This window comes from Amblyomma mixtum, chromosome 2 (genome assembly GCF_055824585.1).
Source record: "Amblyomma mixtum isolate Tamu chromosome 2, ASM5582458v1, whole genome shotgun sequence".
In the NCBI taxonomy this organism is placed as follows: Eukaryota; Metazoa; Arthropoda; class Arachnida; order Ixodida; family Ixodidae; genus Amblyomma; species Amblyomma mixtum.
The window spans coordinates 312,996,341-313,119,715 of record NC_143013.1 but is presented as its reverse complement, the minus strand read 5'-3'; the positions used below and the strand labels follow the sequence as shown (position 1 = coordinate 313,119,715).

General features: G+C 47.8%; 2 protein-coding genes across 2 annotated transcripts; both read right to left on the bottom strand.

Annotated features, from left to right (window-relative positions):
- Window positions 1–34,415: 34,415 nt before the first annotated feature.
- LOC149365004 (uncharacterized) lies at window positions 34,416–38,054 on the bottom strand. The gene is made up of 2 exons (XM_089570232.1): window positions 37,436–38,054; window positions 34,416–35,104 (listed from the first exon to the last, which is right to left on the bottom strand). Exons 1-2 carry the CDS (start codon window positions 38,052–38,054, stop codon window positions 34,485–34,487), a joined length of 1,239 nt encoding a protein of 412 aa, XP_089426358.1. The 3' UTR covers window positions 34,416–34,484.
- Window positions 38,055–51,440: 13,386 nt separating this feature from the next.
- On the bottom strand, window positions 51,441–115,499 carry LOC149365003 (uncharacterized). Its single transcript, XM_089570231.1, has 5 exons — window positions 115,024–115,499; window positions 66,338–66,527; window positions 62,975–63,117; window positions 58,794–58,944; window positions 51,441–51,796 (listed from the first exon to the last, which is right to left on the bottom strand). Exons 1-5 carry the CDS (start codon window positions 115,136–115,138, stop codon window positions 51,541–51,543), a joined length of 855 nt encoding a protein of 284 aa, XP_089426357.1. The 5' UTR covers window positions 115,139–115,499; the 3' UTR covers window positions 51,441–51,540.
- Window positions 115,500–123,375: the final 7,876 nt, after the last annotated feature.

Here is a 123,375-nt window from a genome sequence, read left to right as displayed (position 1 = left end):
TCGTCCGCTGAAGCGATTCACAGTCATCGCGAAACCAGTCAGCGGATCAGCTGGACTAAACGGGATGTTCTGTCCCGTCCGAGAATGAGTCCCAGGACACCAGATTTGCTTCGTGGCCCTGTCACCGGCAATCCGGATTTCGGCTATTGAGCATCTGAGGTGCTTGAAGTTCCGAGAGTGCTGACAGAGCTCCGCTGTAGGGCCCGGCAGCATAATTGGTGGCCTGGAAGCTTTCTAAATGCCGTTGATACGGTCGTTGTCCGGACACCCAGCGACAGGGTTTTTTCGGGAAAGCGAGCGCCAAAATGTCGAAACGCGCATGTCCTGAGGTTTACCTATGTCTCTGTTATGTTAATCTAAAAGTTCCAGTTAATTATTGCTAGTCTGTTATGGTTGTTGCGGCGAAAACCGGCTGCGAAAATTAGACATTTCACTTCCTTGCATAGAATATGCTTATTTGAATGTGGCGAGGTACACAACGGCCAAATCAAAGTGAGGTTCGATGCTTTCTCTCGCAGCTCACTTGGTTTAATTCCTGTTTGCTTACAGCCGCGCACAATCCTCCCCTTTTCACTGCTTTTTTTTTTTTTTTTATCGTGCTGACAGCGGAGGAGGACCTTTGTGTGACGAGACACGTGCGTGGGGCAACGAGCGGTCGAGCGCTCGTTCTCCGTTCCCTCCTCCACCCCCACCCTTCGGTGATCGAGTGCTTCACTCACGGCGACGATAATGCGTGCAGGACCGGAGGGCTCTCCTTGACCCGTCACTTGCTGTTTCTGTCGTGAGTATTGTCGCTCCGTCTCGGCTTGTCAGGCCCTGCTGGGGTGCTGGGGCCATTAGGCGTGGCCGTTGTTTTCCGGATAACGACCATATTCTCGCTGCCTCGTTCCGGGCAGCGTCGCGTTTTGCGATGGTTTCGTTGTTTGTCACTCAGTGAATTCGAATGCAAGTCACAAAAAAGGGTGCCGATTGGCCCGTTACTCACCTCCCGATTACCACTGCCCGCTCTTGATAAAGAGCACCTAGAACAACACTCGTGATAGCGCGCGATAGGTTCGATCACTGAAAAGTTTTCTCGACGGAGTAAAACTTCACTTTTTTTTTTTATTAACGCTCGCGCATAATCCTTCTTCGGGATCTGCGTAGCTTCGTTGGAAGCCCATAGAAAGTTCTCAGATGCGCGCGTCTACATCCAATGCATTCTTTCTCTCATATATACGCGATAGGTTAGGTGCAATCGGTCGACTCTCTCGTGGTTTCCAAATGGCTACTTCTCACAACTGCCGCGTGGCCTGTGCAGAACTTCCTTTTTTTTCTTACTTTTGTTTATCTTTGCGTGCACAATTAGCGATAACCTCGGTTTCAGGTATATTTGCTACCGAGGTTGCGGCTCAGGTCATGAGCTTGTATTTTACAAGTGCTTTCGCAGCATCCTGTTTGGCTAATCACTCATAAGAACAATAGCTGCACACGTCACCGTTATCGCTGGGTCAGGTGATACTACTGATCTGTATTTTCTAGCGATGTGATTGCAGAAGTGTTGCAGAGACGCAGATATCTGATACGCATCTGGCAGTCCGCGCGGAAAACATCGCAAAAACTGCTTCTCTTGACCAGTGTTTCCATGTCATCTAGTTTATCTTTGGAACCGATACAGAGATACTTATGTACTAAATTTACGTTCGTATAATTCCTTGCTTTATGTATTGCGATACCACAACGATTATCGCGCTGCCGAAATCTTCTTACTGCGCCTGAGTGGACGCTTTGGTTGTGACACCGTTCTGCGTTTTCAGCATTGCACGTTACTTACCCTGAAACATCTGGGCGTAATGCATACGCTCATCGAGCTTCTCAGCAAGTCGCTATGAATTGAACTCTGACAGGCGAGGCTCGTTGGCTGTTACCATTTTCTTTTGGTCTACCTCAGTGAATTGTTTGTGTGTAGCTCAGGCGCCTTTGGCGGTCATTATATCATCGAAATTGCAGCACGTTCAGCTATTTGCCGACTTAGAAGTGTGCCTGCATCTGTTCTTCACATTACATCTCACCATACGTGCAGCTACGAAGCGGGGGACAAGTTACAACCGTTTTCACCAGCCGCTTCGATGGAGCTGTGTTCGAAGCATACTTGATGAGGCCGCTACGTCGATCTCCTGGCAGCATTTCAAAATGAACGTGCGGTCAGCTTTGAACTCGGATAACGTCACCGTTCCACACTTTGTGCTACACTCTGTAGCCATTGTTCTCGGCACTTTTTCCGCGTTTTTTTTTTTAACCCACAATGCTCGAGACGCGATGACACGCATTCTTGCAGTGTTCGTCACAAAATGAGGCATGCGAACAAGCTCTTCACTGAGAAGGTTTTTATAAATTTGTTTATGTCTGTGTGCATGTGAATTTTATCGTTGCTTTCAGAAATTATTTGTCAGAGGTCCCATGACAGGACTGGAAGAGCATCCATCGAATGCGGGAGTTGTGGCTGCAACGTGACAAAAGTAACTGCTGAAACATGGAACGCGCGTACCTGAAACTACGTTTCTCCCTGTCATTTGTTTTTAGCTGTTCTTTCTGACCTTTTCTTTTATCAGTAAAAACTTACGACAGAAAATGTTCTGTTGTTGCTAAAGAAATGCTTGTAGTAACCACAACGCTTTTGTAGTATTCAGCAGCCGCTTGCTGCCACAACAAACCCAGTTCTATCGCGACGACAGAAGAGCAAGCAACACAGCGAAGAGCACTTGTGTGACATCAGGACGACAGAAAATTTCTGTCACTCGTATTGTGAAAATTTGTGTCGCAGGCGCCGGGGTGTCCGCCTATACAGGGTGTTTCACCTAAGACTTTCAGCAGTTCTTAAACATATGTTGTTGTTTTTTTTTTTTGGATATAGAAGAGCGCTTTTTACGGCATATCAACAAATTTGGGCTATTTCGATGAGCTACGTGCTCTGGAGAGGTTGCTTTGCCTGCAAGCTTCTCAAAAGCGCATGCATTTTGGTGCGATGTAGCCAGAATTTTTTCAGCCAAAGCGTCAAGGGTAACTGCGTTTTAAAAATTCTGAAAGCTGATTGGATGTTACCTATGGTGGCTACACGCCTCTCAGTAATTTAAGAGCCTAAGGATAATAGTTAAAAAGTTGCCTATGCAATATCTGTTAACCAGCCTGCTAAAATTAGCAGGTCTTAGCTGCATTCTGATGCGTTACACCACTGACATTGCTATGCCGAAAAAAGCGCTCTTCGAAGGGCCTACTTTTAAAAATTGCAGAAAGTCTCAGGTGGAACACCCTGTATATCGCAAGAGGCTCCACTCTACAGCCGTCTTGGAAGAATTGACAGAAATGCGAGGAGAATTTCCGCTTGAGGTTGCGTGTGTGTCGGCTGCACCCGAACGCGATCATCCTCTGCACTTTCGGCAGTTCCTGTAAATGTTGTCAACTGTACACCGAGCGAGCGTTTTAATGCGCTGCTGTATTCTTCAGCGGCTCGCTCTGCAGCTTGAGCATCAACACAGAGAGCGAAGCGTATACAAGGAGAAAGTAAGGGCTGAGTTGTTGGAAGGCGAACAATGAACACACTATAGTTACCGAAACCAAAACGTCTCGGCATTATTCCGCTCAACTCGTCAGCATCTCGTTACACGAGCCGCTTACTATCTATACGCAAGTGCCATATAGCTGATAGCGTTCCCTCGTTAATCCTGCTTTTTTTTGCCTTTATTTGGGGAACCACGTGTTTTTGTTCTTTTGTCACTTTCATTCGCTTTCGTTAAATGTGCCTGCGTTCTAGAAAGTTTACTTTTGACCCCCATAAAAATTCTTTACACAAGCCTATCAAGCGTGAGTGGACACTCTAATGCAATTTATGCAATGTATGGCCACCGGCGGTATTTGATAGACGCTCCCTCGGCCGCGTTTGTTCACAGCGTTACTTAATTAAAGTGGGGCCCCGAAGGGCTTGAAATAGCGACAACTCGAACGACAGATTGGCCAGCCGGCTGTTTATTTTCTGCGTGACATGACACATCTCATCATCCCACAGAAATGGACCAGCGCTGATTTAGCTGCTGATTGTATTTCGCTCGACTACATAGTAGTATAGTATATATGCGCTGCTTTTAGGGTCACCGTTCTAATCAGATGGGAGCGTTTTTGACTAACTGTCTAGTGCTCTCGGGGTGTGACATCGACGCGCAGATAGGCTGGCGGGGCTCCCTGCATTGACGCGTAGCGGATCCATGGACCGTATCACCACCCGGTTATCCTACTTCCTTTCACGATACGGGCAAGCGGCTGAACAGCGAAGCCTCGTTGAATAAGAGACCAAAGCAGCATTAATAGAACTATTCTTTTCAATCTATTTTATTTCGCCGTTATCATTCGCCGTGAAGACTGGTTTAACCTCGCGATAACAAGGGCGTGGAATAACGGAATAAGATCGGAACGTAATCGTGATATTATACCGTCCGGAGTGAAAGTGAATGCTTTCTCAGTTTGCCGAGCTTTGTATACTTGTGAGAGGGAGAGAACGGGGAAACAGCTTATCAGAGACTAGCGAAAAATGCGGGGTGTCCGACTAGCCTGAAGGCAATGACTGAAATTAGTCATTTTGAAAGAGTACTGTGGCTAGGTGCCGAGTGCAAGCAATAACAAAAAATGTTCTCTACAGAAGCATTCGCCCCCTAATGGTTCGCTCCATTTGTTGCTTACGGCACACTGGCACCAGATGAGGCACTAAGCTCTCTCGTCAACTCTATAGGCGGCTGCCAGGAATGTTTCATTTGCATGATGCTCGAAACATGCACTAGTTTATTATTATTCTTTTTTAGTCCTTTTCGTGGGATAACCAGTACAACGCGTAATCTCACGTCGCGATTGGCTGCGGCGATGAGTGGTCGGGACAGTCAGGCACTTTGTCTGTTGAGTGTCGGCAGTTACGCTGATAAAATGAACAAAACATCGCCACCTACGAATTCGCGCCACATCTTCGATGGATCACGTTTATTGCAAGGTTCTCATCTCATGCTGTTTCCATCATATTTCATTCCTTTTCCCCTTATACCAGTATTCCTTACCGAACAAATGTTCTCCGAAAGTGTATAGTTGCACTTACTGCAACGCAGCCCGTTTATGTATCATTGATAATTTTTGGTTTTCATGTGTTTAACGTGCCTGTTTATTCGTTTCTTCCTTGTATTTGTTTTGGTTTAAGAGTCTAAGGTTCTTCGCCTCCATACTGATTGCCATGTCTATGGCATGTTCTACAGCAGAGGTAAACATTTAAATGGTTTGTGCGGGTTAGCAGCTTACTTTTTGTTGATCAAGTGTCGTTGGTTTTTGTCATCTGTGGGTTACCCACCGCTTCATACCTGGGCCCTCAATAACCATGAACTTAAAATACTTGCGTGGTAGCGCCACCGTGGGTAGATGTCAGTTACCCATCTTCCCCATCGTTAGCCTCCGTCGATACTTTGACGGTGGAAATAATGAGACATCGTGAAAACTGCACACACACGGATCTCCAGTTACCCCGAAGGGGCCAGGACGTTTCAGGTTCTCGGGAAACTCGTGATTTTAGGCTTTGTAATAACCACTTCGCTGGTTGTGCGTACGGCATGTGTGCCATAACAGACGAATCAAACCTACAGTATACTCGTTACGTGGCAGTCTGCGATGAGGCGCCAGTGTTTCGGTTAACAGTTCTTACGTGTTCAGTGTTTGTGAACAAAGCGTTTGTTCTTTCTGTCACGGCCCCATGTAGAGACACGCTAGGCAGAACGTTGCTTTCTGACTTTTCCTATCTAATTTTTTTTTGGTTTGCATGGTTCCGGTGTTATAAAATGCATTTTGTTTTTCCTCATTGTATACGCGCGAACAGATCTCTAGACCTGAATCGAGCATTTTGTCAACGTTGTGTGCAAGGCATGCGAGACGGTGCGATGCCGCCGTTCTCATTACTGGAACGAGTGAACGAACGTGCAAACGAAGAAACTGTGCGTCATGTGTGCCAGAAAAATACGTAATGTCGAGCATATTCTGTTTCTGACGTTTGAGTACGTGAATAGAAATGCAGATTTTTTTTTTCAGAAATCCGGAATTAGGCATCGGCAACTGTGAAATTCATCGCATTTTTTCAAGCAAATGAGGTGGGTTAAGCGAATATCGACTAATTTTAAGGGTGGCATATTTTTTTCTCGCCGGGTCTCCGAGATAGCTGAAATGTGAGCACGTGTCGCTGTAGCATCGCTTGCCCTGGGTGTTGTGAGCTTTGTGTGTGGCCTCAGTGCGCGTTGATATTTTCGCTCGCACACTCGTGTGCGTCTTTGTTGTCATGACATAATAGGCATGGGGATTAATACGAAATTACTCTAGATTAATACCCTTCCTCGATGTGGTTTTCTTTTCGTGGTGTTAAAATGGACCACTTTAAGATGTAGGTGCCTATCCCAGTGCACTAAAAATGAAGTGTATATTACGTATTACTCTTCTTCATGTCCTTGGCAGCGGCGTCGTGCATACAACTTTTTGGTTACCCTTACTGAAGACATGAGCGTTTTACAAAAATCTCAGATAATTTTTGTACCACAACTTAAAATGACTATAAAAATTCCAGGACCAAATTTTAGAATTTCTTTTTCTTATTCTCTTTTACTGCTACCGTTATCTGCACCCTTCTCCCTATTTTCCCTTAACCCTAGCTGCCTGCTCAGAGTACCGTGTCGGCTAAAAAATGAGTTGGATAAAATTTCTACTTTTTAAATGAAGAGCTCTTTCTCTCTTCGTATACAAAAACAGCTCTGCCACAAGGCACGAAGAAGGAACGACAAGCAATGCTAACAACTGCAAGTTTATTGGAAAAGACATGGCTCATACACACTTTCAGCCTACAACCAGGAGCGCATGCGCTTCCCCAGCAAGATACAGAATGCATCACTGATGCGGATCCAGATACATAATTTCACATGGGACGATAAAAACAGAAGTGCTCACGCACGTGTCGCAGCTCTTGGGAGTATGGTACGCCTCACATAATTCTCTTGTGAACTGATCTTCATGCCTATACAGAACCATAGCTTTATTAAAAAAAAAGAGGTGTGCATGATTTTTATTCGAAAAACTTTAATTATTAAGACCACAACCTCTTTAACGCAAAGCCAGGTTGGAGGAACGAGCACCTTTTAGAGACTTGTTGGGATGACATTGTCACGTGTTTAAGCATTTCCGGATTTGCCCTATATAGTTCTTGCCGCAGATAAAAGAGACGTCATAGACCGCACCCTCAGCACGTGGCTCAAACTGCCACTCATGTTTTACTTGACACATTACAAGAGTGTATACTATACGTGTATTTTCCAATAACCGTTCAGTTGTTAGTTGCGCTTGTCCTTCCTTCTTCGTCCCATTGTCGCAAAGCTGCTTCTGCATTCAAAGATGTGCCAACCAGCTCAACTTTTCATTTTGCTGCTCTCTCACTTCTGCACATTGTTAGGTGAGAAAACTATGCGAACGACACCTAAGAGGAGTTCAATTCAAGGTGTAAAAGAATTAAGTTGTGATAACCTGTTTTCTCGGTGAGTCCGAAATGAGTGACGTCAGTGAGGGGTTAATGCATTTCGAGGTCACTTGATGTCCAACGTGCGAACAGCGTGATGCTTTCACTGTTGCGTAAATGTCGTCGCACTCACGTCCGTGTGCTGACGCTAGTGCAGCCAGATATAGCAATCGTAAGAATTGCAATGCCATCAGTGAGTTTTTTCAGTGCCGGTTGATGCATAACGATGTTAATTAGAAGCACTCGCAAATGACGTGTAAGCCTGCTCGTTTTCTGCTGTCGCGTCCTCGTTCGATTACTAATATTTTCTGCTGCTTAATTTTAACTGGCGCTTGAAAAAGTTTGTTACAGCAGAAAGTTGGTCTTCGTCGCTTGAGTAGCAGAGCGTTGTTTTGCCAGCGATACAGGCGGGGTACACACCGAGGTCGCAGAGGAGATACTGGGCTTAAGGCAGCCGCTGATCTTCTACTAACACGATGAGCTCGAATGACAACAATATGTGCAAGTGAGCGACTGGAAGTGCGCGCCATCTGGGAAATGTATCTCTAATTCTCCGCTGTAATTTTTAAAAACACAAGCTTGTGCCCAGTGTCGGTGTTGTCGTCTGCCTTCGTGGAATCCCGCTTGTAGCGCTGGTAACTAGTCTTAGCGCATAAAAAAGTGTGTGCGCAGTATAGGTCAAGAGCTGTGTTTGGTGTTATGATGCCAGATGGTGCACAAGCCTTGTTCATGAAGAAGCGGCTGTCGCGCTGCTGCTTTTTTTTTTCTTTTTAATTCTTGTGCAACGTGCTGTAGGCTGGTGTCACCGAAGCTGCGAAGCCCTGATGCGTCCAGAGCCGTTTGTGTGCGGGGCGTTTGTAATTTCTGCTCGAGCGGTGTCTCTGAGCGCTTCCGTTATAGGACACGTTTGTACATACGCTGCTTGTTTTCGAAGGCTTCGTCGCCAGTGGGCTCCGTCGATGGTGGTGTTAATAAAACGCTTTTGCCACTTTCACTGGTATTTCGCCTTTTGCTTGCCTGATATCAAGCGCGATAGGTGGCAAGGACACTCCCCTTCTGATCTTCATTAAGCAGATCCTGCTTGATCCATGCACGAAAATGTGAGTATACCCTTGCGAAAATTCCAAGGCAAGTATATGTGATCTTTATTTGGGCGCACAGATCAATATATGGGCGAAAAGGGAGGAGGCAGCATGAACAACAGCGCAGTCGCGATGTGATCAGAGTAGTCAGCGTCACCGGATAAAAAAGAAGCAACGAGGAGAAAACACGTGTAAGACCGGGAGGCGCCAACCCTGATGGAAGATTAAAAGTGATAAAACGTTTAAACCAATCAATGAAAACATGGCCAAGGACATGCTAAGATATAACACGATATAACAAGGAAATCAGATGAGTCGTATGATAGTAAGGACACCATTTTGGATAGGCTTTCTGAGCAGCTTGTCCCGACCTTTTCTTCATTGCGGAGCTCCCACAGGAACGCAGTATTCGCTTTCTCGATCTTGTATTGAGGTTTAGTGCGTCTGCTGGAGATATGAAGTCCGTGCTATGGAAGTAGTTCTTACCGTGTGACTCTAGTTAGTCGAAAATTGCTAAGCGAAGGGCAGCAGACGCGACCCTGTCCTTGGCTCTGGAGCGTTCGTGCGAGCACCGAATGGGACAAAAGTTCGCCAGAGACCACCAGACTTCAAGAAGCCGGCTACCCTGCAACGCTCATCTCTGCTATCTGTGAAGCGCTTCTCCGGAGGTATAAAACCAGTCCCAATGTCCTAAGTAGCAGCCCTTCCACTGACGTGAGCTTACGCAAGCGTATTGTGGTGGTCCCCTACTCACACGAGCTCTCCCACAACCTCAAGAAAATAGCCGCCAGAAGTGGGGTGACGGCTTTGTTAACAGCGCCTAAAAAAAGGCTATTTAAATGTGCGCGAAGGGGAATGACACAAGTAAGGGGCCTGTTGTGATACGCGACACCAGAAACAGTACACGTCTTGTGAGGTGGGCGCTGTGCACAAGCTCCCTGTGTCATGTGGAAGGGTACATATTGGACAAACGGGTAGGTGCTTCAATGAACGCGCGATGGAGCACGCAAGGTTCGCCAACAACGCCTCTGGCGGACATTGCCTTTCCACTGCAAGCCCACCGGATGTGGATCGCTGCTGCACGAGCCTACCTTAGCCAAAAGGAGTGAGCAGTGAACACGTGAATTGGTGGAAGCTGTGGCGATCAACGACAGCAAAGAATCCTGCATTCGTACCGAAACCGTGGCCCATACCGAAAAATAAAAAAAGATACCTTGGCCTGTTTTACAAGTTTTAGCACTCCATGCACCGCTTTATGACTGCGGATGGTTTTAAGTTGAATCCTTGTAACCGCTTTTACGTTGGTCTTGTTATATCTTCACCTGTTTTTGGCCACGTTTTAATACATTGGTTTTAGCCTTTTATCACTTTTAATCTTCCATCAAGGTTAGCGCTTTACACATCCCAGTTTTAAACGTGTTTTCTCGATGTTATTTCATTTTTTTTTTTCGGTGACGATGACTACTTCGGCTTCATCGCGACTGCGCAGTTGTTTGTGCTGCCTCCTCCATTTTTCGCCTATCTGTTCTTCTGTGCGCCAAAATAAAGGTCAGTAAGCCGACTTTGTGTCGTGTCTCCTCCCTGTGTGGTGTCCCTCATTGGCTTTTGCTGTATTGCGCTCTTATAGCACGTATTATTTGTGTTGTAAAAGATTTCACGACTGTTATTCACGCAAAAAAGCTTCATAACTAAAAAAATTAAGGAAAAACATTCGTTTGCTTACTGATCAGCATCAGTTGCCAACGAGTAACAGTCGTCATACTATCTACAGTACCTCGGGTGCCCCCATGTATGCCATATGGCAAGTGTCTGAATAAAAAAAAAAGTTGTCCCCAAAGCTACTTTTGTTAAAAAGGGGAAAAAAAAGCGTTCAGACGCTAACGGCTTCGAAACGATTAAAATATTTACGCGTTTGCAGTAATTAAAATTACTGCAAATTAATTGAAAACGAATAAATAAATCAACAAAAAGGTTATAAAAAAGGAATAACTTGCTTACCTGCTTACCGAATTATCAAGTTGCCAAGAAACTCTTCTAGGCTCAAACGACACGACAAAAAGTGACACAGTATAGCTTTATTCTCTCGATATCTGCGATGTTGTTTTAGGACGAGCAAAAGCAGATTAGACATGCTGTGAACAACTGGGAGCAGTCGGCTGTCTCTGCGATTGCAAAGAAACTTGCACAGCACGCTTAACGAGGCAGCGTACTCTGGCTGCCCGCACGTATGCTACCAGTGGAGCACAAAGGTAAGTCATCCTGCTCAATGTTTTGTACGTCTACCAAGACGTTCCCAGTCGAAAGGAGCTCAGGAGCTGTTCGCCTGGACTTAACGCGGTGCCAGGAATCAGGGACAGCGCCCAACCGGTGTCGCTAAGCCTAGCAGCCTATCGCATTATGTTCTGCAGCCACTCGGTCATTCTCTTTCTTTCTTACGCCACGTATGATGTCAGCGCACTATTTTTTTAATGCTCAAATCCGTGCATAACGTGGTGGCAGACAAGGGAACTGGAAGCGCTTGTCCCGAATTCCTGGTAATAGGGGCAGTGAAAAAAATTGCGCTACGTTTACACTACGCTCTGTAAATCGCTATATTGAGCGAAAGCTAGCGCGCAGCTTCCCCTGGTGTGCACGATGCCTCACACCGCTTCCTATATCCGTATTGTGACGTCATCATTCTGCCATATCCGCACTGCTTAGCTCATGTCGCGTACACCAGCGCTTGTACACGCGCTTTCCACTTGCATGTATGACGTCGGTATGAGGTGTAGACCTGAGTGCGCACGCATTGGTAGGCACAGCGCTGGCGCATACCTTGATACTGCCACCTCTTCCCTTCCACCGCAGTTTGCGATATAATCGGGACACCAAACAAGCGCATTACCTCCTCTCCTGTGTACACCTCCTCCTCCTCACTATCTTGCCTGACTCCATCCGCCACGCATTGTTTATGCTGTCACTATGGCCGCCCATGCGCACTTCCTCAGTCTCGCGCTCAGTTCCATTCAATTCAAAAGCCTTTCTTACATGGATGGATCAAAGCCTCAGAGGACTAGGGGTGGGGGATTAGCAGTGGCCGGCTATGGCCGCCTAGCATACAAAAACACCCAGTGTCTCCCTACGCTGTCTGCGCTGCCGAATGTTATCTTCATAGGTCCGTATCCATGTCGGACGATGCTGCCGACGGCTATTTCCTGGTCCGGGCAGTCCCAGACGAGGTGGCGTATCGTGGTCCGCCCATCCGTTCTTCTCCGCCTCCGACACGAGTGCACACACCTACGTCTCTTTGTGGCGCCGCTAAACGCGTGACGTGTTTCAGACATGGCTCCTTCGCGGAAAGGACTTCCGACCTCAAAATAATTAACAGTAACATTCATCTCGGTGCGAACCTTTAGACAGATAACTCTTCCTTGTCGGAAAAGACAGCGCATCACATAAAACCTGTTTTCTGATTTCAGTCAAGCAAAAATTGATACGCTTGGGGCATGATCTTTACTGGTTCGATGACCTTTGAAGGTTCCCCGTGACCGACTACATCCTGCAGCGGGCCTCTTTTAAACTGTTCTTCAAAAACTTTCTGAAGGGGTACAAATATATTTGGGCCTAATGCGTCAACAGCAAAAATACTTTAGAAAGTGGCGCAATCTTGACGAAAACTCTGACCGAAGTGACCATGAACTCAACCGCACTGACGGGTCATTACATTTCCATTAGTTCGTAGTGGCGCATACGTCGGACTCTTTTCTTCCAAAGTAGCGACATAAATCACTTAAAGAAGCAAACAAAATAAAGATAACGCCAGGTGGTTATTGAAAAGTTTGAAGCGATGTCTGTGGTTACTTATATTTCATCATAACGGGATCCGCCATCCTCTGTCGTCGTTTTTTTTTTCTTTTTTTCCCTCGTCGCCTGTTTTCGTGTATAGCGCCCAGAAAAAAAGATTCACTTCCGCATCGGAAATGAGGTGGCCAGAATACATTATGGCATGCAGGAGAGTGAATATACTTGGCACTTGCATGTGTGTGTTTACGAAGAAAACAACGAAAGATGGAGGTGAAAGCAGTTACTGAGGAGAGTAACGCTCTGAATGGAACCAAGAACGCGCTGATTATTCCGCTCTTAGGAGCATTTCCTCAGGGATGTAAATGCGTGCGGCCAGCTATTACTCTAGTGTGAAGGTGTCTCCGCCCCCCGCTAGTGCATATCTTTGCGCCCTGTTTATCCTTGGTAAAGGCTGCCTGGCTAAACTATCATGAGTGAGGGTAACTGCTACCACTGGGTCACATCATGGATGCTCAGGCAAACGTCGCCTTGAAAACGTAGCAGGAAAGGAGAGGCCGGAATGAAGTGCATCGGTGTTATTTAGAAAAATTCTTCCCGGGGTCCCCTTCAATTTCAGAACGGTTGCGCACCAGATGACAACAGTACGCTGCTGCGTCGCACATGGCTATTCAACAAAACTCTGCCCCGTAGAACCGTTCGAGATGCCCCCTGGAACAAACAACGTCTGAATGAGAGCCGAGGCAGGAAATAAGAACACAAAAAACAAACAGAGGGAAATAGCCGCCTTACTTTCGAAGGCTGTACACAAACAGGACGCGAATTTCATGCAAATGGTTGGGCGCGCGAGCATTAGCATGCCGCACTTCGCGATGCAAACTGGCGGACTTCGGCGGCGGTGCACACGGGACCCAAGACAAAGGAGACAAAAAAAAAAGGAAGGAAGAAAGAAAGCAGCGGACTTAGCTCGCTGCGCGTTCGTCGAGTGTGCGCACCTCTGCACGCGGGGCCTTGCGCGGCCGCCGCCGCCGCAGCCCATGCCGGCACAGCTCCGCTGAGTTCGGGCCGAGCGCCGAGTTTCGGATGGAAGCGGGGAACAAAGCGCGCGGCCTGAGTGCGAGCGAGATGTGCGAGCCGAAGGAGGGCTTGAAGGCGTGTTTGGAATGCGTCCTGGACGCCTTCTCAGACCCCCTGCGCAAACAATCTAAAAAATAAAAAAAAATAAAAATATAACAAGATAAGAACGTATGGCGCCGAGGCGAAGAGCGTGGTACAAATATTCATGTTGGCAGCAGTGGCCGACGGGATCAGGTGAATTGTTTGACGCTGGCGCCGGTGGTGCTAAATTTGACTCATACTGGACGAGTGCTTCTCTGTGCACATATTCTGTTATTCTTTGCTGTCTCATGCATCTTCCGTGAAGGACGTTCTGTCGGCCTTTAAACAGCTCTGCTTCTCCTACCGCAGCTTAAGTGTCCACATCCTTAAATGGCGTGGTCAACTGCGGATCGCTTGCATTTGGTCTCTACCACATGCGTGTTCACCTTCAAGTAACAGCGCAAAAACACAGACGGGACACACAGAACGAGAACACACAACAAACGCTCGTTGTGTGCTCTCGGTATATGTGTCCCGTCTGTGTTTTTGCGCTGTTACTTGAAGATGAATAACCAACCAGCCCAAGCTGCTGTTCTGGCTAACCACATGCTTGTGTCACGTGCAGTGCGCACCTACGTACTTTGCAAAAAAAAAAAAAAAGATTTAGGCCACCGAATATCCTTCTGAGTACAGCACGACTCACTTTGTTCTGACAAGAGTCCCAATCCGCTCCAGGATGAGAGAAGTATTGTTCCTACTCCTTCCGACCGTAGGATATGCTGTATATTTTTTTTGACAAATGCTGTAGGTACATCTTTCATTGAAGAGTTGATCTAGAATTCCATGAAGGTTGTGCGTTCGCTTCATCTTTTTGTATTATTTTAACGAATGAAAAGATAGCAGGAGTGATAAGTCCATGTGATGTGACATCCGGTACCGTTGTGCTCAATGGGACGGCGCAGTGCAGTGATAAAACAAACGTCCTCTCTGAGCTGCCTTGTTTTTTTCCCTCTTCTCCCCTGATGACCATCTCCGTGTAAATAACTCAGTGGCCGGTCGTTCTTGTTTTGACCAGTCTTCGTTCGTTTGCCGGTCACATTCCAGAGCCTCCCCCCCCCCCCCCCCCCCCCCAACCCCCGCTTTCGGGTAGTGCGGCACAGCCCACTTGCCGCACTCGCCGCACGTACGGCAGAGCGCGGATTGAAGGCGATCGCGACGCATTTCCCAGAGAAGCTCCGCGCAGCTATTGTAAAATGCGAGCCGAGTAGGCTTTTATTCTGGCGCCGCTTTCAGACCTGTCTGTTTTGTCTGCCCCGACCTGGACTCGAGCAGCGTCCGGAGCACTGGAGAGCGCATTTGTTCGTGTACGTGCCTGGAATTGAGCGTGCCGCGTGGCCGCCAAAAAGGTGACGCGGAAGCTTTCACGACGAGCTCCTGCCGCTGCTCACATCGTTCCTCCTCGTGGGTACAGGGATGAAAACTAGACAAAGAAAGTAAGGAATACCTACATATGCTAACGGAAAGTTTGCGCTTTCTGGAATGCGTCTGGCAATTTAAACACGTATGAGAACAGTACTTTTTCTTGCTGCGAAGTATTTATAAGAAATGCTGCGAAGAATGCGCAAATTTCTTGCATTACGGATGACGCCCTTAAACGTGGAATTAACGATGTAACGAAGAGATAGGGTGGAGGTGATGAAAGGAAAGTCGTAGTAACTGTCTCGTTCCCGGCGGTCACCATGACTCCGCCGTGAAGGAAGGGATTAAGGAGAGGGTGAAGGGTGGAGGAGAAAAACAAGTCGTCCAGGTTTCGCTAAATCTGAAAGCACTCCAGTACTGGCATCGTCCTCAGCATTTGCCTAACTCCGTTCACTGCAGGACCAATGCCTTTCATATATCGTTCCTATTAGCCCTGTCCTGTGCCAGCTGCGGCCATCTTACCCTGCGAACTTCCTAGTCACATCCGTTCACCTGATCCTCTGCCACCCCTGATACGCTTGCCACTCCGACACTCTTAAGAGCAGTTATATCGCCTTTGCATTGCATGATTGCATGATTTGCATTGCATTGCAGTTATCTCGCTCTTTACTTCTTGATTTCGACTATGATGCTGCCACAAAGTTTTGTGATGTTTGTTTGTTCACTCATGTTCAAAAATTCTGTCAAGAAGAATTGTTTTTGACGAGGGATGCGACGAGATCGATCTGGAACATTTGCAGCCACGCGAAATCGGTTTTGTGTTGTTCGAAATTATTGTAGTGGCTTTACTCGCCCTATATCGAATTGTTCGCCAGCGCGGCCGAGAGCTGCGGTGATCCTGTTCTTCGACGGCCGCCGAGGGCGCTTCCTGTCGCTGCCGTCGAGCTGTTCGTTCTTTTTGGGGGCAAGTCAGCCCAATAGAGTTTATTTCAGTGCTGCATCATCTGCTCCTCTGTTCACGGCTTTGTCACCACCACGTGATAGCTGGCAGAGGTGCTGCAGCGAAGACCTGCTACAGCTCTGAAGATGAAGCCTGGAGCAGTCAACGGGCTTTGTGCTTCGCCAGCCTCCAACGTTTTCCACCTGAATTCCTCCAAGAGTGGTCGGACCTGTTCGAGCGAGCGGCCTTACTAAATTCCGGGGACAAGACTACAAAGTTAAAAAAAAAAAACTCTTCTCGCTAGAAGTACCATCATGTAGAGGAGTGATGGATTATGGTTTATAGGGGGTTAACGTTCCAATGCGACTCAAGCTATGAGGGACGCCGTAGTGAAGGGCTCCACAAATTTCAACCATCTGGAGTTCTTTAACGTGTACTAACATCGCACAGTACACGGGCCTCTAGAATTTCGCCTCCATCGAAATTCGACCGCTGCGGCCGGGATCGAACCTGCGTCTTTTGGGTCAGCAGCCGAGCGCCGTAACCACTGAGCCACCGCGGTGGGTGATGGGGTGGGAGGGTGATGGAAAGAAACGCAAACAGAGCGGAGTCTAGGCGCTCCGCTGTTCGCATTTCTTTTTATCACGCTTTTACTGCGGCGGTAGTAAAAAGACGCTAGATCCGTCCGTGATGCGTTCAAGGATGACCCTAACGTCTTTTTAAAGCTAAAGCTTTAAAAGCTTTTTATTGACCTAGCAGGAGCCAAGGTCACCGGTAGGCTACATTTGACCTTCAAGCGTAGGAGCGGTGGGTGTGTGTCGGTCCCGTGACTAACCACGTGGTTCGCCGCAGCTGCAGCCACGCGCACGCCGGCGCCGCTGCGCCGACCGTCGTCGTGCCCGCTGTGGTCACGTGACTCCGTCACGTGGCCACACGACTCCGTTCGCTTGAAAAGGCGAAGGCACCGCTCTCGCGTACGCACCTGCTAGTTTTTCCCTGTGAACGAAGCGATTCGCAGACGGCGGACCGAGTCTGATCATCCGGCTGACATTGCCAGCCATGCGAGCGATTTAGCGAATAAAAGGGAGCGGAAACGTGTCAAGCTGGAGGCAGAGACCGAGGGTTTTCGTTCGTATATCCAGGCATAGCTGAGCTAAGCCACACAGTCATTTTTTTTTACCGCCCAGGTAAAAACGCGATCAAAAGAAATTCGAACAGCTCAGCGCGGAGGCGCCACGTTGTTCGCGTTTCTTTCTGTTGCGATAGTACATGGTAAGAATCATGAGATATCTCTGACGACATGGGATACTTTCAAGAATGAACTTTTGAAAACGTTCGTGAGTATTTTTCGCAGGGAACGAGCAGAGCTTTTTCTCCAGACCCTTATCCAGCATCGCGAAGAGGGAGGGAGCTCCTACATCGACGAGATGACACGCCTTTTTCGTCGTGCGAATCCAGAGATTACTGAGGAGAAGAAAATCAACTTCCTAATGCGATGTATCAAAGAACAGTTCTTTGCTGGATTAACACGAAATCCGCCAAGAACAGTGGCGAATTCTGCCATCGACGCATTGTTAATCGAGAATGCATTGGAGGCACGTGCTTGGCGATGTAACCGTTAGTTGCAAACATGCTACGCAGGCCTCCCCACATGCTATGACGACCAAGAGAAATGGCTTGCGTGAAATCATCCGCGAAAGGGACAGAACCCTGAACCTTAAGGACCCAATTTTTTTTTTCGGCCCAATGCAATTTTTCAAAATTGCTGCTAGCTGTACTTAAAAGGCGACTGGTTATAGTCTGTCTTATCTGTTTGCACCGACTGGTCATGGCCGGGAAGAAGCTTTGTGTTTTTTTTTTATGTAGGTTTTTGATAAATTTGATTTCCTAAAGCACTGTTCACTTTTCGTCACAGTATTTGTTCAGCCTGTTAAGAAGTCAGACGACAAATGTATTAATAGACTCTGTATTCTCTGTGCAACGTATCGGCAGCCTTACCTTGGGTTTATAGACTCTGGTGATTCAAGTGAGTTCAGCGGATGTATATTCAGCCTGTTGCGAAAACCCTCTTCTAAACTCCACACTTCGACTGTGCCCGTCAAGGCCTGGCTTCGCGGCAAAGAGACTTTTGTGCCATGGTCGGTGAACTGCCGCCTGTGTGACCAACCAGCGGCGATCGGTCATTGCTTTATATGGTGCCGCTATGCATTTTTTTCTGGGACGAACATCAGCGGACAATTCAAAAGGACCTTGAAAATTTCGGTTTACACTGTACAGCTCCTGCCTGTACTGAAAGACTCCGGGATTCCGACGATCTGTTGTTGATGATGTGACTGTTTGCCTTTTGGTAAGCCGCATGATGGATCACCGTGCAGAACCACCTTGTTCAACTAAGTCTCTGTTCATAGAACAGTAGGGGGGGGGGTCATGCTGCGCAGGATCATCTTCCTAAACGGGAATGGTTTCCGCTTCTTGACGCAAGTGTATGCCGCCTGCAATTTTGATGTGCGGGTATGTGAAGGCATGTGCGGGTATGTGAAGGTATTTCCGTCGGCATCGACGAAAATACTGCTCCTGTACGCAAGGCATTTGATAGGATAGCGAGGTTGATATCCGTGCAGTAGAGCTGAAAGACTGCAGGTGTCTTTCACGCCTTTTCCTAAAAGCTTTTTATATACATAGCTTTTTATATACACAGCTTTGTATATGTATAGCTTTGTAGAACATTATTTCGATGCAAAAACAACATCTTTAGAAAACTAAAAGATAGCCGAATGGTTTAAAGCAGCGGTAAGCGAAATTGATCTGTTCGAGACACCACGGGTTCGAATCCTTCTCGAGGCCCTAACTATGGTAACAAGGCAAGAGCGGGGGCGAGTTGGTGTTTCATACTGAGGAAATCGCGATAAGTGGTACGTCCGTATCTGTTCACCTCTTTCTGTACCACTTCGCGTGATTTCTTCAATAGGTACGGTAAGGTTTTTTCTGCTTCACACTGTGTTAGACATATATCGGGCGTAGTGTTTTCGTTCACATGATTGACTTTTGGATTTGCTTTACTGCTCGTCGACACGTCTGGCGACGATATTAGTCCGATAGTAGTAAAGGGTGGTTTATTGGGACGTGGGAAGCTCCGGCGATGACGTCTCTTGTGGAAACGTGTTTATCTCTCCCCAATTAGAACCCCATAAACTACACACCGCAAATCGAGCAGGGCACCTAACCGTCGACATCTCGATTAAGACAACGGTACTGTATGTGTCTTGACAAGTTTCTTGCCTTGAGCATAGTATTTGTTACATTAAAATGATGCTATGAACAGGAAGTACCGACAAAGGAAGCAGAGAGTGACAGCTGATTATGAGCAGCTTTTACCGTTGCAAGCTTCATGACAAAAACATGCATAGAGCAAAAATCTGCTCGTAATGCCTTCACCTCGCTTTAGGTACCTTTTTTTTGTGTGTGTGTGTGTGTGTGTGGACGCTTAGCTTCGTCTGACAACACAAAAAACGTATGTTGAAGTCTAAACCATAAAATAGAGGTTAGAATGAGAAAGTCAGCCAGAAGGAGTTCTAGTTTGTTTTACTAGTAGTTTGACTATGCGTTTTCCTAGACTAAGCGGAGATTAGGTTGAAGTAATATTGTGAGCAGACAACTGACCTATAAATGAAGTTCAACATACAGACCGCATCTATTGAAATTTTAATTTTTACAATTTCCGTTTTTGCTTCTATAGCTTCGAAAAAAATATCCAATAGATATATTCAGTTTTTGAAATGGACGCCCGCTTTGGAATGCACATCGCGGAATTGGCCGTTCTGCCCAACTAATTGCGCGACCGAGCTCCGTTCGATCACCGCGGTCGATGTGGAGCAAAAGGGCTGCGAGCGAACGATCAGCGCGTTCTGCCGTATGACAACGCCATTGGGGCTGATAGCGCGGTATCCGCTAATCGTAAAGAACAAAACTACGGACATTTATCATGCCGGGACCTGAATGTTTTCAGCGCGAGGAGAAGCTTTGCTAGATACTTAGAGTTTTGGGGAAGCAATTATGGGTGGGCCTTTTAGGGCGTTTGCAAAAATTTCATCGTGGAGCTCAGTTACATATAAAATCAGTAAAAGTGCAATTTTGCTTCCTTCATTTATTTCTTTCATCTTCGGATAATTAACGCGTGTCGTAGAGCTCATATATCACTTTTAAATACCATGCCTTGGCTGTAAAGTTACATTTTGTTAATACTGCTCTTTCTTCACATTAGTTAGCACGATCTTCATTATCAGTCAAGATAAGACTACTGCGGTGCAGTACCAATGGATGTCGAGCCCATTCACCCTTCTGACCTCATCACGCCACCCTGGTCTTTGGCATCTCGACTGCATCCCATCCAATACCATCACTTAGCCGCTGTAACAAACCTCCGTCTATCTTAAGCGCGCACAGCCGCCATGATGGCTCAGGGGTTATGGTGCTCGGCTTTTGACTGAAAATATGCGGGTTCGATCCCGGCCTCAGCGGTCGAATTTCGATGGAGGCGAAATTCTAGAGACCCGTGTACTGTGCGATGTCAGTGCATGTTAAAGAACCGAAGGTGGTCAAAATTTCCGGAGCCCTTCACTGCGGCGTCCCTCATAGTATGAGTCGCGTTGGGACGTTAAACCCCCCATAGACATTTTGTGCGCATCCCGTGTCTTTCTTCGTTTTGACTTCAACTTGTACCTCTTCAACATGTGGCTGCGCTATCTTATTCGAATTTCTCTTTATCTCTCATGTAACATTGCACATATAATCTTCACTTCCAACTCTCGCCATACTGCCCTCAGCGTCATGTCAAGATTTTTCATTCGGCGCCACCAGATTGCATTACTTATATGCTTTCTTTTAGGGGGTACCAGCAACTTGCATGAATGGTCAAACACTGTTCCCACTTCGAGTTATAGATCAATTCGCTCTCGCCCTACCATAAGCTTGCCGTCCCGGTTAGCTCAATTGGTAGAGCGACTGCTCCGGTGTAGCGGTGGTCCCGGGTTCGAACCCCGGACCAGGACGAATTTTTCTTTAACTACGAAGTTTCTGTGAAAGCTGTAGAGTTTTCCTTTGTGGCCGTATGGCTGCGCTCGGGTGGACGTCAATGAGTAATTTCTCCCTTATTATATGTCTTCACTTAGTACTACACTCATTCGCCTGCCGGTTTCTTTCGTGCTACCATGACCTGCCGTAATTACTCCGCCCAGAAAGGCTTGCTCGCTCATAAGTTTGTATGCTTCGCTGCCCATAGAGATACCGTTGAACTTTACCTTAGTTTTCGTTGCGATAATTTTCAGGCCTACTGTCACATTTTGCCTGCGCAAGTGCTGAATATTTATCTGTTATTCACCTCCTGAACTGGGTAGCGGGAGGATGTCATCAGTAAATCGGTGGCTGTGTAGACATTTCCAATAATTTCTTAGGACCAATTCCCCTCGGTCTAAAGCTCTGAATATTCTTGTGGGCCTGTGGTGAACAATGTTTGGCACCCTCGCTTTATGATATGTTCTAGTATTTTACCCCTCCTCATAGAGCGAGTGTTATCTTTGTACTTTCCCAGTCCTCCTCAGCTTTATAGTATATTTACGCATATTTTCTCGCTGCCTTCGTTACGCAGTGTCAGCTTGACTACGGGTACTTGCACTGTGTCAAAACCTTTTCCACAAGCAAATGTGCAGAACATAGTTAAATTCTTCAGGATTTTGCATCCTTTTTCATCAACTCCTAATCGTGCCCTCACTCGCGCACTGGATTAAAAACCTGAATTTGAACTTCTTCAGCTTTGCGAAGCATGTTTCTTGGTGTCCCCTCATGTCTCGTCCTTAAATTCACAGCCTGCCCGCAGCGTCTTGCATTGAGCGACAGCTAAGCGTAAAGGGCTTACGAAACATTGTTCACAAAATTATATCTGTAATATAAAGTTATTTTTCCTTGTCATGTTGTGCACCCATGTAGTTTAACAGAATGAAGCAGGCCGATCTTCTACCCAGTCGAAGAGAGAGGGCGCTACCCGCGCCATGTTCTATTCGTTGCTTCGTGCTTTCATCGAGTATGGACCAAGTACTCAAAAACGAATATTACTCGAAAATCTTTCGAGCACATTTGCTTCAAGAAACACAAGAGACCATCAATCTTAAACCAACGAAAACGCAAAATTTGCGAACCCTTTTCAAAATTAAGGCACGAGAGGCAAAAGATTTTATGCCTTAATTAATTGCCAGAAGGAGTGAGGAATACCAAAGCACTCATCGCCTTTGACTTAGTGGAAGGTTCTGCTTTAGGGATGTGTGAATAGTACATTGAGTAGTGTAGCTAAGAACGGAATCAAATTAGAATCGAATAAAGATAGAACTGAATCGAATAGGAATCGAATATTTTTACGAATATTCGTGCAAAATGATTAATAGTGTGTCATTACTAAACGCTAGCGCCGGCGCATGTAAAGCTGATCTCCTCTAGGGGGCACGCAGTACGAAGTCGGTATATTAGAGAGATTTGGTATAGCGGAGATCCAGCGGTGGCGTACTAGCGGATACGTATACCGGTTTATCGTACTCCCCACCACTGCCACTGCGCGTATTCAGGAGGCGTCCTGTAATTCGATATACTTGTGCGCTAATACGTCTCTGCTATGCTAAACGTCTATGACCGTCATGTCATACGTCTGGGAAAATTACCTTTTGTCTAGGTGACGACAGCGAATAAACTAGCGCCACGCCTCTGTAGATTAAACAGGTGACAGCTGCGTATGAGTCACGGATTCCGGGATGGGGCGTCAAAGTAGGATTTACTGAACTTGCCTGAGCACTGCCGCGTCTCCCAGTCTAGCAGCATTATGAATATCGCAACGCAATTGAACCGCATCGTCATGGCTCTGAATCGTCGTTCTCGTTCAAACCAGTCACGGCAGCAAGCTGTATGGCGTTGAAGTGGGCCCTGTTTTTTGAAAGAGTGGGGGACGAAAACTACGTCAAGACTTATTCGAAAACCATGCCAATTATTCGACAACTTTTCGAAAACTTGCAAAGCGTGTTCGATTCGTTTCGAATAATTTGGAAAATGAACTATTTGATTAGTTCAGACAATACAATGGCAGTATACTCGATTGACTGTTTGAAAGTTCTGAATATTCACACACCGCTAGTTTCCCTTACCGGTGGAAAAACTCACGCGTGCATTATCTCAGTGGCCCATCTTGAAAACAGCAACAGATGAGAAGAATTATCTTATAGCGTTTAGACTGAATGGTTCGTCAAGCGTCTGTTTTCGTATAGCCATACAGCAGCACAGTGAACAACTCGCAGTTAGCCTTCGAGCCCAGGGATCCCCGTCCTAAACTTAAAGCGTGTCTCCGCAAAAAAAAACGAGGTGAGAGAACAAAACCGATATCACCAGCAGATTGTGGTTAAAACTTATCTTTGCTTTTCACGCCACAATGAAGACAATTTGTTATCCGGCTCAGTTCGACCCCCTGGGCGAGAAAAACACATTCAAATTTCAGAAATGGGCATTAATGACGAAACGGAGGGAAGAGAGAAAGAAAAAAAAGTACATGAACAAGTAGCATATTTATACGCTTCCTAAAGCGGACTAAAAGCAGCGGGGGCGGGTTGGCTCGGCACCACGAATCCAGTTCTCCCCCGCGTATCGCTGAACGCATAGAAAGACGACGGAATCGAATCAAACGAATGAACACATAGGGCTCTCGCGGTACCCCGCTCTGACATCGTTTTCCAGCGAGCCGTTTGTGCTGGCGCTCGTTACTTTTAAAATCCTATTGTTCCGTCATTAGCCGCGAGATCTTTGCACTCCGCGTTCCTATATTTTTTTTTCTCAAAAACTCGCTTTCCGTTCCCCGTTGATTTATCCCTCCTTCCTTTTGAACTCAAAACACGTACTCACATAATCGCACGCACACACGCAAAACAAAACAAAAATTGCGGGGTCTGGCACAACGTCCGCGCCACATTATCGCCATCGATATCTCATTATTCTTAGCCGAGGTCTCGTTAGCACGTCACTTGCAGCGCTAATCAAGAAGACCGTCGTCTGGCGAGTTATTAATTAACTCACCCTCACCCTCCTTTATCATTTTCCCTGCTCCTCGGCCGCCGCCGCGCGTGAGCGCACGCAGGAAGCCCGGCGAAAAAAGTTGAAACGTTCAAAAATGACCCGCAAACTCGCCTTTACGTCCCCTCCTTCCCCCTCGCTTTTTGAACTGCCTTCTGTTCCCCTGCGCTGTTTTGGATCGAGAACGAACCGTACATCGAGAAACACCCCGGCAGTTTTCGCCGCCCGGCCTTTCCTCCTCACCCGTTCTACCCTCTCTTCCTTGTGCTTGCCCCCCACCGCTAGACGTCGTCGGCATCGAAATTAGCAAATCCGCATCGCTGCGCACGTCTTTGCTTGGCCGTCGTTTGCGCACTTTACCCGTGTATTTTTAAAGCGATAAACAATTGAAGAAATAAAAAATAGAGGGGGACGTAATGATTCGGGAATGTCTGTTGACTTTTACATTAGAGCCGGCCTCTTTCGAGGACTAAAGATTGAGCAAAAATCGGTGCGCCAGCTTTACGTCGTCACCTGTACTCCGCGAACTTTTAGCGCGGAGGTAAAATACGCACTTCGTCGCTTTCCTTACAACGCATCTGCTAGGACGCGGGGAAGTTTATAAATTATAAAGGTAAGCGGCTACGTTCACTCTACGCTGTACATGCGCGCGAGAGGAATCCTTTTTTTTTAATTTCCTTCTTTACCTTGTTACATTGCTTTGTTAAAGGCCGGAAAATAAGGAGAAAAAGCATAAGAAGGGGAGATTCTTTTCCAGGCTTAAGTTTTGGCGCTTCTCAGGAGCCGCGACTCTGCTGAAATCAACAAGGATTCAAGAAAAAAGGAGATGGAATTTTTTTTTAGGCAACGCGAGGCATTTTTCATAACACTTTTGGCGAACGAAACAAAGCCGTTACTTTCACCTCATAATGCGCCGCACGCGTCTTGTCGGCTTAGAGCAGCAGCTTCTTGTTAGCTTTTCAGGCATTTTTCTGCACAAGAAAGCTGAAGCGAACTGCACGAAGCTTCAGTACCGTTTATCATAGACTTGAAAAGCGGGTAGATAGTCACGCTTTTCATTTTTAGCCCTAATAATTAAGAACGCGTCTTTCTTTTTGTGTCTTAGATTAACTAATGGGTGGCACTGGCGTGTAATTACCATTAAAGTCAGTTCTTACCCTCACGCAGCAGCAGCCGCTTTGTGGTAATGGCAAACAAAGCACGCATCACTGGGGTTTACGCTGGTATACGCCCGACCCCGACGTCGTCTCGCTCCAAACTTCCCGACACCCCGCATTACGCATTTACACGGCCTGCAGGCGCGGCTTCCGAAGACGCGGCGAGGCTTTGGAAAGATTAAGAGCGCGGAAACTTTTCCGCCTTGCTTCTCGGGGATAAGGCGGAGGCTGTTACGTACAAAGACGCAGCCTTGTGGGACACACAGCCCCCACGGATGTCGCGCAGTTAAGCGCACGCCTTGTTAGCGCTGCTATGGGCGGTGGCTACTGCGACGCTGAAGGACTGGAAAGATTAAATCACTTTTCCCGGCTGGGTCTAGGTTAAGGCGTAGCCCGTCAAGTTCGAAAAAGCGAAAGTCAACGAGTACTGCTTGTGGAGGCTCACCGATGGGGGAGGGAAGAGGAAGGAGTGACGACGAATGGGAAGGCGCAGTAATCCTTTTCCTCTGGGTGGACACTTAACCTCGCTGTGAAGGGGGAGAGTCGGGAAGGAAAATAGGGAGAGAGTGAGGAGTGAAGAAATAAATAAAGTTGACACACTGGTTTTGGAGTGTAGGGCTCGTGGTGAAAGCCACGCATATGCGCAGAGTGTTAGGTATCTGCTCTAGCGGCCTTGCCACCGATGTTCGGTACCCCGTAAAAGGCAAAGGCTCGAAACGTTCACTTCTTTACGCGCACCACCGGCTTGGAGTCCTCCCCTATGCAACGCGACGAATATTTGAAGGGCCGATGCGAGAGGGAGCAATTTTTAATGACTCGCTGTTCTTCGAAGCTCCGAACAGGTTGCTCGAAATTATACGTCGCAGTGAGTCCCAGAGGCCAGAAGCAGAAAAAAGACTCACACTTTTGATCCTCGACGAGTATGCCTTGGAAAATTATATCGGCAGTGCTTTATCCGTGTGCATGTATAACGCTGACCCGAGAAATCTTCGATACCACTATTGCCTTCACATTTCGCTTCTACAATGTTCGCTTTCCCAATGCGTCTTTGAATTTGGTTTTGCCGTCGCTTTTATTCCCTCTGCTGCGTGGGTGGATGGAGCTATCTGGAAGATGGAGGGTGGGTGAATTGTTTCAGTTGACGCCAACAGTGAAGACTGGTATCCTGCGCTTGGAAGCCGTGGCACCTGGTCGGCAAAGCACTATCCAACTTTGTGTAGGCAGAATTTGTTGAGAGCGCTGGTAAAGCACGTCTGCCCAGTTCCTCTTTTGACCAGCTTGAAGTGCGCAGAGAGCTAAGAGAGGAAGGATTTGTCACGACTGGGGTCGAAGGCAGACGTGTCCTGTTGAAAAATGTAACCCCAGATTAGAAAACCTGAACCAGGTACCAGAAAGAGATTGCATCAGGCTTTGCTACTCTGGGGCTACATTTTTCAACAGGACACGTCTGCTGGACCTTCGAGACCAGAGGCAACAAGCCTTTGCTCCCTTTCCGCTCTCCGCATTTCAAGCCGGTCGAAAGAGAAACTCGGGAGTCGTGCTCCACCAGAACAACTATCAACAAATTCTGCCCACACAAGCTAGGATCCTGCTTTGTCAATCAAGTGCTGCGCCTTTCAAGCGCAGGAAACCAGCGTTCACTGAGAGCGTTCACTGCGTCAGTCGCTGAGAGTGTGCTCAAAGAGATGAACAGGCTAGCGACTAAGTCGAGTTAACTGGACAACGGAAAAAGGTAGAAAGTGGCGGTTATCCTGTGATTTCACGCGATCTCGCAAAACTTGAACAAAGCCGGCAACAGAGCTGGCGTGAAAGTGCTTTTTCCGCACCTGAAAAACTGTCCGTATACTCCAGAAGCGCTTCGTGGATTGCACCTAAGAGGTGATTTATTCCATACCGCTCGCCTGCGTTAAACGGTACATAGGCCACACAGAAAGGTGCAGGCAGCACGCGAAAAAGACATGTAAGAGATGGCAGGTCGAACACACTCGAGAACGCAGAAACTGCAGTCCTGCACTTTAAAAAAGCTCCGGTTTGTGCCCATGTAAATCCCACCTTGGAAAGGAAATAACTGAAGCACTCGAAATTGTAAAATCCGGCAGCACGGGTGTCTGCACGCGCTCATTATCGCTGAAGAGAAAAGAAATTAATTATCTCAAGTCACGCAGCTTCGCACACAGGGAGACGAGGTAGCATAGAAGACATACGATATGCCTTTGTTTTGCTTTTTCTTTTGTTGTTAAAAAATGCTGTATATATGCAGTGGATCTTTCAGTAAAATGTCAGTTAGCAGCGCTGTGTACTGTCTCTTTCGTTTCTATCTGCCTTTCTGCGCTAAGAGTACGAGAGCTCTACTTTCGCTGTGGAGTCGAACAGGTGAAAATTCGACGTACACGCTCACGACTTAGGCTATCTGCGCGGGTTTACTACTCATAAAGTCTTCATCACCCCCCCCCCCTCTTTTTGCTTTATTCTCCCTTTCACGCCAATTTTAAAGTGCCCATTCAGAGTGAGACACTTGCCCTGCGCATCCTGTCTACAAAACTTTTTTCCTGCTCTTGCTTATTTCTTTTAGCGAAAACATCTGCGGCCAAAGAAAGCGCGTAGTCCATCTTCATCTAAAGGGTGTTCATTCCACACACATGACTATTTTCTCCGACTGCGGGGCCGCCACATTTGACCAAAAATAAGAAATATAAGCAGTCTTACAGGCACAGAGGTGCAGTGGAATCTGCAGCAAAGACTCCAAAAGCCCGGACCTCTGACGTTTTGATCAGTCGCGCCTATTCCAGCTTTCAGCGGCAGCAGCGCAAAGACAGCGATTCACTAACGTGTTCCCTGAGAGGGCTCGACCCCGTTCAGAGCGAGATCTAGCACTGCGCAGTCGTCGCCGATAGGAGGCGCTGGGGCTAAAATTGAGCCCGGGAAGGACGCTCAGACAATCGAGCCGTACATATATATCGCCCCCTTCTATGGCCCTTTGCCGTACACAGAAGGCAAATCACAATCGCTTCGAGGTTCCTTAGCATGCGCGTGTGCGCGGCTCTGCGTGCTTGAGTTTGATTGCCTCGAGTCCCGGTTTGGAAAAAAAAAAAGATAAAGAGCAGAGGCGAGAACAAACGAAGAGATATCGCAGACGAAATACGACGCGAGGGCAGAGGCGCCACAGAGAATATCAGAGGTGTACTTTTATACTGCGCGGGCGCCTCACAAAAGGGGAAATTCTCTCTGACGCATCTTTGTTATGGGTCCCCCGGGAACCGTTGTGAGGCAGCGGTGGCGCGGGGGTGCATTGTGGCAGTGTATAGGTCGTGCGACGAAAAAGAAGCACGGAACGGGCGAGTTGAAAACTCCTCGCAAGGGCGACGAGAAGAAGCGCCGTCGTCGTTTCCGTTTCTTCGTTTACGAGAGCAGCCATTTGCGGCATCGCACAAAGCCGCAGGTCCTCGTCGCGTTTCGTTACCCTCGCAATGCTAGCAGTTCTGTTCCTGGTGCATATCTTCCCGTGCGCAGAGCGTTGAGCGTTCACCCCTAGATTCATCCTCTCATCTTTCGCATCGCATCCAGCAACTGTCCGCTGGTGGTGAAACGCCAGACATGCCCGCGCGTGTCAAAACAGTCTTCCATTCTAACAACATGTCTGGTTAAGTTAGGAGGAGATGGTTATGTTTGGCCGAATTGGTTCGTCATGACGAAACTTCTAGCGCTTGAAAGACAAAGAAGACACGCACGTGTTGTCTACTTCGAAACTTTTCGCGTCTTTCAAGCGCTACAAGTTTCGTATGTGGAGTGCAAGCGTATGGTAAGTCGTGACGCCATGGTCCCAATCACAACTGGGTTCAATGGTCTTATTTTGCGCTATTTAAGAAACAGGAAGAGGACTTTGGGGTAAAATAACATAAGACACTGATGCACCTAACTCTTGTCCATGTTTCTAGAATAGAGCAAAGATGCAAGACTAGAAAGATGACAAACTAGCGAGCTTAGTTTGGAGAACTAATAACACTGTGATGCCAAGAAATTGAAAACGTCAGGTAGAAGTTATCGTCCAGGATTTCACCAGGAACGGTCAATTTAAAGGCAACATGTAAAAAAGGAAATCTCAGAGGTTTATCCAGAGAAATATTATTAGAAAATAAATTATACTTACTTAATATGGATTATTTATGAATCTCAAAAGACGATAAAACTGTGCGAGAACGCTCACGTGCATATACTGTAAACCAAGACCAAAATTTGAAACTGCTCTATCGGCTTCCGATAGTCATGGAGCAGTCTGAATGCAGACATTTTGGTTTTTGCAGTTAGCTCTTACCTTTCGTCATGACCTCCAGCATGCACCACTGGAAGCTGACACTTTGGCCTTTATATCTATATATATGTTGGAAAAGGCTGTTTCTGCAATTATGTTAGCGATTTATCTAATTCTGCGTGCAGAAAAGAGAATTATTCACATTTTTGCACCCTGCGTCGAATATGGTACGCCAGGCATTAAAAAGGGTTAAGTGCTAAGCGCACGTGGTATTCCCCTGCACTTATTTCTCTCGATATCTTCCAGCTCTCTTCATCTCTTCGAATGTCGGTACTGGTGAGCGGCATAGGTAGACAGCTCATGGGAGAGCTCACAACAGATGACCTAATCTGGCCCTCCAAAAAACGCAACTGCTGGTCGCCAATAGAGGGAAGTGCCTCGCTTGCTCCTCCCTTTGCGTCACGGTATTGCACATTCGAGACTGCGCGTTGCTGCGGTGAAGCCCGTGACTCTACGTTCGGCAAGGTAGAAAACGGTTTCACGCGTGGGTTGCTGCAAGTACGGGCAATGCCTCTGCAGGCTTGTAGTGCGAAAGCACTATTTCGATAGGTAAACGTCGAGAAAAATCTTGCGACGTTTACGGTTTTGTGCCAAGTGAAATAAGGGAAAATAAGAGAAAAATATGGCAGTGACTTAGCTCGGCAATGCCAGGATATACGTAGGGAAAGCGGAGGCGAGCGCAACGACGAGGCAAGTGGTGTGACGTCATACCAAACGGCGGCGGCGGCTCCGCGGCGAGGCGCGCGGTGTGACGTCATGCCAGATGGCGCGGCGAGCGCGCGGCGTCTGCCAGCTGCGGCGGTTGCTAGGCAACCGTTCAAGGTCGGTCTCTGTGCCTCCTCGGAGCACCGACACAGCGAAATCGCAAGTTCGTGGCCAATGTAGCTTTAGCTAAAATAAATGTCCGCCACTGCGATTCGAGCTACAGCAGCGCAGTCACTAGCTGCATGCTTTCTTTGTAAATAACCTGTATATAGCCTCTTTCTGAACGTGCATTACCTCGTGAAGTAAATACCATGTTGGAAAAAAAAGAGAGCACTGGGCTATCACCGCAGCCGAACACGCCCCGTGTTAAACTGCTAGACACTCTCGCGCTGTGCATTGGACATTATCTTCTGTATCAACTAATACTACTACCAAACTAATAATCATGCTTTGAGCTGTGTGGCGCTACTGACAGAGAGATTTGCGCTGCATGCATTGGCGTGGGCAATGCGGTGGCAGAAACAAGGCACTACATCAAAATGCATTTAATTTGAAAAACATTGCTGCAGAAACGAGGCAGTGGAGCATAGGTCGTCGGCGTACGTTGGGTAAACTGGCATTGACGACCGTAAAGTTGAAGACGCGCATAACTGGCTCCCTGGGTCAGTGGACACCTCAATCGCACTTCCAGGTACGTGGAGATTCTGTCCGTCTGCAAAAAACTGTGCTTTCGCACAATATTTCGTGCTCAACAATTCTAAACCGCCAGCCATTTTTTTCCCATTTCCCGCTTTACTTGCCCAGCGTGTGGTACGGAGTATGTCGAACGATGGTTGCGGCTGCCGACTTTTGAGACATACTTTAAGGCGTCTTCGGTAGCCTTTTTTATCTAAAGCCGCAGTCTTCATCTGAGAAGACATAACCGAATAATTAAGGAAGAGTGGGGTAAAACGTGACATTTGGCTACTTAGTGTCCCCGAGAGCAATCACATTAACTTGATGTTTAGGTAGCATGACCCACCACATATCCACTACAGTAGATCTTAAGGTTTACCAGATTAGCTGCCTCTACGCAGAATAAAAAAAATCAGAAGAGAGCCTTGGTGAACAAGAAAGCGGCCGAAAAGAAGCAAAATTTTCCGCGGCACAATATTAAAAACTGTGCATTTAATCATCCTGGCGTACAGATTAGCGCAAGTGTTTATTACTGCATTTGATTGTTGCTCTTATCTTTTCTGATGTTTAGAATTTTTCTGCCTCGAGTAAGTGAGAGAGACTGATTTTAGTTTTTCAGGCTACCTGCGGGCAAAACGTGACGTGATGTTCCGGAGGGACTACACTAATGTAATTGTTTTATTGCTCGCTCTGAGGCTATACATGTGTTTTCCCGCTCTTCAGGATGGTCTGAACGTACCAAGTGAAAATATTGATTGTCGACTAGGGCTCAGAAAACATGTAGAAAGGTCTTGAGAAATGCAAGCACCACCTGTGCCATCACGCATTTTTGAGTTAGCAAAGGCGCCCACTGTAGAACAGTAAATAAAAAGAGACTCTATGAAAGGTAGACACTGTATAAAAAGTCTTACGAACCTCAGCGTCGTCGTACTCTGTCCGGTAGGAGGGAACAGCTATTAAACAGCGCATTCTGACAACGCAGCAAGCTCTGGTCTGTCCAGACTACCGTCACATTGAAGACCTTGTTTTCAAGAGCTACAAATAGAGCCAAAACGCATGCCTGTTCAACGCGGCTGAGCGAAGGAGGCGCAACTCTGACACTGAAACAAAAAAGTGGTGAATGCAATAAGTATAAAAACATCACGTAGTCAGGCTGTACGCAGAGCCCGGTGGCAGAACTGCAAATACTGCAGTGGGCCATGGAACAAAGCAGTGCCGGTTGCGGCCTGAGTACATTGCTTGTCATTCGAAGAGCCTCGCAAATATTTCTAGATGTCCGTGGAGCCAACTTGATGTGCATTTATTGTATGGACGCCGCCATGACGGCTCAGTGGTTAAGGTGCTCGGCTGTTAACCCGAAAGACACGGGTTTGATCCCGACCGCGGTGGTCGCATTTTAATGGAGGCGAAGCTAGAGGTTCGTGTACTGTGCTACCCCAGGTGGTCGACATTATCCGGAGCCCTCCACTACGGCGTCCCTCATAGCCTGAGTAGCTCTGGGGCGTCAAACCCCATAAAACCAAATGTTCATTACATGGACGGGTAATATGTTATTTTGGAAGGCCGTCTCATTTTTCTCCGTGCTCTGTCATATTTTGCCCCAAGAGGTAGGTCGAAATAGGACATTTTGAAATTTATCGATTTCATTAAATTTTTATTGCGTTCTTATCCATCTGGCCTTTTCACATTCGCTGAGCGAGATGCCAGGATAACAGAGAATAATTCTGCAGTTTTTTTATATAGTTAAGAATAAAAACAATGGCGACGATTTGCAAATCTGCGTCATGTTCTGCGGAATTCTTTCCCTACTATAATTACAGTGCACAGGCGGCATCTGCTAGCCTGCTAAGCGTCCCGCATCAAAAGCAGAAACTATTGTGCGCATCGCTGCAGGATGGGAAGCGCCGCATTTGACGTTCTGGAGACTGTTTCGATTGTTCTGCGACAATGCGGGGCCTGTCCAGATGTGCTTGCAAATCAATACTGTGGTAACTTCATTCGGCATAAGGGCATAACAATGACGTCGTGAAGAGGTCAGACAGCTCAGAGCAAGCCTTCTCCCGAGGCAAATCAATTACGGCACGTTCCGCACGAAAAACTTTATTTTCTCAAGCGTGCGCGATACCGAAAGAAAAAAAGAAGCAGAAGTTGGTAGCGGAGTGCATTAGTGACCTGTCCAGGCAACGTGGCGTGACCGTAATGGTGGTCTGGAAATGTTTTTTTTCTTACTTCTCTGCGAAGGCATGGAAGAGATGCACAGAAGAGTTTCTTTTATCTGGAACGTCTACGTGTCGCGCAGAAAAGACGGTCCCCGCTTTGATGTCCGCTCATTGGTGTGTTGTTCCGGCACATTTTTTTGGTCACCGCACTCATTTGACACCAAAATAACGGTAAAGACGGAAATCGCGTACACTGTGTCACACACAAAAAAAGAATGAAACACTGCCTATTGCAGCAAAAGGCAAGGCGAAAAAGATACTACCAGCGAAATGCAGACTTGTAATGAGGGCGTCAAAAGTGCTGAGTTTTTTTGCATTTACAGACACTATGCTTCCAAAAGAACGACATTTTAAACGCTTAGTGAGACCGGCGAAGTTACTTCAGACAAGTAAAGGCTAGTTCATCAAGATTGTGTACAGATGTAAAGAGCAAAAACTTCGGTGTAGACAATGCGTACAGTTTTCTTCCGGAGGATGGTTGCGAGGGCGCGAAGCGAATGTTTGAGCGCTAGCTGTCTAGTTACACGAAAGAATTTTTCACAGACGTGTTCCGTTTTTTTTCTGGCAAAGTCACCACTCACCCAGCCGGAGGTGAGTGGTACTCCACAATGCGTTTCAGTGGTGGATTCTGGTGGGTTTCGAACCAACCACCTCCCGCTGCAAAGGCGGACACCCAAGCCACCTGGCCACCTGTCACCTCCTCCCTCTTCTGTTCTCGCATTCCCTCATCTCCCCTGTAAGTAGAGAGGGGAATTTTTTTTTCTCCACTTTGTCAACCGTCACCTGCCATACTCTCTCCTTCTCCCGCTTTTCCTCTCTGTCCTCTCCCAGAAAAGCAGTGAGGGGATTTTCTTTTCTTTCTTTTTTTTTTTTAAATAAACCACTACCACCACCACCATTTTCTTTTCTACATTCTACCAGCCAAGCCAGGAAGGTGGCAGATATGCTAACTGACATGTGGCGCTGCGGACGTCGTCGACGGCGCGAAATTGAGGAACGAGCTGATAACACCTATAGCACTCTTAATATGCATTCGGGCCACGTTCGCAGGAACCTTTTGTATTTTGACCAACCATCAGTGAAATAACACGCCCTGAGCCATCGAAAACACTGCAGTAATTAACTGGGAAGACTCCCGTAAGACACAGTCGCCTCTCAAACCGTCTGCCTTTCATCCCAGGCCACATAAGTCTGACCGATTCCTCGCAGCGTTTAACGTTGGTGCGCACATCTCAGTACGGGGTGTCTGTACTCGGAAAAGCCAGTAAGTAAAGCCAGAGTTTCAGGGCTGTGGTAAAACCAATAACTCATTACCTTACACTCAGCAAAGCAAGCTCTGCGCAGCGTTTAGAAGTTGGCTTTGTCGGATGCCTAGCGATGATGAGTAACTAAAACGTTAGCCTCTTAACTCTCTTCACGACTCCGCAGGCTCTAGAAGACAACGCGCCTATCTAGTCCCTGTCGCGCGCCATCCTTGCGGAGGTTACCGCCGCAGCGACAAACAAGACGACGAGTATGGCGAGTAGTAACCGGCGGATGGCGAACAGGCGGCCGATGGTGAGCCTCGGAGGATTGAGGCCCACCGAGGCGATACACATGTTGGCCAGGAAGAAGGTGGCCTGCTGCAGTTGGTAGCGCTTTCCCAGTATGGCCGTGAACGCCTCGATCTGCGTGAGGACTTCCATCGTGGCGTCGTGGAAGTCGGAGGCCGCCATCGTGAGCGCCACGAAGACGCAGTAGACGGGGAAGACCTCGAGCAAAATGGCGAACACGGCGCGGCCTCCGAAAGGCTGAGGCGGGAAGGCTCCCAGGTAGGCGCCCCGGATGTTGGCCAGCGTGAAGGCGACGCACATGGCGTACCAGAGGAGGACGAGACCGCTGAACGCCGAGTCCAGCTCCTGCGCCGTGCTGGCCTGGTGGAAGTACAGGTCCCGGATCTGACGCACCGTCTCGGCAGGGTCGTCGTGGTCCGAGTGTTTGAGCGTGAGGATGTAGTTCTTCAGGTGGTCCATGTTTCCGGCCGCCAGTTCCGTCATGAAGGTGTACAAGAAGATTCCGAAGCATGTCGGCCCTGCGAAGAGGATCACTGTACGGTGGACATCCGCCGGGCGGTGTGAATCTAATCGCGACTAAGGAACTTCAGCGGCCGCGTTTAGACTTAAGTAGCAATGACATGAAAGCACCCTTTTCGATACTTTCTTGAATTGAGCTGAAAAAGTATTATATGTGCGTTCTTGCATTTCAGCTACTTACCGCACAGGCACAGCGAGTTCCTGCTGTGTTGCTATTGCGTTTTTACTTTCCTTATAAAGCGTGGAGCGACCTTCTCATTCTTACCCTGCAGTTCTAGGCATCTGTAACTACGGCCATATTCGGGACCACTTTATGGCGGCATCTGCGGAACTCTATTTCGGGCTGGTACGTGGCGAATGTATTCACAGAAATACTTCGTTTAATTTCAACGAAGAAATGCGTGGTTAATCTGGTAGCCTCCAAGCATGTTCTATGCAGCATCGACCTTCGTACTTTTTACAGCTTTATAAATTAATTCTCTGTGTGGTGGTGATTGCGGTGATAAAATTTATATACGCGACCTCAGGCGCTTCCACTGATGGGCCGCACAAGTCCTCTTTAAAAAATTTACTGGTCTTGCTCTGCAAGAGCAAGGTTGAAATGCGCTTGCAAGCAGTTGATCACACTAGAGACTGCTTGCCTATTTTTCAAACCACTCCAAACACATTTTGTTCGGCACTGCAAACACCTCATTTTATTCACTCTTAACTTTTGATGAACCACTTAATTCCACCACTGCCACCACCTTCTTATTCATACCGCATTATCATTCTTGTTCGTTTGTTGCATTTATTCGCGACAGTGGCGCGTTTAAGGCACTGTTTAAGACAAGCCAAGGCATTGCCCATTTTGCCTGGTCCATGTTTGGCGTGTTGCCGATGCGACTGGGCGACACCCAGAGTTTTTTTTAGGCGAGTGTGTGGTAGCTTTCCATGACGTCTAAGGAGGCGGAGTTTATATACGTCATCCACCTTCTGTTCGTTCACGCCACCTAGGATGTCTTCATGGAAAGTTCCGCAGCCGCTTTTGCTGCCTTGCCGCATAGACTATGTTCACCTATACCCATCAAGTAACTCGGCGCTCGTCTTGGCAGTGGTATCTATGGTTTACACTTTACTTGATATTAAGCAGTCAACCGACTATGGACTTAAAAAAAAAATGACCTCCCAGTCACGCCAAATAGTATAAGGTTTCTACCTGTCGATAATGAAGGCGGTGTCCCATACGACTTATTCATGTTGCTCTGCCTCCTCAGTCTATGGAAAACGAGAATGACTAAAAGGCACGTTGATGTTTATGCTCGCTCAGCGAGGGAGTATTTCATATAAAGTGTGACATTTCAAAAAGAACTGTTCAATGCTCAGAGAAAGCAACCTGTATGAATGCCAGTGTCTAGTGATCTGACAAGCTTGAAAAGTTTTTGAATCACAGCAGCACAGCCGCAACTGCGGCTGCCACTTTGAATATTATTCAGTTCTTATTGTTATTTTGCTCTGATACTGATGTAACCCTTTTTTCTTTGACCGTGAACAGAAAGTGATGAAAAAAAAAAATCTCGTCGTGGCTGTGAAGTTCCGTACTCGCTTCCAACGAGAAAATCCTGGGTTCATATCCAACCCGCAGAACTTTCCTTTTTGGGATTTTTTTTTCTGCTTCCATTACGCAGGATGACCACGCACAGGTCACTGAAATTTCTGAGCGTGGCCATTAGTGCTAACACAGTAAAAAATAGTCCTCATAGGAAAATAACTTAACCATAGGATAATGCACTTGGGCTGCCGAGATGAAAAGAGAAACTAGTCAACGAGTTTGAAGTGATTGACTATGAGGGTATACTGATATTGTCTTGCTGGGGCGTCCAGACGGAACGGTATGAACGCTGTCTTGTGCATTTAAGTGTTATAGAGCAATTTCCTGCTCTTAGGAACCTCGCATGAACTACAGTCGTTGAACTCGTTCTTGTTCTGAGCATGGATATTGCCTTTGTTCATTCCACTTAGTTCTATTCTTTTGCCGCTGTACTAAGGAGTCGCATGTCGGCTAAGCCGTAACATAGATATTAACCTTGCAAGCTGACTGATACGTTTATCGCGAATGCGTACTGCTGCCACAATACTGCGAGGCCATTATTGCGTTCTCATGTGTGCTGGTCTGCTATGTGGGAGAATCTGCAGCGTTCGCCAAGTAGGCAGTTTGGTATAAGGTTCAAATTCTTTTTTTTTTTTTTGCGCGCTATAAAAGGCAAGCTAAAAGGAATCACAAAGTAACGCTCATTTCAGTTAATAATAGCTAGGCTAGTATTAACTCCAAGGTGACCGCGTATATTTACCAAGCATGAAGAACCAGCGAATGAAGGCGTCCAGGCGCAGGAACCCAGCCCTGATGGGGTCCTGATGAGGGGTGAACGTCCCGTTGGCGAAAGACGAACCGGAGAAGAAAGCGTATATCTTCTCGTCCTCCTCGATGCCGTTGACAGCAAAGTCCAAGGCGTTGGCGAAGATAAATGCCCAGATCACCATAATGACCAGGGTGGACTTGACCCGTGCCACCGTCTTGGCGCGCGACCTCCACGGTATGAAGTTGGTGCGATAGAAGGCCGCAATCTGCCTGACGCTCGATCCCCTGGCGATGACGGTGACCGCCGTGAGCGCTGCGGTGACTGCGGCCACCAGCCATTTGGTGTAGACCCATCCCGAGAGGCCGTACAGGTAGCTGACCAGGTGTTCCAGGAGGAACAGGTTGGTCATGAGGACGGTCAACACCGAGAGGGAAATGTGCAGCACTCGTGTAGGGAGCGAGACAGTGAAAGTGCTTGTGTCTTCGATGTGTACTCCGAACACGGTGAGGCAGAATGTCGCAACGCGGAATGGGTCGGAGCTGGTGTTGCGCAGCCTCGCCGGTGGGTTCATGCCGTTGGCGGCAGTGCGCTTGAAGAGGTCGGTAGTCATGATACGCGGTGGTCAACCAGAAGCGTCGACTAGCAGCGCTGTGAATGGCTAGAAGGTTCTGTCGAATTCTTTTGGCGATCTTGCTTGTGGGCTACTCCACTCCTTCCGCTTCTTCAGCCGATCCCACTTTGCGAGCCCCACACGCAGGAACACCTGACGCCTCGTTGATGACAATATTCGACTGATATTCCTGCGCAGATTTAAAGCGCCGAGATTTGGTTCTGTTTCGTTTCTTTTTTACTGCCCACATTTTCTCTCAGGCGAAATTAACTAAAAGGAGAAGGCACAAGCTCCTTTCACCACCGTATGCCAGGAAGGCGCGCTTTATTTTATCTATGCACAATCACCATGAAAAATGTTATCATCACTTCGTTAATACGCAGAATTTTTTTATGTTTACGTTACAGTTCATAAGCTCTATTTCCTTCATTTTTCTGCGACATAAATCTTCCACTAACGCTGCAAGTTTAGGCCCTGTTCAGGGAAAAGCACACTAGCCTGTTGGGCTTCAGAAATTTGTCTCGTTTCTGTACGAACTGTTCGACAGCGACAGCACTAGGTCTTTCCCTAACTACTAATACATAACATGCAAAGCATCGGGCGCGGACATATCGCGCATATCCGGATGTTTCTGCAGCTTACTTCGACAGACAGGCTTATCAGTGCAGCTTGTCTTCCAACACACGGATCTGTATCACAGCGCGTCGTTCAAGCTCAGTCTGAAGGCGCAATAAGACCACCCTTGGTTCAGTGCTTTCTTAAATATGCTAATGTATGCCATTGCGTTTCAGGCAACTAGAGTGAAAGCATCCAGATAGGAGCGATATGGAAGGAAATGTTCGCAATCCAGAACCGAATTGATTTTTACCTCTACATCCAAACTGAAAACGTTTTAAAGAGATTACGCATCTAGGAGAGAATTGCTTAAAAAAAGCAGACAAAAAAGAGCACCGTACTCACTCAACCTCGAGGACTATAATTTCTCACCCTGTGCTAAAAAAAGGTGTTATCACTCATTCTGCTTAGGCACATGCTCTAGGAATAGTATATAAATCTTTGTGACTGTTTTTGTGACGCCTACTAGCTTCACAGGCGGAGTGGCCGTTATGGCAAGGTCATCTCGCACCAAATCAACACTTACGGTGGTTGCAAGGTGCGCAGGCGCAGAATACTCATAGGTTGTTGTGCGCATGCGCATTTCTCCATCGCACTGTTGCTTATCGCCATCAATAGCTATTGATTCAGAAGGTTACCTGTGTTGTAGAGGGCCACAAGTAATATGCTAATTTTTCGCTTAAGAATTACGATACAAAACTGGGAAACACCCAAGTTTTCGTGCATGCTTAGTGCTTGTGCCCGCCCTACATCTAGAAACCTCTGCTATTACCTTTTTTGCAGTCTTGACTCCGGATCACGAGCTATTCCAAAACGAGCTCGTAACGTGTCATCGCACGAAGAGAAATGAGTCGCTTGTGGAATTGTCCTCCGTCCACTCGTCTCACTTACTCCAATGACGGAACCTTCCCCTGATTGGTTACACTCAGCGGTCACGTGGCTGCGATCCAAGTTGTCCGACGCGGCCACTGCGGCTTGTCCTTACACGACATCGACGTGTTCTGGGTGAACGATATCTAAACGAAGACGGCCAGAATTGGGCATTAGCGCCGCCTCTCACGGAGGCAAAGAATACCTCAAGCAAAGAAAAGGGGGAGTGGCCAGATCTGTTCTTCCGAGGCGACAGTAAATATTTTATGTCAAATCGGGGGCAGGTCTTCATTGACCTCGACTCGGCAGAAGGACAGATTGCAACAGAAGCAAGGAAACTAGTAAACCACTGCACAATTCTTCTTAATTCCCGCTACCAATATTTCTTTGAGATGCCTGGCATTTTTCTTGTATCTTTGAAAACGCACTTTCATCCATCCTGTGTTTAACCGGATGATGACGGAAAAAAGAATAGCGGAAAAGAATAAACAAGGATGAGTGTCAATTCATGATTTTGCACAGAACTTCCGCACTTCCACCTAGGCCCCTTTCCCTTCCAACTTCCTCCCACTCTCTCTCTCTCTCTCTCTCTCTCTCTCTCTCTCTCTCTCTCTCTCTCTCTCTCTCTCTCTCTCTCTCTCTCTCTCTCTCTCCACCTCCCGAACACACATAGAAGTTGCTCTTCTGCGGTTCAGACGTAGTCCTTGAACTGACCATACGAAGGAGAAATCAGGCAGTGTTGACTTTATGTAGATGCATGGATTGCCCCGAGGGAAAGACACGTGTTCTGCGCGGACATGGCCTATTGGCCACCTAATGACGGCCACGGCGACCCTGTTTGCTCAGTTCCGTGCACGCGTGCTCTTTGCTTCATACGAGAGTTTCTGGTAATGATCGATAACCTGAGCGAGTGGTGCTGTCTCGAGGTCGGATGGGGGACATAGTAATAAGTCCGTCTAGACAAATTGGCAGCGGCGAGTGCTGTGCCTTACGCAGTGGACTCGTCTAAACTTTCCTTAAATGACGTGCTGCATATGTCCTTTATATATACATGCACGAGTTTACGAGTTCGGCAGCAAAAAATGAAAAACATAATAGAGACGAGACTTAACGGTAGGTATTGTTCATTCGACGTTTCGACCGCGGACCAGTCTTTGTCAAGAATGGTGGTACAGCACTAACACACATCTTCTTAATGCATTCATGTCGCTCCTGCCTTTGAGATGAACGCAGGCGTTCTCAGTCGATGAGGGTCAAAGTGGTTGTGCACACGCTTAATTTTAGAGTCAACAATTCTATATTTATACTCTTCCTATTAACTAGAGAGAAAGCTAGCAGCATTTCATCCACCAAGTACACCCGAGGCATGCCGGGAAGACGAGGCTTCGGATTGACACCTGGAGGCTTGTTGACTGTTCTATGAAGAAAACACATCACAGAGCATGCTTAATTCGTCTCGTCCCCGTTTGCCACGACGAAGCAATTTTTCAGCATGGATCACCACCTGGCCTACATCACGACCTTGCTATGCAGTAAGGCTGCGTGCGTCAGCATGAACACGGCCGCCACTTACTTGTCAGAGCGTCAGATTCTTGCCATGCCTATCGGTATTTTCTTTTCAAGCCAGAAGCAAACATTTTTTTATAAAATTCCAACCACCCAATACAGAAGCGAGGATGAAAATTGCCTCATGTCTTACCTTGCCCTAGCACTATGGAAACTACTTCAGCAGGTTGAATGATGACAACGGGCGCAGTAGATTGCTAGATAGATTGTTTATTTCCCTATTTTCGGCGATGAAGACAGGCTAGAGAATAGCAGCTTTATTGAAAGTCTTCAGAAGCAGCCAGAAAACAAGAGCATTTCTTTTTTTTTTTTTTGAATTACAACCCGAAAGCATCTCTATAAGGAGCGTTATAAGGGAAGGAATAATAGCTCTCAGTCCGGCCCGCTAGCAGAAAGTTTTGGACGTCGGGACAGGCAAGCTTAAACCAATTACAGCATGTTGCTGCCAAGCTATTAAAAAAATGGAGCCGATAAGCATGAGCAGTACATAGACACCGGCCTGCACCTTGTGCACCTTCTGACAATTTTCCCTCTTATCGTGGGATAACTTTCTGCGGTAAATTAAACAAGTTCACATGAACGAAACAAAATGAAGACCCTGTGGGTTATGTTGCTGTTGTTTTCTGAGCGACATAGTTGTTGGGCAGCCGGTTCTCTTCATTCGCTACAAGGGTCCCAATTCGGCAACTTTTGAATTAGTTACACATGACATGCTTGCTTCAGAGAATGCACTTATTAAAGTGAATAACTGTTTCGTAGCTTTAGGACACATTAGGATTTCGCTTTGCCCTCCTTTCCACACCCTTCGCCAATTGAGGCATCAGCAATAGCCGCCCATGCGCGTTGCGAAGTTGCGCGTGATATCGTGCACCTCTCGCAACTAGCGACAGTTGCGTCTTCTCTGCAGGGCATGCGGCGCTGTCAACGTGTACAGTTGATTTGTCTAGGCGGGTTCGTCGTTAAAAGGTAGGACACGGGCCCGATGCATTGACTGTAAAGTTATCGATACAGTGAACGTTCCACAAGGCTTGTCCGAGGGAAGGCGCTTTAGGCGTTTGCGGAGGATTTGGCGCAAGGAGTGCGTAACTAGTTCCTTCACACGCTGCCTCGCTCGGGTGAGGAGGTGCCGATGGCAGGTTCTTCGCGAGAAAGGGTATGATGTTGTGGAAGCTACGAGAGGAAGGAAGTTCGCAGCGTCAGTTCGCCTAGTGGCATGGCCGAAGGTGGGCCTCATTGAGCGGTAGTCCAGCGAGCTCGGGTCCGGGAGGCCATGCGAAAGGCTCGTACTGATCCAGCGCTGCGGAGCGAAGGTACTCTGGATGGCAACAGGAAGACCCATTGTGCCCTCTTTACCAAAAGTAACCATGTAAGGGGGTTTGTTTTTTATCCCTGCAGCTTAGCATTTAAGCCACCCCCAAGCTATAAATCTGTGCAAAGTAAGAAGAAACCCTGTCCTCACCAGTGCGATGCGTTTTGTTTTTAGGTTTAAGGGCTCCACTATACGGCTGAAAAGGAAACCTTTTTGCCTGGTTACTTTTAGCAAAGACGGTACGTATGTGGCGGGCTGTAAAACAACGAAAACGTCGCAAATAAAAGCGTGCGGAACAGGTTGCTTCTGCTGCGCAGCTGCTGCTCTATTTCGAGATTTAAGCTATGCAGCGTAAACATTGCGTAATTTTTAAGTTTTACATCTTTCTCCTCATCATCCACCCTTCCTTGCCCTCTGCGCTGAATAGCCGATTACGAAGATCAAGTGATTAACCTCGCCCCCTCTACTTTCCTCGTTCTCTCTTTCTCTGGCTTCACTTTCCTCTAACTTTCATTTCTCCTTCGCTCTAATATCCTCCCATCTCTTCCCTCCTGTGCAGTGTAGCAAACCAGTTTTCACCTCCCGGTTAACCTCCTCCTCTCTTTCTCTCCAGGGGACGTATAGCTTGGTCTGTCGCGTGTGGGTCTATAATTTGTAAAAGTGCCGTATTTTAGGTATATATTTGAGAATTTGTGCTAGTTTTCAACTTTTATGAGAGCTTCATTTCCACTCTAATACCTCATATACGATTAATGGATTGTAGTACATGCCGAAGCTGCAATGTGGCTAGGAGGTGCGCTGTAGCGGATGGCTCGTGGTTAATTTCGATCACCCGCGGTTCCTTGGTGCGCTCTAAAGTCTCAGCCCGCAAGTGTCTTTTTATTCCACTCTCCACTGAAACGCGATCTCGGCTGCCGGGATTGGAACCTGCAGCTTCGTACTCGATAACCGCTGAGTCAAGGCTGCGGGTGCTTAATATTCATGGCGCGTTTGACAAATAAAGAGGTAGAGAGGCCGACTGCAGTCGTTCCCAACACTTGCAATACATTATGAGTAATCAGAGAGATAATTCTGATTAATCTTAACCAACAGATCCATTCAAGGCGTCACTCAGCGTGAAGGACCTACGCAAAAAGGGAACGCCTGTGGGGAGACGCGAGGTTCTTCGGTACGCAGCGTGGCGACGATGCCGACGACAGGAAAAGAGAGACGGCCGAGTCGGAACACGACAAAAGGAAGAACCGGGTGCTGAAGTGGGGCTGGAGCTAGGGCCGCGTTAGCGTTTATCGATCGCCAATTAAACGCCTCTCTCCGGTGTCGCCGATAGTTTGCTTCCAGCGACCCGCGCGGGCTTTACGCACATACAGGTCAACGTCTTTTGTTACAGTACCGTGAGCACTCCATTGAAACGACCGGCGGAGTCGAACTACTCCGTGTCTCGTAATGAAATTACCGCTACGGTAGCTCGCCTCGTTGTCGTCACTCCAAAAGACCTTCTCCTCAACCCTTTCTTTATTCTTCGTTTCTTTTTTTTTTTTTTTTACCAAGTCCCGAGCGGCCAAGTGAAGCGAATCAGGACAAAATCGAGTGGTAACCGTGCACTTATTTTGGGTCGTTGAACGTCGCGAGTGGAGGGGTATTTGCGTTATGGGCTCCTCGTTGCAGCACCAGATGAAAGAAAGTGTTATCTTTTATGCACACCGTCTTTCCTGGCGTTGGCTTCATCGACGTGAGCAACTTGTGGGGTAATATATAAGAACACACGTGAACTCGACAAGTTCCTGAATAAGGCTACATGGCCGCCTTTTCGGTGACCAGCAAACCACTTCGTCATCTTGTGCTGAAAAATCGAGTTAGTTGATTTATTGATAGGTTAGAATGCGCCGAAGCGATGTTCCGGGCTATCAGGCTGGACCTAGACGAAGTCCCTGAATTAATATCGACCGCCTAGGGGTTCTTTATTATGTGCCGAACGCACATTCGCTTGCAACGAATGGGGTTGCAGCGGGGAGGATTCAAGTCAGCGACCTAATTTTCCGTCCAAAGCCACTGAGATGCATCGGCAGGTCTGTAATATATGTGCTATGTCTTACTACACAGAGACAACAGCCGAAACTCATTTCCATCCATGACGGCGCGGCTTTCACAGATAAAGTAGTCAAGTAGAGCAAAATGTTTTAGAGGCAAGCAGCATAGGCCATTTATGAACTGATAGGAATAAGGATCGACCACTACCGAATCCAAGCCACAAAGACGGCCCTATTAGACATTCAGAAATATATGGTGAGAGTTTAAAAAGAACAGGAATAAATGTTGTCTCAGCGCGCGTCATTATGTATACTTTTCTCACAAGATGTTCAGTCGGCTGAGCTTCTATTCTTCAGGGGTACACAGCATGTTTACACGTGCGCCTGGAAGATAGAGAAGCGCCGTGCCTACATTAAGCTTATTTGTTTTGCTATGCATTTCACGTACAAAAAATATAAGCTTTTACAGCAACAGCTGTTAAGCACCTGTTCCTGGGCTTCACATCGAAGAGCCGAAAGTTGGGCGCGTTGAGATAGCGTTTGTCTGCGTCGTCCTGTCCGTCTTGCGTGTTTCCTTTGCGCTTTATTTTACATCCTCTCGCGTCGTAGTATTATGCCTTTTATTGTGTGTCACAGTCGTCGGCGTAACCTGTGGGTGCGTTGCCATAGAAACCACTTGAAGGGCGATTACCGTGCAAGGAGGAAGGAATCAGGTGAGCTGAGAAATACGTAACCGGTGGGTGACTCCCACAGGAGCCATCAGAAGTGTAGTTACCCTGGAAGGAGGAGGGTAAGGCGAGAATGTAAGGAGATGGTTGTCATGGATAGCGCCCGGAGTGTAATTATCCTGGAAGGACGAGGTGGGCTACCGTGGAAGGAGGCTTTATGGCGAGAGCGCAGGAAGGGGTAGCCAGAGGATTGTTACAACGGTAACCATCCGGAAGGTGATTACCGTGGGAAGAGGTTGTGGTGAGAGCGGAGAAATCCTCAACCGGAGGACGATTACCGTACGTGGAGGAGGGTATGCTGCGAACGTGAGAAGGCGCGACTGGTACGTGGTTGCCATGGGAACCAACCGGAGTGCAATAACCCTACTAGGAGAAGGAGGGTTGCCGTGGAAGGAGGGTACGGCGAGAGGAGGAGGTCATGGCGAGAGTGGAGGAAGGCATACCACGGCAACTATCCGGAATGTGGTTACCGTGTAATGAGAAGAAGGCGCGAGAAAAGGGTATGGCGAGAGCGAGGGAATCTAGCACATTCCATCTCCGACAGCTGCTGCAAAACGCGCCGCTTGAAGAGAGGATCATGGGCGGCGCTGCGCTTCTAGTGCGGATGGTTAGAGAGTAGATCTACACGAAAAACGACTCTGTGTGCAAAACTGAAAGAAAATCCTAGTACTATACAGGTGTGAGGTCGCTCTCATATCCTCGACAACAACCTATCGTAAAGTACAAATACTTTAACAGCTGTCGCTGAATCGCGTGTTAACCAGTGGCAACAATCCTGTCAATTTTTTTGCTTACCTTTCAGGGCGCCTTTACTCTTGCCGAGTATTTTCTTCTTGGAACCCATAATAGTCAAGTGTTTTACATTCGATCAAGCTAATTGAAAAAGAGAGATAAAAGTGTTTGAAAATAGTCCCAGAAAGCCACCACTCCCAACCACTAGTAGGCGCTCTAGAGTCGGGCTATGAAAAACGACTGAAGGCAAAAACGCAGAGATATACGTCTATATTTAATTTATTCATTGTCCCTTCCTTTATAGACAGCATTGCTGCTTTCGTCGCGTTTTTAACGTAAATCTGAACTACAAATACGTGGCTCTTCCGCGTGTCTTCTTAAACACAGAATCAATTGTCTGTTTTGTCATGTGTCATTCAGTGTCCTGATACTGGTCAATACAAGTATGCCTGTCCTAATTACGCGCACCCGGCTCAGCCAGCGCCATAGCGTTGATGTAATATACAGTGTGTCTGACGCAAAAGCTATGCGTGTTCCCTGGTGGCAGTACACAGACAAATCAGTGACTCACAAAACGCTGTTGCAATCCAAGGCGTGACAGGCGTCGGTCACGTAGTGACGACATAATCACGCTTCCACTTCTCCGCTTCCCAGCATTGCTGGCAGCATACGTGAACCTCACGTAGAGCGCCCACACCGCGGGGACAGAGCGAAGCAATAGTGGAAGCAAAAAGAACACACGGCATATGATTGAAGCCTTGTTTCTACACTACTGGTGGACGTGATTCAGACAGGAGCGCCGCTGTCCATCTGTGCGCTGCGTTTCGTTCACTTTTGTTTATTATTATTAGCAATTTCCGCTGAGCATGTGACCTCTTTTACATCGCGAAAAGAAGTTCGTACGTGGCGTAACCTCCTCACATGCGCAACAGTAATTAACCGCGACAAAGTTTTCCAGCATTTGTTAGAGAGGTACTCCGCCCATGGGTGGAGGAGGAGCCACGATTCGTGTCCAACGGAACACAAGGGCCAGAAAAACGAAACGGAAAGCTGGCCCCCGTAGAAGTACTCGCCCAGCATATACACTCGGGTTATTGCACACGTCGCACAGTTCCCCCGTTCCTCCGAGCTCGGATTTGAGAAACGACCTGACTTGCTTTCTTTTTCTCTGCCCCCGCTCGGAAGCCCAATGAGAGGACTAGGGGAGGCAAAGTTTTGGAATCGCGATAACGGCGGAAATCGTCGCGTATAATTGACTTATTAGCAACATTCTCGGTCGATCGGTCTCAATTATAGAGGGCGCGAGATTACAGCCCGGCTGGCACGTGCGCGCGGCGATTAGTCTGAAAGTAAAATAATCCATGTCCGACAACGCTCGGCAGCTGCGTGGACGGAAGACGCGGGGCTGTAATGAGAATTAAACGGAGCAAGAAGCGCGACCCGCCGAAAGGGAGCGCGCACGGCGAACGGATAATTGCAGTCGGCCTTCGGGGGCAGATTTGCGCGCTCTGGAGTCTTTTCTAAATCCCGGTGGTTAGTTCCTCAATAGGTATATGCGTAATTAGGCACGAGTTCGTGATGAAGGAATTACTTTTTATTCACGGCATACTAGCCTTTGAGCTGTTAGGAGTGGAAATCTATTAGATTCCGTCGCCTGAATTTCGGAACAAACTGAGCGCACAGTTGTCATAAAAAAAGCGAGAATTATAAAGAAAACATTCGTATTCTATACGGTTTACGTGGCTCGCACTTCGCTGAAAGTGAAATATATTGTGGTGAGTTGCGACAGCGTATTCCGTTTTGAATTCAGCCGTATGTGTCGGCCTTTATTGAAATATGCCATTAATAATGATGACGATCAAACCTGTTGTTCTAGAATGAGATACGCTACATAGAAGATTCACGTAAGGCTCTTCCAAACCCGGCCTCGTTTTTTTACTCTTGAAGGTGAAACAATAAGCAAGTGAAAACACTAAAAACACCAGCTGTCAAAGCTCGTAGCTGTCTGCACTTGCGCCGTTTGCAGTACTGCGCAAACCACGTGAAATAACCTATGTTTCTTTGGCGAAGAGGACAATGTACTTTTATGGCACTTCAGACTCCGATCCGCGCGCAGTATACATTATCGTCTACGTTGTTTACTTCGATCTGAGAAATAAAGCAGACGCATTTCATAATTGTAACTTTTTATTTCTTCACTATTCCCGCACTGCTTCGCGAGTTGCACGAACAGACGTTAACCGATTTAATAGCTCCAGCCTCGAGCATTCGCTTCAGCATTGCGTACAAGTTTTTTCTCGGTTATAATCGTAAATTCAGCAACATCAAAGGATCGGCACCACTTTCGGCCATCGACGTCTTCGTTGCTGAAACACTTAGCCCAAGAGGATAGAAGAAAGCATTAAAAGGTGCGCCACATGGTTTTGAAGTAAATGAAGGGAGGGGCAAGATTGACATGGTGGAAAGCCGATCTACCGGGTGAGTTCAGTGCTCGTGGACAGGGAACGCCCTCTCTCACTTAAGCTGTGCTCTGCCTTTGGCACACGACAATAAGGTATACGTAAATCCACGCATCGCTCATTAACGGCGGACCGTGCTCTCTGCGCTTGTAGGGCTTCCCTAATGGTCGCCACTTTACCCAGCGTCCGTATCCGTGGCGGTTGTTTAATGCAACTCTCTTGTCTCATCTCGGTGAGCAGCGCGCCGCGCTTGCGATCGAGTCGGCCGAGAAATGGATCGCGCTGCCACTGATTGAATTGTGCACTCCGGTGAATTTGGATGCGCGCAGAAGATGCGGGTGCCCCTCTAACTGTAAACCGGCTACTGAAGTGCGCCTGCTTTTCGTTCGCATTAAGTTTGCCTAGCGCTATGCACGCTTTTTTCCGACCCGTGCAATTATAGATGTCAGCGAGGTGTCTTAATCAGTTTGTTCGCTTTCATTTAGTGTTTGCTTCTTCAAACAGTTCTTGTCAGGAACAATGTTGAAACATGTATCTACGTGGAGATAGGGATCTCATAATTTTCTTGTCTCATCTAAAACAAATCCCCCATTGTAATTCAGTCTATCTGCTCTCGTCGGAGCATGCTTGCATATCACCCGGAATGGGTCTCAGTAATAGACAAAATAGACATGCGAGGTTATAACGCGTGAAGGGGCCTTTACGGAACTACGAGCGAGGCCGCGATATTGATCTTGAACTGAATATTTCTCAAAGTTCTGCGTCTTTACCGCATAGGCAGAGCTAAGAACAAGCATGCGGGTATCACCATTTTACTCTAGTGAACCGGGTCACTTTCAAATTCGGTATCGCTGCAGAGACATGCTTCAAGTTGCGACCTGTATAGAGTTGCACATAAATAAGCTCGTTGTGTGGTCCTGAGGATAAAATGTTGGAAGTTTTGCTGGTGTAAAATGTTGCGTGTTCAGCAGGTACGATGTCATTGGTTCACAACAGACTCTATGTTTTGAATTATGGAATCCATGAACAGAACGACTTGAAGCCAAGTTGACTTTATTAACGAATATGTACACAGACACTGGCCCGAGAAACAGCGCCAGTCACTGATATCGGGGAGACACATGACGTGCTCAGCAATCTATGAGCTCATAAATGGCACTTAAATACTCGCTCCTTGCGAACATTTCTCGCGCTCTTGCTGGGAGAAACTTCGCGGGCCTTATCACACCAGTCAACGGTAGAATTCGCATTGGTCAAGTGAAACATTACAGCTTTCTATCTTTCTCAGCTTCTCTCTTGATTAAGATTAATGCGCCGGACTGATGACAAAGTGTGGCTTTGAGCAAAATGACAGTCTCGATTTGGTTTACGGGCTTTTCCTAACGTTACGGTTTCCGATTGGTTGCAAATTAGGATTGTCAGGAAGAAAAAAAAAGCCTCGTAGGAGCACTGATGACAGTTTCGCTCCCGCAGTGAACAATTAATATATCTGAAAGCCAACACCGAAGCTTCTCGGTGGACACCTTGGGCAAAAAATCTACATTTTGTACGTCTAGCTATGCTTTTAAAAAACCAATGGAATACAGGGTATTCATCCATGCGGCAACGGAGAAAGTATTCCCCTTTACTTAAACTGGATCTTTCTTAACAATAACAAACGAAGCCGCTGCTAAACTTTAAAGAAATTAAATGCGTGTATCAACGCAGGCGAGGAGCGCGGCCATTGTGGCTTCGAGATTAGTGGTGACGCAACGCCACGCTCCGTGGCGGCACACTGGAATCTAGTATCTTGCAGCGCCGCTGAATCTCGCAAACGCTTCTTCGTCTAACCCTTTCTCCGGGCTGGAATTGAGAGCCTGGAAAAGTATAATATATTCCACAATAAATCTGGTTTAAACAAACAATTGCAGTTTAGGTCTGAGATTTGGTCCTCGAGACACCTCACAATCGTGGGAAGCTACAGGGAGTGGAAAATTGCGAGCGAGAAAAAATTACAGGAGTGGCACGGCCGACAGTGGGGAGAATTAAAACAGGATGAACAACATCACTTGAAAGATACCAGTTCTGACTTCGAAACTCGTACTTTACTGCTGACGTGGATACAAATGTTTCACGACTATGCCAGAGCGGGACATCTATAAAAGACGGCGAACATAATTTATATGTGTCGGAATAGAATGTCACTTTCTTGTCTGAGTTAGAAGTTCACTTTCGTCTTCTCAAGAAAGAAAGGCAGAAAGGAGAAAATGTGTTAGAAAGTAGCAAACTCAGTTCCAGGTGCCAAGCTGTGCGCTACACGACACGCGAGCACTTGAACAAGACTAAGATTGCTTGATGGTGCTTCTCTCTCTCTTATTGTTTCTACAGGTGGCACAGCGCTAACACGACAAGGACTGACAGGATTGAAGATGAAGCAATGCTGGTCCTGCAATCTTCGCTGTCCGTCCTGTAAACCCTAGCGCGGGCAGTGGATCGAACAAATGTATCGAAGCTCGTTGCCGACGAACCATTTGGCTGAACTCAGTCAAAATTACCTCATTTCAAGTATTTTTTCTGATGCAGTAGTTTGCATGCGTCTACACAGCTGACTTGTAAACGGCCCACACTGTTCTTTATAACTGAATATCACACGGCAAACATCGCTAGGCTCTCGCGCTGACAGCAACAACACAAAAACAACTTCGGGATGCAGAGTAAATTTAAACTCTGAAGCGGTCTGTTTACTCTGCGGTCCTCATAAATGGGGGTCTTCATGAATTACCTGCTATATCAATAAGGATAAAAACTGACCCTGCATGATCTATCTTGTTGCAGTCATGCCCAGTTTCATGCTCTTTGCCTTGCCTGAGCAGCCATAAAATTCCGAAGATAAATGAAGACTGCCTCTTGGGCGTTTGAACTCCAAGTAGTTTTTTTAACTTATCTGCCCCGTAAGCACGTTCAGTAACGCCAAGTGTGCGTCTTAGGTGCGGGTGCCTCCTCTTCATGGCCATTTCTTTACTTTTTTATAGTTTGCGCAGTAGCTTTGAGATCTCTTCTTCATGATTTGAGTCTAGATTCCTGCGTGCCCTCAGATAGATACGAAAGACCTTTATTTAAAAAAAAAATCACGCACCGCAGCTATGCTCCCCCCCCCCCGTTACCTAAGCCACCAATCGCTCTGAATGTGGCGGTCTCCCGTCAGAGCAGTGCGGCAGCGACGAGGCAGGCAGCGACAGTGGCGCCGAACATGCCCCTTGCGGTCGACAGCTTGGCCCCCGGCGTGGCGGTGGAGGCGCCCTGGCTGCACGTTGAGTCGTACGTGTAGGAGGCGCAGTGCTCGTGTATCAGCGGCCCCGACATCTTCTCCGTGTAGGTGCGGAAGAAGTCGCGCCCCTCCTCTCCACACAGCTCCGGCATGTGAACGTAGTAGCAGTGCACGTACTCGTTGAACGTGCTGCGCATGCGTGAAGTGAAAGGGAAGAGGTGGGAAAGAAGAAACAACCTTTGCTGTTGGTGCTGCAAAGGTTCAAATGTTCACTCTCTGTTCAAAGTGAAACACGATTTTCGAGGAAGTGAACAGGACGAAGAAAACTGGGCACAAAGTCAGAGTTCAAAAAACGAAGTCATTTCTGACGCGAAAAGTAAGGTTAAGAGATAAATGGAAGGATAGCATGCTCACCACTGTTAAGTCACCACTTTTGCACACAGACAAAGCACATTGGCTCTATAAAATCAGTCTTCAGAAGGCTCTCGCTTGTCCTTTTCGGTTGTCTACTCTACGGCACCTTCACTCATATTGATATTGACATTATCACCGCTATTTCTATAAATCGTGCCATGGTTTGCTCGAGTGCAAAGCATGCCCACAGAGGGACCAAATGCGCCGCCGCGGTGGCTCAGTGGTTATGGTGCTCGGCTGCTGACTCGAAAGACGCGGGTTCGATCCCGGCCGCGGTGGTTGAATTTCTTTGGAGGAGAAATTCTAGAGGCCTGTGTACTGTGCGATGTCAGTGCACGTTAAAGAACCCCACGTGGTCGAAATTTCCGGAGCCCTCCACTACGGCGTCTCTCATAGTATTAGTCGCTTTTGGACGTTAAACCCCATAAACCAACCTACCAGAGGGACCAAATTCACAGAAAACTATCGGTAAAGTTTCCGCGAGATTTTTCATACCTTTGTTTTTTTTTTTTAACACGGTCCTCGAAATGCTCAGAAACAAGTGAGAACTCGGTCCAAGATAATTTTGCTTGAAGAACAATTAACTAATAATAGATAGCGTAAAAATAATTTTCACCAAATACTTGTAGAAGTATTCGCACAATGAGAACATTCCTGCAGCATTATTATTTCCAAATTGCTGGCTGTTCACGAGCCAAAGTCGCTCTGCGGTTTGTGACTAATGAGGTGCGAATTAGTGAAAAGCTTTAGTGGCTCTTTTAATTTCGGAGTGAAAAAAGCTGTAGTTCCTTTATTTGCGCTTAAATCTCATGACTAGGTTTTTCTGGCATTTCACCGCCATCGAAATCAAACCACCGCAGATGGCTTTCAAGCGTCCGCCTCGTGTTCTGTACCTGAACAGAATCCTGAACAGAATAGCCTTTTAGCCATCGTGGTGGGTATCATCTATTCATTTTGCAAACTTATCTCTCTTATTAAGAAGTTGGTCGTATTAAAGAGGGGATGATTCATAGCATCTAATTTCCTTTTTTCTTAACGTTTACTAGCTCATAAACTGGGTTCCTTTACAAAGGTGAAGAGCAACTGCTACATTAGCCATTGATTGAATGGACGGTGGGAAAGGGTAACCTTGAGGTAAGATTGGTGAATAAACTAGGCGAAGTGCAATTGATACGTTAGCCATTCATTGAATGGACGGTGGGAAAGGGTAACCTTGAGGTAAGGTTGGTGAATAAACTAGGCGAAGTGCAACTGCTACGCTAGCCATTCATTGAATGGACGATTAGTGAAAGGGTAACCTTGAGGTAAGGTTGGTGAATAAACTAGGCGAAGTGCAACTGCTACGCTAGCCATTCATTGAATGGACGATTAGTGAAAGGGTAACCTTGAGGTAAGGTTCGTGAATAAGCTAGGCATGCTTTCCATAGCAAATTTGTACACAGATTTATGAGCACTTGAGCGGGATCGAAAGCTTTCTATATTTTGTATAAAGTGGTGGTGATATTCGCGCTTTTTTCAAAGCCATGCCTAAAGAATTGAATTTAGCCATTGCAGCAGAAACAAACGCCGTGCTATTCGATGCAGTAAATTCACTTCACCACGTGCACTAAATTTCTTACGCATCTCCAGGAGCTTTGAAACAATCGAGATATTCTGAGTAATGTAAGACATTTAAAGTAACGCTAAATCACTTCAGTAGACGCACTAACGGGATAGGAAAAAATAGGATAATTTGAGCAAAATAAAGCGCAGCACCTTCATCATTATCATCATCATCATCATCAGCACCTTCATACGTTGTCATTGTTATGCGGAATTGATGGTAAACCAGTTACTTATCATGCGCTAGGCGTCATTGTGCACTAAAGCAAGAATAATTTCATTTGTCCATAGGAATGAACGTAAAGAAACCGAAAAGCGGACGCTTAGTTTCGCGTAATTTCTTGAAGTTTGAATTTATGTCTATAAAATTTAGCATTAGACACCCTTGCATATTATAATTAGGTTCTTTTTATTCTTGTATTATATCAATGAGAAGTTTAGATAAACTGCCTTCGTCGGGAGCAAATTATATGCACGCCAGGATGATTTCTACGGCACGAGCTTTTTATGCGAAGCATATTGCTAGAGCTACCACTCACGCCGTCGCCGTGGGACCCCCACGTGACACCGTGACGTCAGACCTCGTGACATCGGATGAGAGAGCCGGCCTCCACCTCGCACCGTCGCCGTGGGACCCCTAGCCGTCACGCCACGTGACACCGTGACGTCACACCACGTGACATCGGATGAGAGAGCCGGCCTCCACCTCGCGCCGTCGCCGTGGGACCCCTAGCCGTCACACCCGCGCATTCCCGCGCATTTCGAACGCGCGTTCACACTCGGTGTAGGTGAAACGCTCGCTACACCGGGCAGGCAGACGCGGCTTCCGTGGTATTCCAGGCGCTCACCCAACGCGCGTCTCGGGGTTAGTCGGCGTTCCGCTGTAGCCATGCCGTTGTCTTCCCCCACGACGAAGGCTTCTAGTGGTTGTATTAAAATGACCAAGTATTCAACCAAGGAAAGCCATGTATTACCAAGCCTAGCCACTAATATGCCTCGGATTCCCCAGGCTTAGCCAAGCTGAGCCTCAGCAATTTTTTTTTTTGTTGTACTCTGCTTGTAAAGCGTGCTCTGCTGCAGTTACTAAATTATTGAGGGCAAGGCTGCTTTACAAAAGACTTGGTTGCTTAGTTGAGCACGTATGCTCTACTGAGGTCTCATTTTTTTCAGTGTCAGCCAGATAAGTCGGTTTCGGCCAGCCTGGCTCTCTCCTACTAACCTTTCTTACACCCTCTCATTTGCTTACCTTCGTGTCTGCTCCGCTCGTGCAGTCGCTCAATCGTGCAGACGCTCAATCAGATGCTGTTATCAGAGGTTCGTGTTAAAAAAAAAGTACTAGACGTGTTGTTAATACATGAATGCTTGCATGGTAAGGAGATAAAAGTGCTACTCAGCATTGTTGTTTGAGTTATCCGGTGTCAGCAACGTAGGCAGAACTTACTGAAATTTCACACGCTTTAGTGGAACATTTGAAGGATTTTCATCTAGAGTAGAACTTAAGTCCAGTTGGTCACACATGTTGAAGAAAGGGAAGCATGGCTTTAGATGGGACTCAAGAAAAGCAGCATTCTCTGGTCTGCGTCCTGTCTGAGGATTTTCATCGAGTTGACGCGGTATGCTACAGATTACCTCAACATGGGTAGCGTTGCCTCAATGCTAATTCATGTCTAATAATCAGCGTTATCATCAGTGCTCCACTGAACGGTGCCTTTGCTCTCCTCACTGCCAGCATAGCTTACATATAAGTAGGCACAGTACTGTGACCACACAGCAAAATTGGGCATCATCACCAACAACAAAAAATGAGGTGACGAGCCGCAGCAACTCATGTCCTGTTCCGATAGTAATAACCTTTCTTACTGACTTCTGCAGATTGGCCTACTTGTGGTAAGCGTGTAACGTCCTCCCCTTGTTCGTCTACAGATATGTGCGCTACTCTTAGAATACAATGAAATATAGTACACTTAAAATAGTGGCAGGTCACTTGTCAGCTGAACGGCTAAACAGGTATCTTGCCAACTTGTTTTAGTGCGCACTCATACGCTCACCAACGCCGATCAAAGATCATGCATCATGTACGATCTTGTACCGTTGCCTAGCAACCCGAGTTATTCGTGCAAGGTCGGGTAAGTTCGGAGGAGCGTCGCGCTAACTGCGCGAGAGGTTGCTCGGTAACAGGCACATGGGTCAACCTACCGGTGAAGTGGCACATCACTTGACTGCTGCACCACTGCGCTGGAAGTGGTATCAGGACTCACCACAATTTATATTTTTAAGTAGAGAATGACCCATTCTCCATAAAAGGGCATTACCACTAAACGTATCACGCTATACCCTTAAGGTGAAGCTTAACTGCTCCCAACAATTGAAAAATGAACACCTTCTTTCGCACGTCTACTCGGTTTAACTACGTTAAACCCCTACCATTTTTTTACAGTGAGGCACGCTACGTCCGCTCGGTAACTATCGAGATCTCACACTCAGTTTGAGGGAACGTGTTCAATTTCGGAGTTGCAGGCCGCAACGCTACGTATGCGAAGTGCAAACACTGCCGTCTGGTGATATTTTTCTTCGCATTATAAAGTCATTGGTGCTTGAGATTAATCTGAAACTTTCCGCCACTGCGTCCTCGTAGGCTGAGTGTACCTTAGATGAGTAAACATTAATTTTGTACCGAGACGCACCATGACCACGCAGTTCTTGTCAGACACTAAGTTTATTTGATTAAAAAAAGGATAATCTGTCTGGAATGGAAGGGCCTATGCAAACATAAGGCGTTTTTGTTAGCAAACATTGCTGAGCACGGACGACTGAAGGAAACTTTCAGGAACGAGAATTCTTGTGCATGGCTGTCCTAATAACGAAACACCTTATTACAACGTGCGTATACCGTCCAGAATGGTTTATTCTATAGCGAGAATGATCAAACTGTTTCGTTGTAATGTCATTTCTTTCTAATTGCTCTCTACTTTCATCCCTGTACAACGCTCTTGCTGTCATTGAGATAGGTCACACAAACAGTTGGATGGTAAGAATCGAAGAGAACTGGGCAGAAAGAATTGTGTACGGTCTTAAGTTCAGTAAACGCCATACTTCCACTGCCCACAAACAAATTAGGCGCACAAAGAACTGTTGCGTCAAGAAAACATTGCGCAGAAAAAGGCTACCCCATTCTTCTCGTTTTCAGCCAGTGAACACAATTATAAACATATACCCATACTTCATGTCGATAGTGATTAATAAAACTTACAGGCATGCAGCAGCACGAAAGGTCAAAGATCTATGAGTGAAGGCTCAGGTGTGAAGACTGGCGAGCCTTTCTAGCTCGCTTCTTCTCTCCACGAGCAAGGTGACAACCGCAGAGTCCAACTTATCGGCAAGGCTGATTGCAGTTTTGTCATTCAGCCACTCCACATCACTGCTCTTCGTCGACGTCTTTGATTTTAAATTCTCTGTAATATATGCGTCGACAGCCTGTCGATTCGCTTCCGCGCCGTTCGTTTTCAAACAACACAGAGCGACTTTTTCTCGTCTCTCGTTTATTGTTTGGCACTCTACAAAAAAAAAAAAAATGCTTTTGGCTCATAGGTAGATTCCACTGTGCACAAACAAGCACGAATAAACCACGGAATTTATAAGCAAGCGCTTTTCTCGCTAGGCCATCCAAAGAAGCTACGGAGGAAGGAGAAACGCCACTTCCGCCCTGCGCACGGAAGAAGCGGTTACGCCATCTTCACGAGGCTACCCCTTCTTCTCCAGTGCCTCTCCGCTTCCCGCGGGGGAAGCACCCATGCGCCACGCCCTCGACGCAGTCCCATTTTTCACCCTCATCTGCGATGTCTTCCCTAAACTTAAGCCCGCTCGCATCCCGCCGAAAAACTGAGTCCTTAAAACTTCTTCACTCCATAGTCCATTCTGCTAATTGCCTTTCAGAGGGTAAGCATATCTCGTTTTCAAAACCATCTGCAACTAGGAGCCATCACGATCTTAATATCCAACCTTTGTTTGCCCGCACTAACGTTTTCAAATACAGTTTTTTCCCGCGCACTGTGGAGAGTTGGAATTCTTTGGATGGTAACATTCGTGCATTATCAATCTCTGATTTTGCATCGGCACTTGAGTCGTAGCACATTGTATATTGTTGTTCTCAGCGTTTATATTTGTAATGCTTGTAATGTACCCTTGTATGAGTGGAATTGTTCCACATTTTTGTACCCACTCCTGCTATAGCCCCTAGAATGGGGCTGCAGTATTTTCAAATAAATAAACAATAAAAAAATAAACAAAACCGTTGCTATTTGTACCATAAAGTAGACTAAGGAATGACACGTGACTTCCCCCATGCTTTTCGCAACATGGATAGATTGGGCCTCTCGTGCGTTCTCCTTCCTCCATGGCAGAGGCAGTTCTTTAGTTGTTTTTAAAGACGCTATTAAGGCTCGATTGACGCGCCCTCTCTAAGTTGGGAAAACTTCTCAGAGAGGATCATCCGATAGACACGACAGCAGCTCGCGTTATGACCTAAGCCTCTGATGATTATTACTATGTTGATGATGGCGATGATGATAGTATGGGCTCTACCTTTAGGAGCGAGTGGTCGCCGCGGCGCTACGTTACAACGAACAAGCGAACAGAGGCTTCCAAATGGGCGCGATTAAGAAAAAAGCGAGCTGGTTACCACTGAAATGTACCAATTCGCCGCCGTGAAAGCATTAGCTGTAAGAAAAGGAGTGTCTGAACAGGAAAGAATAAGAATAGAATAAGTAAAAGAAAAACAGATTGTATAATTTGATTCGTGAAAGCCGGAACGGATTTCTTTTGGACTTAATTTTTTAGCCATTCAATTTTTCTTAACAAAACTGAAATAAAAACTGACTAATAATAAGCGAGTGTAATTTCGGTCTGACAGGCAAATAGATAACAACGCTCTGCTTGATTCCATGTGAATCTTAACTAGCCATTTGACACTGCTTTGTCGCTTCATGTTTGGGAAGAAATGCTACATTTTTTCCTCTAAAGTTTCCCTTACAAAAGCCTCTCAACCAGAAACAGCATTTTTAGCGCATTCTGCTTCAGCGACTTAAACTTAACCAGCGCACCCATTCTGTTTCAAATCGCACTAACCCAGCAGCGACCTGTGCGCGCTGCACGTGATCGGAAACCGGCATACCAGCAGGTCTTGCGTAGCCCTTCCTCGACGTTGGCAGCCTCGGTCATGTCGGTGGACGCCTTGGACCACTGGATCATGCTCTTGTATTTCTGCGAACACTTTCCGCCTTCCACGAAGAGGCTCTTGAAGCATGGCGCCAGGCGGAGGTAGTCTGCGCAGAAGCGAGGCAGTCAATATCACCACACTGCACTTCGTATTCACAACGTCCGCCAAGCTTAGCAATTAGAGCTAGCCTTATGGACAGGTGTACAAGAGAGGCGTCAGGTATTCTGTTCCTTAAACAACTGCGTGTTGAGATCACCAATCTCACCCGTTTAGAAACGCTGAGAACAACCGACTCCATGTAAGCCTCAGGGGATGACTTATAGGAAATAGAATGAGCATTATGACTATGTGGGGCTCGTTGTATTACCAGTACAGACGAAATAAGCCAACAGCCATGGAAGCCAAGGGGAGCGTAGGGAAACGCAGTTACTTGTTTTAAGCTTGGTGCTAACGAGGGTTGGAAATGAGTGTGCAGTCGTTGAGATAGATGATAATTTTGTAAAAAAAGAGAAAGAAGAACAACCGCGCTGCCAGTGGGATTCTAACCCGCGGCCTCCGAATGTCGTGTGCTGTGCTCTAAAAATTTTTAACTTTTCTTAGAAGTCATAACTTGTCTTAGGCAAGCTTTACTGAGTGAAATTTTATCCTTCAAAATCGCGTGCCAAGGCTGAGATGGTGTCGTTGTCAAATATGACAACCTAGATATTTTTCTTTTGTCATTGTTTACTTTCTCCCTGGTGCCTGCATCCTTCTTGCTGGCGCCAGAATTTTATCTCGGCTTCTGGAGATGTAAACAAGATTCTGCGCGTTTCTTTTCGGAAGCTCCGAAAGCGTAAGCACTGATTCCCGAATAAGAGGGTGATGCCGTATTTAAAATGCAGAGAACACGAGCTTCGTTGTTTTAATACTAAAGTGTGTTACATTGTTTAGTTTCCTCTCTCCTGATGAGTGCCGCGCTGCCTACAAAGAACGTACAAAGAGCTGCGCTTCGGGGAGGAGGCAGAATGACCGATGCACAACTTCACGCATGCCATCCGCAAGGGGAGAGGGTGAGGAACAGGGGCGGATGCCGCTGAGCGATATCGCGCAGCCAATTTCGCGCGTCATCGTTCATCACGCCACGAGGGCGAACGCGGACGCGTGTCTGGGGCCGAAACGGTGCAGACTCCACCGCGGCGAGCAAGCGCGGGAGCTCTGCGGCCGTGAACAAAAAGGAGCGGAAACTTTCACGCACGAAGCAGTTTGAGAACGCCGGAATGAAAGTTTACCGACAACCTCATCCATTCTTCTCTATCTCTTTTTCGCTGTTTTGTTTTTCGGTGAGGAGGCGAAGGCTGAGAAACCTTTCTTGCTTTTTGTGTTTAAATGTTTCCGCGTTAAGCTTTTATCTTGTATAGAAGCGTTTTGTTTTCTCTCGAAACAAGTTTTGGTATGAGTCTTTTCTTTTCTAATTTGATCAACATCCAGCTTTCTTTATATATATATCTCTCTCTAGCAGAGTCCTATACGCCCCCTACTTCAAGAACAGGAGGGAGGAAGGCCGCCCCCGGTATTATGCTCTTTCTTTCTGTCCCGCATTTATTCTGGCCATTGTTACTCTCTTGTTTCATTTTTCTATGTTCGTCTGCCAATTCGATCGCCTCGAAAGACTTCCGCTAATGATGAAAAAGGCTTAACAAGAAAAGAAAAAGAAATAGGTGAGGCCCGTCGCATCCTAAATGAAGAAAAAGAAACGTTACATTACATCACTGTGTCGCTGCGCTGAACTATTTCTCATGTTGGCGTCCGCTACATTCGGGCACTGAGTTTATTTTATTTTGGGGGCGGGGGAGAGAGGGGGGGAAGGTGCTTTTATTTTGATCCTTGGTTATTTATACCTTCATACCTTTCTATTTACTTCAGCGTGGGGTTAATGCTATCTCCATTTTCCTTCCTTTTATATCTCGCTTCCTGTTCGTGCGAGCCCGCCACGGCCTGCCCCACGGCGTCGAAGAGATGAACTCGCTCTCGCATGCCGCTGCAGGCTATGGCGCACAAAGATGTCGCCTGCGCCGAGCGGCACTGATGGCTTCGTCGATGACTGCAGGTCGAGCTGCGTCGAAGCCACCGGTGCAGTGAGATAGGCGCCAACGCGCACCACACAGAAAACATGCTTGATGCGATTCTTTGATTTCAGTCGACTTCGCGCTGCGTCGATTTGTACAGAAGCGAGCGCCGCTGAGGAATGAACTCGGGCGATGTGGCACAATGGGAGAAAAGATACTGTCGAGTAAAGGGTGTGGATCGTCAAAATCAGAAAGGCACATGAGTCAACAAATCGAGTGAGCTTTAATTTTATGATACTTATGAACATTTTCCTTTGAAGTAAAAAAAAAACAGTTTTTTTTTAGGTATTTTACCATGCGCGTAGTCGCTTTAGCTGTTGTTGAAAGAAAAGTCAGTGGCTGTGCTTGACTGAGCTGGAAAATGAAGGAAAGCTATTCGGAGGATTAGTCTGGAAGTTTTTTTGTTTTTTTTTTGGTGGCACCCAAAATAACACAAACTTTGACAGTAGTTTCATGGGTAAAAGTGCTGTTGGTGCTGTGCTGTGGAGAAGAAATAAAGAGAGAGGGAGAAGATAGAAGCCAGAATGAAAGTTAAATTCTTTGTTGAAACAGCGCAAAAAGTACACACGACAAACGAGGTAACACACACATAACGCAAGCGCTGGCTCGCACCTCACTTTTTTTTAATGAAAATCTTAAAATTAAAGTTAAATGATGAACGTGTGTTCGCAAAGCAATAATTCCTGGCTGATGCACCTCGTCACTTAAGCGGCGAATGACTACCAATTACAAAAAAAGAAGAGGGAAAAAAAAAGAGGGAAAGAAACAGATTCAACGGCCATAATAAGCGCGATAAAAAGAAAGTTGAAATGAATTTATTTATTAGCAATAAACAGTAATGTCCGGGTTCCCTATACAGTCTACGCAATGTCTGGCCCCGGCCGAACCAAACGCAGGGGATAGCCGGCAGGTATGAGATTGCTAGTCGAGTGCTACAGTCGAATTATTTTTAATGATGAGCCTCAGTAAGTTGACAAATAACACATAGACGGTACTAAGATGCTAACATCCTTGTTTTAAATCACCGACATATGACTGGTGTGCGAAACTTTTTATAGCAAAAACGTTTGTGATTTCTGAATTCGTCCTCGCAAAAAAAAATATATATAGATATCCTCCATCATCCACTTTGCTTGAAGCTCAAGTCGAGATCAGTCGACGAAGGCAAACGGAACTCCAGCATCTGACAGAACTCTAGCACCTGAAATAGGCTTTATCGACGTACTTTAGGTCACTCAAATTTCATGCGTATTTCATGACGTATCCAGGCCGTCACTTTGTCTCGTCCATAAGTAGCAGCGTCCATAAGTAAAGTTGAAGAGCCTCATAAAATGCCTTTCGCAGTTTTAGAAACAGAAAAGTGAATGTCGCACCCGTGGATCTGAGACATGGCTGATTCCACGCAACGTACAAATTACATGCTACAGTCACTCACACACAACTTGCCATGCTTGCTTAACAAATTCCTGTCTAAAAATTATGACTTAAGCACATGTAATAGAAAACAGACGAGTGAATTTTTGTTTGTCACCCCAGTCTTTGTGCAGCTAATGGTATTTTGCTGTATTTTCATTGCCCTTCAGTTTTTCATGCTGTATACTTTCTTGCTGAAGTGTATTGACAATGTCTTTCGATCATTCAATTTGTGTGAAAGTGTAACTGTGGACACGTGTTCAGAATTTTCTGTTGCCTATATGCTGTTGCCTTGTACGGGCATCAGGCACCATCAAGCTACCAATGGCAGCTTTGCGTCCCACTCTTCCCAGCTGTAAGGTTGGAATGGGACATGAATTTGTTCGTTGGAGATTATTTTAGACCAGTACTTTTTGCATCTTGTGGACGTTGGATATCCTCACATTTATACAGCTTTAACTTGTCGGTACTTAGCCAGTGAAGAAAAAAAACTCTGCAATGAAAACTGTTCCACATCATCCGGCTTTCCAAGACGCCAAAGTCATAGTATCTTCAAATGCACCTTCGAAAAAAGACTTCGCCGTAACCTCGATCGTGTTATAAGATTAGGAGGCTCACCATTCTGCATGCGTCCGGGGCTGCAGAGCTCGTTCATGACCTGCCTCGTTCCGTGCACGACGTCGTTGTAGAGGATCTGCTTGAGCCGGTCCGAGCAGCGGGACATGTGCTCGTCCACGCACCGGTGTCCCATCTTCCACTTGCTGCGCCCAGCATGCGTGCACGCGTGTGCGAGAAATTCAAAAGTAAGCACCGATCTTGCGTTCAAGAACAATTTTTTAAACCTCTGCGTAAAATCGGAAAAGGCATTGCAGAGATAGAGCGTGCATATAAGGACACTAATAAAAATAAAGTTGAATGGACGTTTACGCTTGTGCAACAGTTGTGAAATGTACACGCCAGTTTATCAACTCTGGGTAAGGGGGCTTATTGCTGGATGTGTTGGATATATGGGTAGAGGTGAAGGGTGTGCATGGATGATACCCTGCTGTGTTTCATGCTTACGACCGTGTTTATGCATGGCCACACAAGGTCGCTTATACATCCATTCATATTCATCCATGAAGGTGGGCGCCCGGCGGGACAGTCTCAGCGACGCCGAGAAGGATTAAAGAAGGAAGAGGACCCGAGACGTCACATGCGTTTTCATTGCGTTCGGACTAATTAGCATGGTTCGTTGTCATGACGCAACATGTTATAGCGCCAACGACAATGACGACGCACTAAAGAGACATTGGGAACAGGTCGAAGTTAGTCTATTCAAATACAATGCCGACATGCAAGCTTACAGCAGTCGACGACTAGAGTGTCGAAAGGAAAACGGCGACTTTAGTAATTTCCTCTGGACATATAACTGTCCAACTGATGCTCACGCACGTCCCAATTTGTAGTGATGTTCCTTGCGCTTTTTATGTGAAATATAAATATCTGTCGAAAGTCAGCGCTTATTACGTATAGCTTGTTCTTTCTGACTTGCTTTTTATTGGAATGAGACAACTTCCGCGACGAGCGAGTCGGTTACTAACGCATGAATAAAGTCTGTGTAAAAAAAACAAACAGAAACAAACAGGAAGGCTCACTGCTATGCCATTTAATTTGAATAAATGATCCAAGACAAATTCAACGCGAGCCGTACAGCTCAAGTAAAAACAAAAATAAAAGCATTTGTAACTTTCATGCAGTACCGATGGAAGATAGCAACGCACAGAACACCTGCTCTGGCAAGATTTCACCTACCGCCATTATTCGGCGGCAACTCAGCACATTACAGACACGAGACGTGCATTCCACGCCTAGAAGTCTGGTATTCCTGGCCTTCTAGGAATTTGCTTACGAAAACCTTAGCTAGAGCCTAACCAGCTACAGTCTGATAAAGCATATTTTCTTAAGGTTTGCCTTTAGGCTGGTAAGAAGGCAACAAGTGTTCGCTGTAGAGAACGGGTCACGTATAGGCTCAAACCAGAACATTGCAAAGAAAAGAACCATACTGTGCATTTGTTTTCTTTTTGTTCCTTTGCTTGCTTCTCGATTTTGTGGACACCGAAGTGCGGTCTAGCCATTGGTATCACGGCCACACATGGTTTGAGAAAAAAAAAAAAGAAAAGTTGTCGAAGCAAGAGCTGAAAACTTTCCAGCCACAGCGTACAACACTGACATCAAAGCTGTCAGCAGGAGATGAACACGTTTTTTTTTTACTTTTACGCCAAGAAAGAGTGACACTCCTGCACAAGTTGTCATTTCCGTGCAGCAGGCAACCGGCTTGAATATCTTGAAGGTGTAACCGCATATAGCAATACCCATTGCAGGCCTTTTGTGCAGGCCACGTGAGTTGCATGACAAATAAATATTATTCCGAGTTACTATGACATACCGTTCACAACAACAGAATTTCTAATCTAGCCGATTCCAGTGACCAATGTTCGAACATTAGCTAACGTGTTCCCTGCCGGAAAACACTGGCATCCAGTTCCGCGAACGCCGTGTTTTTGATATCCTGCACTCAATGGTTGTTTCGACAGCCACAAATAATGCAACTTTTCGCTCACAACAAACATCGAGTAGGTTTGCGAGTTATGGTTTTCCTGAAGAGGTTCTAAATTCACCAAGGCTAGCGGTCTAGCTTTGGGCTAGCGGTCTGTATTTTGTCTCTCCCGTGTTGTATCTCTTCGCTATAGGTTGGCATGATTCAATGAGGCATTGCTCAACGAACATGTCATTCAGAGGCTAGCTTCACTGAAGGTGTTCAGTTCTGTGTGTTCGTGAGGCTTGACGGATGCGCCTGAATGCACAAGGATACACAAACCGGTGCAGCCGGTTGTGCACCAGTTTTGCACCGCGGCTGTGGAAGTCAATCCGCAATTGTACTATGTGTATCGAAAAGCAATGAGTTCCTGCACACAGGACATTACAGCCGATGATTTGAACCTGAAACTGTACGTTTGCTTCAATTAAAAAGTTCCAGGCCAAGCGACAGTGCAAAAAAACTCCTATTGGCCGATACGTGATCGATACTTACTCGAAAACGCTGTTATGAGACCCAATGGCAGCGCCCAAAAACACCGACCCCCGTTTCTTCCCAACACTGAGGCGCCTACTATTACTTGGCTGGGATTGTATTTTTTTTTAAGTTTTATTTTCTTTTAGCTTAACTTCGCCGGGACGCCAAAGGTTACGAGGGAAGCCGTAGATATGTGGAAGCAGACTACAAGAAAAACTCAATGACGCTCGCTTGGGCGACACGGTGGAAATGCGTGAGCAGTCACCGTTATGAACTACGCTCATCGTCCACACGCCGATTTCTTTTTTTTTCTTTTTTTAATCTTAGTTCTTGGCGTCTTCGTTCTCGTCAACTTTTTGTAGTACTACGAGATCAGTCATTATCTGCTTCACATTCATAGATCCCTGGCTGTCCTCGTACCACTCCTGGCGCAGCGGTTAAGCGATGGGCCACTGCCCTGCGACGGCGGATGCTGCCATCGGCAAGGCTTGAGACAAAATTGAGGGTGCACTTCCGGGGCAACCTCTCATGACAAATCATTTATTTAACTGCCACCTGCTACGGTGGGCAGTCTGCTCACAATCCGGCGGGAAGGGCTTCACTAGAGCCATTAAAGCTCGCAGGCGTGTCGAACGCGCCGGCATGCTCTGTCAGTCGTCGACTACAGTGCCGGTCCGTCGCAGCGGATAAACGCGAGGCGCGTTTACGCAAGTAATCGACATGACGCTTCAGCCACGATCAGCCTGACGTCCTCATGCGCGGTCACCGTCACCGGAAGTAGCGACCAATGACCAAATGAAGCGAAAACTAAATGCTACAAGATAAGGCCTCTGGTTCCTTTACCAGCAGTATTTAACCGGCGTTAGACTGCTGGATTGCGTTATCGCTACACTTGTAGATGCATGCGATCGGGGTGGGCGCCATACCTGCAGAGTATGTCTAGCTCGTGCCTGGTCGATGCCAGCGCGAGCTCGTCCGACTCGGTGATGCTGCTCAGCTTGCGCATGCACGCGTCGAACTCGGCCATGCTGCAGCTGGCGTTGGACGAGGATCGGCCGCTCCGGCGGGAGAGAGCAGCCGCTGGGGGCGCTGGCGTCGACGCCACGGCAACTGAGGCTGCAACGACAGGAGACTGTTAGGTAATGATTTACTGCTACAGGATATTCGGAACGTCTTCCTGAAGAAAAGAGGACAATATCCGTCGCGGTCCATTCAGAAACCGGAATTTGAATCCAAATCGCCCATTGAAACACGCTCTTCAGTTTTGCCAAGCAAGAAAACTTGCTCGCGATAGCCGACTCATCATCATCATCATCATCATCATCAGCCTGACTACGCCCACTGCAGGGCAAAGGCCTCTCCCATGTCTCTCCAATTAACCCTGTCCTTCGACAGCCGCGGCCACCATATTCCCGCAAATTTGTTAATCTCATCCGCCCACCTAATTTTCTGCCACCAATTGGAATGTGCCATAAGTTAGGGTCGCGGTCTGGGCAGGTTGGTTTATTTTTATTCGAAGGAAAAGCGGCGCAACACACAATTAAGAGACATCATTCCAGCGCACAAAAACACACGGACGAAGAGAGTACACACCACGGACGCCGGACTTCAACTGCGGTTTATTCCACAAAACACGCCTTTTTATGTGCAAAGGGGGTACTAGTGACCCCTGGGGCTGAAAAGCATTTCCGTCACCAGATAACAATTATTCAACACATCGGCGCGTCTACACATCGCCTACCTGGTTTCCTGGTGAGTCGCCAGGTATGCGATGTGTAGGCGCGCCGATGTTCAAAACATCGAGTTCAAAACACAACTGTGTGTTCACTGCTCGGGGTCAACTTCGAAAGCAAAAAAGTGCGTCAACTAAACAATGAATGTGTGAAGAGTTTTTAGAAACACTGTGAGCATATGTTGCGAGAAAAAGAGACGCCCAGATATTTAGGTGCAACTGCAAGTCCTATTGCTTTGTTGAACAAGATAGTGCGAAGGGTGTACAGTATGTGCGTGCCCTTACTAGCTTTCGTGGGCATCTTAAAATCGCAGCGTTTTTGAGTTATGAGAGTCCGGTTTGCAGGAACACGCAGCATGAAGTGTTAGTTACTCGCAATATATCACACGAACATTGATTTCAGAGCGTCAGCTGTTCTTAGCTTTCTCCACTCTTTTGCGCGCTGTTGGCATTGGCATCCGTAAGCCGACCTCCCATCTATACGTCTAGCACCGGCCGCATAAGGGGAGGGTACTCTGATCACAAGGCTACTGCTGCGGTGTCCAACACAGACAACATTCAGGCAACCAACGCAAATTGCATGAAATACCTTCAACCCCACTAATGTTACAACTCACAGCCAACCCCTAATAGCCACCGCATCCAGGACCACGTCTTCCAAAACAGAGATCTGAATAATGATATGAAAAACACATGCAAAATATAACAACGAATTTCAGGGATCACGAAGATGTTACCGCTACCTTTAAATGAAGGACAATAACAATTCTAATATGCCTAAATTTCCTCATGACCACAGGGCAGCTAACGCTGGATCATTTGCGTTAAGAACTTGGAACCTTCTGTGTGTTTTTTTTTTTTAGATAATCTGGAATGATGTACGCCATTAACCAGAACCCCAAAGGACCCTCGGTTGCCCGTGTTATTTACGAGGTCTGTTAGAAAAGTATCCGACTTTATTTTTTTTTTTACGAACACCTGATGTATTTGAAACAAACACGCTTGCACCAGCCTACCTTGAACCTTCGTGCGCATGCACAAATTTTTTCTCGCCTACCGATAGCGTCAGTCACTAGCACGCAGCGTTTGAGTGAGGCAGTGCGCAGTGCTCTCGTCGGTTTTTTATTGCAAGGAAAATGGCGGAGCGACAGGAGCAGCGCTACTGCATCAAAATTTGCCAGAAACTGGGCGACAGCCAAGTGGAAACCATTTGGAATATTCAGACGGCTTTCGGTGACAATGCTATGAGTAGGACACAGATTAAGCAGTGGCACAATTGGTTTAAAGATGGCCGCACATCGGTGGAGAACGAGCCACGCTCCGGTCGGCCATCAACATGCCGAAATGACCAGGTCATTGCCGAAGTGAACGCTGTGGTGACGCGGGACCATCGTGTGACTATCCGAGAAATTGTGGAAGAGGTGGAAATCACCAATTTTTCTGCACATTCCATTATCACCGAAAATTTGGCCGTGGAGAGAGTTGTGGCGAAATTCGCGCCGAAGCTGCTCACGGTGGAGCAAAAGCAGCTTCGTGTTGAAGTCTCACAGGATATGCTGGATTCCACAAACAGTGACCCCGACTTCATCAACACCATAATCGCTAGTGACGAGTCTTGGGTGTACGGGTACGACCCGGAAACCAAATCCCAGTCGTCACAATGGCAGCATTCCACGTCACCAAGACCTGAGAAGGCTCGCCAAGTGGGCAGCAATGTCAGAGTGATGCTGACTGCTTTCTTTGACTCCCTCTGTGTGGCACACCACGCGTACGCACCCCACAAAGTAAACATTGACCAAAAGAATACTACAGGGATGTCCTTCGTCGCCTGCGTGCTGTTGTGCGGCGCAAGAGGCCGAAGTTGAGGTCAACAGGAAATTGGCGCATCTATCAGGACAATGCTCCTGCGCATTCCTCGCACTAAATTCACACTTCTTTCGCGAAAAACCAGACTGCTGTAGTTCAACAGACTCCTTACTCTCCTGATATGGCCTCCTGTGACTTCTGGCTGTTTCCCAAAATCAAGAGGCCATTGAAAGGAACGCGATTTCAGACAAGACATTATGGCTGCAACGACAGCTGAGCTAAACTCCATTCCGAAAGGCGCTTTTTCGGAATACTTCCAACAATGGCAGCACCACTGGGAGAAGTATGTGGAGTCCCAAGGAGACTACTTTGAAGGTGATTAGGTTTCCAACGCTCCAGTTATGCCAGTTTTTTTTCTTCGGCAAAAGGTCGGATACTTTTCTAACAGACCTCGTATGCGCAATTCTGTCCACCGTAAAGTGACAGGCAATGGCCGGCGACTGCTACCAGAAAAAGATATGCTTGCAAAGGAAAGTTGAATTCGCCGCCTACGTCAGCACTGGACCAAAAGAAGAAGAAAAAAAGACTTTTTCATTCACAGCTAATATGACTTTTCATTTAGAATTAGCTAAATGTTAGGTAAAGACGCGGACAATGATAGAAGCTCTGTACACCTCCTCTGCGACCGCTTTCGCAGAAAGAAAACAGGAGAAAAAAAAATGACAGCTATTACGATTCTCGGCAATACCAGAGTATTGAAGGACCCTGGTAACACGACTGGACAGCGCACCTGAGTGGTGCTCCAGTTACATTGTGATCACCGTCACTCAACCGGGGAACGGGGCATTGAGAGCTACGCTATAAAATTCGTACAGAAGCACAGCACATGCTACTAAAGCAAAGCGTAATAACGAGAGGGATACAAAGGACACATTATTGCAAGCACGATGCAATTAGAAGCGGCTGAGGAACTGTCCTGAACGCTTGTTTAGTAATGTTTTGCAACGAGGCTCTGTCGGGGCGCGTGTATTATAACAATTGTGCCTTAAACTTTCATCACGGGCTCCTCGCTGTCTTTCACAGTTAGGATGGTCGTTCGTTCTGCCTGAGCCAATCTTCTTGCGCCTCCGAGCCGTTCCATAATCTGGAGGCAATTAGCAGATATAAGAAGGGCTCAAGGGCTCAGATAACAGTCTGCCTATTGCGACGGTAGCGACTCCTAATCTTCAGCAGCGATGAGTTTCTGGTTTGCGAGCTTTCCGCTGCATCTATCGCTACTGGAATTAGGTTCGTCCCGAAATAAAAACAAAATGAAGCAAAGAAAAATACCAGGATGATAAACGAGTCTTGGGGACAGGACGCGCATCGCGCCATAAATCATCAAGACCACGGTCTTTGTTTCCCCCCAAAAAAGCTATTCGTGCGAAGAATTCGCCTTTAACACCGGTGTCTAAAAGTTGGATTATAAAAAAAGAGAAGTGTCGGGCTTCAGGCTTCCGTTCTGAGAACATTTTGTTTCAGAACAAAAAACACACTTTTGTCGTTGTTGTGTTTACAGAGCCATTCTTGATTACATGCTTGTTGGCAATATTGTTCTTGTGTAACATGAAAGCGTTTTGCTTGGTCCTTGAGAAGTTGCTTGGGAAAAAACAATGTGTCCTGATAGCCTGGTAACACTCTAATAGCACGGCCGCCTAACGTTGACATCCTTGTAGTAAAAAAGACAAGAAGGTTTGAAAAGAAAATAAGTTTTTTGTAAACTATCTAGTTGAAAAAGAAAATGAAAGAGAGGCGACTCTGGTGTAAACACGAGCCTATTGTTTGTGACATCAGCCAGATTGCCACCGGCTCGTTGTCGTTCGCAGGCTGCGCCATGCTTCGCGAGAGAAAATGCTACAGCAGCTCCCGTTTACGCTCATCCTTAAATTTGCATTGAATTTGCTCTGAACTTCGGCAGAGTTTGTCGTTCGCCTGATTCGAGATAAAACAGAAGAGTAAAATTCAGGCTTGGGCTAGGGAGCTCTTGCGTTTTTGCACTTATCGTACAGAGAAGCATCACTTATGCATTGCGCGTTGTTTCCTCAGATTGACGCTAGAGCTCACAGAATACGGCTGGCATTACGACGGTTGAAAAACTTATAATACAAACATTCAGGCTTTTTGGTCTCAGCTATAATGCTATGTCATTTTTAAAACACTCTGAATAAGTTATTTACTCATGAATTACTTGCTGCTCTTGTTAAAATATTAAGTTTTCTTCGAAAAGTTGTTCTCTAGGAAAAAACAAATTTGCCTGAACGAGAAAGGAGAACCTAAAAAAAAAAGAACTTTAACCTCAGTTTATACTACTGAGGATTTAAAGCTGAGGACAAAATCGTGCTGGCAAGCGCTTCTGGTTGCCGCTCTGTAAAGTTTGATAATTTATTCCGGTATCACACCCACAGCGCATTTCTTTCGTGAGCTTACTCTTCTAGATTTGAAAAATGCCCGAGCATCATGGGAACCACCGAGGCTACTTTCGTGTTGCTAAACTGAGCCCCGACGCTCGACCGGCGAACGAACGAACCTCCTCTCTTAGCCTCAAAGAATACGACGCGATCACGGTGCGCGTGAGCGGCGCTCATGCTGCATTGTAGCTGTGGCTTTTCCATGCACTACGCTGTAGCCTTGCTCGGACTAATTGACATTCACCGAAGTGTGATCTTGTGTACTGCGCATGCGCGGTAATATATGTATATTTTTTAATGGGTAAGAGCACGATTAGCAGCGACCGTTCCCTTTGCTTCTGCGGCGCGTCTTGTTTTAAGATGTTTTGATACCGCTTCCTAAAGACTTTGATCGTGATCCAGTTGTTAATAGCTCTAGAGTTTTGTTGTAGGGACATGCTTCGTTCGGAACTGCATTTAATACCGTCTTCTAAAGACTGTAAATAGTTCATGTACATAAAACCCTGCTTCACTGCAATAAATACTATGTTTCGGGGCAAAAAAGCTCTCTTGACGCTATGGATTAGCATTGCGTTCTTGAACGAATAAGACAGCGGTTAGAAACCGCTTTCTTCTGATAGCCTTTTCTGCTTTTTTAAAACAAAATTAACAGCACGCAAAACATTTAAGGTTTTCCCCTGTCGGTGTGTGGCATTTTAGGTTGCACGCTAAGGCTCTTTTGGGTAAAAATCAAATCTTTCACTCCAAATCAATTCGTTCACGTCTTTTTTTTTTTAACATTACCCAGCATGCAAATAATTTACCACCCCCTGCGAGATGTGAGTTAGCTTGTTGGTTTCATTCTGAGGTGTCCTGGAGCCAAAATCGCCGTTTAAAAGCCCTTGAGACGAGCCTGTAGGCTAAACCGGAAGTTTGGTGCACTGTACCATTGACAGAAATGAAATACGCACTCTTTTTTTCTACTTGCACATGCATAGTACAGAGGATAGTGAACCCGTGAATGTCAGGTAGTCGGATTAGGCTCCTTAAAACAGCTTTTGCTGCAAAAACAGGCAAGGTTTACGCTTGCTCTCGCCGAGTTCCGCCACATAAGCAGCATGACATAAGCGTACTGAATAATTATCTATTTGCTTTAGCCGAGAGCCTTACGCAAAATGTTTCCTCTGTGAATTTCTGCATCAGCCGGCTTCAGTGGAGCGAAGATCAGGTGAATTTTCTTGTTTTTGTTTCGTTTTGTTTAGTTTAGTTTTTTTTTTGCTTTTTTGTTGCCTTGCCGGGCACGAGACGCGTTGGAATTCACGTGGTCTTTCGGATAAAAACTTGTTATGATTGAGCGCAAAAATATCGGCAATCCAGCGCTTTCATTATTCGCAAGTTGCACGCGAGCACAGTACTTCCATGGTGTGCACTGATCCTTAGGTGTGCGCAACCCACACCATGCTACACCATGTACAGACAGCTCCGATAGGAAAGAAAAGGACTAGTCTAGACAAGAGTTCGAATTCTATGGTTATTCCTGCACTAAAGTTGAACATGAAATTTGTGCATTATACGCTTAGTTGAAAACTTCCTAAAAAACAGCAAGAACTGGTTGTCACTCGTGCTCGAGGAATAATTATCGGATGTGCTTCCTCTCATTTTGTACCTGCATTACTGTACGCGAGTTGATGGTAACTCAGTGTAAGAGAGCGCAAGTTTGCTATTTAAGGAAATGAGGAAATAAGCATCTGGTCCACATAATGAACAGTGAGGAGTGCTTTCCAAAATCAGAAATGCTTTGTTCTTTATTTCTGCTTTGATTGAAGCTTCTTATCAACATAAAGATATGAATGCAGTCATACGCATGCCTTTTGCGGGAAAAAAATTTATACTACAGAGTGTTCGCAATTTTTTTTTTTTTTAGACTCAATAGGAGATCGAATGGGGTGCGCAGAGTTTAAGGTAAGCTTGGCAGATGTTTTAAGCATGCACGGCAACTCATTAAGGTATGCCGCCGTCCCTTTTTCGAGTTGTTCCGTACAAAGCTGCAAAGAAGGTGCTTTCAAGAAGCGCTCCGTCAGCTCCGCTGCGAGCTTGACTTGAGCCTTTTGAGTTCCAAACGTCAGCACCCTACAGCGCGTGTTCAACGAGGGAACCTTGTGAACAAGATTTCTCTTTTTGTTTCCTGTCAAGAGAAGATAACTCTCCACCCATGTACTATTCGATGTCAACATCGACCGTCGCCAAGAAAGTAGATACAAGGTTTACATGTTAAGTCGCACGAAACAAGAACATGAGTAGCTGCGCAAAGCGAAAGAATCTACTCGAACGTCGTTAATACCACGAAAGAGGCAAATAAGTTTCCTCTGTATTTTACATTTTTGGCGCCGCGTCGAGATACAAAGGCGCCGAGAAGCTTTTGCGGTGATCTCGTTTGAAAGAAACCGTGAAGTCAGCAGGCGGTGAGCCGAGAGAAGAAAAAAATACACGCCACCCTACTGAGATGAAAAGGAAACTTTCGAGAGCGCGTTTCGCGTGGTCAGCAGTTCAGGAACGCGGCCTCAATGAAATTCGTACCGGTCCCAGCGCTCCTCGACGGTTTCCTCCTCTTCGTGTTCGGTGCTGTTCTTTTCTTCTGAGTATCGTATACGCATCATACTCGCTATGTTCGTTGCTATACAAAAGTTCCAGGTGTTCGGGATGCCTGGTTGCTGACGTTCTCTACCAAACTGGTCCTCTCTACAAAACTTCTCTTGCTAATAATGTTCTCCGTCATACTTGTCTTGTTGATGTTCTCTGCAAAACATGAACGTAAAAGAATAGATAGCCCCGCCGCGGTGGCTCAGTGGTTACGGCGCTCGGCTGCTGACCCGAAAGACGCGGGTTCGATCCCGGCCGCGGCGGCCGAATTTCGATGAAGGCGAAATTCTAGAGGCCCGTGTACTGTGCGATGTTAGTACACGTTAAAGAATCCCAGGTGGTAGAAATTTCTGGAAGCTATTCACTACGGCGTCCCTCATAGCCTGAGTTGCTTCGGGACGTTAAACCCCAATTAACCAAACCAAACCAGTTACGTTTTGGCCCTCGTGCGCGCCAGAGAAGCCTTCCCCGCCACCAGTGCACCTCAAAACAGTTCCTCATTAGGTCGCTCATCCTCTCTATCAGTTGTCCATTTAACCACACATGTCATCTAGCATTCATAAAAAATGCAGCATAATTGCTCGTTTGTTCGCGCGATATTTCTAACAGTGCTTCCCCCCTCACCCCCATAACTTATTCCCATGTATTAAAATAAAAGTGAACGCGAGACTTAATCCAGTTCGCATGCTCTGTCATCACGTATGAAGTTCTGCAGTGAATGGGAATTTCAGCTGAGAAATATATGCTCGTCGAGCGTTTACAATAAATATTGCCATGAAAACGCGCATAACCAAATATATTTCAGCAGCGAAGGCTGTTTTGCGCCAGAGCATGTACTAACATCCCGGCACAAAAAGAAAAATAAAAGGAGGGGCCACCATTTCGTAAAAGCTGGCGACGTGCTGCTTTTGTCTTAATCGTGGGTAAATGAAAGCGTATGAACTCTCGGACAAAAAAAAAAAAAAAGTGTGTGTGCATGTGTGTGTGTGTGTGGGGGGGGGGGGGGGGGGGGGGGGACAGGAAACGCGCAGGGTAAGGAACCAAACGTCAAAATGCAGAGAATTACTTAGCGATCCTCAGGCGACGCTGAGAAAACGTGCTCACTGAGGTCTGACAAATGCGGTGGAGATGGCCGCCATGGACAAGGAAGGAAAAAACAAAAAGGTGAAACGTGGTGCGGTGCGCGGAGAGACCGCATCGAGACGAGTTGCAGAGAAGGAGTAAGAAGGGGAGAGAGAAGGAGGGAGATGTTGTTGTAAACTGGAAATCGCTTCGTCGTGCCACGGCTTTCTCCCCGTATTTTCTTCGACTGAGCAAGCGACGGACAAAAGTCGGCGCGACAGGGAAAACTGCCTTTTTGATGGCTGCCGCACGGAGTGGCTGACGCGCGCTACACTCCGGCGGCCGAGTGCAGTGTGGCTGAGCTTGCGGCAGCCGCTGCCTCCGAGGCCGAGGGGGCTTATTGCCGAACCGGCTGTCGCCCGGGTTTACGCACTATCGGATCTTTAACGCCGTGAGGAGGAGCCGCGTTTTTTATACAGCAGACGCGAGGGAAATAACTCGGCGTGGGACACCCATATGAGCGCCTTCTTCTTCTTTGGGCGGCCTCCGGGCTCGCTTATAAAGTGTTTCCCGTCGTAGTGTGGTGGACGCTGGCGCCGACTGTGCTCGCTTTAGCGTGGTTCGGCTTTCTCTGACTCCCCTGAAGCAGAGAAATAAAAATAAGCTCGAGGGAGTTAGTGCCAAATTATGAACTCGATTGGAAACTAAGAAAAAAATTGGAGCGAAAATTTTGGTGTATGCTTGAGAAATATGCTGCGCACTATGAAAAACATATATTTTAGCGTCTCGTGTTTAACGGGCAACGATAAAAAGGTCGTCGAGTGCAATGAGCTTTTGTGAAATGTGCGCGGTAAACTCTGCCAGCAGTTTTCGGATAATCGCGCATTTGAAACGCCTTTCGTTTTTCCGCTTAGTTCCACAGCCACATCTGCAGACGGGAATGCTTATGTATATTGTGTTTCGTAACACTTGATAGGTTACCAAAGCCTCCTTATCCGTTGCTCCTACCAAAAATCACACCTTCTTCATTCCATAAAGAGCTTTTCGCCAGAACTAATCAAACCTGTGCGCTTGCACGGCGCAGCCGACTTTCGACAGACCATACACGATTTGCCAAGGCCATTAAGAAGTACGGCGTACGACTAAGCGCCGTTTAGGAATGCACACCACATTTGGGCCAGTTGAAAGAAGTAATGAGCCGTCACTTTTCACATTTTCGGCGCAAGCACCTACCAGTACAGGCGTGTAGGACTCCGAAACTATTCCGAGCCTCCACTTCGGGAACACTTCTTTCTTTCACTCCCTCCTTCATCCCCGTTTAGTTCTTCGTTTATATTTCCTTACGTAATGACACAAAGCCCCACTGCTGTCTTTGGTCATTGCAAAGCTGGATCGCGTTTTTTTCATTTCTTTCTCCGCATGATGCCAGGCTTGGCTATGTAGACATCTCTGCTCTACAGAAACAGAGAGGCTGAGCCGAGTACCTAAAGTGCTCGAGACAGACAGGCCAAAGCGAAGTAGATAAATTCGCGCGAAATAGAAAAGCAAAGCCAAATAGCTATTTGTGTGTCAGTTTGGCTCGCCGTGTGCATAAAATGTCTCTAAATATGTTTGTGCCAGCGCTACAAGTCCTCCTTTCATGCAAGCGCCAGACCGACCTTACCTGCCGGAAACGCCGCTAATTGCAACCAGCTTTCGCTGGATAATGCGCTAAGCCGGTAGGCTTAACTCTACTAATTTATTTTTTTTTACTTGTAATTCTGAGAAAATTAGGGAGTCTCGAGAGATTCTGAGCAAGCTCGGTGATTATCATGGCCTACTCTGCCTCCTCGCGGAGCTAGGAGGCACAGTATGACCTGTAAAATGTTTCCTTCACTTCCACCAACTATTTCCGACGGCCGTTGAAAATCAATGGCCAGTACCGAAAACTCGAATTTCCCTTGAAATTCGCCACGTTTTTAATCCTGACTTTGTAATCTTGTTCAGCGCCACGTGGCACGCGGTGGCAGCCACGCAAACTAGGAGCGTTTGCCCAGGTTTCCTGGGCTTGCTGCAGCGGTGCCACAGCGGAGGAAGTGTTCCGCCTCAGAAGGGTACGTTTCCCTCTTTCTTTCTGCAAGGCTAGTGAGAACAACTGATTGAATGGTTAATGAGTGATGGATATCTGCAGTAAAATATACACATTACACATGCTGTTGTGGAGGGCTCCGTAATAAGTTAGTCTACCTGGGGTTCTTTACCGTGCACCACAGTCTCATTACACGGGCGTTTTCCAAACTCGTCGCCATTAAAATAACCGGAAACTGCCGCAGGACAGGTAAACGATAAGAAAGAGAGAAACGCTTTGTTATTTTTTTGCTCCTGCTGTGCAAACTCCGCCATGCCAGCTCGTCGACATGCTGACAAGCTACAGGAAGCGGAAGCGGCGCTTGTTTACGCCATCTCCGACCCATCTTCAGTTTGTTTTGGCTGCAGTGCTGGCTCCGGTCATTAGGCTCGTTTTCGACTAAGTGCGCGGCGCAACTGAACACCGCAGCTTCCGCTTCCGGTTTCAGTCAAGGAAACATCCGTACCCAATGCTCTTCTCATATTTACGAACTTTTAGACGACCATGAGCTCGAATTTTTGGAAAATGGGTCGCATTCGCTGAAGTTCTCGCGTTCATTTTTTCTCCGACGTTAACGACGACGACACGGCGCAGCGCATTAAGAATTTATCACAACAGCTAAGGGAGCAGGGAAGTGCGTGTGACAGTTTGCGTCGTTCTGAATATCTCTTCCACGGGTGGATGCGAAAGACCATACCATCCTGCCGTGGTCGAGACGACTTTGAATTTTCATGGGGTGGTAATTATGTGCTGTATGCAGGCCTCGCGCCTCGTTCTCAGAGCAGCATGCGGCAAAGGTCGTGGTTCATTATCGATGTCCGCCTTCATGGCCGTTGTTTAGTGTCTCGACATCAGCTAACATAACACTGAGATGAATTACTTACTCGTCAGCGTCTATCAATTAGTGGCAGTCATTATGAGACATGAAGAGTTCCTTCCTTTTTCTTCCCTTCCTCGTAACAGAATCCTACCTGACAAACCTTGCGGTTTCGGGATTTTGTTGGTGCACTTTCCGCAATCACCCATCGGCCAAAATTCGGTTACGAGTGCATTTTTCTTTACTTAGTAGGCATTTCCGTAACGGTAAGCCAGCGTACTTGACTGAGTGAAATAAGTTTTTTTACTAATTCCCTTCATTAAATCCACTTCGTTCGAAGCGTCAGGGCGGGCGTGTGGCCTCACCACTGTCACAGCGGCCGAAGCTGATGTTCGCATGGTCGCCGCTGTCTGCCTTAAAACATGTTGTTCGGGCCTTCTGCAACAAATTCCGCTAGCTTTGTCCTGAGCGCAGCGAAGACTGTGTCGTCTCGTTCTCCTCGAAGAAACTAGCCTCGACGTCGGTAGCCGAACGGATTCGCAGTATATAGACCTCCTCCATGTTTGCAAACAAGCGAGGTGGCGCTGCAGTCGTACCGGACTCGCGGTAGGCAAGAGGCCAGGGAGTGGCGTCGAGTTGAGGTGGGGCAGCACCGGTTTTCAAGGCTTGTAGGCGCGTTTTGAGTTTCTGAGAATCATGACAATGGTTGGTGCTTTAAGCTTAGTACTCCTCGAAGTACACGGGCTCCCGTTGGCATGTACGGCGGATTTCGCCACAGTGTTATTATGGATAGAAAGCGTTTCAAATGTTGGTTTCTGCCCTAGGCATTGAATAAAGTAATGTTTTTGACACTCTGCACTAGCAAGGATGATTTTACCTCGGGACAGTGGTGAGGGAAGTACTGGCGTTTTTTCGGCAGAGCCGACGTGCGCTCACCGTCTGTTGACACACGTGTCGCACAGTGCGAAATGTGGGGACAGCGTCGATCGTGTCTCGATCTCATCTGTCTCGCGTAACCGCTGTTTTTAGCCGTCAGATCAGGCACCAGCCAGGGCGACTTCTCCCCTTCTTAAACTGTCAATTTGGTGAAAAGTTTGGATTCCTGAAATTATATTCTTTCCCAGCCCTGGGTCTTCTGTTTGGTTACGAAAAATTATAGCAAAATATTCAGTACAAATTCATAACATTACGGTTTTTTAGATCTGTGGTCGTCAAAAATTGTGAGGTAATGGGTTTTCTGATGGTCCTGGCACGTCGCAAATTCTGTGGGTTTCCGACGACGGAGCACCACAATGGTAGTATCACAACGAAGAACAGGGATCAGAGGTTTCATTGATTTCAGTGCCGCATTTCTTTGACCAAAGCGAAAGCGAAGAGGCCATAAACGAGGGAATACACTTAAAGGTTTGTTTTGCGATCTACCACATTTTATGCGATTGGCATCACTCACCCCTTCGTAAATTTGTAACGAATGGAAATAGAAATTTGTCGCTAACGATTCCAGAGACGTTGAGGAGTGCATTAAATGTCTCGATTTTTTTTTCCGACAGGAGCAGTAGTATGTTAGTTATTTTTATAAGAAAAGTTTTCATCTTTCTCTGGATGCATACGTACTGAGAATCTAAAAAAAAAGAAGTAATACCGCCATCATAGAGAATAGGGCTTTGGCAACATGCTGGCATAAAAAATTTCCGCACTTTCTGCTTAATTATTCAAGACTCGGGGTTACTTGACCAGGGTGTTAATTATAGTTATCCAAGAACTGCAACAGGTATAGCTGAAAATAAAACGCATTACTGAAATTAGCAGAGCAATTTCATATTTGCACCAAATTTGTTACATATCTCACGCATCAATAAAGAAAACACTTTTTATTACCTCATCTCCTGTCAATCTCGCTACGTGCCTCTGTTGGTAGCCCGCCTGCGGTTGCTTCTTTCCAAACAGTCTTCGCGATTATGTACTACTTCATGAAGCCGCTTATGACACATGCTTGATGCAATGAAAAGCATATGGCTTTTGTCACACTCAAAGTACGCTGTTCGAAGCATGCCAACGTGACCGCGCAAGATTGTCTCAACTTACCAGACTTCTTTCTACTAGAATTAAATAAATATGTCGGTCATGTTAAGAAATAGTTTGAAGTATGTATTAAATGCCCTAAAACGCGCCATTATACGTTCGTATAACTTCTACACAAGTTAAAACATGCTGTGCTATTAACAAAATAACGCACTCCTTGGTGGAGAGTGACCCTGCCGGCGCCCGTGCACATCAGCTCAGGGTGATAAATATGTGCGCAGCTACATACATGCTTTTTTTTCTTGCACAATTTTAAGCGTACCATGCTGTCCAGCTAGTGAATGAGCGCGGCAATCTCCCTGCTGTGAAGTACGTTGACTGGCAGCGCCGGTCGACACCCAGGCTTCGCGCTTTTACTACCGCGGCTCATTTCCTAATGCGGCATTTATTTCCGAGAAACCTATTAAAGCTAATCTAATTTTTCGTTTTATGATACTACGCGGATCCAACAGCGACGCAGCTGGTCAGTACATGCTGCTTCTGCAGTGCGCAGCCACGATATGCAGCCGCCGGTAGCTGCGGCACCTGCGGTAGGCACGGCCAGGCGGAACCTGTTTTGCCTACCACGCGAAAGTCGCTACTGACATCAGCGCCACCGCATCTCCGTGACGTCGCGGGGGGAAGGAGGTCTATAGTTTTGTGTGAGCTGCCTTGTGCGTAGCTCCTAATAGACCTGGCAGCCCCAGACGATGCGGGCAGTGGTCGCCAAGTTTCGGAAGCGACAGCACATCCCTTGCTGGGGCCGTTTTCGAAAGACTTTTGCCGCAAAATGGCGGTAGTGCAGTAGAACGGCACGTTGATTGTAGGGTTGATTTTGGCTGTTCGCGGTCGCAGTTCTTTATCGTTATATGGTACAGTGGTCATGGGGAAGACAGGAAGTCTGGAAATTGTAGCAACCATTAAAAAAATCTTTTCATGTTCGCTTCATTAAAGGTATCCTTACCAAGCCTAAAGTTATCAGTAACAGGAGGACTTGGAGAGTTATAGGTTCCAGCTCATGGTAGGTTGAACTTCGCTGATGGTTATGGTCCATTTTTTTTTCTAGTGAACTGCGTGAATTTTAAGAAAACAAAAACAATATTGACTATGCGCATTCTACGGTCCTTCAGAAAAAAAAGAAAAGATAGCTTTAAAGAGAGCAACTTCATGACGTGCAAATTCACAACATGTTCCAGGGTGCCCAGACAGTTTACTGCATGGGTTGCCGCTTACTTTGAGACTTCCTTCTGTGCTATGGCGAGTGAACTACTGTATCCTTTTGTTTCATTTAATGTTAGGAGAAGGTAAGTGACGCTCACCTCTTATCCCATATGCTTCCGTGAAGCTTTTATTCGCGTAATAAGTTCCCAGTAACCAACACAGTTCCCGCGCGGGCCAAAAATTCTTCAACGTGCAATTTAAAGGTAACAAGAGCTTCGCAGGCGCTTCCCTCCTGCGCAACACCCATTCCACCTTTCGCATATTTATTTCACTTAAACGTGTTGTGCAGCATTTGTCTCCGTCAGTGTGCGTCTTTCTCAGTCAATATTTGGCTGAAACGCGCAAGCAGAAGTAGCTAAGGCTGTCAGGCAGGATTAATTATTCAATGCTTCGCTTTGCGCAGGCTTAAGAATGACAGCTGAAGAAAAAAACGATATCTGCACGCTCAGAAATGTCAAACGTGCGTAGCACTCAAGCGGATTCCCGAATTTGACGCGCAAAAAAATTATGAGGTTCCGACGGATGCCATGAGTGCGAGGATTGCTAGCTAAGCTATATGTCGCACTACACTGCTAAGCGCCTGTCGCTCATTTTCCTGCAGTTTTTCTCGTTGTCTCATGCTATCCTTCTTAAAAGCTTTGGACGCAGTTGGCATCATTCTACAGTTTGACGTTTGCTTCGAAACGTTACCTCTAAAGGCAAACACTTTTTTTCGCTCCAACTAAAACAGCCGGCTCACGTCTCGTCTGCTACACTTTTAACACTAAAGCTTGAGCCTAATAATATTAAGGTTACACTGCTTCGTTGCCTCAAAGTAAACATTTAACAGGAATCGTAAGTTAAGATAAAAAAAGAAAACATTTTGCTTGGGGTGTCTTAGCTATTATGGCTAAACAACGTGCAAACATTAAGGCTTTCAGCGCAAAGAGATAAGGGCACAAAGGAAAATGGAGACAACTGAAGCGCTGTTTTTCAACTAACAGTTTGTTGAACTTTATTTTACACAGCGCTGCATCACAAAACCAAGCTTGCTGTCCCCGACGCTATGTTCTCTTTAGGCTGTCCTTTGGACGCCTTGAGAAGCATCGGCAAGAATGCTCTTAACGGAAAAGGCAAAACCGACAAGCATAGTAATGTGCGCGCTGCACAATCCATTCTGCGTACGCTTCCAATTGTTCAGGATACACTGCACTGACCTGCGTCGGGATCATCGCCGCCAGAAGAGCTCTGCTGGTGCGCTCAGAGAGTGAACTTTCTTTCTTTCTTAGTCCGCACATTTACGACAAATTTTCCTCGTTGCGGATTCGCGGTACGATTTATACTTTTGCGTTGCTTCGCTACTCAGTTAGCTGACATTCATTCCACTGGATGGAGCACACATGTAACCCCATCCTTCCACGCTTTTAAATGAGCTGCATAAATAATTTTCTTACCCTCTAATCTAAAGTCTCTAAATTTTTCTCCTTGGCTATGAGAGCAGCTATTTGACGTAGTCCAGAGCCTTGAAAGCGCGAGACTGTCTCGGTTGGTCTCCAGCCTTTCAAATTTTTATTGATTTTTGTGTTTATTATATTAACGCGTAACCCCCCTTATTCAATGCCCTAGTGGGCATTTGAGATATAATAAATCAAAACTAATAAAAGGTGAGACGACTGCGCAGTTCCACGGCGAAAATCCTTACGATATTGGAGCGATTCTGGCCGTACCTTAACCAATCTAGACCTGAAATACCAGCACGAAGCGCGCCTTGGAATGAAGAAAAGAAAATAAGGAACGGATTACCTTACGAAACTCGCAGAAGCCACTTGGCTGAAAGTGTCCGCGCGTTACGCCATTCTCACGTACTACGTTAAGATGAAACGACGACTCACGATGGTACGAGGGTAGCGCGTCGAAGGAATCAGCTTCCCTGTATTTTTCCGGACGAATATTCGACCCACGAATGTCAACACCCGATGTCGACTTTCCCAAAATACCTAACCGCTCGCGAGGCGCGTGGCTGCGTATGTCGGTCGGAATAAGTGTTCTGACAGCCGCTATTTATAGGAGGCGAGCTACCAGAGCTGTAGCCGTAAGATCCGCTTTGCGCTCAGGCCATCTTGGAGGAAATGCACATTTCTGACGATTTTGCGGGCGCATTTGTGTCGTCCTGGAGGGGCTTTCGTTGCGGCCGGGAAGCAGCTCGCTGCTTATGTCGAAGTGTACAACGTTCCTAGTGGCGGTGACAGCGGAATGCTCACATCGTGCGCATTTCCTCCTTCTATTTTTTATTCCTTTCTTCTTGCACGCGTTCGTTTAAGCTGACTGCGAAAGCTAATGCAGGGCGCGAGGAACCTTCTTTTAGGAGCTTCGCAAAAAAGAAAAAAAAAAGCAAAGCCGGCGCTAGCGGACAGGGCGCTTTTTCCCCGAAGCACCGCTAAGTGACGGCGGTGCATCAGGCGCCATCGATTCCCAATCCGTCACGCTTTGGGCGGCGAGAAAAGAGCTGCCGCAGCTCCATCTGCAGAACGCGTTCTCGGCCACACACGCATTTCAGGGATGCCACTGAAACTTGGGACCCCAGGCGATTCGAGACTACCACCTATAACTCGCTCGTTGCGAAGCGTCAAGGTTGCGTGTTCATCCATTGCATAAGACCAACGCACCATGGCTTCAGCTGCCCCGAGACAGGCGTTTGCCGCACGATGAGCTTTTCTAAATTTTCTAACGGGCGGATTTTGTGCAACACAGACGGGAGAAAGAACGAGAACAAACTAATGCAGAAAAGACAACACAACATTATGTCCCATCGTCTTTCTTGCGTATGAGCAACAAGGGTAAGGAAATGAGGGGCTCGTTATGACAAACACAAGTAAGCCAACAGTCACCGAAAGCACAGGGAAATGTTTATCCTTAATTTTTTTGAAATTTGTGGCATTAATCAATGGCAAATTCGTAGTGAAATTACTTTATAGCTGAATAATAACTGATTATAAAATAGAACAGAAAAAAAGACAGGAAAAAATACAAGCATTCCCCTATGCTTTTCTTGGTTATGGCGACTGCTGGCTTCCATCGTTTACTACATATGAGAAGACATTTACGAGGGGATGAAAGGCTCTTTAGGATTATATGGAACAAAGAGGCTAGTGGCTGGGTTGTTGAAATGTTTTGTATTTTTTTTTTTACTTGCTCTGCTTTTCTTTTCATATTTGTTTGCAATTCTAAATGTTTTGTGCGACTCAATATACGACGACAACCACCTTTGTCTGCATCCCATGGGATGGCCTGCATGCCATGATGAATGGCTGAATTAAATGGCCAAAAGCGACGAAGAGCTCCGCAACACGGTGCAGAGTGATTGAAATTTTAACGCTTATGCAAGCACACATGCATACCAGCAAAGCACTGATGTTTTACAGTGGGGCTCCTGCCCTTGAGTTTTAACTTGCTTCAAGCATTCCCGCCCCTGGAGCGCGCGTAGGGCGGGAGGATGCGCAGGCAGGGCCACCCTGCGGTGTTCACTCTTTGTTGACACTGAGACCAGGCGATTCGCCCACTTGCTGCGCAGGTAAGCCGTTGGCGCATAGCGGACGAGCCTGGACTTCCTCTAAATATTCATGAATTTCGCGGGTGAACGCGTACGCAAAAGAGGGCGCGCCGGAAGGTGAATGGGGAAACAGAAGCTCTTCGACCCTCCCGTTGCGTCTCACGCTTCTCGCCCGCGGCAGATAAGTGTTCTGTATACACACGCGCACTCGCGCAGCAATGGTCCTTGTCAATATAAGCGTGCAGCGTTATCAAAGCCTATGGAAGTATCGTGAGCCAATCAAGACCGCGGGCACGCGTGAATATAGCTCGCGATTGGCTGACATATGGGCTGTCACATCACTTGGTGTCAGATTGGCTAGAGAAGCGACACGTGAATGGTGAGCGAATTAAGTCTTGTGCTTATGTGTGAACAGTTTTGTGAAATTGGTGAGTGATTAGCTGACGCAAGTTCGTAGCGTTCGCAATGCTGCATGGTTTTGTTACACCACAGTGTGCAGAAAAAGAGACAGGGAAAGAGAGACTTTGTGAGTGAGTAGCCTGTTCGTGGAAGGGTTAAGTGGGATGGGGAGGGGAAGGGGAAAAAGGAAGGAAGTGAGGGGGTAGATGAGAAAGGGCTACATTGCATGCGGCGCGCACTGGTTCGAGCGAATGGGGAGAAACTGCTAGAAGTGAAAGCGGCAGTTGGGAGTGTTCGGGCGAACGGGAATCATTGCTCGTGGAGTGGAGCCTTTTTGCATGTAATTGAAAAGCGGTGCGAAGTATCTAGAGTTTAGAAACGATATCCTCTTCTCTGTGCAGCGCTGCTCTGCAGAGAAGAAAATAGTTAGCGAGTAAAAACCGCAGGTATGTGGCGGCATCCTCCTCCACTCGCGGCCAAGTGGCTTGGAATGCATACACGATCACGCGCGACAAACTCACCCCTGTGCTGCCGCAAAATAGGAATGCAAATTCTTGTACTTCGAATTTTTTTCCACGCTCTTTGCGAAAGCTCTAGTTTACGCGAGTAATTTCCTTATATACGATCCAACAGAGGGAGTTAGGCAAAGTATGACGAGTTTTCAAAATGTAACAAAAGTCAACGTGACAAGAAACTTCATCACTTACTTCCATAGTCACGCCCTTTTGTGAAGAGGTGAGGTTTCGATCTCTAAGCAGAAACCTTCCATTCTCGTGTCTCTTATCTGCATTTTTTTTCTTGCGCCTTAGAAAATGTTGGTCAAATCCACAGAATACCGATCAATCCCGCCTCACTAAATTTCAGCCCCTCTTTTCTGTACAGGCTGCAGGCTCCTCTAGTCCCGCTGAAACATCGTTTACAGCTCCCCCAAGCGCGCGAACCTCAAAGCCATAAATGTCGATAGAGTGCGACGTAACTCTGTCGCTCCCGAGTGGGAAGTCGAGCAACACAGAAGAGGAAGTCTCGCTAGACGGCATGGGCACCGAGAGGCAGTGCTCGAAAAGCATGCATCCGACGACCGAAAAAACATGTTTGGAACGACGCCAAACCTTTTCCTTTTTCCGTGTTTGAATCGCTCGATGAAAAATTTGCATTCGTGGTTCGGCATCGATGCACGGTGAACTCCATTCAGTGCACTTTGCACTGCTCAGGAGATCTAAACAACGGCATCGGAAGCCTCCTAGGCTGGAGCGCCTGAGGCAGAGAATGTTTCTTTCACACACGCAATGCAAGGCGCTCCCGAAGTCACATACAACCTGGTGCTCCGTAAACTTCTTTCATTATGCCTTTATCGCTTATGGCGCATAGAGCCTCTTGTCGCACGCCTGTGGTTTTGGATTCATTTTGCTTATTGAAAGTGTTACTCATCAGCAGGCACAAACAAAGGTCTTGTTAAGAGTCTACGCGTCTAAATTCGTTTGACTTTACAGTCCTCTGACAATGTGGTCGTACTGGGGGTGGCGATACCTTTAGCTCCGATTCTCAGCAAACGCAGGCGAGCATCGAACATCAAAAGAACATGAAGCCATACTCCTCCGAAACAGTCCAAACTATCTCGTCAGAACTGGAGGCAGCGGGAAAAAAAGAATACTTATCATACTTGTAGCGCAGCTAGAGTGGGATTCAAACCGTCATTCGTGCGGCGTCATTCTCCGATGCCTAAGATAACTCGGCCAGCGCCACATTTCGAACTCGTTGCCTCCCGAGCTGAGCTTTGAAATCCGTCGTTTCCTCATCATCATCCGTCCGCTGTGCACTTCCAAAGACTTGCTCCCATGTTACAGCGGTTACAGCCAAAGCCACTTGAATCAGCGTGTAGAAAGGGTAGCCTACGTCGCCAGCGGCGATTTTCAGTACGTGCACACGCGAGTGAGCGGGGCCAAATCTGTCGCTGAGGCCGATGAAGAACGGGAGAGCCCTGCGGCGCTTTTAGCAGCGAAAGCAGCAAGGGATGATAAGCGCCCTACCGTGCAACAGCACTAGAAGCGGCTGAAAGCGGCGGCTCGTGAAGCACTACACTAATGGGAGAAAAGCGCGCTGTCCACATAAGAAAAGCGGCTAACGGCGGAAGCTCCCCAAGACGCCAAATCAGACAGTGAGACCATTCGCGCTGTCTAGCTGGAAGAACAGAAGTGGGTGAATACAGAGGCACGTTCAGTAGCCCACAAGCATGGGCGGCTACCCATGTGCGGCTACCACCATCTATGAGCCGTCGTATAAGGTGCGATATAAGGCGTATAAGGCGCCTTTCCAACCGTGCATTTCATGATTTCTGCCTACTCTCGACGACAAGATAGGCTACAAAGATTTTGTGTTCCTTCTGTCCTCGTTCCGTAGCGCTGTTGTGAATCTGTTTGTTTTGTGTGCATTTGGAACAGCGAGAATTCTCAGCACCTTGCATATATGTGCTGGGTGGTACGAAAGTTCGCAGAGTATCGGCAAGCCCCGAGGTGTAATCGCTAGGGTCAACCAGGCCAACCAGCTGGCCTCACATCATGTTGTCGATCGTGGTGTGCCTGTGAAGCCGTGCAGCGCTACAGAACCAAACCACAAGTCATTTAATGATTACACCCCCCCTTCAGCTTGAATGGAGTTAAGCTGCGCCTTGAGGGTGTGATGCGATAGCGTAGTGTGTTATATAAGTGGAAGAGTCTTAACGCTGGCGCACTAAAACAACTTTGGGCTCCGGTAGATCGCAAATTATATCACGCTATTGCAAGCTTCCCATGGCAGCGCACCTTCGGGCCGGATGTGCGGTTGTTTCGTTCAACAGATTATGTGAGGGCCCACTGTACCCTGGGAAAATCTGTGGAATGCTCCTTCGGTATCGCATCAGGTCGTCGCTACCTCCTATAGCGTCAAAACGGCACCGTTTGTATTTAAAAACAATGCCAGAGGAATCTTCAGCTTTCGGCGTGCTTTGAACGCGCGGAAAAGTTCCACTCGAGAATAACGGTACACCACGGTATACGACGACGCACGTAATAAATTAATTCCACCACGGAGCATCTGCAGCTGATTATTCGTGTTTTTACTATCTTTTTTTTTTGTTCAGCCGGTGGTCTGCATGTACTGACAGAAGCCTTGTGATCTGTGACGTGACGACCATACATGAGCGCCGCTTTAACGTGGCAGCATTAACAGCGTGTCTACTTTCGTTCAAATTAGCTTCGCAAGGAGCACATTCTTCTCGTCTCTCTTTTTTTTTTCTTAGTTCGGAGGTGCTTTTCTCTTTCTTCGTCCCCTGCTGCCCCTTTCCTTCTCAGCCCTCGTTTTACCCCCTTGCCACCACCAGGGGCAGCACGGCCTTGTGGGGGCTCTTCACGCGGCACTTTGCGCGGGGAAGAGGGAGGGAGAAAGATTAAGAGCGGGGTGGAGGAAAGCGTACGGGTGCGGTAATTAGAGGAGCTGTAGGCCCTGCTCAATTATGCAAGAACCCCGTGCGCAGCCGCTCGGGATTTGCGATCACGCCCTGCTTCTTGCACCTTCGTAGACTTCGTAAGAAAAACCGAGTAAAAGTATTAAAAAGAAAATACCTCGGACCATTCTGAGCAGCAGCCCAGCTCCGAGGCGTTCCTCTCTGCCACTGTTCTGGGTGCTACTGCCAAACTCGAAGCGGGCACGGAGAACTACGGAGGACTCGACACGCCTCGACCACCGTCACGTTTTTGGACGTGCAGAAATGAAATCCACGGCTTTTATCTTGCACACCGATGACGTCGATCATAAATGCGTGAAATCCGCTCGATTTGCATTTGTCCAGCGCAAAATTATTTACGGTTCTGCAATTAATTGTGCAAAAAAAAAATGAAAAGATATATGAGGAAAAGATAATGACAGCAACTGAAGTGACGCTGGTATCTGATGAGATCACAGAGTTGTCATGCCTACTCATATGAGCTGCCTGGAGGGAACAAAACCACGTGCAAATGAGAAATTTACGCATATTCTGGAGGTGCGCAGGCCTTTCCTCCTGCTGAGCAGAAAAGCAAGATATCATGTCCAGCTTTCTCGAGCAAAAATTATGAAAACTGGAAAATTGTAAGACAGTGTTATGGAGATATTGCAGGTAATAGTTCATTATTCTGATGTGCAGCAAAATACTTCTTTTGAAGTGTTTCCATCGATTGCATCGAACATTTAAGACTGCCATAGAAAACCAATCGGGAACGGTTTAGGCGATGCCAAAAACTTGAATTGGCAAAACAATGCAAGACTGCCGTCGGGTAACCTGCGGCTATATTGACTGTTATAGTGAAATATTACATTATATGAAAAAAAATTGCGTTCATAAATCGTTTCCCGCTCAAAAATGCTTTTGTCGAGAATTGCTGGGTATGACCGTAATCGTATAGGTATGCATACTATCACCCGCGCCCACCGCATTACTATCGCTGCCCTTGCTCCTGTCGTCATTAAACCAGATCGCGACCGACCATTTTATGGGGGACACAACCAGGATGCCAGCAGGTTTTACACTATATTCGGTCTCTGTGTACTCTGTCCAAGTACGATGACGTCATGCATGTTGCCGCAAAGATGCGCGCTCTCTTCTTGGGCTATTCTGCCTCGTACTCTCTGATAGACCAACAGTGTGCGCAGAGGCTGTAAAAAAAATGGCAATGGCTTACCTCAGCTGGGCCAGGATATACGTAGAGAGAGGTACGGTATATCCCTGGTTATGTCTAGTTGTTTTGCTTATTGTCATGGCTACGTGTCAGACATTAAAGACGAGACATGTGGTGAAGGCGGCACGTGTTATTCAACTTTATTGACTGCCAGAAAGACGGCTCGGTGATCCGTAAAGTAACACGCAGCTGGTCAGTCGGAGGCGAGCGGCTACGCTGCGCAGCTACAACGTCACTCGGCTCCTCGCGCATGCGCACAAGTGGCGCTGAAGGCCCACAGCGAAACGGCGAGACTGCGGGTAATGTACTTCTCGCTACAAAAGGCGGTTAGCGGCGCATGCTTAGCGCTCATGCATCGAGGCGGATCAACGATGCGGCCAAAAATTACCCCATCAACGGAAAAGATGCTGTTCCTCCTCACTTTCTCTTATCTCTCTGCATCTTTCAGTTCTTTCATAGGTCCCCTGCCGGTGCGGTCCATGTGTTCGCTTAAAGACAGTTGTATTTGTCTGAGTGACAGGGTACATACCCGCGCAGGGGGATAGGCCAGGGTTCAGTAAGGAGGGCCAAAAAAAGGGGGGTGGGGAAACTGGTGCCAAGCTAATGGTTGTGCTTTGGTTATGACAGCTTTCCCTTCCTTTTAACTTCTTCCTCAATTTCACTTTAGTCACAGGTGAACAGCCGAAGGAGCTCTGGGGTTATGGCGTACGGCTTCTATGCACCAGGTCGCTTTGGGCGCATTTCGAAGGAAGCTAAATAGAAGAATGTAAGTGTGCTGGTCAAAACTAATCTGTAGCCATCTACTACGGCGCCTCTTTGCCTCCTTCTTGTTTCACTCACTCCTTCAGGATCCATTCCCCCATGGCACGGTTGAGGTGTACACCCAGGGATGAGACAGTTAATTCGCCTTTCCCTTCCTCGAAACCAATTTTCAATTTTAGCTGAGGGTCTGGCCGACCGACCGACCGACCGACCGACCGACCGACCGACCGACCGACCGACCGACCGACCGACCGACCGACCGACCGACCGACCGACCGACCGACCGACCGACCGACCGACCGACCGACCGACCGACCGACCGACCGACCGACCGACCGACCGACCGACCGACCGACCGACCGACCGACCGACCGACCGACCGACCGACCGATTTACTGAGACGACAATACAAAGAAGTGTTCCTGTTAAAACATCTGAGTTTTGTACATCATAGGTGCCTTGCTAATTGTTACGCTACTAAACCCATAAACAGTAACATGAATTAACTATATGCGCATGACGAAAAACGAAAAATCGGCGCATGTTTTTCGGAATAAAAATTGTTGGACTATTCAGTGGAGGCTTTGGCGCTTTTGTTCGAGCACCCAAGTTACTGACGGCTTTCGCTAGACGGCCTCCCAATCCGTAGACGACGACGATGACAGTCGACGCGTGTTGCAAGCGAGGCCGGCAGAAGAGGCAAACAACAACAAAAACAAGCAGGGCTTACGTATATCAACTCAAAATATGAACTTTAAGGGTAATACGATTATAGAACGTCCCCGAAACTTTCTTTGTCGAGCGTTTTCGTTTTGCCGCACTCGGTGGCCCATTCCCTCATTTATTACTCACATACCTCCTAATACCCAATTCTTAACTTAATTTTCGATACAGCTGATTCTATTCTCATTATTTTGAAATTTTCTTTTAAGAAATATGCTGTCACCACCGCTCGATTCTTGACCAGTCGCCCACAGCGAGAAGGGGTCATTTACTGTCGGAAAACAGCAACAGGATTGAGCGGCGATGTCGAACCTCCACTTAGCGCTGGCTTACCGTGCTCGCCCTGCTCGACGCCGCGGCGCGCATCAGTTATGCGCTCCGTCTTTCCTTCGAGCCGCCCTGTAGCTTCGTCCACCGATCGCAGAACAGCATTCTCCGGGCGTTCACTCGCCCCTTAGTTCGAGGGCCGCATGCCTAGCTGCGTGCTTTGAGCGCAAAGCGTGACGCCCGCGTACGCAGAGAACAACGAGTCGCGCCGAGCATTGATGGAAGGAGTTCGATGCGCGCGACTGACTCTAGCGTGGCCCCCAGTCGCACGCTACGCTCCCGGAGTCGAACGAGAACGGCAACTCACAGGGAGCGCCAAACTTTTCCCGCACTCACGCAGCTGGCGTTTTTGTTTCGACTGTGGCAGGAGTTTTGCGTCGGAGTCTGCATGCTTCCAAATAAACGGAAGGAAGCACGTGGAGATAAAACGACGCCTTACAGGATTTTTTTTTGTTTTCCAATAATCTACGTCGGAGATACGAGTGACGCTCGCTTGGGGCGGCGTAGTGTCGGCACAGTGACGTCGGTGTCTCAGAAATGAAGTAAAACAACCCCAACGAGACTGGGAGACATACAAATAGGCGCAAAAGGATGAGGTGCTGCGAATACTTTTGTTGGCATCTTCGGAGACGGCAAAGCGGAATCCAAAAGCACATGTGAACACCTGTGCGTTCGAACTTAGACCATTTACTATAATTCCAAAGGCCTATATATATATATATATATATATATATATATATATATATATATATATATATATATATATATATATATATATATATATATATATATATATATATATATATATATATATTTTGCATTTACTCGTCCGTTTTGAGGACTTAAAGAATGACGAGGAAGCTCGAAGGAGCAAAGTAAATCTCTTCGAAAGAAAAACGTTCCGCGTGTCATCCTTTACTTCTCAGCCAGCGCTCGCAGCGCACATCACTCGGACAGCGTCCACAACACGAGGAAGGGAAACGGGGGGATATAACTACAATCACGAAACAAAACTGGCTGCAGGGGAAAGGCGGAGACGGCAAGCAATAGGCAGAGCCCGCACACATACACACACGCACGCTTGCAGTCCCGGGCAGGTCAGCGCGGCTGTCCAGTCAATGCTGCCTCGTCACGCGAACACCTGCACTACCACGTAGACGTCCTCTCAACGCAGCATCGACTCGTGGCCCTTCAAGTGCGCCCACGAAGATTACGGTCGGGTTCCACTGACTTATTCATCGTACTGCAACTCAACACATCGAACGGAGAGACTCGATCGTGCACGCGGGATCAGAGCGATTTTTGCTCGGCCGCGCTCTAACCGCGCCGGAAGTGCTCGGGGCATTGCGTTTGTGTCATTTCTTCTCCCGCTTCAACCCCCCCCCCCCCCCCCCCCCCCCCTCCAGCCACCTTTCTTCTCGACTCCCAAAACGCATCTTTTTTTCTTTCGCCATGAGCAGCATTGCGAAGAAGAAAAGGGTTAGGAAACGCTAAAGCGGCACGAAAGGAATAGTCGATAGCGTGGTTAGAGTATAGCCTGTCTGGACACATTGTTGCGAAGAAGAAGAAAAGAATTTACTCGTGAATCAATGATAGATCAAAATGCTTTGTGACGCCGCAAGGAAGGGGACCCTTATGAGATGAAGTGAGATCCACACACACACACACACAAAAATAAAAAATAGCGCAAGAAGGCGTCAGAAAAAAAATTAAACAAATTGATGATTTTTTTTTTATTCGAGAAGTCTGCCATGAGGCATAAGTTGAGAAAAGGGGGAGTGGAATGTAGGTTACAGAGAGTTAAAAGAAGGAGTGTAGACCAGCTGTAGGTGCACCCGTATTTTTTCATGCGTTCAGTCGCAGATACCACTGCAGAGGTGAGAGGAAATAACGGAACGACACGAAAAGCAACAAGCCAATAGCGTGATTAGAGTGTTCAGGAAAGAAAAAACAGCGCTAAATTGTACACAAACCACACAGAAAGACGGACAGGACGGGCGCTGACTCCAACTAAGTTTATTGAAAGCCACATGTAGCATATATATTGCCCGAAGAAGGTGAACGCATGCGCATTTCCCACATGGCAACAACACCCACACACACACGGACGATAACTTCTCATAATCGCGTATTTTTTAACAATCTGTGCTCACTTCCTCGTAGGGAGATAGAAGTGGTGCTGACGCACATGCCACTCGTCTCTTTGATAAAAAAGGCTTCTGCCAGTTCGCGAGCTAATCTATCTTTACTTCTGGTTAGAATTTTAATCTCTTCAAGTCGTGGTGCACAGTGCTTTTTATTTTCATCAATGCAAGAGCGGCAATGGGCGGGAAGGTTTTCGAACGAAACCGATGCGTTCGCTAAGGACCTTCTGTGTTCCCCGGCACGCTCGTTGACGCAGCGTCCGGTCTGACCGACGTACACTTTGCCACATGTAAGGGGGATCTCGTAGACCACTCCCGTGGCACACCTTACGTAGGGCTTTGAGTGCTTCTTCCCACACCAAATGTGGCTTTCGCACCGCTGCTAATCTTGGGGCACATCTTTGCCAATTTGCAGGGGGTGGAGAAGACCATGGGGACTCCGTACTTATTGCCAACTCGTTTTTAAATTGTGGGACACCTTGTGCATGCTACATGTGGCTTTCATAAACTTAGTTGGAGTCAGCGCCCGTCCTGTCCGTCTTTCTGTGTGGTTTGTGTACAATTTAGCGCTGTTTTTTCTTTCCTGAACACAATGTCACACAACTAGCCCAGCAAAACGTACTGTTAGCGTGATTAGAGTAGGACGTTGAAATTCAATGCCGGAGAGAAAGAAAGAAGGAAGTTAGAAAAGGAATAAAGGAAGAACGAAGAAAAGAAATAAGAGAGCGAGAGAAAAGAAGGAAAGAAAAAATTAATAGAAGAACAAAAAGGAAAAGGGAGAAAGAGAGAAAAAAAAGTGAAAGAATAAGAAAAGGAAGAGTGGAAGAAAGTAAGACGACAGGAAAAAATTAAGGAGGAAAGAAAGAAAAATGAAGGAAATGGAAGAAAGGCAATGAAATAACGGAATAAAGAAAGAAAGAAAGAAATAAAAAGAAAGAAAGAAGAAAGAAAGAGAGAAAGAAAGAAAGAAAGGAAGGAAGAAAGGAAGAAAGAAGAAAGCAAGAAAGAAAGAAAAGAAGAAAGAAGGAAAGAAAGGAAGAGAGAAAGAAAGAAAGAAAGAAAGAGAGAAAGAAAGGAAGAAAGAAAGAAAGGAGAAAGAAAGAAAAGAAGAAAGAAAGGAAGGAGAAGAAAGAAGAGAGAAAGAAAGAAAGAAAGAAAGAGAGAAAGAAAGAAAGAAAGAAAGAGAAATAGAGAAAGAAAGAAAGAAAGAAAGAAAGAAAGAAAGAAAAGAAAGAAAAGAAAGAGAAGAAAGAAAGAAAGAAAGAAAGAAAGGAAGAAAGAAAGAATTTTAAATTATTCAATGCACATTTTTCTTTAAAATACCAAGAAAGACACATCAGTGCGGTCTGTGCAGGTGGATAGTGCGGCAGCGTAGGCATAGAGCGTAATGAATATAATAATAGTTAAGTAAATCTATCAAAAACTTTTCACTTTTTTTTATGGCACCATTTATATTGCGAAACTGGACGCCTAAAACTTCGATGCCGAGCCCAGAGTATTAAATATCTGAGCAGACATGGTGGTTCCAAATATCGAAAGCAAAAAGATACGCGTTTGATAGATCCCTAAGTTCGCTTGCCGCATTGCACATTGCTAAAATACCCAAGTCCTCTGCCGAAATGTCGGCAAGCTCCCTGAGGCTTCGCCCTTGTTTGTTCATTTTGTTTTGTCAAGAAGATAATTTACTTTCCCCCTCTATACCGATGGTGAAGCTTAGCAGGTTAATTATACTGCCAACGTATCATTGTAGCGTCCGTTCGTTCGCGCAAGGCGCAGAAAAGGGGTGTTATCATTTTTGTTCGTGACGCGAGAAGCGACCGGATTAATCTCGATTGGTCACAGCCATGAACAGCTGCATCTACGTGTTTCTAGATTACTCTAGATGATCTCGACCTGTTATCTCGAAGTTTCCCTTGCTGGCTTTAAATTGAACGATGCCGCGAGCAGCGGGCATTCATAGTTTGGCCACTGACGAGCACGCTTGTTGCTTACGCCGCCACGGAGTGATTCAGTTCTTTTGCGGGCGCAAGTCAGCCCAAATAAAGAGCTTCGTTTGCAAGTCTTTCTGGTGTTTTCCTGACTGCTGGACTGCCGTCACTACAACGTGACATCTGGTGGAGGTGCTGAGTAGCCTTCCCTGTTTCCGGACACCCCCTACAAGTCGTGACGCCAGCCCTCTGAGTCATTCACCGCAGACCTGACTCCAGTCTACCACGCAGCCTCTGGAGCCTCCAGCCATGTCTTACGCCGCAGCATTGCGCCGTGCTGCACCTCGACGACAGGACCCAAGCCCCTATCGCCATTAGCCAGCTGCGCTGGAGCGCCGCCCTCTCGCCCCAACTCGCCCGTCCTACGAGCGTCGCACACGGCCTAGGGAAAATGCGGACTAGTGGAGAACACCCGACCAGCGCCGCCCCCTATGCTTCCACTGCGGAGAAGCCGACACATTCTCCGGTACTGCCCCTACAGGAGAATCCGAGGGTCCTCTTACGACGCCCACGACCCCGATGCGGCAGCGACCAGCCGAAATCGAGGAGTTTTTTGCGTCGGGAAGAATACTCATCGCCGAGCCGCCTATCACGTCCCCGTCGCCATTGTCACCGCGCTATGTATCTCCTAGCCGAGGCTACGCAGTGCGTGGACGCTCCCCCAGCCCCCGATGGTTAAACTGAGTAAAGCAGCCTCTGGAGGTGAGGTTGCTTCTGAGCGCAAGAACTACGATTCTCCATCGAGGAAAACACAAGACTATGCCCCAATTACGAAGACCCCTACGACGACGACGATGACGACGACGACGACCACGACGACGACCACGACGACGACTACGACGACGACCACGACGACCCCACGACGACGACGACCCCTACGACCACGACGACCACGACGGCCCCTACGACGACGACCACGACGACGACTACGACGACGACTACGACGACGACCACGACGACCCCCTACGACGACGACGACCCCCTACGACGACGACGATCCCTACGACGACGACGACCCCTACGACGACGACGACCCCTACGACGACGACGACCACTACGACGACGAAAACTTCGACAACACCGACGACGACGACACTGCCAGACTTGAAGCTTTTACCGCTACACTTAAACCTTACTATGAACGCTAAAGGACTCGAAGTTAGCATTCTCCGTGTTTATTTTCATTTTAAAGCACCGAGACGATGCTTCTTTGGAAGGGGGGTAATGCCACGTATCATTGTAGCGTCCGTTCGTTCGCGCAAGGCCGCAGAAAAGGGGTGTTATCATTTTTGTTCGTGACGCGAGAAGCGACCGGATTAATCTCGATTGGTCACAGCCATGAACAGCTGCATCTACGTGTTTCTAGATTACTCTAGATGATCTCGACCTGTTATCTCGAAGTTTCCTTGCTGGCTTTAAATTGAACGATGCCGCGAGCAGCGGGCATTCATAGTTTGGCCACTGACGAGCACGCTTGTTGCTTACGCTGCCACGGAGTGATTCAGTTCTTTTGCGGGCGCAAGTCAGCCCAAATAAAGAGCTTCGTTTGCAAGTCTTTCTGGTGTTTTCCTGACTGCTGGACTGCCGTCACTACAACGTGACAATACGAACCATGAAAGACGTTCTTAAAGCAATTGAAATATTTAGTTTCTGGGCTAATATAGACTAAAACTTTTCTGCAAGAAACTGTTTTATTGGTCACTAGCATCGCCTCAACACATCGAAGGACGTTACAGGGTTCATGATGTGACTTGTAAAAGTCTTATTAGCATGCATTCTTCTCTTATCACCCAAATGTTCTGGAATGAGTGGGCGATGAGTGAAGAGAATGTATATTAACGTTGTTACTAGCTTGAAGAAGAGAGAAGAAGGGCAAGGTGAAGAAAGGAAGAAGGGGAGGTGTTTTTGCCCCGTTCAACCCTGCTTCACCCTCGCCGACTGAACCGCTCGCCGCTGGCCTGTTGAACCAGCCAGAACGGCTCGGCTGTGAAATTACAGTGGTAACGATATTTTTAGGCAACTTCCCTTTTTTATGCGTTTGTTTAATGAGATCTCAAGTTTGATAGAGGAATAAAAATAAATATCAATTTTCAATGCTCATTGCACTACATACTGCTGGTACTCAAGAATAAAATTATAAAAAGCGCTTAAAAGATGAGCGGGGGCGTTTACCTTATGAACTGTTAATTTTGGTTTACTTATTTGTCGCTATTTCTGCGGCATACCCACCTGCAATAATGCCCTCGGCGCGCAACGTAGGTATATAAATAAATAAGTAAAAAGTGAAATATTTTGTGTGTTTGGTGATGATTTAGAAACAAACGTTGTGCTCCTTTAATTGCACGTTCATTTTTTTCTCTTGTATCAGAGGGATGTAACGTAATTTTGTTGTTCTGTACTTATTGGCGCTGGAGAGCCTTTTAGCTGAATTTCGCAAAAGATGGGCTGTTCTCGTTTTTTATCGCGTGGTAAAAATTTAGGCGAACTTTTAAAAGTGAAAATATTTGGAGAGAGAGAGAGAGTTTTTCTTTTAAAATTGTTGGCTGTTCTAGCGCTTTGAGCTTAAGCTCTTAGCATTATTTTATTCAAGCAGCGGAAAACCGCAGGAAGCCTCCAGTTGAAATTTCAGCCTTAGAGTAATAGTTTGAAGACTGGCGCCATATTTTGTCCACACTCTTATCTTTTTTATGTTAAGCGTCAAAATACTGAATTTGCGGGTGTGACGAACAGATGAGTGTCAATAATGAAAAAAAAAAATTAATTACTTTACAACATTATTCTTTGTTCTATAGCTCGCCTGAGTTAAAAAATTTGCAGTTAAAATGGGCATCTCCCATCTCATATATTTTTTTAGCAAGAAAACGTTTTGTTTAATCGCCCAGCTGAGGCAAACTTTATTGACAGGTTCTGGGGCCGGTAACTCCGCACAAGGTTGTTTGATGCACTTATTCCTGACTGACAAAACGCGCGTTGAATTTAGTCTTGTATAAAGTGGACTCGATAGAGCCCGATTTACTCCTTTCAGAGCTGTGCTAACGCTTCTTGCACATATATTTATATCCTCATTGTTTTTCTAGAGAAAGGCTAGCTGGATCGATCTACGGATTCCAACATATGCCTATATAACATTTATACAAAGAGAGGTTATTGCACGAAGGGGAACCTGCGGTTACATTCCTCGAGGGAACGTTACTTCTAGGAGTCGGGAATTTCAATTAAGCTGTCACCACAGTTCTTAGTCCCGACTCCCCTTTTATAAGAAAAGAAATAAAACTTGAACTTGAGTGAACAAACGGTCATGTCGCTCGCGCACAATATGAGTTCCTTCATATTATTTTGTATACCCGAAAGATAAAAATAAAGAGTTCTACTTTAATGACACGAGGTAACAAGTTCTCGCTGGTTACGCTCGTTAAGCAGTCTGTGCACACATAACTTGCTCCTTAACACAGCCTCATACACAGGCATTGCAGCTGGATAAAGTTCTACGCTAAATTTAGCTGGTAGCACCTGAGCCCCTGTGCTTTCCTCGGCAGCCAACTCATTGAGAGGTCCACATCTGGGCACAACACAGCCCAGAAACTTCGCACCGGCTCTCTGGTGCTCGGGTAAAGTTCACGGAAACACTCTTTGGGCGCGAGACGGAGCCACTTTCTGACGTGCGAGGACACGGCGTCACGAAGCCAGTGCAGCGTGCGTAGCAGGAGGCAGGCGCGCCTTGCTCATCAGGCAGGGAGCATTAAAGCCGCTGATGAGCGAGGCGCGGACGAAGCAGACGAACGAAGGAGATGCTGCCTTGTTCCTGCCGGTGCTGACCGCGGAGAAATTCACGCGGGGTGCTACTATCTTACGAGTTGGCCCGGGGGGGGGGGGGGGGGGGGGGGGGGGGGGGGGGGGGGGGGGGGGGGGTGCTGTGAGCAAAGCGAAGGCGCGGAATTCGCGTCGAGGATTTGCGAGCAGTCCTCCCCTCCCCTCCTGCCTCCTGGACTCCTTCTTACACAATCCAAAGGATATGCTCGCACAGAACAACGCCTGTTTGCAGCGTGTGCGCCACGCAAACGCGCGAATGCGCTGCGTATTGCGTCTCGCCGAGCGAGTCGGGTGTAATTGCTTTCCAAGGGCGGCGAGCTCTGGGAATGCGACTCTCTCACAAGACAGGCATATTAATGTGTCGTTTGCGCATGCATTTGTGGCTTGGAATTGTTTTGGCTTAGCCTAAGCAGAAGCGTGTGTGCGCAAAGAACGGCCTAGAAATCTAGTTTACACTTGTAAATGCGCCAGAATGTCTGTCTTTCCTCGATTGAATGTGCGCTAAGGCGACAACATGGAAGTCACCAACATTGTTACGGACTTATACCATTTTGTAAACATACAGACCTTTTGAAACCTGTGTGTATGTGCATTGAAACCAGTGGGCTTGTTGCCTTTCAGAACTCAGCCGTCGTAAGTGTAGATAGCTTCTTGAAAGTGCCCTTGTTCAACCTCAGCTCGATCGTTGGTTCCTCTGAACCTGCCCGGTAGATTAACAAACAAGGTATTTCTCCTGTGTGGCCCAGTGTTTTGTAATTTTTTTATCATGTGTTAACCATGACTCAACAATTATATTTGACAACGTACCAGTTCAGCGAATTCTTAGATGCGGTGATGACTGCTTAGTGATAAAAAGCTAACCATACATTGATGTTTTTCCGTGTTCAGATAACGTGAGAAAAGGCTCGTCCTTACCCATGAGCTTCCTAGGAATATCAGCATGCCGTTTTTCGATATTCATATCATGTTTTTAGAAGGACAATCATGCTGGTTCCAGGCAATAAGGAAAGACCATCTTCCTTTTGGCTCAGCACATTCCAAGACTGTGAAAAACGCGATTGCTTCTCTTTGCCTAGAAATTGCGCTACTTGGGTCCTGCATTCCCACGCGGTTGAGGCCAGTTTTAATAATGAGACTGAAATGCTTCAGTTGGACGGCATCTCCTGTTCTCTTACAGTTCGGCGTAGCCGAAACCGTGCTTCAAAGGTCAAGGTCAAAACAAGAGCCAAGCCGAAGATGGGATCGAATCGACCAGCGGGTGGTCCCTTATGTGCATCAAGGGGTGCATATCCTGCAAGAAAGTGGCGAACAGTTAAGATGTGCCCCCTTTATTAATGATTTAGCTTTATAAAAATCTGTGCAAGCGGAAATGACAACCACTGCGACGCGTGACGACTGACTCGTTTCTAACCTTGTGACGCCATCCCAACCAGCCCACCGTGGTAGGTGGCAGTTAAATTAATTAATGGCAGCGAGAAGTTGCTCTGCAACCAAGGTTTCGCAAGCCCCACCGGTGGCTGTGTTTGGAACCGCCACCTTCCGGGGCAGTGGCGCATCGCTTAGCCGCGGCACCACTGCGCCAGGAGTGGTATGAGGACTCCCAGCGATCTATGAATGTGAAGTAGGGAGTGACCGATTCCGCATATACGGGCATTAGCTACAACAGAACCAGCAGCAACAGAAAATGCTAACGCATTCAAACGAACCATCGAAGATCGCCTTAGTGTTTTTTCGGTTTTTTTTTTCTCTGCGACACGACAGCTGAGCGGCTTACGGTCGCGCTTCGCGCATAAGAAGCCCCAGTGCAGCAATAAGCATGCCAGGCGCTATGTTGCCTATGTGCTGTCCGTAGTCCGTAGGTTGTGAAAGAAAAGATGAGGCTAATTTGTCACAGCACTACCAAGCTCAGTTGCGGTAAATACTGGGCAGGAGTGGGCACGTGACCGCAGCGGGGACCTAGTCGTCTGAGCATCCGCCTCGCAAGCGGGAGGTTGCGGGGTTCGATCCCCAGTGCCACCGGGTGCCCGCCGGTGAAACAATGGGCCCCAGGCCTGGTGCTCGGCTTAATAAAGGTGAAATGCCTGGGAACTGGGGCTTTGGCCCCACCTTGAGCATTAGGAAAATACCTTCTGCCATGGCGCACTTTGGCCACAGATGCCCTTGCGCCATAAAAATCCATCATCATCATCAGGAGTGGGCACGTGATTGTGCGCGAGATGATGGAGGCGCTTCATATTAGAAAGGCGGCACGTGTGTCAATGATGCTTCCTTAGCGCTACATATGAATGAAAGCTCTTTTCTCGACCCGTTCTTGTAACGCGAATTTTTTGAAGTTGTTAAGTTTGGGCTGTTCCTAGAAGCCTTTAATCTCGTTGTCCACTGAATTTTGTTGCTGATGACTTTGTTGATTTATTGGTTTTTACTTCTTACACTTTTGCTACTAGCGTGTGACGCTGCTTTTGAATGATTTGCTTCTTTCGTTCTAGCGAAGCGAAACTTTTATGCGTGGGTCAAAAAAAAAAAAATTAGATCCACACATGTCCTCCGCCAGTGTCTTGTTTTGTTAGTTTAGGGGTGTGCATGTTTCCATATTGCTGGTTGTTCGTTGATTCATTTACGGAGGCTTAACGACCCAAAGCTACTCAGGCTATGAGGGACGTCGTAGTGAAGGCTTCCGAAAATTTCGACCACCTAGGATTCTTTAACATGCACTGACAGCGCACACTACACGAGACTAGAAATTCGCCTCCATCAAAATTCGACCGCCGCGGCCGGGATCGAAGTCAGCAGCCTAGCGTCATAACCACTGACCACCGGTATTTTTGGCCTTGTGGAGATGAGTCCTGTGAAGTTATTTCTGATATATATATATATATATATATATATATATATATATATATATATATATATATATATATATATATATATATATATATATATATATATAATGTAGGATGGGGTTGTGGCTGAGCAGAACCTAGGTCGCTTTGCAACGTTCAGCAAAGGTGCAGGCCAAGCGTTCGGGCTGCGAGCGAGCGTCACACCTCAGGATCGTCGTCGTCTTTCACTACTACAGTTCACCACAGTGAGCGAGCACGGCTGCTACACTACAATTACCCCCCGGCGAAAAAGGAGGCATCCTGCCGACTTAGGGCGCACAGATGGTAGGCGGATCGTAGTACGGCTTGAGACGGTCAACGTGCACTGTTTCACGGCCACGACGGCGCGCATCTTGCGGCGGCGAAAGCGGTTCAATGATGTAGTTGACTGGAGAGGTCTGGCATACGACACGGTACGGGCCGTGGTACTTTGAAATGAGTTTTGTGGAGAGACCGGGACTGGTGGAGGGAACCCAAAGCCACACGAGCGAGTCTGGGGTATAGGACGGAAGCGGACTGGTAGGGGCGCGAAGGTGCTTCTGGCGATTCTGATCTTGCGTTGTAAAAGAGCGGGCAAGCTGGCGGCATTCTTCAGCATAGGTCGCTGCTTGAGAAAGGGTAAGAGACTCGGAGATATCAGGGCGATACGGAAGCACGGTATCCATGGTACAGGAAGGCTCGCGGCCGTAAAGAAGAAAGAACGGAGAGAAGCCAGTTGTGCTCTGTGTGGCAGTGTTGTACGCATATGTTACAAATGGGAGAATGCGGTCCCAGTTTGAGTGGTCCGAGGCAACATACTTGGCGATCATGTCGGTCAATGTGCGATTGAAACGTTCAGTAACGCCGTTCGTTTGAGGGTGGTAGGCCGTAGTAGAGCGGTGAACAATGCGGCATTGGCGAAGTAGGGCTTCGACGGTGTCTGAGAGGAAGACACGGCCGCGGTCACTCAGAAGCTCCTTAGGAGAACCATGGCGTAGAACGAGATGATGCAGGATGAAAGACGCAACGTCGGGCGCAGACGCGGATGGCAAAGATGACGTTTCGACGTAGCGGGTAAGGTGATCGACTGCCACTATGACCCAGCGGTGTCCAGCCGGAGTTATGGGAAGGGGCCCGTAGAGATCGATGCCAACGCGGTCGAATGGGCGCATGGGGCAAGGCAAGGGCTGCATCGGAGCAATGGAACGGCGAGAAGGGGCTTTGTGGCGTTGGCATTCCGGGCAGGAGCGAACGTATTGTCGAATGAAACGGTACATTCCCCGCCAGTAGAAGCGGAGTCGAAGGCGCGTGTAGGTCTTCACCACACCGGCGTGAGCGCACTGGGGGTCGGCGTGAAAAGAGGCGCAGATGTCGGAACGCAGGTGGCGAGGAATGACAAGGAGCCATTTGCGACCGTCGGGAAGGTAGTTGCGGCGGTAAAGGAGGCCATCCCGTATTGCGAAGTGGCGGGCTTGACGACGGAGAGTGCGGGTCGCAGGTCGCTGAGATGGTGTAGACAGGAGAGCGAGGAGGGAAGCGATCCAGGGGTCCCGTTGTTGTTCAAACGGCATGTCGGCAATATCAAGGGAGGACGCATCAGCGGTGGCGAAAGATGTGGAGTCTAAGTCACAAGGTAGCGGGGACCGCGATAGTGCGTCGGCATCAGAATGCTTACGGCCAGATCGATAGATGACTTCAATGTCGTATTCTTGTAAGCGCAACGCCCAACGAGCAAGACGGCCTGAAGGGTCTTTGAGGGACGACAGCCAGCAGAGGGCATGGTGGTCGGTAACGACAGAGAACGGGCGACCATATAGGTAAGGGCGGAACTTCCCAATAGCCCAAATTATTGCCAAGCACTCCTTCTCTGTCACGGAATAATTGCGCTCGGCCTTTGTCAAAGTGCGGCTGGCATACGCAACAACATGTTCGGCGCAGCCGGGCTTGCGCTGAGCCAGCACGGCACCGAGGCCCACGCCGCTGGCGTCAGTGTGAATTTCAGTGTGCAGGCTGGGGTCGAAATGGCGGAGGATCGGCGGGGACACAAGCAGGCGCCGAAGCGTTGTGAACGCCGCGTCACAGTCTGGTGTCCAAGACGAGAGGCTGGTGTCGCCGGCAAGCAGATCAGTCAGGGGTGACAGGATGGAAGCGAAATTGCGTACGAAGCGGCGAAAATAAGAGCACAGCCCGATGAAGCTACGCAGCTCTTTCAGGGAGGTGGGTCGGGGAAACTCGGCGACTGCGCGCAGTTTTGCAGGATCGGGAAGGACGCCTTCTTTGGAGACGACGTGGCCCAAGATGGTAAGCCGCCGGGCTGCGAAGCAGCACTTCTTTAAATTCAGTTGCAAGCCGGCGTCGGTCAAACATTGCAGGACACGCTCGAGGCGGGCCAGGTGGGACGAAAAGTCTCGAGAAAAGACGACGATATCGTCCAGATAGCACAGACACGTGTGCCACTTGAGTCCGCTGAGAACTGTGTCCATCATGCGCTCGAATGTGGCCGGCGCATTGCACAAGCCGAACGGCATGACGTTGAATTCGTAGAGGCCGTCAGGCGTAACAAAGGCCGTCTTTGGCCGATCAGCAGCAGCCATGGGCACCTGCCAATAGCCGGAGCGGAGGTCCAATGAGGAAAAGAATTCTGCGCCTTGCAGGCAGTCGAGGGCATCGTCAATACGGGGAAGTGGATACACATCCTTGCGCGTAATCTTGTTGAGGCGACGGTAATCAACGCAAAAGCGGATGGATCCGTCCTTCTTCCGCACGAGAACAACGGGAGAGGCCCAGGGGCTGTGAGAAGGCTGGATTACGCCGCGCTGAAGCATGTCGTCCACTTCCTTGGTAATGACGGTGCGTTCAGGGGCCGACACGCGATAAGGACGCTGGCGCAAAGGGGCATGCGTTCCGGTGTCAATGCTGTGTGTGACGACGGATGTGCGGCCAAGAGAGCTGTGCGGGAAGTCGAAGGACGTACGGAAACGTTGAAGTAATGCGACGAGCTGATCACGTTGGTGCGGCGAAAGGCTGGCATCGATAGATCGGGAAAAAACAGAAACGGTGTCTACGTTTGGCGTAGCAGGAGGCGAACCAATGGCATCTATCTGGAGAGGGGCAGGTTCGTCAGAGACGGAGTATGGAAGAGCGTGATCGACTGATTCTACATGGCCCAGGCATTCGCCGCGGAGAAGCGTTGATGGACAAGAAAAAGGGTTCGTGACATAGATTGCGCTGTGGCCATCGCAGACAGTCAGAAGAGCGAACGGAAGGAGGAAACAGTGGCGACGGGCAGCGGCATCGGTCGGAGTAAAGAGAACAGTTGAATCAGGATCGCAGGCGCAAGTGAGGGGAACCAGGGCAGCAGAGAAGGCAGGGATGTCAGTATCTGCAGCGACCAGCATTTTACCGAGGCGGAGAGAGGTGTCGGACGGCAGAGTAGCGCAGAGCGGAGACAGTTCAATGCTGGCACGGGCACAGTCGATGATCGCATGATGAAGGGTTAGAAAGTCGCAGCCCAGAATGACGTCATGAGAACAGGAGGACAGCACGAAAAACTCGGCGATATACACAACATCCCGGATAACAAGGCGAGCTGTACATAATGCTAGAGGTTGAATGCGGTGCGAGCTTGCAGTGCGGAGGCAAAAGTTCGAAACAGGCGTCGTCACTTTACGGAGTCTACGGCAAAGGGCTGCGCTAATAACGGATACAGCAGCGCCCGTGTCTACAAGGGCGAGAACGGCGACGCCATCAACATATACTTCGATAACATTCGCAGGTGAAGACGGAGGACTTGGGCAGTTCGATGGAATCGCAGTTCTTGCCTCCGGAACTGCGGCTGTTAGTTTTCCTCCGGACGAGAGGGTGATCGCCGGCGCATGGGAGAGATAGATCGGCGACGGGGAGAAGGCGACCGGCGTGAAGAATATGAAGAGCGGTCAAGGTGGAAGGAGTCCGCAGGGGTGCCGGAGGGAACTGGTTGCGAGGGAGGCGCAGGGTCGTAGTGGAATGGGCTTGCCTCGTCCCGGAAACTCGGCGGGTGTTGGCGACAAAGCCGGGCGACGTGGCCCGGCAAGCCACAGGAGTAACATATGGGGCGGTTGTCGTAGGTACGCCATGGGTTCATGACGGCACGGCGAGGCGGCAGGCGACGACGGACAGGTGCCGGCGGAGGTGGTAGCGGTGCGACAGATGGGTGGTTAACGTAGACTGCGGGGCGTCGGGGTCTGGCGGCAACCTCAGCGTAGGTGAGGGGGGCAGCCACAGGCGGAGGCCGAGGGCTAGAGGGCAAAGCTTCGGCGACCTGCTCTTGGATGGTGCGTCGAAGGGTGGGATCTATGGGTGACGCAGGGTCGCCAGACACAGGCAGTAGGGACAGTTGGCGGGCCACTTCTTCCCGTATGAAGGCCTTGATCTGGGGAAGCAGGGAGGCCGAGTCAGAGACCAGACTGCAGACCGCCGGCGCAGGAAGGGACTCGTCGAGGACTCCGGAACGGCGAGTAGAATTCCTCTGCTTCCTGAGGACGTCATAGCTCTGACAAAGCTGAATGACATCCACCACCGTTTGCGGATTCCTGGCGAGCAACATTTGGAACGCGTCGTCGGAGATGCCCTTCAGGATGTTGCTAATTTTCTCGGCCTCCGGCATGGATGGATTGATGCGCTTGCACAGGTCTAGAACATCTTCTATGTAACTGGTGAAGGTTTCAGTGGCGTGCTGAGCGCGAGCGCGGAGGCGTTGTTCGGCGCGCAGTTTGCGCACAGCTGGGCGGCCGAATACCTCCGAGAAGCTGGTCTTAAAGGACGACCAGGTAGGCAAGTCGGCCTCGTGGTTGCGGAACCACAAGTTGGCAACGTCGCTGAGATAGAATAGTACGTTACCAAGCTTGGTGGCATCGTCCCACTTGTTGTGGGCGCTGACGCGCTCGTAAGTCGCCAACCAGTCGTCAACATCGTGGTCGTCGGCACCGCTGAAGACGCTGGGATCTCGCTGCCGGAGCCCGCCAGAACACAGGATGGTAGGCGACGGGATGGAGGCTGTCTGGCTGGTGACTTCAGGCATAACTGGCGGCGAAGGTAAGGTGCGGCTACGGAGCTCCAGGATGAGGACGAGAGGGGGAACTTACAGCAGCCTCCCAGCACCCAGCACCTCCACCCAGCACCTCCACCAAATGTAGGATGGGGTTGTGGCTGAGCAGAACCTAGGTCGCTTTGCAACGTTCAGCAAAGGTGCAGGCCAAGCGTTCGGGCTGCGAGCGAGCGTCACACCTCAGGATCGTCGTCGTCTTTCACTACTACAGTTCACCACAGTGAGCGAGCACGGCTGCTACACTACAATATATATATATATATATATATATATATATATATATATATATATATATATATATATATATATATAGCAGCTGGTCGTGTTCGCCTCTCTGTCGTCTTTGGTATATTGTCGTCGTAGTGCTCTTTCAATCGATAACAAGCACCTACTCGCCCATCAGTCTGCCATTCTGAAGAATGGCCGTTCAGTTGTCCTGTTTTCACTGAAATAGGCTTCAGTGGAGCAAGTCATGAATAGGAGTGAACTTTCTGTTTGGTTTGTTGTGGAGAAGTTACTTCTAAAACAGCCTTTGGCATGATCGTCTCTCTTTTTACCTGTCTTTTTTTCTCATGTATTCTATCCTTCTTGAAGTGGGCGTACAATCTTCCTTTTTAATTATGATACATACATCTGATGTAAGAAATATCATGCATGCAAGCATCTATGTACGCAGGCGCGATTCGTATGTCCTCACTGACCGAGTCAGATAGTGTTGCTTTGCTTTCTATTAATGTGGCCATTATTATCATTGTCCCCATCATCATCTTCTCTGAACTATCTACACCTGAACTAACCACTTGCAAAGTATACAAGGGCTCACTAATGTGAAATTTACGGCGTGTGACGCTTCCTTACCAACCCACAAAAAACCCGTTTGTCAAAGCGAATGAAATGTGCTTTCGATAAACTCTGCGCCAACAATAACAACCGCAGATGTCGCACAAGCCTGAAGACCAGATACGTGTTTCTGTTCTGCCGTCGAAGCATGGCAAGCTGACAAGAGTTCAAGCCGCTCTTCCGGTACCAAGGAGGAGAACGTTGAATGGGAAGTGAGTGAGGGATGCGCGAAAGCTTCCTTGTTAGTCGATAAAGCGGACTCGCGGAAGAGTGGACTGGAGAGCGTTTCTAACGCTGCGACGGGTCATGGAGAGGGGTTCCTGGAAGGTCGGACGGAGCGGATCAACTGGCGCCTTCCGTGAACACCCACTTTGGTTCTGTTCTATTTTTCTCTCAAACGGAAGCTTGTGATTTAATACAAAAAAAAAAAATAAGATAGAAGATCGAAGATCGGACAGGATTTTCTTGCCGTCATTTTCTCTCTCTCTCAGAATTTGCGATCTCTGCTCAGAAGGCAGCAGCCCGTGAACATCGCGGTGAGTGTCAGGCGCCCTTTGTTGTGATTGCTTCCCCGTCGCTATCCGTGAAACATGCAAGTAATTGATTGCAAGAAGCCGAGAAGAACAAAATCGAGTGCGGGGATCGCATCTTGGGCGCATCCTTCCTTCGTGGCATTATGTTTCCTCTTCGCGATTGGCCAGCCCTGCGACGGCCACAACAGCCGACTAACGATAACGCTCACTGGCTGTCAACCCTGAGGTCAGAGACGGCAGCTGTCAGTCACAAAGGACAAAGGAGCAGATTAGAAAAGATGGCTCCAAGCTCTATATTGTAGCGTGCAACGCCAAAAAGAACACCCGCGCAGAGACGAAAAACCTGCGGCGGTCCCCTAGTGGTTCGAGCGCGCGCGAGAGAGCCAACTAACTTCTTCCTCTTCTAGCGCATGCGCTACTTCTGTCTCTTCTTCGAATGCATGTATCACTGCCCCCCTCTTCTGCAGCATCGACACGATGCGGCTGGGAGTGAAAAGTCAGCGAAAGGGTAGAACACAGCTGCAGTGGACCGCAGTTCAGTCAGGTAGCCGGTCGTGGTAAGGCTTCATGCGAACAACGTGTACGACTTCAGTTCGGTGCGACCGGCGCGATGAACAAGCTGTCGGGGCGGGAGCAACTGCATAAGTCACATCACTGATGCGGCGCACTACTTCGTAAGGGCCGAAGTATCGGCGAAGCAGCTTTTCAGAGAGCCCGCGGCGACGAACAGGTATCCAAATCCACACAAGGTCGCCGGGAGCATAACTGACGAAACGGCGTCCACAGTTGTACTTAGTGGCGTCAGCCTCCTGTTGACGGTGGATGCGCAGGCGGGCCAGTTGACGCGCTTCCTCAGCACGCTGAACGAAGGTATCTACGTCGATGTCAGCGTCAGAGTCGCAGTAAGGGTCGACGGGCAACATAGCATCCAACGGAGGGGTCACCTGGCGACCGAAGACAAGCTGAAAGGGGGTCAGTCGGGTTGTTTCCTGCAGGGCGGTGTTGTACGCAAACGTTACGTACGGCAGAATGGCGTCCCAAGTTCGATGCTCGACGTCAACGTACATTGATAGCATGTCGGCTAGTGTGCGGTTGAGTCGCTCTACCAACCCGTTTGTCTGCGGGTGATACGCCGTAGCACGTCGGTGGCTCGTGTGCGTCAGAGTCATCACGGACTGGGTTAAGCGGGCCGTGAAAGCAGTTCCCCGGTCAGTAATAACAACGGCGGGTGCTCCATGACGCAAGACAATGTTGTGGACGAAGAACTGCGCCACTTCAGCAGCAGTGCCCTTGGCAAGAGACGTGGTCTCAGCGTACCGTGTGAGGTAGTCAGTCGCAACGACTATCCAACGCTTTCCAGACGAAGACTTCGGAAATGGGCCAAGGAGGTCCATGCCCACTTGATGGAAAGGGGTCTTCGGTGGATCGACGGGGTGAAGAAATCCGGCCGGTTTCAATGGAGGAGTCTTCCGACGTTGGCATTCACGGCATGTTTTGACGTAGGCCCGCACCGATGGGAGTAACCTGGGCCAATAATACTTTTGTCTAATCCGCGCGAGTGTACGGCTGACTCCAAAGTGGCCGGCAGATGGTGCATCATGACAGGCACTCAAGATCTCAGACCGCAGCTGTGATGGTACGACGAGTAGGAACACTTCTTCGCTGTTGGCAAAGTTGCGTTTGTAGAGAACACCAGACCGTAAAGTGAAGGTGTGAAGCCCTCGAAGAAAAACACGCGGAATGGGAGCTTCACTGCCTTTGAGGTAATCGATGAGCGGCGCCAACTCCGTGTCCGCCCTCTGAAGCTGCGCCATTTGGGTGGTACTAACAGAGCCCAGGAAAGGAAAATCATCGGTGGTTTCTTCGGTATTGATTGGGATAGGCGCGCGCGACAGACAATCCGCATCCTGATGCTTGCGGCCAGACTTGTAAACTACTGTTAAGTCGTATTCTTGCAAGCGTAAGCTCCATCTAGCCAAGCGTCCTGAGGGATCTTTGAGGCTCGCCAGCCAGCATAAGGAGTGGTGGTCGCTTACCACACGGAAGGGTCGTCCGTAGAGGTACGGTCGGAACTTGCAGATGGCCCATATCACTGCAAGACATTCTTTCTCCGTCGTTGAATAATTGGTCTCGGAGCGCGTAAGTGTCCGACTAGCATAACTGATGACCCGTTCTGCACCGTCTTGCCACTGAATCAGTACTGCACCAAGGCCAACATTGCTGGCGTCAGTGTGGATGTCCGTGGCAGCATGCTCGTCGAAATGGCCGAGTATCGGAGTGCTTTGCAGACGGCTGCGAAGCTCGACAAATGCAGCCTCTTCGTCGGTCCCCCAGAGGAAGGGCGTGTCGTCACGGGTCAGTGCGTTCAGCGGTTCCGCGATTTTCGAGAAATCTTGAATAAAGCGCCTATAATAGGAGCACAGGCCTAAAAACCGGCGAACGGCCTTCTTGTCAGTTGGGCGTGGAAAACCTGAGACGGCAGCAGTCTTGTCAGGGTCCGGGCGACCACCTTGTGCGCTGACAACGTGACCAAGAAAGCGGAGTTCCTCAAAGCCAAAATGGCATTTCTCGGCTTTGATGGTGAGTTGCGCGGATTTGAGCGCTTGTAGCACAATGCGCAACCGCTCCAAGTGTTGGTCAAAGGTGGGCGAAAATATAACGACATCGTCCAGGTACACCAGGCAGGACTGCCATTTCAAGCCGGAGAGGACAGTGTCCATCATGCGTTGGAAAGTATCCGGTGCTGAGCACAGACCAAATGGGAGCACTTTAAACTCATAGAGGCCGTCAGGCGTCACGAAAGCCGTCTTCTCCCGGTCTCTCTCGTCCACTTCGATTTGCCAGTACCCGCTTTTAAGATCCAATGACGAGAAGTATCTGGCGTTCCGCAATCGGTCGAGCGCGTCATCTATCCTGGGCAGCGGGTAAACGTCCTTTTTGGTCACGCTGTTAAGTTTCCTGTAGTCCACGCAGAAACGCAGAGTATTGTCCTTCTTTTTGACAAGAACCACAGGCGATGCCCACGGACTGGTGGACGGCTGAATGACATCGTCTGCAAGCATCTCGGCAACCTGATTCTGAATGGCTTCTCTCTCCACCGGGGAAACACGATATGGGCGCTGGCAGACGGGTCGCGTAGTCTCGTCAGTGATGATACGATGCTTGGCGAGTGGAGTTCGGCCGACCTTCGAGCACGTAGCAAAACAGTCCGCAAATTCTGCGAAGAGGGCCGACAGAAGATCCCTCTGAACCGACGGTAAGGCAGGATTTATTCTGACTGACTGAAGAACGTGATGTGGGCCAGCATACTCCGGAGAGGGTCCTCCCACGGTGCACAAACCTGGAACCTCAGCAACGTCGTGGAGGAAGGCAATAGCCATGCCTTTGGCCAGGTGCTGATATTCGTTGGCAAAGTTAGTCAGGAGGACGTGGGTGCGGCCGTCACGTAGTTGGACGAGACCTCTTGCAACGGCAAGTCCCCGCTTAAGCAGCAGTGGACTATGGCTGTCCGCTAGGCCCTCGTAGTCATGAAAGAGGTCGTTCCGCACGAGCACCAGAACACTGCACCGCGGCGGCACCGTGACGTCGTTCTCGACAATGCGCAGAGCGTTGCTGCAGGGATCGCGGGAGTCAAAGCGCGCCACGGCCTGTTTGGTCGAGAACGTGACACGTGCCTCCTGAAAGTCAATCACAGCGCCGTTCGACTGCAGGAAGTCGATCCCCAGAATCAAGTCTCTGGAACACTCGGGGAGTACGACAAATTCACCAACGTACGTAAAACCACTAATCCCAACTCTAGCCGTGCACTTGCCCACAGGGGAAATTAGGTGGCCACCAGCGGTGCGAATGGGGGTCCCCGTCCACGGTGTCAGAACCTTCTTAAGTTCTCCAGCGAAGGCACGGCTCATAACAGAGTAATCAGCACCGGTATCGAGCAGCGCGGTAATGTCAGTGCCATCAATTGTCACACGCAAATCGGATGCAGCGTATCTGATACTGTCGCTGCCTCTCTCTGTCCGGGTATCGTCGGCTCGAGGGTTCCGCGATGGAGGATCTTGACACGTCCCGACGTCAGCGGCCTTGCCTCCAGAGGTCGCTGGTGTTAGTTTTCCCGACGCGGACTCGGCGAGCGACGGCCAGCAGAGCTACTCTGGCGGCCAGGGCTGGAAGAGCGATAACGGAGAGGCGAAGGGGAACGGGACTCGCGCCTTCCAGAGTAGGCAGGGTTCTGGCGTGCCCAGAGATGCTGTGCAATCTCATGCGGTCGTTCGCCGTTCTGAGGGCAGGGTGCGTCGGGATGGAAACCGCGAAGGCCCACTTGGCGGTACGGACAGGCGCGGTAGAGGTGACCAGGCTCCCCACAGTGGTAGCAGAGAGGCCTGCGGTCCGGTGTACGCCACAAATCCGACTTGCGAGGGCGTGGCCCAGCTGTAGCAGATGCGGTTGCAGAATACGTGGCGATGTTACTCACGGAGGTCGACGGGGTCACACCGTAGCCAGGCACGCTTGCGTGACATGTGCCGATGTTGCTCACGCCAGGCGTTGGGGTAATGGGACCGTAGCCTGTCGTGCGACGTACAACAGATGCGTACGTGGGTCGGTCATCGAATCGGGATGGCGCTTCGGGGACAGGAGGTGCCTGCGCAGCCTGTCGCACCTCGTCCCTGACAACTTCGGACAGCGCTGCCAGCGGCGCAGGTGCAACCTGAGGCAGATGGATCCGTTGCAGTTCCTCCCGGACAACGGAGCGAATTAGTTCACGCAAGGTGTCTGCACTGCCGCCGAGACACGACGAAAAGCCTTCGGGCACCATGCAGTTGATGTCGCGGTTGTACTGGCGGGCCCGTTGTTGCAGCGTCGTCTCCATCGTGGTCGCCTCGGTTAGAAATTCCGCCACCGTGCGGGGTGGGCTGCGCACGAGGCCCGCGAACAGCTCCTGCTTAACCCCACGCATGAGATGGCGCAGCTTCTTCTCCTCTGTCATGTTGGGGTCGGCGCGCTTGAAAAGACGGGTCATGTCTTCGGTGTACATGCGCACGCTTTCGTTCGTGCGCTGATTTCGGGAGTGCAGCGCAGTTTCGGCCTTCTCCCGGCGGTCAGCGTTGGGGAACGTAGCCAGGAGACTCCGGCAAAACGTCTCCCAGGTGGGAAGTGTAGCCTCGTGGTTTTCAAACCACGTCCGAGCAGACTCTTCCAGGGCAAAGTAGACGTTATTCAGCTTGCGCTCGTCGCACCAGCCGTTGTAGCGTGCGACCCGCTCGAACGTCTCCAGCCAGTCCTCAGCGTCTTCGAACACGTCACCGTGAAAAGATGGCGGTGTTCGCGGTGGGTGGCAAAGGATCGGCGCCAGGGGCCTGGTGTCAGCGGCCATGGCAGTTGGACTCGACGGTAGAGGCTGGATCGGCGGCTGGGTCCTGGTGTCAGTGGCCATGTCAGTTGGACTCGGCGGTCGAGGCTGCGTCGTCCTTGTTGGCGGGGGAAGGGGCCCAAATTCAGGCGATTCTCCGCGGAGACGGCGGCTGGGTCGCTGGTGAACCGGTGTGAGGTCCGTAGTGACGCTGTACGGAGTTTGCAGGTCGGGAAGCGTACCCCGCACCTCCACCAAACTGTAGCGTGCAACGCCAAAAAGAACACCCGCGCAGAGACGAAAAACCTGCGGCGGTCCCCTAGTGGTTCGAGCGCGCGCGAGAGAGCCAACTAACTTCTTCCTCTTCTAGCGCATGCGCTACTTCTGTCTCTTCTTCGAATGCATGTATCAATATTATCATTTTTGAGTAGTAGCAAATCGCGGATTATCATGCAATTTATCATAAAAACATCATGAGAACTTCTTTTGCAAATTTTATAGCAAACCTCAAATTCGGGACTATCCTCGTCTTGTTTTGTAAGCTTTCTCACTGCTGTAACTTAGCAAAATTAAACGAGCACCACCATATACTCGAATAGTTTGCATACATTTTCGTTCCAGTAGACCAATTTATGCTAACGCTGCGTTAGAATGCGGAGAGCAAATCCAGTTTTCATAAAGACTGGTTAATTTCAACATAGCTTACCTTTCTGGGAGCCCGACGACACAAGCGAGTAAAGGAGCAAGATCTGTAACACCACATTCACCGAAGCTGCCCCGCTGCCGGTACGAAGCACAGTCTTCATCGCTGTCGTCTGCATCCTGGTAGCAGACGACGCCCAGTGAACGGCATGTAAACGACCTGGTGTCGTAGTGAGTTGCTCCCCAAGCACGTCAAGGCGAGAAAAGTATAAACAGGAAATGGCCGTGTACTCCTCTTCCACCGGAAGCGACAGGCGATTTCACGCAAATGACTTCAGCTGGACCTTCGCCAGCGGCAGACGATTTGCGCGGAGTCGGCGGGTGCAATTAGCCAGATGAGCGCGTCGAGTCGACAGCGGCGAGCCAATAAACGAGGTCGATTCGAAGCGCGTGGCCACGCGGCGTGGTCGATCACTCGGTCGCTGTCAGGGCCCGTCGCGACCGTCGGCCAGGCGCCATCTGCGATCGACGAGCCGCGCGGAGCCCAATTTGAACTCCGGCCGTGCTCCCGCCGCGGACACCGAGGGAGCGTCGGCGACGAGCCCAGCGACACCAAACATGCGCGGCGCGAAACAGTCGCGGGTGAGACTGCGCTCCGTTTCCCTCTCTCTCTCTCTCTCTCTCTCTTTTCACCTTTCTCCTCCAATGCTCCCAACGTTGTGCACCCTCGCCCCCTGAGCCCGGTTCTCCTGACGATCGGAGAGAGTTGGCTCTTCCGAAGAGGGGCTGTTATATATTGATTGAATGGCTGTCACTTCGATATCTCGCGGCGGCCGTGAAAATCTCTGCTCTTGCTTTTTTTTCCCTCTACCCCGCGAGTACCCAGCCCCGTGCAAGCACTGGCGCCGACTGCTTCAAAATACTGAAATATGAGAAGAAAACCAAGATGCGTTGCTTGTATTTTAGTGGATCTGGCAGTGCAACTCGATGGCAGGAGTCTCGAACAGGAAAAAAAAAAAAAAGCACCTGTGACGGAATCCAGCATGTCTGTGCATTGTTAGTGGGAAGAACAGCAAGACTTCCGGTAGAATATCTTCGTCAGTCCTGAGAAAAAGTTCGGTTTGTGACCGTTAACCCCTATATCTCTAGACGTCAGGAAATAAAAATAAAATATTTTTGATATAAAATGTTTTTCGCACCTAGTAAAATACTATGACTGCACATATGTGGTAGAAATAAAGCAAACTCAAACTTATTTCACTCCAGAATTCAGAATCGGTCTTTTGATATACAATTTTCTCATCACTGACTTTTGAGTCGCCCTACAATGTAGCACACTTGGCAAATGCTCTACCTATTGCGTGTGGCAAAGCTGGAAACATTTGACATCGACTCTAATGTCACGTTTCTTATCCCGCATGATGGTTGTTTCATGTCAATGTGCAAACCTTGTTTGTTTCTGTTGCAGAATCACAATGTAGTCGGTACGGTACAATCAGCTCCCTGCTTCCAGGGAAGCCTGGCGTCTCCTTCAGACGCACACAACGCACAAAACTTAAAGCAAACAACGCAACGCTTATCCGGCAAACATTTAGAGCCTCCTGAACCTACAATAGCGGGCAAAAGATTTCAAAGAATAAAATTTTGCAGTTACTGCGCGAAAAAGCGGTGTCCTATATGGTGGACACTAGGATTTTTTGAGTTAATCAGAGTTATGACATCTTCGTGTTTTCGTAAATCTAGAGAAAAAATTCAGCCGCAGGTCTAAGTGTTCTTTCTCGGAATACACGGCAGAGTACATATTTAAATTAATATTATGAATGTTGACATAGTGATACCCGAAAAACTTCGGAGTAACTTTCCACCTTTTTCGCTGATCCGTTCCGAAAGTTGATTTTTGGCAAAACAAGGTATACTTTGAAGGTAGCTCAGGGCACCTTTGTTGCTGTTGAAAAGTTGACTGCGAACGAGCACAGTGATTACTCTCCGACTTTGCACTTGGGTTGAAGAACTGATACGCTTTTTAATAACCCCGTAAAAGTCAAATCTGCATTATGATGTACGCAGGGTCTGAAGAGGATATTGAGCCGTCTCTGTGCACCTATTTCTTTCTCTTTTTTTGACTGAAGCAGGTTTTTATAGCGTGACAGTAGGAAGGGAAGGGGTGGAGGGTGAGGAAGGGAAGAGGGTAAGTTCAGCACCAAAGCCCGCGTTTCGCGAGGAAAAAAAACAAAGAGAAACAGAGGTCAAAGGACGATAACAACGTATCGCATAGAAACCGGGGGAGAAAAAGAACGAACAGAGAATAACCAGGCGGAGGTATGCTTCTCTTGTTATAACTGAGAAGCCAATTCCAACAAATTCCCTTCCTGGAATGAAGTCCGTTTTCTACGAGCATGCAACTTCTCCAAGCACTGCAGAATGACCATTCATGTGCACATAATGACGCTGCTGCCGATAATGCTGATGGCGTTAAAATTTCAGTAATCAGTAATAGATTATTAAGTCTGGCCTTGCCATATAAATGCACTGGTGTATTCAAAGGGATCGCAGTTTGTTGTTTGTTCTGCATCTGCACCTGGGCAGGATAAATAAATAAATAAATAAATAAATAAATAAATAAATAAATAAATAAATAAATAAATAAATAAATAAATAAATAAATAAATAAATAAATAAATAAATAAATAAATAAATAAATAAATAAATAAATAAAATTCGCCTTAGAAGACGCGAAAGAATATCAATTCTCTAACCAGTGTAAATGGCACGTAGACAGCCCCATAGCTTGAGGCTTACTTTTCTTGTGTAGTTCATTTGGTTATGTATAAACGCACCTCTTATTTTATTCACCCTCCTGTTTGGAATAAAATCTCGCGGCACCTGTTCAGATGCGAAATGACATGAGGGCTCCGCTAATTTTCTGAGGGAAAAGAAAAGCTCAAGCAAGAAAAAAAAACACAGACAAAAACAAAATTTATTCGGCGGCGCATTCATTCTTGCCGGCTTGTGCTCCAGTTTGCTGAGAAGACAGCTGCAGCAGGGGTAAACAAGAAAAGGCACTCTATTTATTCTGCGCTTTCTGGCACCCAGTGCACCAGACTAAAGACCAAGACAAAAAAGGCGCTCTGAGCTGATATCTCGAAAGAGCCCTGCAATGATCAATATGCGCCCCGAGGAAGCAGTGTGATACCTAACGTACCTTCAATGGGCCCACGACACACACGCCCCCAACATGTTGATGCCCTATAGCCCGAGGGCGGTGCAGTGAAGTCAGTGGAGCACAAGGCAGGCACGAGCCCTTTGGCTTCTTTGCATCTAGTTTTCATTGTATTTTGTTCCGAGTATTAGCGGCCGCCTGATGACAAAATTTCATTGTTCACGGCAACACACCCTGGAGCAAGATTAGTTTTAAAGGACCATGCGATTACAACTGCAGGCCCACCTCTGTCCTGGTTTCCTTTCTATTTACTCTTTCCTGTTAAGCAGCGCACTCTTTGAACTGCAAACATGGCGGAAGCTCAACACAAACAACTACGCGCCTAATGGTTGCAGTTGCCCTCGATCCAAGCTTGCTTTCGTTTTATTCATCATCGGTACGAGAGATACAACTAATGGCATATATACTGATTACCGTTTAATAACATCAACGTGCCTTTTCAGCGAAGCAGCCAGAGGAAGCTGCTTATATAAAGTTAAAGGTCGGGAATCATAGCACCTGACGTCGGGAGCATTATTTGTCTGGCTGGACAAGAAGCTTTATGTACAGAGTCGTCTCATCAAACAATGTTGTTTGCTGTGACAGGTTCCGCAGAAATAAGTTCTTACGAAACGCAGAAAAAAAAAACGAATTCAGAGCGTTGCATTTGCTCCTTTTTATTAGTGAGGAGTTATAACTTTCTCGGATACGAGAAAGGTAAAGAGAGCCTTGGTGTGTTCACCAAAAGGAAAGGTCGCACGGGTCGTCCTGGGGAAGTGAACACGGGGAAGCCATGCTTCGCGATGAGAAAAGGGAGATTCCGCAATAAATGTGACAGGTAAACAGCGCATATAAAACCCCTCGGGCGCTTCTGGATAAGTCTGCCTTGTGCATAAGTTTTCGCGAAAGTATTTCAATAAGCAAGATGTACTGCGTCGGAATGATGCCATCAACGAGGTTGGCTTTTCTTCTGCATTCCTTCATTTCCTGCTCTGGCTGCCAGGAAAACGAGGAGACTAAGTCTGGCACATCAAAGTCATAGATTACAACGTTCTGATTCACCCTCGGCGGTTAAAGTGCTCCAGTCGTAAGCCGGTGCGTTAATTTCAGAAACGAAGGAGCGATGTGACGGACTAGCTTAGATTTTGCGATAATTTTCCAACAGCGATGATCATTAGTTGAAGGAGAAAACGATCAGAATAGATCCAAAATATGGATTGCGAAGCATGTGTATGCACTTGAAATACTTTCAATTCTACTACTATTTCGGAATTGTGAAAACTTCAACAATGCTTAGCAGTTTCTGTATCCATCCCGAAACAAAAATATTTTAGTTGAACGAATTTCAGAATAGTGAATATTTCATTGTATGAACCCCTGTTCTGCACGTGATCGTGTGTTTGTAATCGGTTAAGGGAAGTCTCGCACTCCAGACCACTGCTGTTGGCCATCGACCTGCGTTTTAAGAGGCTCCGCAAATGACGCAACATTGCTCGCACTTCATTTTATGTTCTTTTATTGTTTACAGAATATGCCAGAGTGTACACCGATGGCATATGGCGTATGAGGTCCCGAGGCTAACACGTAGGCTATGAGGAAAGCTTTGGTGGAGGGCTCCGAATTAACTACTTCTACCCGGGGTTCTGTAACGCGTACTCACATCGCAAAGCACACGGCGATGACACTATGGAGAGTGCGACGCGGAAGGTGATGTGGTCAATATGAACCTGGGTAGAATACTGCGGCACTCAAGATCGGTAAGTGGGTGGGGTTGAACTATAAGAACAATTGAACCCAGCAACATAACAACATACTCGCTAAAACATAATTAGCATAATGGGCAGTAGTCGAAATCCTCATGCCTTAAAGCGTAACTGCCACACATTTCACGCATCTCTGCAGATGATACACACGACAGGTTTTTTTGTTTACGTCTGAACCTGCGCGCTCCGTCGCATCCGTTTTTCTGCGCTGCAGGGACATTATGTTCACGTAGCTCGGTAACGTCAAAGCCCCGCATGTTCCAGTAGGGGTCACTACAGTTGGGCACAGTGCGACGCAAGTGCTCCCGCGTAATGTACCGCAACGCTGCACGCCGCCTGACGATAGTCAGGTCAAACAACAACACCGAAGCTCATTTTTTTTCTTCTCGAAGCTGTAAAACGAATGAAGCAGCAGCCGTCGGTTCACTCGCAAATGGTCGTTGTTTCTATCTCAGTCAACTCACGTCTGCACCGATACAGTTTCAAACTGCTACTGTCTACAATCCCGACCTGCCGCATTGAAAGTTTCCCTACGGTTTTGTATTGAACGGTAGGCGCTATTTTCTTTATTTTTTGCCCCGGTGCCGCAAGGGCACCCTTCACTTCTGACGAACACTAATGAGGTTACTGTCAGTGCTATCAGACATACACACGCCTGCTTCCTGATTTTATTCTCTTTCTTGTTCTTTCTTCAGTTTCTGGCTTTTGCCTTTATTCCAGGCCAGATGATCGAGAGCCGTGAGGGCTAGTTAACGCGCGCAACCGACGTCCTTGCCAGAGTAATAGGCACCCACGCGACTCGTCCGTTCCAGCAGCGTGCTATTTCCCGTCGGGCAGAACGTCACTGATTTACACCCCCTAACGTGCCCTTTTTGCCCTCAGCTATTGCAATTAGTCGCAAAGTAAGTAGCTTTAGTATCATTGGAAATCTTCAGTACGGGTTATTGAAATCAGGACATTGGCAGGAGTGAAATTTTTGTGGAGCAACACTGCGTGCTCTCACATTTGCGCAGGATACAGCGGTTGGATTCACGCAGCTTTGACGAGACAGCCGTCGCGAAGGGAAAACAAAAGACTGATGCGCTTTTTTGTATACGAGAACGCACATAATATCGAGGTAATAAACCTAGCAGTTAGAGAAAGCCGAAAGGCTACTAGATATAGTGTTTGTGCCTCACGAGGTGCGCATAGTGGAATATCAAGTGTTTATCAGCGTCGATAGGCTTCTTGCTCACATTGGATGAAAGCTTTTTGCTGCACGGCATCCACGAAAAGCTAGAAGGTCAATGCGTTCGTCGACAACGCCTCTTATGGTGAACTGTGTTTCGCTTGTAGTAGCTCGACGGTTTTAGAAAAGGAATCACCTCTTCGGAGTGGATCACGCATATGCAGACGCACATGCGTGTTAAGGACTGTTCCTGAAGGTCAATAAAACCAGGAAAGAACTTCCATAAGACGATATCCTCAAAAATGATGGAAACAGAGCTGTCCACATTGTAAAGAATGCCTGCGCATTTTATTTTCTGCCTCACTCTCACCCAACTCAGTAACGCATATGATAATTACCAGAAATATCAGTCTGACTAACATGGTCCCTTGCGTTGTTTACTAAGAAAATCTTCTTGCTGACACTCATCACCCCCCCCCCCCCCCCTTCCCTATTCTCTTGATACGCATTTTTGTAATGAAAACCAGAGATAATGCGCACAGCATCTCTACCGTACATCCATTTCCGCAACATACGACAGATAGATGATATTCCAAGGTCATGCTGCCCCGGCTGCGACACTGGGAGCATGAAAGCCCTCATCAAGCTTGCTTCGAAACCGGGACTGACTTTTGAAATCAGTTCAAGTACCTGTAAGAATCCAATGTTCATAATAACGTTTGTTATGTGACTCTATCTCACCATCTTTCCTTCTTTATGAGTATGGCTGTTGACCAACACCAGAGCAAAAGATCAAGAAAAGTACTTGGCTAATCAAATCTAGGCCTTCAGTTTCCTTTTCTTTGACTCTGGGCTTTTTCAGTGACAAGAATGCCGCCGTGTAGTAATATCTGATTTAGAGAGAGAGAGAGAAAGAAATTTTAATGAGGGAAAGGTGGAGAGGTCGGCCCTGGCCTGGCCCTGATTTAGAGATACACCGATTATGTCTCATAGCTACGGGCAAGGGACAGGGTCGCGCAAATATAATACACTTTTCTCGTGTGGAAAACTTGTGTTGTAATTCTTGGTACGGCTTCAAACTCTCGTTTTCTTGGTGTATGCTGCCACTCTTCCTCCGCCAGGAACCGTGACATCGACCCTCGAAAGACCGAACCGGCCAGACATATCACGATATCCATCAGAATTCTCGTGGCCTCGTCGCGTTCATCTGTTATCGTTACACGGCGCGCGCACCGGGACCAAGGACCTTCGGAGAGCGATCGTCGAAGCCTCTCGGGACTGCATTTCCTGCCACCCTGCGCTCGGTAAAGGCTTTCCTCCCCGAAGAGGAACCCGGCGCTGCGAGCCCTGGCTCTCTTTTCGGAGGAGCATCTTTCCATGGCGGCTGCCTCAGCTGCGGCCACGCATCCACGAGTGCCTTTTCGGTCGTGTTTGAACATCGATAAAGCAGAGAATAAAACAGCCAAGCCACTCCCTGCCGACCCCTTGCGCACTCGAGTAGGTGCACCCGCCAGCGCGTCTTTAAGACGAGAAAGAGCCCTTCTCAGACGGAAGCATCAATGCTTAAAAAATGATGAGAAGCTAAAGGACGGCACAAGAAGTACAAGCTGCGCTGAAAATGGAACGTAAGGAGTTGGAAGAAGCTTTGCGCACGCGCACACAGACAAGCAAACGCTCGAGACGTAGAACTTGCTTGAGTGATCAGTTTTTAAATCCATATATGTTTAAAAAAAAAAGAAACACTGATTCTATGCAGCGAAACGGAAGCCGATTGGTCCGGGTATAACCGAAAAATTAAGAATAAAACTTGAGCTGGCGGAAGAAGCTGCGAAATATAAGCGCACTAAAGTTTCAGAATGCAAAAATTCCTCGCACTCTCCGGGAAAACATTTTCTACTGTTTTCTTTCGCTTTCTGCACAGCTGAATTTTGAAACCTAAGCTGGAGTAAAGTGCAGATTTGAAGAAAAAGACTCTTTGCGTAAACATCGTTTCGCAGTCATACTGAAGTATTTTCTAGTTGGGATAGGTGGCTACATGAGCACTGTAAAACGTACGCCTGCAATGTCGCTTGTCATTTGCTTAAGTCGTTGCTGTGGAACACCGCTCATTTTAATGCACACACCCACATACTTTGAAAAAGTAAGTCGCGCAAATCCCAGTCCAAGACATCCTGACTGATAGAAAACGAAATGGGGATGGCAATATATTTCTCGGAATATAAAAGCGGACGTTCAAAGCGAATAAAAAAATGGTATGCTTTTCTGCAAGTTTCTGCTCTTAGCGCT

Coding starts and splice junctions, on each gene's coding strand:
- LOC149365004 (XM_089570232.1), bottom strand. CDS start 38,054: ATGACTACCGACCTCTTCAAGCGCACTGCCGCCAACGGCATGAACCCA. Junction 35,105..37,435: donor TCGCTGGTTCTTCATGCTTG/GTAAATATACGC, acceptor TCCTCTTCGCAG/GGCCGACATGCTTCGGAATC.
- LOC149365003 (XM_089570231.1), bottom strand. CDS start 115,138: ATGCAGACGACAGCGATGAAGACTGTGCTTCGTACCGGCAGCGGGGCA. Junction 66,528..115,023: donor GTCGTCGGGCTCCCAGAAAG/GTAAGCTATGTT, acceptor CTGTCGTTGCAG/CCTCAGTTGCCGTGGCGTCG. Junction 63,118..66,337: donor GAGCTAGACATACTCTGCAG/GTATGGCGCCCA, acceptor TGCTGGGCGCAG/CAAGTGGAAGATGGGACACC.